This window comes from Siniperca chuatsi, linkage group LG13, assembly GCF_020085105.1.
Source record: "Siniperca chuatsi isolate FFG_IHB_CAS linkage group LG13, ASM2008510v1, whole genome shotgun sequence".
Lineage (NCBI taxonomy): Eukaryota > Metazoa > Chordata > Actinopteri > Centrarchiformes > Sinipercidae > Siniperca > Siniperca chuatsi.
In genome coordinates, this window is record NC_058054.1 from 28460806 (window position 1) to 28604984 (window position 144179).

At 41.0% G+C, this 144179-nt stretch overlaps 6 protein-coding genes across 12 annotated transcripts in view; 5 read left to right on the top strand and 1 right to left on the bottom strand.

The window, feature by feature from the left end:
* Window positions 1-1240: 1240 nt before the first annotated feature.
* LOC122887168 (junctophilin-1-like) lies at window positions 1241-32625 on the top strand. Its single transcript, XM_044220126.1, has 7 exons — window positions 1241-1878; window positions 12511-13270; window positions 19557-19675; window positions 22355-22633; window positions 24925-25355; window positions 25923-26019; window positions 30162-32625. Exons 1-6 carry the CDS (start codon window positions 1500-1502, stop codon window positions 26001-26003), a joined length of 2049 nt encoding a protein of 682 aa, XP_044076061.1. The 5' UTR covers window positions 1241-1499; the 3' UTR covers window positions 26004-26019; window positions 30162-32625.
* Window positions 32626-58030: 25405 nt separating this feature from the next.
* On the top strand, window positions 58031-63988 carry LOC122887163 (zinc finger and SCAN domain-containing protein 12-like). The gene is made up of 2 exons (XM_044220118.1): window positions 58031-58335; window positions 62110-63988. The coding sequence occupies exons 1-2, from the start codon at window positions 58161-58163 to the stop codon at window positions 62937-62939; spliced, it is 1005 nt and encodes a 334-aa protein (XP_044076053.1). The 5' UTR covers window positions 58031-58160; the 3' UTR covers window positions 62940-63988.
* A 1498-nt stretch (window positions 63989-65486) lies between these two features.
* blvra (biliverdin reductase A) lies at window positions 65487-82347 on the bottom strand. 2 transcript variants are annotated; one of them, XM_044218711.1, is made up of 7 exons: window positions 82194-82347; window positions 80874-80993; window positions 76759-76875; window positions 70091-70188; window positions 69676-69783; window positions 69181-69349; window positions 65487-67631 (listed from the first exon to the last, which is right to left on the bottom strand). In XM_044218711.1, exons 2-7 carry the CDS (start codon window positions 80990-80992, stop codon window positions 67376-67378), a joined length of 867 nt encoding a protein of 288 aa, XP_044074646.1. In that variant the 5' UTR covers window position 80993; window positions 82194-82347; the 3' UTR covers window positions 65487-67375. The 2 variants fall into 2 exon arrangements, with proteins under 2 accessions (XP_044074646.1, XP_044074645.1); XM_044218710.1 differs by having other exon boundaries at window positions 82120-82320.
* Window positions 82348-90934: 8587 nt separating this feature from the next.
* On the top strand, window positions 90935-109937 carry LOC122886471 (cytochrome c oxidase assembly factor 1 homolog). Of its 4 annotated transcripts, XM_044218715.1 has the most exons (6): window positions 91028-91067; window positions 92450-92531; window positions 102891-103006; window positions 108311-108462; window positions 108628-108704; window positions 109672-109937. In XM_044218715.1, the coding sequence occupies exons 3-6, from the start codon at window positions 102913-102915 to the stop codon at window positions 109805-109807; spliced, it is 459 nt and encodes a 152-aa protein (XP_044074650.1). In that variant the 5' UTR covers window positions 91028-91067; window positions 92450-92531; window positions 102891-102912; the 3' UTR covers window positions 109808-109937. The 4 variants fall into 4 exon arrangements, with proteins under 4 accessions (XP_044074648.1, XP_044074650.1, XP_044074651.1 ...); XM_044218713.1 differs by lacking the exon at window positions 92450-92531 and having other exon boundaries at window positions 90935-91067; XM_044218716.1 differs by lacking the exons at window positions 91028-91067; window positions 92450-92531 and adding an exon at window positions 95720-95724.
* A 24243-nt stretch (window positions 109938-134180) lies between these two features.
* ccr12a (chemokine (C-C motif) receptor 12a) lies at window positions 134181-138124 on the top strand. The gene is made up of 2 exons (XM_044219977.1): window positions 134181-134324; window positions 136493-138124. Exon 2 carries the CDS (start codon window positions 136507-136509, stop codon window positions 137596-137598), a length of 1092 nt encoding a protein of 363 aa, XP_044075912.1. The 5' UTR covers window positions 134181-134324; window positions 136493-136506; the 3' UTR covers window positions 137599-138124.
* A 964-nt stretch (window positions 138125-139088) lies between these two features.
* Window positions 139089-144179, top strand: part of cntnap2b (contactin associated protein 2b) — a 53179-nt gene continuing 48088 nt past the window's right edge. For 2 of the 3 annotated variants that reach the window (XM_044218381.1, XM_044218383.1), the window contains exon 1: window positions 139089-142454. In XM_044218381.1, coding sequence (XP_044074316.1) covers window positions 142373-142454 — 82 coding nt within the window. In that variant the 5' untranslated portion in view covers window positions 139089-142372. The remainder of the gene's footprint in view (window positions 142455-144179) is intronic. The other variant, XM_044218382.1, reaches the window with a different exon arrangement.

Sequence of the window (144179 nt, forward strand, 5' to 3'; positions counted from 1 at the left end):
CCATCCGGAAGTCATTCTCAATTGACTTCCGGATGGGAGCCGAAACGTCTTGATGGACGAATGAGGGACTACACCGTCCTATATCTAACACAATACGATATTTAGGACTAACGTTATATCTAGCTTGCTGTCCTAACGTTACCTGCTGTATGGTTGTTAACACACCACGAACTGTCGAACTGCTGCATTGCTGCTACGAGGGGGTCGTCCGTGGGCTGGCGACTGTTTATAAAAAGCCAAAGGAATCTGATTTAGGGAGCTTTGCTACCTTCTCCTCCTGTTCTTTTCTCTCTTGTCTTTTCTTTCTGCCGCGTTTATGTTTGAAAGGCATGACTGCTCGCTCCGCTTCCCAGTCTTGACAGATTTAGCACCTAAATTAGCTACCATATATCTTATCGTCTCGTCACATGATCAAATTGGAGACATTGGACAACATCAACATACATATTACCCAGCAATCATAATTGCATAGCTGTATATTGTATAGAAAATAAGAAATTATTCATTTAATTGAATAGTTTTTATAGTTTATTTACAGTTTTTATAGTTTATGTGGTATAAACATTTTATTTTGTTATAGATTGCTACTGACTATTTTACCAAAATGTATATAGGGAAGTTTTCCACCTGCTGGTTGAACATAATATGGTCTCACACATACATTTCCGAAGGCCAAAACTTCGGTAACACCACAGAGTGGTTAAAGTCTGAATAAAACCATTAAAAATCAATGAAAGTGGTTCAAATGCCTAGTGTGGAGGAATACGTGAAGCCTTCGGTCAGTCAGATGAAATATACTATATTTATGACAAAAGAAAGTTGTAATGGGCCAGTTTTTCCAGGAACACAATAGGAGGGTTAAGAGACTGTTTCCATGTAAATCCCTACAATTTTATTTCATATTTCATTAAATTTGTTAATATTGTAATATTGCTGGAACAGAAATATAAAGTCATTTTACCCTTGGGCGGACCAACTTATGCTACTGTAAGAAATCCAGGAAGCTAGCTTTAATATTCCAGTCCAGTCCAATTGATTGCTCCATGCATGCAGGCCAAATTTACAGCCGTATAAAGCATCGAACGGCGGGGAAAAGGAGACGTATAATGACCTCATCGGCGTTCCACGCACACCTGCCCTGCAGTACTCAAAAATATGGATTGAATGACGCGCTTTTATTTTGAAAAGTCAAACAGGAAGCACCGTATTGTTTCATCACATGTAGCTTAGCCATGTTCACTTCAGAGAGAGGAGTGGGAGAGTTTTCCAGTATCTACCAGGGGAGCGACACTGGCAGCCGTGGCGGCCGCCTCGCACCCTCCCACGTCCCGCTCTCAGGAACCGACACTGCTGATGCGCACTGCCGCCATCACTCCCCGTCCCCTCACAGCTCCGCCGAAAGCTGGTCCCTGTCAACATTACCTCGCATCTGAAAACAACTCGCACACTCTGGACTTAACAATAAGCCACCGAAGAGTACTTTAACCCTCCGTTTCTGAATGACGGGCGGTCGCTTCGACTTTGACGATGGTGGCACCTACTGCGGCGGATGGGAGGATGGCAAAGCCCACGGCCAGGGCGTGTGCACCGGACCCAAGGGCCAGGGCGAGTACTCGGGCTCCTGGTCCAACGGTTTCGAGGTGGTCGGCGTCTACACCTGGCCCAGCGGGAACGTGTACCAGGGCTACTGGGCGCAAGGGAAACGCCACGGACTCGGCGTAGAAACCAAGGGGAGGTGGATTTACCGGGGGGAGTGGACTCACGGGTTCAAGGGCCGGTACGGAGTCCGGCAGAGCCTGAACACACCGGCCAGGTACGAGGGCACCTGGAGTAACGGACTGCAGGACGGATATGGCGTGGAGACGTACGGTGATGGAGGTGAGAGGGGGACATATGGGGGACATGGATGCTGATGCAAGTTTTCGATGTTGGAACATATTAATATGCCTATTTTTAGAAACTACAGCAAAAACATTGTGCACGTGCACAGTGACCGCACATCTACCCAAATGCCTCATTAACACACACACACACACACACACACACACACTCAAATGGAACATTGGGTTTGTAAAAACAGTTTTAGAAACAACTCTTCCTTGGAAGCCAAGAGGAGGCTTGTTGCAGCCCCCTTTAAGTCTGTGTGGACTCGATGTCTTATACACGCATGCATGTGCACAGTGCCTGCACATGCTGGATACGGTCTACCGTGGAGCACTGACAGTTATTACAGAGCTCAGAGCTCTGTGGATGGTCTGCCTTGGTTACCGTAGGCTTAATAATTGGCATGAGAGGCTTCCCTCTTACCTACACATCTACATCCTAAAATAAAGTATGGGAAGTTACTGTCTTCACTCCCAGGACTTATTTCTATTGAGTGTCCCCAAAGTCCGCACTGGACTGGGAAAAGGGGCTTTTAAGTGTGCTGCTCCCTGGCTTGGACTTGAATCTTCGGGAGCTGGTCTCATTAGACGCATTTAAAGCGTATAGTTGTATGTTTGTCTTGTGTCTGCAACCGTGTTTTGTGTGCTGCTGCCTGTCTTGGCCAGGACACTCTTTTAATCTCAGTGAGTCTTTTATTCCTGGTTAAATAAAATACTATCATTCCGTTTTATTTAGGAGCTGTGGGATACTTTTGAGCTATGCTTGCTGTAAAACAAATTATAAATGTGATTAGTATATGAAGCAAGTGTTTTTATTTTATTTTGGAAACATGACATTTTGCCCAGGCTTTAAATCATATTAGTTTATAATTTTTTTTAAATTTGTTTTGTTGGTGCCATGAAAAGGGATACACAATTGTGGTGAAGTGCAAATACATGTGTGATTTGTTCCAAAATGAGGGGTGGTGTCAACCACAAGCTTGTGTAACTACATTTAAAGCATGCTCTATATGGAACCCCGAAATGTTCAATATTAAATAAATAAAAATAATAAATATAAAATAAATAAGCATATAAATAAACAGTGTAAAATGTATAAATTAACTAACAATTTGTGAAATAACTATTAAAACTCAACTTATTATTATGAAATGTTGTTTCATAATTCATTTTCATAATAACTGAATTTTATTGGTTATTATTTCTATTTCATTATAGACATCTTATTTCACAATACCGTTTTTCAAAAGTCTGTTTTTATTTCAATATGGCATTTTTCTCAGTAACTCATTTCATATCAAGTATTATTTCATAATGCCACCTTTCATGGCGGTGGTGTCACCGCCCTCTCACCTTTCAGCCAGTCATGTGCTGGGCCCCATTAAGCTAGTGAGCTCAACAACTGCTACCAAATATAGCCATTTAGCTTCTTTTCATTAGAGCAGCAACACTGCCAACATTATTCTGAATCAACCAACTAGACAGTTACTAAAACTTCTGTAGCTTTTAAGCCTTAGCTTCTTTTTTTTTAATTCAACCATCATTTAACCAGAAAGTTCCCACTGAGATAAAATAGCTTTCCTGCCGGGAGTCCTGGTCAAGATGGGCAGCAGAACAAAATAAAAAATAAAAAGGTTTCATATAAAAAGTACAGACAGATAGATAACATCACATAAAACATACCAAAACACAACAGATACAAAACAGGTATACAGCCTTAACAAGGCTGCTCATGCTACCTGGCTAGCTAGACAGGCTTATTACTTAGCATCAAAGTGAAGTGTCTGTGTTAGCATTGTTAGCTAGCTCCTGTTGCTGAGCTTTAACAGAGAAAGTCTTTTTGCTCTCCACAGAGTTGTGTGTCTTTCTCTGAGGAGCATCTTTAGAATCAAAACGCTGCAGAGATAACTCTGAAGTAACTAGCTAGCTGTTTCCGTTAACACGGTCTCTTCATTTTGATGCTGAGTAATAAACCAAGCTCATAACCCTGCCTAGCTAGTTAACCAGGTAGGTAGGTAGCATGTGCAACCTTGTTAAGTTAAATAAATAGCCTAAGAGATGGTTCTGTGTCTGTGTGTTTATTTACAGCAGCAGCTAGAGAGCTAATTCACAATTATTAATTGTTGTTGCTCTATAAAGCTCAGAATAAAGTAAAGAATCTTAACTCATAGTCCATGTAAAATGTCCATTATGATTTTTTATTACTCCTAAGTTTTTACCTTCTGATAGCCTATTACCTTATTTTGTTCTAGAAATAAAGAAAAAAATCAAGAAGATTTATTTTTACAAAATTCAAGAACATTCAGAACAAAAATATTGTGTGTGTGTGTGTGTGTGTGTGTGTGAGTGTATGTGCACGCGTGAGAGAGAGAGAGACACTGCTGTCCACAGCACAAAGGCGTTGTAGGCAGAGACATTGTGGGGGTTATCAAAGAGCCACCGACAGGTAGGTGTGTAGGTGTGTGTGGTGTGCATATGATAAGGAAAAATTATAGAGGTGGATTTGAACTTCTATATCAAAGTCAAGCTCAAGTTTTTTCTCTGTACAGCAAAGACACATGAAACAGAGCGAATGAAAAACAAAAGCCATGAGAAACACTTGCTCTTGGCTCACAAGAGCCCCTACAAAGACACACACACACACACACACACACACACATTCAAAGCTGAGCATACTGTAACTCATTTACAGAAATGTACTGAACCTAGAGCTTTCATTTATTATATTCTATTGAGTGTGAAGTATTGCACGTTCACATGTATGTGTGTGTACGAGCACATGCACATGCGTCCATGTATGTGTGTGAGTAGGTGGATGGGTGGTGGTGTGTTCATGTGTGTGAGAGAGACAGAGAGGGCGAGAGACAGGGAGGGAGGAATTGTAACTTCTGCACAATGTAATTTCCATTTCTGGATACATACACACGCACACACTTTTTTTTACACACATCACTCTCCAACATCAATATCAACACACACATCATTTCAGTTCCAGACATGGACTTTATTGGTTCCATTATACAGCAACAGTGACCAGGAACCTCATCTTCAAAGCTCAGCATACTGTAACTCGAATACATACATTTACTGCACCTATGAGGTTTCATTTATTATATTCTATTGAGTATGAAGACCTGCACGTGCACATGAGTGGGTGGTGGTGGTGTGTCCGTGTGTGTGTATGTGTGTGTGTGAGAAAGACAGAGAGGGAGAGAGGAATTGTTCTTATGGTCAACACTATATGTTTCAGCTTGAAGCAGGATGGCACAATGTTGTATCTGCAGTAGAGTTGGACAAATCAAACTGATCATTCAACATTATGAACGACTTACCTCCAAGTATTAACTTGCATTGCAATTTTTAACCAATTAATTATTTGAATCCCATATACTAGAACTGAGAATAGGCAACAACCAATGACATTTACCCAAGAGGTTCAGCCTATTAATCTGCACACAGTCTAGTCCAGAAACTGTAATTAACCAGGACTAACATATCAGAAGTGAACCAACACATTCAATGAAATATAATGTACTTATGCATTAAAAATAGTTATTGTTACGTTTATTGTAATGACAACAAAAGAATAATAAATAATAATAATAAAACTTTATTTAAATACACAAAGCAATAAAATAAACAATAAAGTTCAGGTAAAATCAGTGCTTTCAGATAAAAATGTGTTTTGAGAAGAGACTTAAACAAAGACACTGACTCAGACAAACTAATGTCTTCAGGCAGGTTGTTCCAGAGCCTCGGGGCCCTGATGGCAAAAGCTCTGTCCCCCTTAGTTTTCATCCTGCACTCAGGAACAGACAGGAGACCCCTGCCTGAAGATCTCAAACTACGTGAAGGTTCATGAGGGATTATAAAGTCTAAAATATAATCTGGAGCCAGGCCATGAAGAGCCTTAAAAGTAATCAATAAGATCTTAAAATCAGGAGAGGAGATAAAAGCATGTACAACAGTTTCTGCATCACTAAGATTTAGAATAGATTTTTGCAATGTTTCTGAGGTGATAAAAACATGATTGGATAAACTTAGTGATATGTTGCTCAAAACATAAATTGCTATCAAATAGGACACCAAGATTTCGTGCAACAGGCTTGATATGTTGTGAAAAGTTACCAGTAGATGACAGTATTTGTTTAGTGATGTGTTGGGGCCCAATAACAAGGATTTCAGTTTTATTTGAGTTGAGCTGAAGAAAATTGATCAACATCCAATTTTTTATGTCAGACAGGCAGTCCTGCAGAGAACTCAGCGTACTGAGGTCAGTGGGCTTAACAGGGAGGTACAAATGCGTGTAATCTGCATAACAATGAAAAGAAATCCCATGTCTGCAGATGACATCACCCAAGGGAAGCATATATAAGGAGAACAGTATTGGTCCCAGAATTGAACCTTGAGGCACACCGTACTTGATATGGGAAAAGGATGACATGAAGTTATTAATACTGACACAGAATTTCCTATTGGACAGATAAGATGAGAACCAGTCTAGTGCAGTTCCAGATATGCCCACCCAGTGACTCAGTCTATCTAGAAGAATGCCATGATCAATTGTGTCAAAGGCAGCACTTAAGTCCAGCAGCACAAGAATTGAACACATGCCTGCGTCTGCATTCATTAAAAGGTCATTGGTGACTTTGAGAAGGGCTGTCTCAGTGCTGTGGTGTTGACGAAAGCCAGATTGGAACTTTTCAAAGGTATTATTGTTTTCCACAACAGCAAGAAGCTGCTTAGATATAAGTTTTTCGAGAATCTTCGAAATAAAAGGCAATTTGGAGATTGGGTGATAGTTATCCAGGAGGGTGGGATCAAGCCAGGGATTTTTTAGGACTGGCAGGACACAAGCAGTTTTAAAGTAATTTGGGACGCAGCCAGTAGACAGCGAGCTGTTAAAAATAATTTGTAAAAGGGGCGCAATACAATCCATAACTTCCAGTAAAAACCTAGTTGGGATTTTGTCCAGAGCACTGGCGGATACTCTCATAAGAGACATGTCCTGCGAGTTCAGGCAGAGTTACAGCAGAAAAATTGCTCAAAGAATCCCTGTGCGGGTGATCCACATCTAAAAAGGCAGGATTGGGGGTGATATCAGATCTTATTAACTCCACCTTTCCAGCAAAGTGCAAAAGAAACTTTTCACAATCAGCAGGGGCACAAGGAGAGGCTGGGTTAGCTAACTGATCCACAGTCTTAAATAGGAATCTGAGGTTGTGCTGATGGGCAGAAATAAGTGCAGAGAAATGGCTTGTTCTTGCATCCTTCACCATCCTATTATAAAGGCGTAATAACTCTATGAAAAAGAAGCTATGTGATGGTTAAACTGGATAAACTGAGGGACACCTACAGGTGGTCAGTCATATCCTGGAAGTAAAGGCGATAAACCCTCCTTTTTTGCAGTGTTCAGTTTTAGTCATGCTTTGTCATATTTACTCATGATTTAATGGATTTGTAGTAATATCACTGATTAGAAATGTGCTTCTTTTACACAACAGACATTTATGTTTCAGGAATTTCATAGTTATTTCCTGGGTAACTCTGGCCTGGCACACGTCATTTAGGAAGCATGACATGAATGAACATTTAATGCCACTATTTAAAAAGTGTAACACTGCCCTTCATTTCTGGCTTTTTTCCCACTGCTTGTTGTTGTTGTTGTTTTTCCTTTTGCCCCCATTCTTCCTCTTTCAGTACTAGTAGTAATAGTAGTCACCAGTTGCATCAGCAATAGCAGCAGTTTTAGTAGTAGTAGTAACAGTGATAATTGTTGTGAGTCATGTAAGAAAATAGAAAGCACTCAATTGAAAAAAAAAAAGTAAAACTTTAATTCAGATGAAAAATGAGTTCCCATTGAAAACTCAGTGGAAATATAAACTGTGGTATTCCATATGACTCACAAAGTTTTCAATAGTACATATGTATTTACAATGGTCTTGAAGTTCTTGGAACCACTCCGTTCTTCAGTGTAGTAACCTCCTTGAGGCTCAGTTGTCAGTAGTATATTTATAGACGGCATCATACTGACTAAACTGTCTTCAGCACAGAGTATAGAAACTGTTCAGCAACATCTAGTGCCAAGTGGTCAAACTTGGGCTGAAAAACTAATCGAAATGTTATTGAAATCGCAATAGGGCCTACTGCAATTTTCAAATCGCAAGAAGAACTTACACATGAAGACCAGTTTGTTAGTTATGTTGAGTACTACTCATCCTATGAAAACTATTTTATAACGTCTTCTTTGGCTCTGGGGGAGCTTTGTCAATTCTGATGTACTAGTACTGATGATGTCATCAGGGTAATTTCAGCCTGGTGTTAAATGTCCAGTGTGTAACATTTAGGAGGCGCTATTCTATTTATTTAAAATATGTCACTTATAAAGCTGGTTCGCCTGTAACTCGTCGAGTTTTCATTAAAACAATATTCTAACTGGTGTGTTACCTGCATGCCAAATTAATCAGAGCACACAAGGCCAAATTGCTCGCTTAAGTTATTTTAGGTCTGGTTCCTGACAAGCAATGTAACATTTAAATTAAACAGAGTCCGGCACAATGCTCACTCCACATAAAATGCACCGGGGCTACAGCAAACTTCATGGAGAACAAGAGGGCACAACAGCATCCCTGATTTGTTTTAACTGAACATGCTCTGGTCAGCTCAGCTAAAGCCACAAAAAGTCCCGAAACCGTCTGCACATTAGCGTGTCGTTCACTAACGAGCCTGTTATCTTCACTTCACCTGTCCTCTGCTATGCTCTGTGTGTGTGGAGGGGCCCCGCCCTCGGTGAGAGCAGAGGAGAGAGGAACCAGTGCGATAGTAAATGACAGCAAAACGCACTAAAGACTCTCTTGAAACAATATTTTGGCTATAGCCTTTTTTGTTGCAGTTTTTATAGTCTCTGAAGTTGGAGTAAATTGATAAAGGCCCTGTGTTTTGCACCGTCTACTGGAATTGATTTTTGTTGCCTCTGTATATATAATTTATTGTACTAACTTGGTGTGTTGTCACATTTAGCTTTTATTTTAATTTTTATTTTCTAAAATGTTATTTATTTTATTACACAGGAAAGCTATATTTGTTTTTGTACCAAGCCTAGGCTGCTATGGTTTAAGTTGTGTCTCTTAGAGACAGTGGAATATGTTGCACATGTTGCCTGCCAATAGATAGACTCAGATTATAGATTCACGATACTTTCTCGTCTCTTAATTTTAATACTTGATAAACAATGTTGTTAAGAATAGTTAAATAAATAAATAATGTTACACGATACATAAAATGCTTCAAATAGACCCCGTGATCTGTATCGGTCGATACTGCTTCCAGCGATCTGTGATCAACCCCAAAAATCCTGATCAGAGCACCCTTACTAAACATTACTACTTTCTATGTGTAGGCCTATTTATAAATTGTTTACTGACTGAAGACAGATAAATTCATACATTTTGAATATGTTTAGTATTTGACTGATAGCTGAAGCTACAACAATTATAACGTAGCTACAGTCTTCACTCCACATACTTAATCCAGGTTATTGGGGAACAACTTGAGTGAGACATGAACATTGAACATTTTTCACTTTGGTCCTAAATTTCTTTGTGTGCTCCTAAATCTTTTCATGTAGGAGCACATGTACTCCTTGGGGGAAAAAAATAGCGTAGAGCCCTGCACTTCCTGCAGCAATTTGACAATGAAAGCCTTCCATGGAAGTAAGGCATTATGCCCCCTGAACCTGCTGGATTTTATTTTATTTGAGTCTGAGCCTTTTTAATGCACAGGCAGTAGCATATCCTATTTGTTCCATAATTCATAAGGAAAACAGCCATAAAGTGGCTGAATAGACTGAACTGCCAGAAAACTGAACAGTTTCACAGTTAATATGTATGTAGTAAATTAATGGCAAACCTCTGCATCAGTATCTTTAGAGAATATACAGTTTATTAGTGATATTGGTGCCAATGTATCACACTGCAACAGAATGTACAGTAGAGTGATATAGAGTACAGATTGCAGTCACCTAATACAGTCATATTTCCTTATATGATATGGGGACCACATATGATGTAGGAATTTACATCCTACGTCTGTTTCATGTCACATTCACATTAAACAATCTATATTTTGCTTTATTAACTTTTTAAACTCTTTTATTGACCAAGAAGAGACTGAAAAATAATGGGTCTTTCAGTTGCCAGATGAGCTACAGTAGATCAGTGGTTCCCAGCCTGCGGGTTGGGACCCCACAAGGGATCACAAGTTAAATCTGAAAAAAACATTTTGATTCGACAAATAAAAGAAGAAAAAAATGTTAATGTACCCCTCCACTCAAAAATGGACTTTACTGACTTGTATCTGTGCAAAGTTTGTCACTAGAGAGGTGTTTTCACATTCTGAAGGGGGAGATGTCTGTACACTTCTGTACAAATCTGAGAGTCAAACGTACTCCGGGCAAGCTAGATTTGGGACGTCACAAATTCGAAAGCCAATCACAATGCCACCGACAAAGAAACCTGAAACCTCCAGTGCAGAGCGGACCTGTCAGTACAGAATGTGAGAGTTTGCACTAAGTTATTGTAGTGAAAATTTTAACAGCAAACATGGTAGAGTGTGCCGTTCTTGGATGTAAACTGGACCGTGGAGCTTCCTTCCATTATCTACTAAAGTTACGTAATACGCTAACGCTGTGTCAGCCACTGCCAGTTACAAGCTAACAAGCTAACAAACAACATAAACAAATAAAAGATGCTAACTACACTTACCATTCTACTAGTCGCTAATTTTGGTGCACAATAGACTCCTCATCTGGGTCTGACTGAGGCTCAAACATGTACGGCTGAATCTCTCCAATGTTTCCTGTAACTCTAGCCATCTCGATGTGCACCACTCTCTCACCATGGATGTATGTCTCTCACCCACATCCATCTCACCGGCACCGGTCAACCTAACACGCAGCGATGATGGTCAACCTAACACGCAGCGATGATGGTCAACCTAACACGCAGCGATGATGGTCAACCTAACACGCAGCGATGGTGGGCGGGGCATTCAGAGATCTAGAATTTCTCAATGAGGGAGAAAGAGTAGATGTGCTTCCAGCCCCATTTCAGAGTTTTGTTTTTTACTTTTTATGTGGAATAACCATGTTAAACAAAATATTAATCATATCAGAGTATTTTTACATACTTTAATGTAAATGTGTCTGGTGGGGAACTTTAAGTTTTTTCTGACTTTCCTCTAATATTTGATTTTTTTGTGTGAATTATTGGATGATGTTTGGAGTTTCAAGTCTTTTAGACAAATATTGAAACAAAACAAAGAAAAAAAGTGAGTCTTGTACTGGTCAAAAGTGGTAGACAATATACAATGGGGGTCACACATAGATATTACTTTGAAAGGGGCCACAAGCTAAAAAGATTGGTAACCACTCAGCTAGATGAGAATTTACATCCAAAATGCTATCAAGGCTATCTTAATAACCACTACAGCCACTATAGCCTCCCTAATTCTTGATTTGGAGGAGAAAGAAAGCCTAGAAAAACCAAGGATTCCTTTAAAAATTAACATAATAAGCCAGATTTGGACAATTCCTGTAAAATCACTTACAGCCCCATGTATTACTAATCCCATCCAAACTGGGCTTTAGTGAATCTGGACCTCCATCTTTATTGGCTACTTGGGGGGAAGATCCATGACAAGTAAACATGCCAGCAGACACTGTGTTACTATTTTTTTTACCAAGGACTCCACTAAATGAATGAATTAAATCCAGAATTTCCCAGACAGGCTCTGTTTTTAATTTGACAGATCTGTTAATCATTTGAGAAACTTCTGGAATACAGACCACTGAGTAGGCTAGTCCAGTGTCTTCAGTCTGCCACTGTGGAGAAGGCTTATTCCACATAGCAAGATAGCTGCTTGGAGTTATGTTTGGCCAGCCAACAGACTTCCCAGTGTCTCAAGTTACTTCTATCTTTTAAAATAGCACATTCTCCAGCTGAAGCCATCAGGGCCAGAGCCAGAGCTCTTCTAACCAGGCCACAAAGCTAACTATTTTATCGACTAATGACTGTCATTGGTGGTGGTTTTTTCACAACTGTTTTATGGCCAAGCTGTCAAAATACCTTTCAGTCTCAAGTACACTCAGACAAATGTACAGGTGTTAGGCTCCGGGTGTGTTGTCTTGTTAGTTAGTGATTTAGTTTCAAGGCAAGCTCCAAAGATTGGAAATATGGAAATACAATGTAGATGCCGACTTTTGTATCATTTCACAGCAAAAAGTATATGATCACCTTACTAGGCCTGTCACAATTATTCTCTCTCTCTATTGCTTATTGTTTCTAAATGTAGCAGTTCAGCATTTTTGATGAAGTTGATGTACTTTTTTAGTTGTATCCACATGGCTGAAATGCACTTTTTGTAAGTCACTTTGGATAAAAGCGTCAGCTAAATAAATGTAATGTAATTCATCTGTTCAATGACTTCTGTAATATATTAGTGATACTGTTATTGCATCACTCTTTTTTTTATCTATTTATCCGTCTCTCTCGGTCAGATTTTTTTATTTCTGTATTTTTAGTTCACTAACTGTCTGTCATCTCTCTCCCTCCCTCTGTTCTTGCTGTAGGTACATACCAGGGCCAGTGGACTGGTGGGATGCGTCATGGCTACGGCGTACGTCAAAGTGTTCCATACGGTATGGCCTCTGTCATCCGCTCACCTCTACGAACCTCGCTGGCTTCCCTCCGCAGTGAGCAGAGTAACGGTACAGTACTGCGTGACAGCCTGTCTGACAGCCCTGCCGGCACACGCGGTGGCTTTGTACTCAACTTCCACTCAGACGGAGAAGGTTCAGAGAAGAAGAAAGGTCTTTTTCGCCGGGGCTCCCTCTTCGGTAGCCTTCAGCGACTGCGCAAATCAGACTCACGCTCGTCGATTTCCAGTAAACGCAGCTCAGCACACAGTGACACCACCATGAGTCGCATCAGTTCAAGCGATGCCAACTCCACCATCAGCTTTGGAGACGGAGACCAGGGCGATGACTACCTGCCTCTGGAGGACAATGTGGATGCCACCACCACCGAGTCCTACATGGGCGAGTGGAAGAATGACAAGCGCTGCGGCTTTGGTGTCTCTGAGCGTTCTAACGGCATGAAGTACGAAGGCGAGTGGTTGAACAATAAGCGCCATGGCTACGGCTGCACCATCTTTCCTGATGGCACCAAGGAAGAAGGGAAGTACAAGAACAACGTGCTAGCCCGGGGCATCAGGAAGCAGCTGATCCCGCTGAAGAACACCAAGACCAAACAGAAGGTGGATCGAGCCATTGAAGGCGCAGTGAGAGCAGCAGCCATTGCCAGAACCAAAGTGGAGATTGCCATCTCCAGGTGAAATGTCCTATGTAGAATAATCTCAGAAAGACAAAAGTATTTTTTGGGCTGTTTTCTGCATTTATATTAGATAGGGTGCTGTAGAGAGCTGACAGAAAGTGAGGGGTGAGAGTAATGGGGGATGACGTGCAAAGGTCCCTCGCTGGACTTGAACCGGAGATGTTGAAATTAAATGATGGCCAAGACATGATAAACCTTTACACCATCTTGGCCATCATGTCTATCGGTACTAAGTTAATTGTTGACTCAGAATGCAGTGACATAGCTGAAAAGAGCAATCAGACAAACATCTAGGTTTGTCAAACTAGATAAAACAAAAGCGAGTACTAAATGTATTACAGAAACTTCCATCCCATGTCCATCACAGTTTACACAGTGGACCTAACTTATTTTCCATAGCTGATCCACATAAATTGGTTTAGAGAATCTGGATAGACTTGTATCCAACTTGTCCTGTCGTCTGACTGCTCGTGTTTCTTGCCCTGTTGGACTTAATTGTGTGATGTCATCGTGTTTCTAGATCCCAGCAGTTAACTTGTTGAGTGCAATGTGATTATAACTGATACAAAACTATGAAAATCAGCAAAAAAACAGAACTGACCTTTAAGTGATCTGAACAGTCCCTCCCATGCCAATAAGGTCATTAAGTTCATTGGGATCGATACCCTTACTTGGTCTACTAAAATGTTGAAATGATGTCCCAGTGTATAATAATTTATATCCTAACCCCTCTGTGGAGCACACACAGCAGCTGATCTCTGAGGTATTTGTCAGTGCCAGTGATGTGGAGGATGGGGGATGCAATTCAGATCTGTGATTACATATACACAAGAAAAAAATCATCACTATATATTATATATAGAAATCAGTCTCTACAGTGTTCATTCACTGCCTTTTGAACAGTTGTCTGTTTCACTGAATTTTAGGCAAAGAAAATGAGATAATGTAAAAACAGCGTGTGCACCTGTGTTCTAATGCCAAACAGTCCTAAAAAACAGAGGGCTGAGTTTAACATAACGGTGCAGGCAGTCACAGTCAGGCTGGGATGAGCGGAGAGGAGAGCAGACAACAGTTCGTTTGATAATCATCAGCTGGACATGTTTTCACTGAGCTGAAGTTAGGGCTGGGCGATATATTGAATTAATTTGATTAATTAAAACTTTTGTTTTTGCATAATCAAAAAAACATTTTTAAACATGCTTTAATTTTCAGTCAAAAAGTAACGTAGATGATAGCTGGCTAAAACTGTGACGTGAATAGTTGCACTAAATGTGCAACTGCAGCAGTTTACGAGACTGTCACGACTCCAGACCGAGAAAGCAGAGACTGGCTGACACCTGAGTAAAAACTATTGCAATAGTCAAGCCGTCTATTAGCAGATTCATCGATCAGCCAATCAACAGATACTAATCTGCAACTGTTTTGATAAATTCCCTCTTTGTGTTTCTCCAGATAGTGTTTCCATACTGAGCTGCACTGAAGGGACAGTAATACAAAGAGGGCATTTTATACTAAAATGACTGTAACTTTGGCTGATTCCCACTTGATTTGATTAGCTCAGACTGTTGAAGCCTCATATTTACTTCAGATAAACTTAATACTTAAATACATTTTTGCACAGAACGACGACGTGGATTTTGTCCCCCATCACTTACATTGGAAGCACATTAGGAAGGAATCTTTTGATTACCAGCATGGACAGGAGGAATGATTACAACAAGCAAAACCTGTCAGTGTTCATATACAAGACTTGGAAAATTGTGATGCTATACTTTAAACTTGAAGCTTCAGGGAGAAAGAGCAGAGGCGCTCTATCACACAGTAAAAGACATATATTTAATGAGGCAATTATTAACGCTGTCATCTAGTAACTAAAATGTATCACAAGATGATTCGGGATCTGTCTGATTCAGCCCAGCAGGTGACAGCGACTGATCGCTGTGACAGTTAATGTTGAGAGAGACCTGAAGTCATTCATTCCAGTGCAGGGTGAATGACAGACAGTAACGGACTAGTGCCCCATTGATGCTGCTGGACCATTTAGTTAATCATGAGAACCAAGCTATGCAAACCGCATTTTGCATTTTGGTCACGATAACTGCTGTTGGGTCATAAAGGCAGGGATACCTGGATACAGTAAGGACTAGGCTTTCCTTGTTTTGGTAGTTCCGTCTAATTCCATCAAGCAAGGAGCTTTGCTGCACTGTTCAGGGAGCGGGGACTGCATCAACTAAAACTGTTCACCAAAATAGCGGAGCAAGTTGTCCCCACGAGGAGATTGTGCAGGGATTGACACAAAAAGCTTGTCTTGATCCTTTAATGTCTGTATGATGTATACAAACTTTACTTCATGAACTTGTAGCAGTGGTTTATTTGATTATTCTGTGTTACTGAACAGCCCCACTATGCATGAGCATAGGAGGCACACATGCACATTCCTGTACGCATCCTTAAATACATACAGACATGAGTACACGCTTAGATCCAGACTAACTACAGGCACTAAGAGCTAAGAGCTGGTGCTAGCATGTAGGAAATGGGAGATGCAGTCATCGAAGGTTGCAGTGCAGCCATAGCTGATGAATGGTGGTCAGAGCTCAGGAACGTGGGGAAGGGTTTCAGCTTGCGTCACTTTTCCCGTCATCTGGGCGAAAGATGGTGAGGGATTGAACGAGAGAGAGAGAACGAAGTGAAAAAACAGAGAGGTCAAGAGAGTAGGTGAGTGGGCTAGAGAGAGAGAGAGAGAGAGAGAGAGAGAGAGAGAGAGAGAGAGAGAGAAGAAGAAGAAGCAAGTAGGCACATTCTTGGCCAGATTGCCAGTTTGTGTGTGTTTGTGCATGTGTGTTTGCGTGAGAGTGTGTGTGTGTGCCAGAAGTAGTGCCTGTCTAAATAAGGCCAGGGAGGAGGCTGCTTATCAACAGCTGACAGGAATACTGGTCTCTCACTGCCCCCGTAACACACACACACACACACACAGTGCTTTATCTGGTATTCTCCTTGGTCAGTGTGGAAGAACGGTCAAACTCTGTTGATGACACAGCTGACCTTTGGTGCTTCCCTGGTTTTATTTCTGTTGGCCAATAATAATACATAACATTGAAAAATCGTGTCAGTGTAATCAATTGAAGATTGCTGCTCACCTGCTCGTTTGTAACCATTTGAACTGTTTCGTGGTGCACATGTTTTTTAGTTTGTAAACTGTGTGTAGGGACTACAAACTGGGAAACTTGTGTTTGGTAAAATACTTTTTCAGTTGCATATCTTGCCTTTTTGCAACCAGTGGAGTCGCCCCCTGCTGGCCATGAGAAAGAATGCAGGTTTAAGGTACTTCTGCATTGGCTTCACTTTTCCGACCCGGAGGTTGCCGCTTGATATATAGAGCTAGATAGATCGATAGATCAAAAGATAGATAGATATATTTGTTTCATACACACCCTATCAAGTTTCTTTGGTCCCGAGTTGTAGCTACTAAATCTGACACGTTATTTTTCAGAGAAAAGAGAAGACGCATCACTCTTTGTTGTTGGAACTACAGAAGCACTCGCAGTTGTACATTGGTGTTACTGAGTGGAGGTTCTTCACAAACTAACAATCTTTGGCTGAGTACAGACAGTTACTCGCAGAATTCAAGTTAATTTGCTAATAAGAGAGAGAAAGGAGACGTTGGGGCTGATCCGGGCATATTGTCATGACTCAGTATAGGCCAACATGCAGCTCAGCTTGCTAGTGTTGCAGCGCTGCTCTCTTCAATGACAGTAAGTGAAAGAGTGTGTGATTGTGAAAAATTATTTGGTGACACTGGTGATAGCTGTTACTATTTAATGTTAATTGCGTGAATAATAATTGAGGTCAAAGAAGTATCACTCTGTAACTCCACTTTACAACCGCGAGTGTTTTTGTTGTAACAAATCCAGAGTGATACGTCTTCTTTCTAGTAGCATCACGGTCAGCATTAGCGCGGGAAGGGGGGTGCTGAGGGGGCTGCAGCCCCACCTGCTGGCCAGAAGGAGACACGGTAGAAATATAATTTTACCCTTTTAAATTTTTTAACAATTTCTGTTTATGTGCTTATGGGGGCATTTTTTTCTGTAGTGTATTTAAAATATGGTACATTTGAAGGATAAACATACAGTATATGTGTATCCTGACGTGACTGCGTGTTCACCTCAGCTAAATGTTTGTCTTTAATGTTTGTTTTGTTGAAACGGAATCTCTGTTTCCTCTTGTGCGCACAGAGGAGCAAATAACCCACTATGAACTTGGGGAGGTAGGGAGCTAAAACAAACGCTCCGTGCAGAGAAAGTACTGACAGCTGCTGATTCTGAGGACAGACAGATGAGACAGACAGGATGGACATTTACAGTATCTGAAACATGATGCATCATTATTGTTGAATAAAACACCTCAAAGTAAGTAGCAATAGCCTGTATGTTTATGATTTGGGTTTATTTTTTCGTTTAGCAGTTTTGAGTGAGTTAGCAGCACCTGAGCTGTGCAGATTTAAACGGTCCAGTGTGCAACATTTAGGAGGATCTATGGGCAGAAATGGAGTATAAGTATGTTTTCATTAGTGTAGAATCACCTGAAAATAAGAATCGTTGTGTTTTCGTTCCCTTAGAATCAGCCCTTTATATCTACAGAGGGAGCGGGTCCCCTTCCACGGAGGCCGCCATGTTGCACCGCCATGTTTCTACAGTAGCCCAGAACGGACAAACCAAACACTGGCTCTAGAGAGGGCCTTTTGCATTTTTTGCGAGTTTTACAGCCACCGTAGTTTCTCCTACGCGCTTGGAAGGGGAGGGTGAGGCGAGCGGTGTTCAAATGGTTGGAAACTGCAATTTCACCGCTAAATGCCACTAAATCCACCACACTGGACCTTTACATCTTCTTGATCATATTATTACTCCTGCTGTAATATTATTTCCACGCAAGTTTCAGATTTAACTACAGAAAATGTGATACCACATCTGTAAGTTGTTTTCTACATGCGTGCAAGCTAACAGCACATATCCTGGGCAGCCCCCCCTGCAGAAAATACGTTACAGGAGTCCATTCTCCTAGTTAATCTTTCATTTATATCATATCAATTTAAGCTGATCAACTTCATAGTTTTGAATCAGGGCCTTCAGTATTTTTCAAGTAGCTCATGAAAAATAGGGTAGGCCAAAGGTAGAAGGCTACAGCTGTGTATGTGTCAGATACATATTTAATCAATATCTAATTAAATGTAAGTATGGGATCTGACTCGCTATCGGGAGATACCACAGAAAAAGTCAGCAATGTCTCGCTGCTGCTTGTGAAGCCTCGTTGCTGTGAGTGCACAGTAATGATTGAAGATGAGTGTATCAGCACTTTATCAGCTCCTCTCATCTCTGTCGTAGCTGGAAAGTCACGGGATACTGTTTAGGGAGATTTTAATGAGAAAATCAAACAAACTGAATTTTATGCCCTTGGTGTCATGTGTTGCAAGTGCATATGCTATCCCCAGAGGAAAGAGGAAAAGAGTGTGTGCCACTGTGTTGCATAATCCTGGCAAGCTAAAAGTCAGTAATGGATATAGTCTTTGGTCGGGTTCAGATCTCAAATTTGGCAGTACTAGCCGGGGTCAGTCAGGTCATAAAGATGCCGGTACTGGCAGCACCTGTGTCTCAGGTTTAGGTCTGTGCAAGACTCTATTCTTCACTGTTTCACCATTTCGGGGTGGATAACATTGCACCATGGGATAATTGAATGTGAGAAAATCAATTCTAATGTGCTCCTCAGTGGAAAAAATGAGCCAGCCATTATTTTCTTGATTAATAGATTCATTGTTATTAATTCATTCTAATAAATAATTAAATAATATGGTGGGGTTTTTTGTAGAACTTAATTTTAAAGAGACCTGGCCTAATTAATTTCTTCTTTTTTTCGTATTCTTATCCTTTACATAAATATAAAAATAACCAGTAGTTGCAGACCCCGTGTAAACATACTGTATAGTAAGTTAACAATATTAACAAAAAGCTTCAACACATTAGGAGGAGGTTGGTGGAGAGGCCAGCATTAACAGGTGGTGAGGGTATCAGCAGAGTGAGAACTCTTATGATTGGATGTTACTACTCAGCTGATAGTCAATCAGCTAACACAGGGCTCTATAAATTAACAAATTCTTGCAGCACTGTAGTGAGATTAATAATCTCATTACATTTCATAAATCTCTGCTCAGTGGTGTGAAAGACTGGATGCTGGATGCTAAACTCATATTATTATATTTTTACTGTATTATATTTGTGAATTTTTGCAGGACGTCCCATGCCCGGGCCAAAGCAGAGGCTGCAGACCAGGCTGCACAGTCAGCTAGTCAGGATTCAGATATTGCCAGAGCTATGGCCAGAGAGCTGTCCCCGAGCTTCCATCAGCCAGGTCAGTACAACAACACACAGTAGAGTTCAGTTCTGTAAACTAGAGGAGTAATGTGAATGTCGAATGTCGAATGTTGTATCCCTGTTTTTATCAGTAGAACACAGAAATGACTGTCCTGTGTGTTTTCTACAGTACTAGCATCCATTCTGCATCATGGGGGGGGCCACCCGAATTTCATTTTAATATCAAAAACATTTCTTTAACATCAACCAGTACATCACAGTAAGCAGTGATGTAAATATTTCATTTTGGAGAGGGGCAGAACCTGTTCACATTTACTGCTAAACATACAGCAAACTGCAGCCTGTGATTCATGGCATCTGGAAGGAGGGCTACATTTAAACGACCATACAACTACGGCTGAAACGATTACTCGTTGAACTCAAGTGATTTGTGTGGAAGCGGAGATCAGAGTCATGATCACGAGTTGATTATCTCGGGGATAAGAGTCGCTTCTTGTGATGACGGTTTAATTATCTCGTTATCTCAGTTAAACAACAGGTTGTTTTCTCTGGATAACAGGGTAAATAAGGTATCTTGTTATCTTAAGAAAACTACTTTTTTATCCCGAGATAACAAAGTAATTAACTTTAAACATTCTTTGCTTTCGTACATTTGAATTGTAAAATTTCTCTATGCAAATGTTCTGCCTCAAAGCTTTGCTTCATCATGAACTATTAAACAGCAGACCAGTGCTTGGACAATAATTACTGTTGCTCCAAGAGCTAATGTTGTGTATTGACCGTGCAAAAGTGAACATGGAGGAAACAGAAAATTACAAAGAGTGAAAAGAAGAGGCAGGCAGGAAAGACAACAGCTATCAAACAGCTGCTAGCTGCATAAGAAGATCAGTGTCTGCCCGCGGAATATCAGTTTTAAATGCCACCTGCTACAGTAATATTGTGTTTTTATAGGACAGCAGTGATTTTCCCATACGTATTTATGCATACTCTTTAAGAAATACTTTAGTGTTCAGTGCATGCCAGCACAAGACCGAACTCCATGTGTCGCTCTGACCAACAATCTTTTTCCACCAAGTGCCTACATTGTCAAGTGGTTTCAGAATTTCATCAACTCATATCTCAAATTCTTCAAAAGAAGAAGAATTTCCTTTTTCTTTTTCTACATCATAATAATATGCTTCCTGGAAAAATAACATATGTAGTTTGGATTTACCAATTAGACTCTTAGACATGTGTGCACTACAGGATACTCACCTGTATCCTGTGTCTGTAGTGTCACAAAGGCTTTTTGTTTTACTGAATCACTTAAACATACATACATACATACATACATACATACATACATACACATATGCAAATATACATACATATATATATGGTTGAGACAGAGATGCACTTCCTCCTACAATGAACATTCAATGAAATAAGGAACATTTACTTTAACAAGTTCAGCTCTGTAATCTCAGATTTCAAAGAGCTAAATGAGCTCTCAACATTAAAAATACTCTGAGGAGGAGACACGGCATATTGCTGCCCAGTATATATCAACATGCCACAACCTGAGACACACAAATGTTGCAGTGGTTATATAGTTTACTTATTTTGTATTTGTATCTTTTAACTGCAAGTCTACATCTTTATTAATCTTTTATTATTATTATTATGATCTTACTAATCTGTATATATTTTAATAGCAATTTTTCTGTTTATGTATATGTTTTCACACTTGCTTTGGCAATGTTAACATTTGTTTTCCATGCCAATAAAGCCTGCTGTATTGAATAGAAAATATATATACATATATATACATATACATACATACATACACATATACACATACATATACATACATACACATAACACATATATATATATATATATATATATATATATATATGGTTGAGACAGAGATGCACTTCCATTCAATGAAATAAGGAACGTCCACTTTAACAAGTTCAGCTCTGTAATCTCAGATTTCAAAGAGCTAAATGACCTCTCAAAATTAAAAATACTCCTAGGAGAAGGAGACAGGGCATATCTTGCTGCCCAGTATATATCAACATGCCACAACCTGAGGGACAGTGAATATATTTATATATATATATTTACAAATATATATATGCATATATGCTGTGACTATTAATTATTTTATTAATGATTATTCTGATGATTCTGAATTGAGCAATTGCAAAGTACTGTGTTTGTAGTATTTCAAGTAACAGTAAATATGAGGGTTTTTTTAAGCCAGATCTTTAAATTAATAGTTGCTGGTTTTCTTGTATTATTAAATGATTTACAAATGAAATAGACAGTAGCAAAAGAAAGAAAAAGATAAAACTACCCAACAGGTTTTCTTAAAATGCTGCAACATACTGTATGTCTGTGTACTTTCAGTTCCAAGAGAAAATGCAAGTGAACTCAAATTATTACCCAAACTGTTCGTTGTGAACATCCATCACAGTTTACAGACATAACTTCCCAATTCAACTTACTGCAGTTGTGCGCCCACAATTTTCCTGTGCAATGAGGGATTATTAGGGACATTTCAAGTCATTTCAAATTGACCTCCAAATAAAGTGGTTTAGATAATCAAAATATTGGTCAAGTAATAAACCAGAATTATCCTTTAATGTTTGGCTATTGACCTGTCAAATCTAACTTGCTTCAGTCATTTTTCTGTAGGCATATAGCTTTCTTAACTTTTATGTTATTTCAGGCCCTGACTACATACGGCAGAAGTATAATGAGCCAGTAGAGGTGAAGGAGGTTCCTGTGGAGGAGAAAAAGGAGAAGTCTCCATCAGGGAGCCCTCATTTCTACCGGAAAGGCACAACACCCACCCAGTCTCCATCTCAGAGCCCAGATCACAGCCCCACTCCTTCACCCACTGCTGTTAAAAAGTCCTTTTTCAGCAGTAAAACTCCTGCCACCAACACTCCCGCAAAGCCTGCTGGGAAAGAGAACAAAACCCCAACAGCTGAGTCTTTGACAGCAGGTAAGCAACTTGGGTTATAATTAATTCTCATGCAACATCCTTCATCTGCAATTAACAGTTGTCAGTTGATGGTTTTATAATTAACAGTATCAACCAACAATTTATGTAAAACAGACGTATATGTATGTGTGAAGGATGTACAGGATTGATATTTGGTATCTAGGCCTTGAACGTGTCCTGCACAGTGAGCATTTATAGCTTCTGTAGAATCATAGCCTAGAGAGGAATACTAGTTTGGAAGTGGGGCTAAATAAGTGTTTGGCAGCAGCAATAATTGTAGCAGCAACATGATGAACAGCAGCAGTGATTCTAGCAGCCACGTGGTGAGCAGCAGCAGTGATTTTAGCAGCCACGTGGTGAGCAGCAGCAGTAATTCTCAAAACAGTTACAAAGTCACCTGAAGCTGCTAAGATTTATTTCCATGCTATGATTTTCTCACATAATACTGTTTAACCACTTGGTTTGTTACCACTGATAATAAAGCCTGTACAATCTGTATGTAAACAAACTATCAAGGTCCGAGATAATCAGATCAAGAATAAGAAGGAACATAGTTGTCCCAAGGAGGAAAACATCTTTCGGCCAGACAGCTTTTACAGGAAGACGAGCTTCCCAGTTTTGGAACATCCTTCCATTAAATATACGAGCATCTCTCATAGGGCTGAAACCATTCCTCAGGTAACACGCTTACTAAAAATCATCGATTAAAATTATTTGTATCAAAGCTTCATTTATTCATATAACTATATATAGTGCACTGTGTTTCGCACGGATGATTATTACTGTCGCACAACGTGCTTACGCGCGGATTACAAAGAGGAGGAAGAGAGAGAAAATAGCGAGGGGCGCAGAGAAGAGACAGGCCAGAGAAAGCGACTGAAAGTGTCCACGAAAACAATGTACAGCGTGTCTGTTGTAAAACTGAACTAGCCTACCACAATAGCATAACATCTATTCTTCAGCATCTCAGCAGAAAGCATAACGTTACAGTCTCTGCATGCAGTCCACATAGTGGACCCGACACAAGGTGTATGAAGGCTAGTAAAGAATGTAGGCTACGTTAATTATGGCTATATGTAATGGCAAGTTTACAACGTAAATCAACGTGGTAGCTAGTTAAGATGTCCCTAAGTTACCTTTTTTAAAGCAAAGCTGTTTGTTTTTGGATTGCAGAAATTTTTTGCTTTAAAACCCAGTATGTAATATGGCACTTAAACACACTAAATGGGTTTAGTTTTGACAGATAATATTATTGTATGCAATTAAAGCAATAAAAAAAATTCTAAAGGACAAGATGCCCACACAAAAACAGAGCAGTGTAGTTTACTCAATGTAGTTTACTCAATTCAGTGCAGTGAGGAAAACTGCAAAGAACGGTACATAGGTGAGACTAAACAGCCACTTCACAAAAGACTTTATCAGCACAGACGACACGCTAACTCAGGATTACAGAGCGCCGTGCATTTGCATCTAAAAGCTACAAACCGCACATTTGAAGACAGTGAGGTGAAGATTCTAAGTAGAGAGAAGAGTTTGTTTGAACGGGGTGTCAAGGAAGCCATTTTTGTGAAAAAAGAAAACACCTCTTTGAACAGAAATGGTGGTCTGAGATTCAATCTGCCTAAAGTTTACCACAATGTATTAGCACCTTGGTCACGCCAATCGTATGCTAATCAGGTACTTAACAGTGATGAGGGAGGTGCAGCCAGAAAACAATAGGCCTGATTACTGATTACTGGGCCATCATGGAAACAATTAGGTCAGTTTCAGGTGAAACTAGCTAGAGTAATCAACCGATACTCAGGTAGACTCCTTCCTGAGGGCAGGGCTTATGTAACACAGAGTAGCTTAAATTTCTGAGTTCCCGGTCCATTTTTTCACTATTGAGAATTACTTCCGGATGGGAGCCGAAACGTCTTGATTCTGAAAACAGTGTCCAGATGACTACGACTGAAACCTTTTCTACGATTGTGCTTTATATTGTTAATATGATCAATTGCTATCAAAAGGGATCCAGGTACAATACATGGACTGCATTTACATAGCACTTTTATCCAAAGCGCTTTACAATTTTTGTCTCTCAGTAGCGAATTATCATGCAACGTGCTGGCCTGACCAATGGGAGCAATTGGGGGTTCAGTGTCTTGCCTGACATGCGGACAAGAGGAGGATTAAACCACCAATCTTGTGATTAGTGGACAACTCGATCTACCTCCTGAGTCACACCAATGTATGTATTGCTTCTTTGGTTACCTAGTTCTCTTCTCCTTTCTTCTACCTTTTTCCGGCAGGCATAACAAAGGCAGCATCAAAACTTTCTCTCAGACAGGAAGTCAGGCAACAGGAGGCTCCTCCAGCAGTCAAACTACCTGTTACCACGACAGTCAGCAGTTACCCTAGCAATGGGCAGATTCACTCCCAGTACCATGGTTACTATGTCAAGGCAGATGTCAAGATTCCACCACCCGAAGAACCAATTGGTGCGGAGGACGACCTTCACCCATCAAGCCTTGCACTCTTGCCACCACCTGCCAAACAGATTTGGGCTCCAGCACTAAAATCCCTGCAAGCCCCTAGCCTTTCACCAGTTCCATCAAAAGAGGGCATCAAAGCACCAGAGCCCCCCAAGCCAAAAAGACAGGAATCAACCAAACCAAAGAGCCTCGCAGAAACCAAGAAAGCTAGTGTAGAAATAGCTCCTGAAATTGTAGAGGAGGAGTCGGTGAGTTAGATCAAGTTACCATATATGTTTGATTCTTATTTGCAATTTTGAGTGTATTGATGTGCAATTTGCTGAGCCCCAGCAGGAGTGGAACACAATCCTGGTAATGCTAAAGCCAGCAGTCTCCAGCTAGTTCCTTAGAGGGCAGGGAGGGCTGTGAATTCACTGATGAATGCTCCTCTCTGGCTGAGGGTGCACTACTCATTGAAATCATCTGGTGTAATTTCTGATTAGCATTAGAACGTCAATACTCTGGGCCCTTAACACAATCAGCTAGATAATTTATCTAGAGAAGGACTAACCACTCTGATGCTCTTTCTGAGCAACAAAAACAACATCTTTTCAACATCAAATTTTGTGCAAAACGATTCTATTTACCTACAGTATGGGTCCTTTCTAGATGCTAGAGTATGTTTGGCAGCCATTGAGCAACGTATGTGTTGCAAACAGCTGCTTATGGGGATCATACATACATTACATTTGTGTGCCATATATACAATATGTGCTAATGTAGCAGGATTTAATTCAGAACACATAATACAACAAACATTTCTTGTCTTTTCACAGGGCCCTAACTCTATCTTGGTGGCTCTAGTGATGCTGTTGAACGTAGGTCTAGCAATCATTTTTGTCCATTTCCTCACCTGACCAAATCTGAACTCAGGTAAGAATTTATATGAACTACTTATTTCCAAAAAGTATCTGCTTGTCATAACTGAAACTTTGTTGGTGTTGAGTTTATAAATTACACAGGGTTATGTGGATAATTTAAAACACATCAAAAGCAATTGTATGTCTCAGTTTCTATTTAGCTTTATTGTTTTTTCTAATATATGTATTCATTTTATTCAAAGCCATAGTCACACCACTCTCACTACTATTGTCTCAGGAACATATTTTTTCTATACTGACTGATATACTGACACTTTTACACTCTTGGGGATTCTCCGTGTTGTGGGAAAAAATATGTTCAATAAGCTGGGAGCTTTGTACATAATCCCACAGTAGGTATTAATTTATACCCTATTCAGACCCCGCAGGTTAAACCTGCATTGACCATCCATCTTAAGAAGGTAAATGCACATCAGCAAAACTGGCTTTGTGACCCTCCTCTGAACCTGGGTTGAACATAGGTTAGGCACTGATCGATATAGGTCATTTGCCAAGTGGTACAGTATGTCTCTACCAGCGAACCCATCCTTGCTTCGAGCTCTAATGAAACTGCATGGGCTATACCGAGTAAAACAATACAATGGAGACGGAAGTCTCAAATATATTAACAATTTCAGTCAGTTAATATGTCCAGTCACTTCCCTTTTGTAATTTTTTCGATGCAGGAAGTGTTTGAAGTAAACAATCCATTGGACATTTAGTCAGCTGAACTAATTAAACAATTTAAACTTGAAGCTGAGGAACGTATCTAATTACACTGAGTTTTATGAGTTAATAAAAGAAAAGTGTATTTAATATAATTTTTTATTTTACAGTGCAAAGGATAAAAGGAAATACTGTGGGGGGGCGGGTCCACATTTTACAATATGCCTTTTGAGCTGCTGGAAGACTTTTATTAAGAAAAATCTGTGCAGCAGTGTTTCATTGATGATAGCTTCACAACAATAAAATAAAATTGAAAACCCCAGCAAGATTAAAAAAAATGACAGGAAATACCAAAATAATGTAAACTGTATTTCTGTTAGAGAAGTGTCAAAAGCAAATAAAACAGCAGCAGATAAGAAACCAGGGAAGCTTCTTAATAAAATATGATAATGTTTATACTGATGAAATATACAATTTAAAAAAAGGTCCAGTGTGTAGGATTTAGTGGCATCTAGCTGTGAAATTGTAGATTGCAACCATTTGAATACTGCTCGCCTCACCCTCCCCTTCCAAGTGTGTAGGAAAATCTACGGTGGCTGCGAAACACGCGAAAAACCCTATCTAGAGCCAGTGTTTGGTTTTGCGTTCTGGGCTACTGTAGAAACATGGTAGTGCAACATGGCAGCCTCCGTAGAAGGGGACCCGCTCCCTCTGTAGAGCAGTGGAGCAGTCCAAAAGGCAAACAAATCCAAAACAGCAGGCACAAATCAGGCAAATAGTCCAAAGACCGAGCTAGTAAGTCCAAAACACAAGAAACACTGGGAAAAGAGCTGGAACGCAAAGCACAGAAACCAAGATGAACTGACCATGAAATAGGGGAAACACATAGTGAGGGAAGGACGGTATCTGACTTCACTGATGCTTATGTTTCTGTATTTTCATTTATGCTCCCACAGTCCTCACTATTATTGAGCTTAATTTAACACTGGCTCATGTGTCCGGTTTATGATACTCCAGATGAGTATCGAGTATGATGCTGTGTAAACCAGTGTGTATATAGATACAGGTGAAACATAACTAGACACGGGTGAAAACTAATCAAGGCAGGCAGACAATCAAACACTGGAGGGAAAAACAAACAAAGGCAGGAAGTAAAGCGACAAGACACATGAGGGAGAACTCTTAACAAAATAACTAAACACAAACCCCAGACCTGACAACCACTCAGGTTAATTTCGGCTGATAATTAAAACCCTCACCATTGCATTCAATATGATATGTTTCCCTTCCCTGAGAGACATACTACCCACTGGTACTTATTTATCTACAAAGCCCTTGTTGGTAAATTGCCATCTTTATATCTGATCCCCGCTGCTCTAGCACTCTGGCACATTCTGAACCAGGTCCAGTGATTGATTGATGCTCCACAAACCCTGAACCAGAACTGATCTAAGAACAACTGTCTTTGCTGTGACTGTTCTCATGAAAAACTCAATGCAATGTTACCTAAAAATCAAAACTCTTCTACCTCTCTGAAACTTCAAGACCATTCTTGATAACTGTTCTCTTCCGGCCTGCAATTGCTTTCACTGAGCCTGTACCTTGTTTACTTTTTTTCTGTTATATTATTTGATCACATACCAAGCCTTGCACGGGAGAGTGGCAACAGGGGAAGGACCCAAATGCAGACAGTTGACAATCCAGGATGAAATCAGTGATTTAATGTTGAAAACAGCTTAAAGGCAGGTACAGTTAGGCAGGCAGGTAGGTAGACAGTTCAGGTCCAGGTTAAGGTTCGGGTGATAGACGCTCAAACGCACACACAAGGCAAGATAGAAACCAGGACAAACTGACAGAGGAACAAAGGATCTGGGCCGGTATATGTACAGAGTTGCTGATAAGGGAATGAGATGCAGGAGAGGAGGTGGGCAGGGAAGCTCAGGTGAGGGGAATGAGGTGATTGCAGGGCAGATGAGAGTGGCAGGATCTGTAATGGAAGGAGAAAAATCTGAGGGCATCTGGTGGTCAGGTAATAACGTTGAAGGGTCCTGGGAGAGTGGATATGTGGCTGAAGAGATGGACAGAGAGACACACATTGTGACTTCCCTCTTGGTTACTGTTGCTATGCCTGTCAAGCTTTCCATTATCCATTGGCACATAGGCAATTTCCAGTGATAACAGTGGCAGACAGAGGTAGACTAAAACAGACTTCTACTTTCTTACCAACAAGCTAGCTAGGTAATTAAGGTAACATTAGCGGCATCAGTTGGTTGGAAATTTTATGTGTGGCTGACTTTTTAATGTTTCCAGCTTTAAAACAAAAGCCCTGTAAAAGGATCTTTAATATGCACTTGACAGCTACATGCATGATATTGTGCTAAAAGTGTGATGCTAAAGGTAACAATTCCCAAGCAAAAAGTTATCATTTGATGATACATAAGACAAGGAAATAAAGAAACAGCATTGTTCTTGCATTGCAGTCTGGAGCTAGTTAGTGTATTATAAGTATGATAAGGGAAGATGGAAGATCTAACCGTTATTTCACTGTTTGGCTACTTAGCTTACATACTTTTTTTGTTTCACTTTTAATGTTACAAGAGAAAAGGCTTTTAGGATGAAGACTACCTGATGTGTTTGGCAAACGTAACACTATCTCAGGAAATGTTGGCTGGGGTTGCTGGAGTAACTTCCTCAAATTCAATAACGAGCAGGACAGAGCCGCTAACGTTCCCATTAACTCTAATAGCATCCAGGAGCAGCTTCCAAACAGTGGAGAAATGCTACACAGTGGATGTGCTTAACGTTACCTGTAAGCCCACAAACGTAGTTTATGATATCCTAACTCTTGGCCTTTCATGTAACGCTTTGTTACTACTGTAGATAGTAAGCTAATTAGCCAGACCTGCTGATGTTTGCAACCTATGTTAGAGCAGATAAACACACTAATTAATTAGTTCCGTCCAATCCATTCCTTACACTTCTATTGCTCTTACTATAGCCCCATGCACATCGCTTAGGCATGCAGAAAAATCCAAAGCTTGATAGGCTTGCTGTACCTAATTACAGTAACTAAGATATGATTGGATTGGTTTGGGGAGGGATTTAGTGAACAGTTACCTGACTCTTTGAAATAAAGGCCCGGTTCTCTCTGCAGTTGAGGAAAAGAAAGCTCCTGGCCACTATGTGAGAATTTATAGTAGTTAGTATTATAATTTTAAAAAATTACATATGTTTTTTAATACTTTCATAATTGTTTTTACACCCCCCACCTCTCACCTGTATCTATGTTCACAAAACAACTGAATAGGAGTTACTTATTTATTTTAAAATCCAGGTTTTGTATCTAAAGAATTATGTTTCTGTTTTCAAAGAAGGTTACTTTAATGTGTATATGTGTATAGTTGCAATATGGCTGCAAACACAGTCCCTGAATGTCATTCAACATAATAACTAAGCTATCCCTAATCCCCAATTTTTCTGATCCTGCAGTGGTCTCATCCAAACTTAGCCGCCCGAGTTGCTAACTTTCCATCGGCCAAAGGGGCTTTTTTTTAAATGGCGCCAGTCAGAATGAACGGCAGACACAGGCAAAACGGAGGACTGAAAATAGACAAGTGAAGGAGGACGAGGAGGAGGAGAAGTGGAGGAGAAAAAACACATGGAGGAGCGAGAGGGGAAACAGCAGAGAGAGAGAAAGATGAAACCTTCGACCCCCCACCGAACCCCTGACTGGACTGGCGATGGTTTGTGACTCCACTCAGAGTGCAGTGAAAGCTGAAGCAGGCAGTCGCTGGTTGGAAATAAGGCCGTATCAGGGTTAGAAATGACAGGCGGCCTGGAGAGTAGAGTGAATGGAAGTGATTGTGAGGCCTGGCATCTAAACTGCCTATAAATGCCTGTAATGTGTGTGCTTGTCTGTCTGTAGCTCCATTTCCATCCAACTGTTCAGCAAATTTGGAAGTTTTGAAATGCTGCAATAAAAGCTTCAGCGCCCAGCTGAAGAGAATTTGTTTCCTAAAGGATCCACCAGAAGAACGGAGAGCGCCAGCGTCGTGTTGATTAGTATTGGAAAAAGTAATTTTTGCTCTTCATTTTGGCTAATGTTGGTCATATGCCATGCTTTGGTAACACTTAATAATACAGCCCGTGATTTACAGTGTATTTTCATTGTATGACTCAGGCACAAATAAAATATTTACCAGATAAATAATTTTTGTAAACATTGGGTATCTACGGGGTACACTACTGAGAAACAAAACTGAAGTTTGGGGATAATGATGTTATCAACACTGATATTCTGGATAATTTATTTCTCCTTTCCTCTAAAATGCCCAATTGACACTCCCTTGTTCCCCATAGTCTTATAAGCTTCTACTGTACCTGCATGTAAGTACCAGTAGGAACTGGTAAATATTTGATGTATCGCAGGCTGTATTATAAAGTGTTACCCATTCAGTTTAACTACTATCAGATAGGCTACTTACACTTTGAAGGGACAATATTCAGAACACATTTGCAGGTTGTGGCAATCAGATATGTTACATAAAAGATTTATAAAAGCCAATTTCTAACTGTAGTGCACTTTAATTGAACTGCTCACCAGGTCAGTCACACCAAGCCTTTCTTAGTTAGTCAATCAATGCCTTTCCTGCTGCCATCCTCTGTATAATATGTTGATTTAGAAACTATTTTCTTCAAGAGAGAGCATGAAAAAGTTTTTGCAACGGTGGAGGACCTTTTGTTGAATTTTACTGCTTCTACCCAACTTTTCTCCTACCTAAAAATCCACACAAACCTATTTGGATGGAAACCAAGCTTGTGCATATCAGTGTGTTTTACACATGTGTCTGATTCTGCTGTGTGTGTGTGTGGGTGGGCTGGATATGTTCGGAGATGCACTTAGAGCTGATGGAAGCCAACAGCTGCCTTACCATTTTACAGAGTGATGTGGTGGTGGGTGAGAAGGGCCCAGGCTGGAATGTGAAGCGCTCGGCTGATTCTCCCGCTGCCATGTCCTGGGAGAGTGGCTCTATTTATATCAGTCTGTCTATCGATCTGTTCATATCTGTTTTTATCTGTTTCCGTGGGTCTCAGTGCCTGCCATTTTATATACCATATCAGGTGCACATTAGACAATCAGAGGGGTTTTATTCCAAAATGAAAGGATACAGTTACATTTGGAAAACTTAACCACAATCTCATAGTTTTTAAAAGGTTCATTGCAATTTTGCAAATGGTCTTATTCCGTAGTGCATTTCCTATTTGCAATCTGTTTTGTAAGAGTAGGTCTCAAAGTTGTCATTTTGGAATTGAATTCCTGTTTTAATGAATGATTCTTTCTGACATGATCACTTACTTGTATCTGACTTCACTGATGCTTAGTACTGAACCATGAATTTATGTTTCTGTATTTTCATTTATGCTCCCACAGTCCTCACTATCGTTGAGCTTAATTTAACACTGGCTCATGTGTCCGGTTTATGATACTCCAGATGAGTATCGAGTATGATGCTGTATAAACCAGTGTGTATATAGATTTTTTTTAAATTCACAGATGAAACTAAGCCCAATTTAATAGATTTAAATACACTCCCTGATTTTGTGATGTGCCCAGTTTCACCTTACCTACTGTAAGCTAGCAGATGTAGCTGTAGCTTACTAGCCTGTTAAAGCTAACTTTGAAGAGCAGCTTGGCAGCAGCTAGCCAGCAATGTAGCTGCTTTCACAGGAAAATCCTCCCAAAACTTTGACTTTTTTGTGTTTTTACTCCCTGTCTCTTGTATTTGCTCTTCCCCCCGTTTTTCTTTCCTGCATTCTCATCATACAAAGTGAATTCAATTCAATTTTATTTATATAGCGCCAATTCATAACAGAAATTCTCTCATTGCACTTTTCCTATAGAGCAGGTCTAGACTGCACTCTTTATAATATTATTTACAGAGACCCAACAAATCCCACCATGAGCAAGCATTTGGCGACAGTGGCAAGGAAAAACTTCTTTAAGAGGCAGAAACCTGACAGATCCAGACTCAATGGTGGGCGGCCATCTGCCTCTGCCGTGTTAGGTTTAGAGAGAGAGAGAGGTTTTGAGAGTGAGGGGGGGAGGCACAATGCAAAGACCACATGTCAGTACTCAGTACCTTTATTGGCGCAAGCGTGACAGTGAGAAAGTTATTAGCAGTAGTTGATTGTGATAGTTTCATGATGAAATTAAGCACCGAGGTAGCAAATTTTAATTATCAATTAAAAAAGAGTCTTATTACTGGAATAACTCAAATTCATCAAGTGATAATTTTAGCTCTATGGCAAAACATCAGCCATGAGCTGAGAGGAAATGTTTGAAATTGGTGCTGTATAGTAAAATCAGGAAGTGTATTTTCAACCAAGATATTAATTCTTATTAGGAACTATGTGTGGATGCAAGTAAAGTCAGTGACTACTTTGAAGGCATTTCAGTGAGTTCAGTGCAGTGTGCTGTAGATACACACGGCAGACCCAAGACAAGTGCAATGACTGTTGTTGCCACTGCTTCTGTATGTCTGAAAGAATTAGAAAGCTATCACTTGGTAGTTAGGCCAAGAGAGGCACATAGTGGAAAATTAACAAAACTCAAATTATGACTGGATGACAGTCACAACTGAATGTTACAAAATGATTGTTAAATGCCTGGATTGGAAGCTACCAGGTCTGACCTGGTTCACCTCACTGTGAGTATCTGTGGCTTTGGTCACGCTACCAAAATTTAAAAATGTCATCTTCAGCTCTGTAGCCTGCTTTGGTCTGAATCAGGACAAGTTTATAGTTGGTACAGGATGCTCCCCTCTCACGATGCATAAAAACAGAAGTCAGCTCTCAGCCGTGTAGATAGTTTTGTTTCATTCTTCCTGATCACCACAGACGTGGAAATCCAGATATTACATAATGTCTCCAGCAGTCATCCAGAATTCATAGAACCATAGTTACAGGTGTAACTCTTGTTTGGAGCTGTAATATGAAGAGAGGTTTGCAGTTAGGCAAAGCACCAGCCGTTATGCCGTGGGCATAGACAGCTGTGAAGCTTAAAACTGAGACTGAACTACAAGGCAGGGCTGAAATAAGTCAGTTTTCAAAATATGTGAGGGGAGTGTGTTCAACATAAACATGAACACTATGATATGAGATCTCAATTTCCTTTTCCACCCACATCAAAGCTGACAACGCTATATTTTATATAGGATAATATTTTGGAATATGCAACACACTAAGGTACAACTATATCATTGCACTGACAATGTGTTGTTGGTTTTTCTCTCTTCTGCTGATATTTGCATCTCTTTTTGCTGAAGGGCTCCAGCTAACTTCATCATTTTAGTTTTAAGCCCTCTAGGTGGTGACTTTCTGGCCATTCTGGGAAAGGTGCAGCTGTTAAATGAAAGTTTTGTTGTACCATTTTAGTTTGTATATTTCTGTATTTTGCTGTTAATTTGAGCATTGCTAAACTACCAGAAAATTACTCCTCCATTAAGGAAATACTATTTATTGATGTTGAGTTGCTGATAATAATTTCTCTTATGTTGTCAGTCACCACACAGTTTCAACAGAATTTATGTTAGAGCCTTTGTCACACACAGTGGTTATCATGCAGTATTTCAAATTTGAACTACTACCAAGACCTGTGATTTTAGGAACACCTCCTTTGAAGGGTTAGCTTAAATTGTTTGCTTAGGTATTTTGACTTTACAGCTTATACGCCACAAAACAGAGCCGTGATGCAGAATATATATTATTTATTTATTCATATTTTGATGTGAAAACTTGAATTTTGCAGCTTTAACCAATAAAAGAATTTATTTGCTGAATAATGAATGACATTATTTGTCAGTAATTAACAGTCTATGTCTACTATTTGATGTATTATTAACAATGGATTTTTCAGAAAAGAGACATTTTAATAGTTGCTAAACATGATGGCATGATACCTGTTACCATGATACAGTGGCCTCATGATTCCTTTTCAGTTATTGTTCAATATTTGGTATGTTACAACAAACCAAAATGTCTACATGTAATGGTTGATACACTTTATTTCATGGGCTTGTAATTTACAAATATTTTCCATGAAGTTAGAATTCTTTAAAGGAAACTTTCCGGGAAATAATTAGGAAATTACAGACGTGAAAAATAACACTCTGTAGAAGCAGAGTGCGAGATTAGCTTTAATTTTGTATTTGTTAACTGCATTGTGTGAAGGGTGGTGTCAAAAAATAGTATTTTCCCTTTGAAATCAGCCACCACTAACATGCATGATGCCATGTCAAATATATTTATGTATTTGGATGAAAGGATTTAGTTAGGAATATTTGAACTCTTAAGTTTACGTTAGGAGAAGAAAAAGCGTTGTCTTAAAAATGTTTCCCCCCTGATTGCTGGATTTATCATAACTTATTTTTGTTATGTGATTGTGGTGCCTAGTTTAGCATGCAGATATTGGCTGGTTTTGTTTTGTTAGTTTGGATGTCATAGTAAAATACTGTAAGTGTGCATATTCAGTCACAATAGTGGTGAGTAACTGTTGTCAGTTTGGAATGGATTGCACAAGTTAAAGCAAAAGTCAATGTGTGAAACCTTTTAGTTTCATTTGTTAGCAACTTCAGTGCCAACAAGACTGTAGTATGGTGCTTACGGTGCATTTCTAGATTAATGAAAAGCTCTGTTCCCACTTGTTGATAGAATGCCACTGAAACTCCATCAGAAACACCACTGACATGCATCTTCTTCACTCCATTTCTGGGAATTTAGTGCTGTCCAGTATGTGCAGGGAAATAGCCTCTTCTTTCTTCTTGGATAATAACACAGATGACATCATACATAGCATGTGAACAACTGTAAACTGTTATTCCATACCATCAGGATATAGGATTGACAGAGTTTGTAGATGACAGAAAACCTGCTGTGACCTGTTCATCCAGAGTTGTTATAATAATGTAAATAGCTCAGAGTATATAACATAACTGAAAATATAATCTTAAGAGTGTATTTCCACCGTAGCACCAAAGATTAGCTGGCAATATAGGCAGTGGGGTTTTGAACAAATATTAATGGATTTAATTTACCTGTAGTAGATATTCAGTGTCTTTAAATGTGACTACAAAATACTAAAACCCTCTTCTGAGTCCCTTCCTAAAAAATGTTTTATTCGGCAGCTCTGTAGAGAGTAACTAAACACTCAACAAACGGTGGAAAATAAGTTATTACATAGCGTCTCTGGCACTCATTCCAGAATTTATTGAACTGTTGTCACATACGTAACTATCATTAGGAGTTTAAATTTGAAAAAAGCGTGCATTTTTTGAATACGTCAAGGGGGGGTGTCTAAGCTAAAACAGGGCGTTAAATTGTTCTTTAAGGCAGGGTGAACCCTCTAGCTGTACAATGGCATTTTACATGACATCTTAAATATCATGTGACACCCGACACATAATACATTGATAATTTTGATGTAACTAAAAAAGTGGTGTATTGGAGCTTTTTGAAAATCTGGATTTCGTTAGATGATATAAACATTTAAGAGATTTTTTCCCCTCTTGAGGTTCTGAGAATTCCCAGTTGACAGCTTTTCATCAAAGTTGATTTCCACTTTGTAGTAACTTATCACCAGCAAGTGACCTTTCAAAGAATGACGGCAATTAAAAGCAATTAAGTGGGAAATAGCTTATGGAAAGAACTGATCACATGTGTATTTAAGGAAATGTATTATAAAGGAGGAAGCTTTGTTTTGTTTTTCATGTCATTTTATTTCTTTTAAAAGTGATTACAGTACATGGAAGCAACAGAGTTTTGAGATAATGTGCAGACTTGACGAACAGAGGCAGAGTTTGTGGGCAGACCTTGGGTTGAATGTGTGCCGGAATCTTTTTTTACTTGAATTTGTTACCACTGTAATGGAAGACGAGCAGAGCGAACAGCGATGTTGCAGTGTTGAATGCCTGACTGTAATCAGCGCTACAGTGTCAGCAGTTATGTGGCTGTTAGGGAACACAAACTGTACGTACAGCAGGGGGAGGTGATGCTTCTAATGGTTGAAATGACAGCTTCAAATACACTGTGGCCACTGTATGTGACGGCAGGTTTGAATCTATTAACAGCTGAAAATGAGAAAGATGAATGGTGCTGTGCTATTGTAACTGGTAGAGGATTGCTTGGGCTTATGGGTATTGTATTAGGTGAAATGATTATGGTATTAAAGCACATAGTTCACATGCAGAGGTATGAAGGTCTGATCTGAAAACTGCATTTGACCCACTCTCCAGCAAATTTCTCTCGTAAAATATCAGGTAGTTCTTTCTGTATCATTTATGGCCCGGTCACACACACACTCACACACACACAGACACAAGTTACGAGACAGGAGTCAATGCCATGTAGGCTACATGTTTTGAGTGAATAAACATCTTACTACCAAGTGAGCTAGTTCAGCGAGCTATCGTGCATGATTAGCTCTATCATGTTTCTGGCTGGCTGGCATGTCTCAAGCAGTATTACCGGTTATCTTGTCAGCTACAGTAGTTTGTCAACTAGCCCTGCAAGTATTTCCTACATCAAGCTTCTACAACCACATATTTCAAGACGTTCCAATTGATTTTTCACTGCACCACTTTCTGGTGTGACCAGAACTTTAGGCTGTGTCCCGACCGACATTAGCACCATGACAAAAAAATGCAGTATAATATACTTATGTTGATTCCGTATATCAGTCGAGGAGCCTCCAACTCAAAACTAAGTATCTGTTGTTTTTTTTTTTCATTTTTACCACGTCATTGTACACAGAGCAACACAGGATATATTGTAGAAGGCTCCAGTCATTGGCACCAATTTGGGTTAAACATTGAGGGGCCAAAAAATGTAGATAATGTTTGATGACGTCATGTCGTGAGGAGACTCTGCATGCTCCAACCGAGTTTGGGCTGTTTTTGGTAGTTAATTCTATAATAGCATTAGGCGCTGGGAAGGGTTCTTTTCAACATGTCAATATATCACAGTTCAAGCTGGGTAACAGGGAACACAAGGGAGTGGACCCAATTGCAGATTGCAGACACAGAGGCAGAAGCAGAGCTGGTGCAGTGCAATGGTTTAATAAAAGTCAAAGTACAAAGACTTCTAGGGGTGGTCAGGCAGGCAGAGATCAAAACCATGAAACAGCAGTCCAAACCACGGCAAACAAATCTAATAGGAGCAGGCAGAAAATCCAAAGTCCAAATACAGGCAGATAGTCCAAAAACTGTGGTAGCAAATCCAAAACACTGGGAACAAACACAAGGAAAGATGGCTGAAATGCAAGGCACATGAACCAAGATGAACTGACACAGAACAAAGGAAGTACACAGACTTATAGACACTCAGGTGAGGGGAGAAAATGAGACACAGGTGAAATTAATCAGGGTGAGGCAGATAATCAAAAATAGCGGGGAAAGCAAACAAAGACAGGAAGTACGCCCACTACTAAGACCCAAAACTATGACAAATGTCAACACTTGTGTTCTCTGGTGCGCCTTTTTTTTTGTTTTGAAAGCCTGCCTAGGAAACAGCATAATAATTATTGCACAATCAGGTCAGAGAAAGGCTCCGGATGAAATCTACCAGCAGACACTGACCCAGCAAATTCTCACAAGAATCACTTGGGTTTATCAAATGATATTTGTTGCTAATTAACGAACGCGGTGGACACACGTTACAGCAAGCATGGTGTTTTTCTTCTTCTGCTGCTGCTGCTAATGAAGCCACTAGAACACTCAGTGTAGGCTAAGCTCTAAACTGGCTGCTGACGAATGTTCGTAAAAGGAGGAATGCGCACAGAAACAGAAAATCCTTGTCTGCACATAGAGTGTGTAGTGTGTAGCTGTGTTAGTAAAAGAAATTGATTAAAAAGTCGTCTGGTCAAGTTTGTGAGTTTTTCAATGGCAATTTTACCACCGTGTTTTTTCCTGCTTTGCATCAGGATGGAGGGGCCATTGCCCCCCGATCCTTTATGCATTGGGCATAAAACCCAATGATCCCTCATAGATGCCGCCAGTGGTTCCAGTAAAAAATGCAGTGTCCAAAAAGCAACAACCCCCTAGAAATTCTGTTTAACTCATAGTTGTCGCTACAGACAATAAAATGATTATCATCCCAATAACTTTCCTTATATGTAAAATCCTGTCTCATAGTATTCAGTGTTAGGCCTCTGATAGGCCTTCAAATTAACATACAGTATTTCATTCTCTCATTGTAGCAACACACCCACACCAAACAGACCCTTGTGCTTGTTAACGCTGTGCTATTTTCAACGCTCGCTTATTAGGAAGAAATGTTTTGGCTTACCCTATTGCTTCATCGGTGTAGTTGCTCATATGCAACTTGCCCTGAGGAAGGCCTATGGTGGGCATAAATATTTGTTTCTCATAAATAAGACCTTTGCTGGAGTGCGGGTGTTTTTCAGTTTTAAGCAGAGAAAATACTAACATCATACTTTACTCGGGTCTGATCTTAGATAGGAAACAAGGTTGTTGTTTGGTCATTTGAGAAGGAAAGAGAAAGAAAGGATTCGAACAGCACTGGTCTGATATTTCTTTGATAAAATGTTGTTTTTGAGGAGAAGGTAAGGGAGTCACGGACCGAGATCATTAATTTCATGAAACCAGTTCTGGAGCTTGGTTTAAACATGTCTATGAAATAGGTGTTGACAATGATTTTTGTGACAAATCAAAGTGGAGCCTTTACCATATTTGTATGGAAGGAGCTCCAACATTTTTCTTGTTAAAACTCTATTTGCACAGTATAGTTTCTACTAATTCTACCTAATGCGCCATCAACGTTTTTGCCCCAACAAGAAAATATATTATGACTGATATCTTAAATAATATTATGAAAATTAAAACATTTTCTTTTCTCTCTGTATAGGATTTCTACATCACTGTATATTGTGTATGGTTTTTAAGGCATTTTGAGAGCCTTTTTTCTAAAACTCGTCCTGACTGTATTTTGAATATTTGGCTTCTAAATACAGCTGTCATCTTGACTGTTGCTGGTGATACAGTGCACATATATCAGTTATTTTACATTACAACGTTGTTGTTGTTTTTTTCCGTTTTTTTCTTTTTTGGCAGTTGTTTCTATGGAGATAAATTAAAAACTGGGTTTACATTTTACATCATGTGTTTGTGTATTCTTTGTCCCCTGCCTTTGATTTCCAGGTTCAAGACTCACTTCACAAGCAACAAGGAATTTATGATCACTGTGCTAATCACTGTGATAAAATGTAATAAATATATCATCATTGCACTAAATACTGTATGTAACCCTTATGATCACAGTATTACAGTCTCACCCAGTGCAATTAGACAATGGCTGGGAAGAAAATAGGGGCTTAGGTTGATCTGGCCCACAGCATGCAGCGTTCTATTCCATTAGGGATGCACTAACTCTAAAGTGTGAAAGTTGGCTTGGCTCTCCTATGACCAAAATAGTCCCGATGGCTGACAGCTGCTGGCCTGCCTGGAGACTGCAGCAACACTGAAGGTTTTAGAGAGGTGGGGCTTCGACGCAGAATGTTGACAAGGTTACAAGGTAGTGTCATTGTATCAACACCTTGTGCTGGGACAATAATGCAGAGTTTGTCCTTTTTTTTTTTTTTTTTTTTTTTACTGAAAATGTATATTAAGCCACATTTGATATTACTATTAGTTTAGTCCAGTAAAAGGTGACAAGACCTGTGGTGCATACCACTGGTGTATTTGAGTGGAGGACTGAGATAGATGGTAGAAATTTGGCATGGTTAATCCACCTCTATTGTGGGGCTGCAAAGTGTTTTAAATAAACAAAAGAGGCTTTTTGTTTCCCCATATGAAACAGATTAAATGACTATGTAGTCTTGATAACCAATTTTTAGATATTACTGAAGGAAGACATTTCAGGACATTATTTAAGTAATAAGTAATTTAAGATTTCATTTATGATTCCTTATAATAACAAAGCCTGTCCTTTTTGTTATGTTAGTGTGTAGGCATTATAGTTAAGCCAAGGTAGCTGATCTGTTGAGGGGCCCGCTGTATTTTACAGCCCCTGACATCTTTTTGACAGTGCTCATTGATTAGCTAAAGGTCTGGTTTGTTCCAATTCATTTTATAACCTGAGAACATTACTGGGATTTGTATCTGTAATGTTATTATGGAAGTTGAAATTGAAACCCCTTACACTACTGGTTCCTGAAAGAAGTAATCACATCACTGTAATGGGTTATGAGATATCCATATATCCATTATCTATACCCACTTCACCTTGCAGGGTCGCAGTGACCAGTCAGGATGCTTTCTATTGCTCCTCTGTTATACAAGGGTGGATAGGCAGGACTTACTGGCCGCTGTGCCTACATGCGCAGCCATCTTGACCAGATGACCAGATTCCATGTATCGGATTTGCATTCCACTATTATGGAATTTTATTTGTGCATCAGTTCAGAGTGATTTTAACATACAATGACATTTTGCAGAGGAAGGCTGCAACTAACCATTATTTTCATTATCTGTTGATTATTTTCTTGATTAACTGATGACTCATTTGTCTATAAAATGTCAGAAAATATGCAAAATGCCCATATCCAGCCATCAAAGCCCAAACATATTCAGTTTAAATCATACATGAGAAAGTAGAGAAGGAAATCCTTCAGAAGCTGATATCAGAGAATGTTTTGCATTTTTGCTTAAAAATCAAATTAGTTGCCAATTAATTTTCTGTCAATAGAGTGAGAGAGGTTATCATTGTATGCTTGTGTGGATAATAGCTTACATGCAAATACATTTATTGAGCACAGAAAAGTTGTTTGTTTGCACAAATTAAATTATTCTTTGAGTGATAATAATGTCTCACAAAATATGCAATCCTGTCTGCTGGAAATTGTGTTTATATTCTACTAACAGCAAATACTTTTTGAAGGAAATTTAATGATGCCAATATTTTTTTATCAACATAATGAGGAAACTCACTGACAACATATTTCATTTGTTTTCCCACAATATCCGCTCATAGCAGTTACAGCTTTGTTCAACCTTTTCATGATTCTGTTTAGGCACTTATAGCACTTTGTTTCATACAGAAAAAGTCAGCAGTACGAAGCACAAGACAGGATTACTTATTACTTATATTATTACATTGCATTTATACTGTATTATCATCGTCAACCGGTAAACCCACTTGGTACTTCACACTTATTTTATTTTATACTTATACCCACCTGGTACTTAATTTATTTTCGGACCTGTTTATAGTTTTTATAGTGTATTATATATTGTTTGCTAGTGCTTTCTCCTGTGTGCACTGACGTAAAGGCGAGCTGCTGTAACAAAGAGTTTCCCTTCAGGGATCAATAAAGTGTTTCTGATTCTGATCAGATTCTGAGGATGAGTTTACTTTATTGACTGGTCTCCAGTGTCAGAGTCCTGTGATTTGTATTTGGACCACCTCCTAGTATGTGTTATTAAAATGTAGCGCTTCCTTCACTCGAAAAAAAAACATTGCCTTTGAATATAGTCCAGGCAGCGATTACATTGCCCATCACAATATACAGTAAGTGGAAAATGTGTATTATATATAGAGAGAGAGGGACAGGGTTGAAATGTATGTGCTAGTAATAGATGTTTTTCTGTGCTCAAAATGTCCCATTGCATGCTGAGAATGAGGCACAAATATGATACCATCCACTGTGACCCTGTGCGTACATGGTTCACATTCAGGTAAAACAATTTGACAGAAAACAAAACAGTTCCTGAAAGAAAAAATCATGAATGAATGTCATGAATTTTTTCTTCAAGAAGAGTCGAGCTGCTTTACAAAACTGAGCCGATGAGAGGTGCAGGCTCAACTGTGGTCAAGCTGGAGTCAGTAAAGCTTCGGGACAGTGGCATTTTAACAGTCTATACGCTATAAAATGACTGTGCTTGTTCTCCAGAACATCTAGTGGCCAGAAACCATATTAACATCCCTTAGTATTTATGAAATCTTGTGAATGCACAGGTCCCTGAAACCATAACATCACAGCCACAGATGTGTTTCTGTTGTAAAAATACATTTTAACAGTGGCATTACCTTTGCCAGACCTGCTGAAAACAAACCCCTGACCCATGAAGTGCTTGGCACAATCAACCCGAGACATTTGAGAGAGGGAGACCTTGCTCAAAATGAAAGCTCCTGTCTGAGCTCCTCTTCCCCCCTTATAGCTGGACTCTGCTGGTCCATCTGTTCTGTCAGGAGTGGATTAGGGTGGACTTAGTCCATTCTACAGTTTGGGAGGTACAGTATTTCAGTGTGAGAATTGCCAAGGTCAAACGGCATCGGTTTCAGGCTGCCACTGATATGTGAACAAGAGACAAACCACAACCATCTCCCGATGCACAGACCCTCTCCTATTTCACAGGTCATCACTTCTCTGTTGTGGGATACCACACACGTTAACATTTGACTTGGTTTTCACCAACCAGAGAGCAAGTTGCCTGGTCTGACTGAGCAAAAGAAACATCAACAATCAAGTGTAGGTTCTGCAAAGGCTCTGCAACACCTCACTCTCGAGCACCACGCTTTATTGGTTAGAAAACTCAATGAGCATTTCCATTTGGTTCATTTATTAGAATTTTTTCTCTAAGAGATGTGATACTCCTCCCATGTTTTTAAGAGCAATGCTAAATAACAAACAATATATTTTTATGTAATAAAAAAACCGAGTCTGTAGATGTTACATCTTGTAGATGTTACATATTTTAATCAAACTTATTTCATTAGATTTTAATGTGTTATTGAATCCTACTTTTTTAAGTATTTCAAAATGTACTGCCTTTGTTTAAAACAAGCTAATTAAATTCAATTTAAAGTAATTCGAAAAAGTATGTAAAATTACATTTCCAAATACTGTTCTGTCTGTGCATGGGCAGATACATGCCGTGATTTTACATTCTGGAGGCAGACATTTCTTTCCCACTCTAAGGCTTTCTTTAGTAGCTGCCTAAATGCTGTATATCCAAGGCTTTCCATTTTCAGTAAGAAAGCAATTAAAAAAGGTTCTGTTTACAACATTATTTAATGGCTTGTAGCCTTGTAGCTTGTTTCTAATCTTGTCACTGGGGTAACATTCGGACATAACTAAAGATGTGAAATGACATTGGTAAAAGGTGCTTAAGGTGCTCTCTGACAGCAAGGGGTTAATGTTACCGCTGCTACATTGGTTCTAATGTAGACAGGACGGCAGCCCTGCCGCTAAGGTAGGTTGCACCAGCCAGCTCTACCTGCCGCCCTAGACCCCAAGAAGTGCTCCGGGCTTTGAAGCCAATTTGACACAGTCAAAGCCAAACTCTGTAATTACAACTTCCGGGTGCGTCACGTGATGCACACTGGCCCAAAAATACTTTTTTCCCATAGTCTTACATTGTGAAAGAAGGTGGATAATTTTTGAGCATCACAACCCCCGCAAAATGACTTGTTTCACTATCAGAATTTGATCCATTCGGTCCGATAACATTTGGAAAGTCTAGAAGCATGATTAAATCATTTTATCCCCATTCAAGTTAGCGGAGGGCTAAGCCAGAAGTTAGCCGGCTCTAGTGCGCTTGCTCTATGGGCTGCACGATGCGGAAGATCTGGGTAATTTTCTGCAACTTTCATAGGAATGAAGGGGGCCCTGCCTCCAACGCTGTATCCAGTTTTCTTTATACATCCATGCTGCCACCTGAGTTTTCATTCAAAACACAACAGCACTGAGTGGCAGACACAGTGGCAGCAACTTGCTTTCTGAAATGACCTAAAGTCTTTAGTCTGTGTTCGCCAGGAGCAGATTTCAGAAAAGCAAAAATAATTACTAGATTGTGCTTTTTGAGAAAACAAACAAAGTTAGCGGGTTGGTGTAAGCACACCTTGTTGAAATTTGGGTGTCCAATATTTAGCTAAGTTATACTCAGGTCAGCAAGGACAGACCGGAGGGGTGGGACTGACAAGCAGAGAAAATAAGTTACATAATAACTAGTTTTGCATTTAGCAGCAGCTCTGCAGACAACAGAGAGTACAAGCAGAGTGAAATCAGGCCCACAGCCTAATGAGTCCAGTGAAAAAAACAGTTAAGGCTCTGACATGGTAGGCAGAAGACAACGGGGATAAGATAATCTTGGTTTAGTTAACAAAAGTATAAAATTAAAATTATAATGTAAACTTTAAAATGTAATTCCACAATAGCATTATAATTTTTATTTAAAAAACACATGAAAATGAAATAATCAAATTTTCATTTTAATTTTCACATACTTCTTCTATGACCATGTTAAAATGAAAATGGAAAATCTATTTGACATTTAATTTTCAAAGTTGTGCCCTGCTGTACAGTGGACAATATTAAAATGTTTAATTCAAATTTGAAAATTAAAATGTAATATAAACAATGTAACCTGATTTTCCATTTATGCAAGCAATATTTAAGACAAAATGAAAATGCAATTTTCTAACAATTTGAAAATGATAATTAAAACTGCATTTGACATTTCATTTTCAAAGACTTAATCTGCTGTACAGTGGACAATATTCAAATACAATAAGCAAGCCAGCGCCCCCAGTGCACTGCAGTTACATTTATCAAATCTGTCAGTCCTCTCATCAAGGCGGGTCTTCAGTTAGGACATCACTTGTGTGAACATCTGCATTGGGCATGTGCGTAGTCCGCTTGTGGCAGAAAGGCAAGAAGGCGGCCGGGCCTCACTGATTACTGTACAAAAACACAACTTTATAACTTTATTCACTGATTTTTGTTCAACTGGATGATGATGATAATACTCGATGGTCACATCAAGTCTGACATTTTTCTTGCATCACAGCAGCTCCATTTGCAACATCATAGATCATATTTTATGGAGAAAATATTATTTTCCCTCTGATGTCCTCCGGCTGCTCTACCTCAACTCTCGATGATTTATAGAGTTTCCTGATGGAGAGATAGCTTTACTTGTTGCAAAGTAACTGCTAACTGCTGCTCAACTAGTTAGCTCAGTTAGCCGTGCAGTCCTGTTAGCTGACTCTGCCCGGACTGGGAGCTAGGAGCACTAGGGGGGTGATGTTGTTTAAACCACTAGCACAGGAGCTTTGGACCACTGGGAGGAGGAGGTTTTCAGGCCTGACAGGGAATACAGTACCGAGGTGATTTACTGTGGCTCTGACCAGGCAGGGACAGGGGAGCAGAAGAGGAGCGAGAGGGAGGTCGGGCATCAGTCAGCGTCCACTTCCGGAGGCCTGAGCAGGGGTTAGGCCAGGGTCAGTCCCGGGGTGCCAGGAGTCAAACCTGGTGTGGGAGAAAAACCTTCAGCTGGGCCAGATGTCTTCAGGTCCTCTCGCACACTGCTTAATTCTTCTTCAATAAGACACTTAAGTCGAATAGAGTTCAATGCAATATAGATTTACTGTCATTTCAAAACAGAATACAAATCAACCGAGTTGGTTGCAGAAACAACCGAACAGGCTCAGTTGTGTTTCCACTTATATTTTCAAAATATGCTCTCCTTGCTGGGACATTCCTAATTGGTCCACAATCAAAACACGGAAGTCATTGACAATCTCTGATTGGTTATGAAATTAACGGGCTCGTATGCCATTACGCTTTTACCCACTTGATGGTGCCACTACACAAGGAAACTTCTGGTTAGAGACATGAAAACATGATTACTCCAACTGTTTACCACAGAGAGCACCTGTTCATCTGCAGCTTTTGCTGTCATTGGATAAGGATAAGGTTGTTTTTGAGAAGATAAACTTTGCTTCTCGCTCACAGTAACACTCTCTTTGTTACAGTAAACTTCTACAGGGCGGGAGGATCTGAGCAAAGAGGTAAGACTCTCTGACATCTTCTCTGTCTTTAAATTAGACAGAGTTTATCACAAAACTTCCCAGGCTCTGTACAGCAGAATCACCTTGGTTCTCACCAATGTTCGTTTGTTGCTTTTGGATCATAAATTCAATGTTTCTTTGATTAAAATGGAAAACACATCATGACTCTGCAATAAATGAGCACATTCTGACCTTTGGTAAAACACATTTAGGTTATAAAATAAATAGCATGAAAATATTTCCCACACCGGCAAGAAAACCACCTCGGTACTGTATTCCCTGCATTCTGTTGTCAAACTGGCCTCCATCGGTCTCGGAAGCTGTGTTCGGTACCAGTCTGGCCATGTTCACTGGGAGACTGCTGAGCCTGCTTCCGCTGCCCGCTCTCCTGGCTCCAGTTCAAGGGCCCATTTCGGCACAGCTCCCCGCCAGCAGCATTCCCCCCACCCCGGGCCTGAATACCTAATAAAATCTACAGTGAGTTAACTGGTTATCTACTGAATAACAACAACTGTAGTAACAGTTGTCGAGCAGGAACACGGGGGCAGCAGGTGGCCCACAACCACAGATCCAGACTCTGCAGCTCCGGAGGCAGAAATACCTGCTGATAGCGACAGAAGGAGAGAGGAGAGAAACGAGAAAGCACAGAACTACGGGAGAGAGAAGATGTCGAGTTAGTAACATGCAGTAATGGGATAAAAATGCATACAGATGGAGAGGGAGAGAAGGAGAGAGGAAAGAGGTGCATCATGGGAAGCCTCCCGGCAGTCTAGGCCTATAGCAGCATTACTAAGGGATGGTTCAGGACTCACCCAAGCCAGCCCTAACTATAAGCTTTATCAAAGAGGAAAGTCTTAAGCCTACTCTTAAATGCGGAGATGGTGTCTGCCTCCCGAACCCAAACTGGGACCTGATTACGATGACGTCATCACCTCCATAAATCCGTGTGCGCAACGCTGCTCAACGTCTCCATTGTAGCCTTGGTTACTTCAGGAGATGCTCACGTGAACTTTAACTCCCGAGGGAAAGTCATCTCACTGGACGAGCAACAGACTGCTTTGTGTTTGCTGAACACACTTTTGGATCCTGATTATTCCCCATAATGATCCCGTACCTGCAGAAGGAAGATTCAGGTTTTACCGCTTCTTCACAGAGAAAGACCTCTCTCTCTCCACTGAAAGTTGACTGCTGCTCCCTCTGCTGCCACTCGAAGGAACAGTTTCACCGGTGATCAGAACAAAGTCCAATAGCGTGGCTGTTGAATGAAAGTTTGCTGCCAGATACACACACACACACACACTTTACATGCTTGCTGATTGGTGTATGCTTATTGTGTTTAGACTAGACGATAGTGGTTGTTGACAGAAGTTATTGATTGTTAATCGGTGCTACGGTTAAATAAATGCTATTGTTCCTTTTAAAGAGCAGTTGCCTGTGGTTACTGTGTGTACATGTTGGAATAACAGCTGGTTGTGACAGTCAGTGCTCGGATCTCACCCTCCACTGTCCACCCTTATTAATGGAAGATAGTGCTTTAAATATCAGCATTTTGTGTGGACAGCCACACAAGAGGCTGTTTTTCACGTTTGGTTATTGGTCCCTGATCCCTGGGTGGTGCCCTGAAATTATTGATCCATATTAATAATTTTGATTATATTAATAATTTTATTAATATTCATAAATATCTTTGATGTTTCTGCCCTACCTAAATCCCAACTGTTATAAATTAAGATTTCATATCTAGCCTATATACTGTATAATGTGGAGGCCTATAACATAGCCTTAAGGCTACTAGCATAAATAGATAGTTTATCTTAGAAACAAATCTGTGTTAAACGGCTGCTTATTTGTGTTGGAAACTAGAAAAATACCAAAATGGTCTTAAGTGCACAGACAGTGTGGTCACAAGTTGATCAGTTCCTTACATCACTGAAATGCAATGTTGCTTTCTCTGGTCCTATATGTATCTCCGCTGCTCTTGTGCTGAGTTCTGCCTGCCCACCGAGAATTGCATTCACCTCGCAGAACCGCCAGAGCTAAAGTGAAAACTACCGGACATTGTAATGATTTTTAAGGCAAAGTACTGTTTAAAAAAAGATATTATCTTCTTTGTTGGGTTCATCAATGAAGATAAATTATCTGAAGTCTATAGTTTTTGGACATTTAGAGTCATCAATGTTTTATTAGACTACAAGGTTTCCTTTGTGGGGAAAAATGGCTTAAAGGATACCAAAATATATAACGACATTTAATAAGCCTCAAAGAGGCACCACAATTATATAGCGTTAACATATTAATCTGCAGTGATTGCACTCACTTCAGACTATCAGAAATAATAGTTATAACTCTTATAATAAGAGTTCTGAATAGTGGAGGTTGACAGGATTCACTTTTGTGCAACATTAAACAGACCAGCATGTATCCTCAAAAGCATTTATTTAAAAGATAATAAAAGTAAAAAATATAATATAGCTAAAGGTACTTAACTATAGAACAAAAAGGAGTGTGTGCGTGAGTGCGAATGTGCTCATGTTGGGGGTGCACGCCAGAAAGAATGCCTCAGTATGTTCCGCGTGCACAACCATGAACACACGTATTAGGTCAAAACAAAGAAAGTATGTGAAGCGGGACCTTCGAGTTTCCTCTCCGTGTGTGTGGCTCGTGTGTGTGTGATTTGTGTAGGGTAATGGTGCTGGGTTAGAAAAGAGGACGGTTAGTTTGCATGCCCAAAGCATAACTGCATCAACAAGCATGTGGTTACCAAATCAACTAATGATGAAAAAGATCACAACAATAAAGCTCAATGAACCAAAGCCATACATGTACATTGACAAAAGCTAAGCTAAGTCCTTTGTTTAGCCATGTACACTGTTACACTGTGCCCAGCTAAGTTAACGTTACCAGTCCATTGAAGGAGAAGGGTTGCTTTGGTGCTGCTTTGTTAGCTGGTGATTCCTTTGGTTGTGGATGCCAGGCAGGAAAGAGTTGTGGTTTCCGATGCAGTCTTTGCTGTGCTGTGTTCTCATTGTGAAGGTTGGAGGAAACGATTGCTTCGTCCTTTGTTCTCCTTACAGAGTTAGCAGCTCGGCGCTAACTGGCTTTGTTGCTCCTGTTGCTTTTAAAGTTAGCTGGCAGACTTTGTGTTGTAGCTGTTGCCACTAACTAAGCGTGCCTGTCGGGATCTCAGGCAGGCTCTCGTGTTGCTGCTGTAAGAAAAAGAGTTTGGTTCGGTGTGTCTGCTCCGAGCAGACTACACGGCAGAGGAGACCTCTGTCCCCAGGTCCGAGAGGTGAGCGAGTGAGAGCAGAAAGAGAGAGAGAACAAAAGGTGAGCTGGAGTTTTTGATTCCCTGTCGGGGGATAGTCCAGTGGATATCCGGTTACAGGAAGTAACCGGATGAGAACTGCGACTGTACACATAATGGCTTACGTTTGAAAATAAAGGTTCAGTTTAAGTCACACAATGATCGAATTAATCTATGGTCGTGGGACCACTGGGGCTCCACAGATGGATTTGTTCATTTGTGTGACTTAAACTGAACTTTTATGAAACTGAGCCATTGAACTCTTCCACAATCCTCCAGACCTGTGTATGAACTCCCCCCATGGACCCAGCATTCCGCTACCATTGGTCAGTCTGACCTGTGACCCATGATGTCAATAAAAGGATCAGCCCACCATTGTTCTCTCTCCTCCTTGCTTCATCTGCAGCACTGCTGCTCAGCAGCAGTTGCCACCGTGGTGTAATCTGCTTGGAGCAGAAACACCAAACCAAACACTCTCTTATACACACACACACACACACACACACACACGTGTCTTTTGTTCTTTAGTTAAGTGCATTGTGCATTTTTGTTTTATTATCTTTTAATAAATGTGTTTAATTATGCTGTGTTCTTTAATGTTGCTTGAGTGAATAATTCACCAACCTCTTCTATGTTGAACTCCAAATCCTTCAACCTACTAGCTTTTAATGGTAATTGTTATGGTTTGGCTATAGTTATTAATTTACTTATTAATCAGTTCCAAATTAATAGTTTAGTATATTTTATGAGACTCAGTCAATTGATTGGCATTTTCTCTTCTTTAAGAGTGGTGCCCCCGAGGAACTTTATTAATTAAAGTTATCATTTATTATTATCTTTGATAAATTAAACTTTAATTAATAAAGTTCCTCGGGGCACCACTCTTAAAGAAGAGATTATCAGATTTATCAAAGATAAAAATAAATAATGATTGCACCTACAGAATTTGGTTCCCCTTTAAACATTGTAATTCCCAACAGTGTAGTCCAGTGGTACCTACAGTGGTACCTACACTTTGATTAATCTCTCAATATTTCTGACGGCAAACTCTTTGGTGTTCTTTAGCAATGTGTTTTTAAGCACAGCATTTCAGATAGTTATACTAAAATTAGGTTATTAAATGTGGAAAAATGAATTCCCTATTCACTGTGCTGATAACACCATTAGATTCCTGTAACAGGTTGATTGGAAGTGTCTTTGCTGAGTGTTAAGGGCTGAATGCATTATTCCCCTGTTTTTTCAGGCAGGAAGATGAAATTCACACTGTCGAGACAAAACCAATATGTTCTGTCATGACCCAGCTCGTGAGCCACAAAAACAGAGAGACACGGTTTCAAACTGAAGGCTTTACAAACTTATTACTCAACAATACAAAACTCAAAAAACATACTGATATGATGGGGTGTGTTGGTCAGTGATATCGGTGTGTAAGCAGATGAATGAGTGGTTAAGTGATGGATGGAGGTGTTGTATACTGTAGAAACTAACACTAGTAACAGGGCCTGGGACAACAAAACAATAACATGATGGCAGAAGAAATGAGAGAGAGATCGTGGACTGGACAGCCAGGTCTTAAGCACCCATGGGAGACTGGCCAGGTGCTCCCAGTTGCCCTAATTAACTCCACCCACCAGGAACTGCAGGCAACACAAACAGACAACAGAAAGGGGAAAACACACACCTCACAAACACAGCAGGCCCTGCTAAAGCAGCAGGGCCGTCACAGTTCTGATAAAGTCATTTGGTTCATAGATCTCTAGAAATAAAGTTACAGCATGGATGCATTATTCGGCAGAGGTGTATTTTATTACCTGCCGAGATTTGCACCCCCTCCTTTCTCAGACCAAGTGAGTGTTACATGTTTAATAGTAATGGTACTTTATTTTAAATGGATGGTACTGGTACATTTTGTTGTAAGATGTCAAGCAACTCAAGAAAGAGTTACCACTGAGTTACATTACTGGCACTCTTGTCTAGTCAGTGACGACTCTGGAGTCTGTTGGGGCCCTAGGCAAAACTTCCCAGGGGGCCCCACCAACCAGCGTTTATCACCATTATGTTATAAATAATATGACACTGACAAAAAATGTACACAGTCTAAACTTTTTTTTAATTTCAAATGTTCACATAGTAGTTTTTAAAACATTAATTTAAAGAACACTAAAAAAAACTTGTAATTTTCAAAATATAAAAGAACAATAAAAACTTAAATAAATAATTAAAAAACTTCAGGAACTGATTTAACCAAAAAACAGTTTATATATTGTCATAAAGAATCTAGGGCATGTGTTATCAATTAAAGTGAAATTTATTGGACTCAGTTATCAGTATCAGCACTGATCTGCCTGTGCTGGTGAATCTGCCTGCTCATCACAGGCAGGAGGTGGGTGGCCGTCATCCCGCTGGAGGTGGACTATTGACTGAACTGATATGACCAAAAAAACAACAGGGTATATATTGTCATAAAGAATCTTTAGAGGGCAAATGTTATCACTTAGAGTGGAATACTGAACTTACAGTTTTCATTGCCAGCATTTGGAGGGGGCACTTTATCCTTCTCTTTTGCTGCTGTCAGAAACTTCAATAATGATCCTGAGGAGAGATAAGAAAGTGATATAGTAGCCTATATGATACTTATTATAGTAGCATGTTAATGAAGTCGCGGGGGTTGCCACATGTTGAGACATTGCTGTGGAGTAAAGTTTGTCATCCCCTGTAACTGCCTGGGGCCCCAAGCAGTTGCCTGCCTTGCCTGTTCACAAGCTGCGGCTCTGCGTCTAGAGAATGCACCGACAAAAGTAGTGTTTATTTTATGTTAATGTCTGTGTTGCTTAGTAGAAGCATCAGATTTTATTTTCCTCCAATTTAAAAACTACTGAAATTACTGAAAAATAGTAAGTACACTCAACTGATTCTGATTAATGGTAGTGGTAATATTAATAATAATTATAGTAGCAGTTGTCAAGCAGGAACATGGGGGCAGTAGGTGGCTCGCAATCATAGATCCAGACTCTGCAGAAATACCTGCTGAAAGCGACAGAAGGAGAGAGGAGTGTGACAAGAAAGCACAAAACTACAGGGGAGAGAAGATGTCGAGTTAGTAACATCAGAATCAGAAATGCTTTATTGATCCCCGAGGGGAAACTCTTTTCTCACTGTCACGTCAGTGCACACAGGAAGAGAAGTACCAAGCAAATCAGAATATAATACACTATAATACAGGTAAGATAAATTAAGTACCAAGTGGATATAAGTATAAAATTAAAATAATAAGTGGATTACCGGTTGATGATAAGTATGTACAGTATAATAATACAGTGTAATAATATAAGTAATAAGCAATAGTGCATGAACTGTCAAGTTAAGTGTAGCTTATTAAGATGATTATGAGATGGTGGATATAACACAATGTGCATGTATGTTGTAGATACCTGTCACGGCTGGTGTGAGCAGAACAACGGGACCCAAATGCAGACATGTAGGCAGACTGGTACAGTTCAGGGATTTATTGCCACAATGAAGGTATACTGTATGCAGGTTTACAGGCAGGTGCAGGTTGGCAGACAGACAGACAGACAGACAGGCAGGCACAGATAAAGGTAGGCAGGCAGACACGAAGGCAGGTATAGGTCCAGGTTAAGGTAGCAGAAGCTCACAAGTAATAACACAAGGCAAGAAACCCACATGACAACTTAGGCAGCGGAACGAAGGATCTGGGCTGTTATATATAGAGTGGCTGATAAGGGAAATGAGATGCGGATGCGGAGATGGGTGGGGAAGCTCAGGTGGGGGGAATAAGGTGATTGCAGGGCAGAAGGGAGTGATAGGATCTGGAATGAAAAGAGAAAACTCTGAGGGCATCTGGTGGTAATGTTGAAGGGGCCTGGGAAAGCTGAGATGTGGCTGAAGAGTGGGACAGAGAGGCAGACGTTATGAGAATACCAGATCATCCAAAGCTTTATAAACCTCTAATTGAATCTTAAATACCATCCCTCCATTTTCTATAGTGCCTATCCTGTTCAGGGATAAGCTGGCCTGTCCCAGCATACATTGGGTGACTGGCAAGATACCTGGACCAGTCCAGTATCCTAGTAATTACATTCATAACAGGCAAACCTGTTCCTCACAATTTACGTCCAGTGCCAGCAGTCAGTGCCAGTGCGGACCAATTTGATTTTGTTTTCGTCCAAAGAAGCGCAGACAGTTTTTTAACTGTTAATGCTCTAGAGTGGATTTCTGCAGCAGCGCAGTGAAGCCTGATCCCAGTGGGAGGGAGAGAGTCCACCTGGATGTCTATGATGCTGTGGCAGCTCGGGCAGAAGTGTGTGATGGGGGTGCTGCTGCTGACCATCCTGTCCCGAGTGTCTGTGTGGGCCGAGATGAAGATCATATTTGACAGCCTCGCTGTCTACTGGAACAACTCCAACCCCAAGTGAGTTTTAGTACGAGCTGGCACGAATCTTTTCTTGAACAAGTCTCGCAAATTCGGATCGCTGCCGGGATGAATAGTTTTTATGCAAAATATTCGCAGGCGAGTATTCACATTTTCGTGCCATTTATCCGTCACGCTCCCGGTGTGTAAGGGCCTTAACACGTCTGACTTTGACGCAGGAGACTGATGTTCGCCTCCCATCACAGACCTGGAATTAACATTCACCTTTTGTTAACCATACCATAGCTGCCCTGTACAGATACTGCAGAAAGGGAGAACTTTGACAGGAGCCAGTCCATCACAGGGCTTACACACAAACAGACAGACAACGCTTTCATAGCGACAGAGTTTACAGTTCACCTGACCTGCATGCTCCAGGTATTAATGGCAGAATGTTTTATTGGATTATGGATGTTAAAAATGCCACGCCCCAACTCTCAGTTGTTAGCCCAGTTCTCCTCAGTGTAATGATACATTTTCCAAAAAGTCCACCATGATTTTGGGCCTTCTCTATTAGCAGATGGCGCCATCTAGAGGAGAGGGAACATACTGAACATTGTCATTTCAAACTCAAAAGGTGTCTCTGGTCGAGGAGTGGGCACATGGGGACTTAAAGGAACAGTTCACTCCAAAATAAAAAATACACATTTTTCCTCTCACCTGTAGTGCTATTTATCCATCTAGATTGTTTTGGTGTGAGTTGCAGAGTTTTGGAGATATCGGTCATAGAGATGTCTGCATTTTTGAATATAATGGAACTACATGGCGCTCGGCTTGTGGAGCTCAAAGCGCCAAAAAAATACATTTGAAAAACTCAACATTAACGTCTCTTTCCAGAAATCCTGACCCGGTTACTCAAGATAATCCACAGGTTTGTTGTGAGCAGTTTCATGTGGGAACTATTGGTAGAAAGAAGATAGTTCCTACATGAAACTGCTCACAACAAGATCTGCGGATTATCTTGAGTAACCGAATAACATCCAAGAGTAAATATGTGATTTTTGGACTCAAGAGAAAAATTCCTGATGTGAATCTTTGTATGTATGAGTTTTCCTTAAAGTCTTCAAATTTCTAAGTGCCTGGATGGTTGAAGTGTACTCAGATAAAACAGTCAGTAAATGTGAAAAGATAATTAATATCCTTCATAGTCTAGCTGGGAGTGCTGAGAGAGAATCTTTGCAAATGATTCATCGAGTAATGATAAGATCTACCTTAGTCTATGGCTGTGTCGTGTTTGTTTGGATCTTCTGGGGAGCTTTCAGAACCACTCGTATTCCAGCTCTGCTTGTGAAAATGGGGGAAGCACCTCTGAGAATGAGGCAAAATAAATTGGGACTTCACTATTGGTTTAAGTTAAGCGGTCTCAAATACAGTTCTGCAGCCAAGTATCTTTTGGAGGATTGCTGGGAATTTACAGGTAGGGAGAAGAAGTTGAATTTTTTCCACCTCAGTTATGTTTATAATTATGTAAATCAATTACGAGGAGAGTCCATGCAGATTTCCACAGATGGGTCTATGGATCCAGTCTCAGGAAAAACGGCATTTGGGATGTAACCTCCAGATCCAACACATCCGCTTATCTGATAATTTGTTTGTTTTTACTGCTGAGATGTGGTGGATTGAGATGGTTAGACCCCCCAAAAGTGTCATCTGTTTAGATGCGGCAGCTGCCTTGCCGGCTGTGAGAAATGGGACAAGGGCCCACCCTGACCTGCTCCAGAAGATTTTATGCTGCTTACTTAGAATTGAGAACATGGGCTGTTGTGTTGGCTTTTTGTGGTTGCCAGGACATTCAGGGGTTGAGGGAAATGAAATGGCTGATAATATTGTGAGCAAAGGAAACCATTTAGCTGGTGCTGTTGGAAAAACCTGAGATTTATAGTATGTGTAAGGAAAAATCAGACACACAGTGGAGAGAAGAGAAGAGGGATAGGCACTATGTTTCTTCACAAGTAATTAACAGTTGAAAGGAAAAGGTGAATTGTTAGTTCTGTGAGAAGGGATGATATGGTCCTAACTAGACTGAGACTTGGGCATTGTGGTGTGGCCAGCTACTTGAAAATAAAATAAACACATTGGCTTTGCCAATGTGGGAATGTAGAAACAGTCCAACATTTCATAGCCTCTCCCTGCTGTGGTAAATACATTAGTGAAAGGCAACTGCTAAAGAGTTAACAGATTTGGGACTTTTTTAAGACTTTTATTCTGAAAAGAATTTCCAACTTCCAGAACACTTCCAGGTGATTTACACTCCACTGGCCTGTACTTAAAAATACTAAATTAAAAGCATCAGATGACTGACTGTGGAGGGCAGCATTATGCCCCGCAGGATACAGCCTGCTGGAAATCCATTAGAAGAAGAAGATTTTTGGAAGAGGTATTGTGACTCACTAGAAAGGACTACACCATTGTAGAGTGTGGAGTATGATTAGGAGGATGTCTGGAAATAGAAAAGAATATGGATAGCCTATAATGAAAGCTGGGGGAAAGTAGTACTAAACGGTAAGGATAAAGCAGAGTTATTAGCAGGACATTAGATAAGGTACATGGTACTGAAGGGTTAATGATCAAGTTACATCAAATGGGAATAAGAGGGAGTTTGTATAGATGGGCTTAAAACTTCTTAACAGCTAGGCTGATATCAGTAAGAGTAGGGAAAGAATATAGTACCAAGTATTTAGTGGAAAATGGACACAGAATATTTTAAGGTGTTTGAAGGGTAGAGAATGGGGAGCAAGCAGGATTTCTTTGAAAACTGTATATATTGGGTTAATCAGGGCAGTTGTAGACTATGGCTACATAATTTACTGGTCTGTATCAAAAGCATTATTTTAAAAAGTTAGATACAATTCAATATCAGGCCTCGAGACTCTGCTGTGGTGCCATAAAAACAGTACCAGTATCAGCCTTGCAGGTGGAAATGAATGAAATGCCACAATTAGCACTAACCCACTGGGCAAACGTAAAGGGCCACAAGGAGAATCACCCTACTCGGGTGTTCCAGCCACGCCAAGAGAAAGACGAACGACAGAGCAAGAGCTTCGGCTGGACGAGAGGACACAGCGAATGGAACAGGGACAGGGGACATCGTGTTAAGCCCCACGGTACCGTTCTCCCTTACAGTATATATGTTGTATAGTAAAATATACACTGATGCATCAAAAGCAGTTAATAATAACAGAGTAGGAGCTGCATTCATAATCCCAGAGTTGAATGTAGTGTCAAATAAAAGAGTTAGTAACAACCTTTCAGTGTTCACAGGGGAAATGTTGGCTTTCTTTGAACCCTTCAGTGGACAGAAAGCAGCAAACCAGGCAAAGTCTCAACAGGTTCAGATTCTAGTAGTGCGTTAACCAGGTTCACGAGTTCACAGGCAGAAGCAAGACAGGACACGATGCTCATAGCTCAAAGTATCTGCACAAGTGCTAAAGCAGGAGTAACAGTGAGGTTCACCTGGACTCCAGCACAGACAGGGGCAGAGGCAGCAAATAGGCAAAACATGCAACTAAGAAAGTACAAGTAAATATGATAAATATGGTAAATTATAGTAAGGCTGAAGTTAAAAGCATCATCAAAGTCTAATAATAATAATAATAATAAGATCGCATCAAGTTGGAACAAAGCAGTTACTCCAAGTGAACTCAGGGCATGTGGGCTACAGGGCAATATTTAGTTTTTTGGAAATGCAGGACTTAGAAGAATATAGGGAAGGCATAAGACCGTTCTGACCCACACTCCATTTCAGAAGGTGGCGGTAATGCACCAAAAGCTGCTTGCCAACCGCCATGACACATCAGAAGAAGAAGAAGACGTTAGCTCAAAATAGCAGCAGAAAGGATCGCACTCTTTGCTTTTCCTCTTAACTCTGCTGCCCGGTCATCTGTGGAAAATGTCGAGACTCCAGAGTCTGAGGGTTTTCATCTACCAGCGGCTAACTGCGGCAGTCGAAGAGATAATTGGCCATTTAGAGAGAACAATAACCGAGTCTGAGGAGGAGATGGAGTGCCGCCATCGCAAGCTGCTGGATACGGTGTTAAAGCCTGAGGATACGCTGCAACCAGCAGGTTTGTATAATAACACGTTGCGTTGCTAGTGTTGCATAGAGTCAATGAGAAGATAACTAAACTTTATACACAGCCTGTTAGCTGTGACGTTAGCTAACGTAGACTGCTAAAGTTGTCTCCCGGTGTGTGTACATTACATACGCCATTTCCCACACAGAGACTGGCATTTATTAAAACAGTATCCGGAGAAAATGTGCGCACCCCACACAGAGAGCCGAGCTCCGGCCCTGTAACACCCCGGCTCCGTAACACCCGGCTCCGTAACACCCCGGCTCCGTAACACCCGGCTCCGTAACACCCCGGCTCTGTAGCCCCCCGGCTCCGTAACACCCGGCTCCGTAACACCCCGGCTCTGTAGCCCCCCGGCTCCGTAACACCCGGCTCCTGTAGCCCCCGGCTCTGTAACACCCGGCTCCGTAACACCCGGCTCCGTAACACCCCGGCTCTGTAGCCCCCCGGCTCCGTAACACCCCGGCTCTGTAGCCCCCTGGCTCTGTAACACCCCGGCTCTGTAACACCCCGGCTCCGCTGGTCCAACAGAGCCACACTCTCCCACTTCCATTCATATCTACAAGTTAAGCTTGTAAACTTTCTAGTTTTGGGTTAGGACCCAGGACTAGTGAAAATAGGATGTGTCAGATTTAGTAGCTACAGCTGTTATTTCAATGTGTCAGATTTAAACAACATTATGGCGGGCCAACCTCAAGCTAAAACTAATGCAGTCTAATACAGCAGACCTGCAGTAAAGCCTACCTTCATGACAGGTATAATGTTCGGTTTTTACTGAATTGAATGTTACATTATACTCAGAGGTAGGCCTATTTATAATAATTTGTCCACCCCATGTATGTCAATAAGGGTTCTCAATATTACTAACACCTCACAGTATGACTCAATGAAATTCAACAGCACCTCTCTAAAACTGGATATTACAACGTTCATCAAGGTGGGATTTATTGCAGGGTTTTTGTATTGCAGTGTCCACAGGAGGCGTTCCAGCCTGTCAGTTGTTTTAAGTGCTTCAGGTCTGTTTTCTTCTGTTTATACAGGCTGGTTGGGCCAAAACACGGGTGGCCTGCACTCAGCACTGACACTGAGACACTTGGACTTAAGTAAAGTACTTAGCTACTGTCCTCTGTCCAATACACAGTCAGTGTAGCGTCAGTATGTCGGAAGGAAATAGGCTTGAAGGCAGGGTCGGACTGGATAGTAATTCAGGCCAAACTGCACACATTAAACACAGACCTTACTGGACGTTTTGTTGAAATATTTATTAATGTTTACTGTTTATGCCAGTAACATTTTTTTAGTTTAATACTACACAAAAACGGCTTCATAATACATCCAAAATAGTTAAAAACAGCCAGGTGTCCTCAGTTTCGTGAGTTAGTCAATTGCACTTCCATAATTAAGAGCGTTTGTTTTGCACCTGCCATTTCCTCAGAGCTGACTGGACTTGTGTTTGTCATTAAGAAAGTCAGGTAGCTCTGAGTAACTGGATCACTTCCACGTGACGTGACAGATCAGAGTACACAGGTCTTTATTTTCCTGCTTTCCTTCAGAGCATGATTAAGTGTTAAAACCATTTAGCCCATTAGTTTTTGAAACGTAGAATCAACTTGGGAAGGGTAATGTTACTTGTGATATTACGACGTGCTGACGGCGGCCCTACTCATGTTTACATGTCCCTTGCTTCTTCTGAACATATCTGTGATTTTGCAGCATTTAGCTCCACTTTCCTCCCGGGCTTTTCTCCTTTAAACTTTCTCACAGCTGTTTCTGCTTTCCTGGGTCCTTAAACTTTCGCTACCACGTCGAATTCCAAACTATACACTAAAAGTATCGGACCGAATGGGGGTCGCATTCTGACTTCAAGGGTTTGTTGAAGCCCTGTCTGGGCAATGATTCAAGGGCATACTGGCTTTACTGCAAGGCAGACTTTTGTGCCAAGTTGAGTGACATAAAAAAGTACATGTCCACTCAAAAGCATATTGAGAAGTCCAAGAAGCTTGATTCGTCCATGCAGGCTGTCTCCTCCTCGATGAATCCACCGACATTAGCGTGCCAAAGTACCTTGGTGTGGTGGTCTGCTACTTTTAATGAAGAGGAGGGAAAGGTGACCTCCACATTTTTAGGGCTGATGAGTTGGAGGGTGGGGATGCCAGGGCAATAGCCAGAGCTGTTTTGGCTTTCCTTGAGAAATGCACTGGCACAGACAACGCATCTGCGGAGACAGGGGTGAACAATGGGGCACACAAAATTCTGAGTGAGGAGAGTGGCCTAAAGAATCTGGTCCTCATCCACGGTGTTTGTCACTCTTCAGTTAGCGGGGAGTTCTGCCTCTAAAGACACAATCCCACGAAGTGTGGAGTATATGATAAGAGAAACTTACAACTGGTTCTCTATATCTCCAAAGTGAAAAGAGGCATACAAGGAGGTCTATGAGACAATAAACGGTGGTCAGAAGCCTTTGCAGATCTCAAAAGTATGTCGGCTGTCCATAGAACCTGCTGTGTCTCGCATCCTGGACCAATGGGAGGAGCCGAAATTACACTTCAGCCTCACCGCGGCAAGTGAGCACTGTTACATGGCAGATGTTCTACACTCTCACTGAGTACAGTCTGCTGTCGAGGCTTTTGGGGGGCAGCAGAATGAAGCTGCTCGACTGTCTTATTCATCTAATCAGGTCAGTCTGCAACAGTCGTTAACCCGTTGGCCCCAAGCCATACCTGGGCTACGCATTTGAGGCCAAGGCAGCCGAACTGAGCCTCTCCCCTGGAAATGAGAGCAATATGCGGATGAGATGTGTGCGCTACACCCCATCCTTGGCAAATGAGCTGAAGGCAAGGCTCCCCAGTAACACTGAGGCACAACAAGAGCTTGGCAGACATGTCCAAAATTATGAGCATACGCTGCCAAAGTGCTGCAGCAGTTTGGAACCTCTTCATCTAAGCCATGCACCTGAACTCACCGTCCCACAGGAGGGAAGCACTGAGGATCTAGTTGATGATGAGGACGAAGTCTATATATAGCCTAATACACACACCTTTACATTCTTGTAAACAGATTCATAAATGGTTTTACATAAATAAATAAATAGTTTTAGATAATAAAGTTGACTTTCTACAAAACCTACACAGCATAGAATAATATTTTAGTATTATTTAGTATTAGTAAATAGTTCATTTGAGCTTCTCTCTCACTCTTACTTACTGCTGTAAATATTTAGTTTGATCTTCTCCCTCCCTTGGTAGATTTTTAAAAAAAACGTTTTTACTTCAAATATACGATGTCCCTCGAGTGAGTTTGTGATTATTTGGCTAAAGATTTCTCTAGCTACCTTTTTTATATGGCTTGTTATATGGTGAAGATCCTGAAGCCAAGAAGTCAGCTGTGACTTTGCTGCACATGCGTGGAACGGCAGGCCGACCAACGCAGACCTCTACTGTAGTGCGTGATGACGTCATCGGTATGCAAATGAGCGTATGGCGTCATTTGGTGCTAGTGCTAGCTACTTTCATTGGAAAAAAGTTGGCAACACTGCTGAGAGCTGCTGCTTCGCTCTCATGTTACACTGCTTGCCAACGTAGGGACAGTGTCACTACAAAGCTTATCCAGCAGAGTGCGCTAACATTAACACAGGCCTTTCTTTGAAAAGAAAACTATTTCATATCGGCTCGTATCGGATGACATGTACGCGGATACTGATAAACCTGTGATCGGCCGACCGAAAAATTGGGTTAACTTAAACTTGATGGTGTGTCTGTATTTCAGTGTTTTCTGCAGAAGACCAGCAGCAGTTGGTGATTAAAGAAGAGGTTTCTGAGCAGCAGGAGTGGAGCGCCAGCCCGGACCAGGAGGACCCAGAGCGCCCACACGTTAAAGACGAAATACAAGATTTCTGGACCAGTCGGGAGGTCAGGAGCCAGCTGCAAGGACTGCACCAGGAGGATATCACCAAGTTCCCGTTCACTCCTGTGCCTGTGAAGAGTGAAGATGATGAAGAGAAACCTCAGGCCTCCCAGCTTCATCAAAGGCAAACTGAGAACAGAGAGGCAGAGCCTCCAGCCAGCAGCTCAACTGAACAGATGAAAACAGAAGCCGATGGAGAGGACTGTGGAGGATCAGAACCAGACAGGAACTTAGTATCTGGTTTTAAATGTCTGTCTGGATCTGATGACAAGACTTCACACTCTTCTGAACATGTGACTGAAGATAGTGGTTATGATTGCAAGGAGATCAGGCTACCTCAGACAGATTTAAATACTATGAAAAATAGAGGTTCTGTAGATGAGATGGGACGTAATACTGGCAATAAATTGTTTAGCTGCTCAAAATGTGGTAAAAGATTTGGCCAGAAGCACCATCTGCAGACACACATGAGATGTCATACTGGAGAGAGACCATTTAGTTGTTCTCTTTGTGATAAAAGATTTACACAGAAGGGAAATCTGACCCAACACTTGACCGTTCACACAAGGGAGAAACCATGTAGTTGTCCTGTTTGTGGTGAAAGATTTGCACAAAAAGGAAATCTGACACAACACATGACAGTCCACACAAGGGAAAACTTTGTTGGTGAGAGATGGACAAAGGGATTCTGAGAAGCAGGGCAGGAATTTCACCGGCAGCCACTACGGCCGTGGCCACCGTTGCCCCTTTATCTGGCCTCGATGCCCTCCTGAAAATCTTATGCCCATCGGCCACTGTACCCAGCTCTCTGCCTGTTTAGTTTTTTTCTTCCTCTGCCCTGCTTCTCGGCCTCTCCTGGTAGGTCCGCCGGAATGATAGTACATGTATTTGATTGTAACAGTAACAAAATCAACACGTGTGGTGTGACCAATAAAAATGCAAGCGTGTAAGAGCTCTCGTTTTCCAGCTGTATTTCCTGGCCGGTCGATCGGTACTGTGCCACTCTGAGATGAGAGGGAAGCGAGATGGCTCACTCACAGCTGCTTCCATCATCAGCTGCACAAAACACTGTTTAATTTAGAATGTTATTGATTAATGTTATTAATGTTATTAAGTAATAGGCCCCAACTAAAGGTTTTCCTGGTCAACTAGTACCCGTGAGTTCAAGCCATTAGTCGACTAGTCGCCGCACATTTATTATAAGAATTAACACTGCTACATTACAGAAAAATAGAAAACCACAATAATGAGCGTTTAAAATATAAATTTTACAGGGGTCACGAAGCGAGCCGCCTGTTGCTAACGGCAAAAGCGGTAATGATTCTGAATGTGTCGAGGCGACTGAACATTTTGTTAATTAATTTCAACACAGTGTAAGATCACACAAGTCTTGTTCAAAACGGGGAATAAATAACTTCCAACTTCACATCAGGAAATACTTGCAGACTTAATATGATAGATGATGCTTAACGTTACAAATTAACTCGCTAGAAACTGGCTCCTCTCCTGTCCCCGCCTGAACATGCTGTGTCTTCGTCGTCCCCGGAGTCAGAGTCCTGGTCGGAGCTGCTTTAAATCACCTTGGTACTGTGTAAGGATCCCATTTTTACTTGCCGCCGATACAGATTGTCATTTGGCTAAGAGCCACCGATCGTTTTTTTACTTTTATAGCAGTATTAAAAAATCAAGTACTGTTTTGTTCATCAAGTCATAATTAAATATTAAATTGCTCAGAATCATCGCTCAGCTTTTCCTTTTTTAAAATTCTGACTTGTCACCATCTCTCCCTCTTTTCTTTCTTTTATTTATTTTATATATATATATATATATACACACAAAAAAAACTGTCCTTCACCCTCCGTGGGTGGTCTCATCCTTCGAGCTCGGGTCCTCTACCAGAGGCCTGGGAGCTTGAGGGTTCTGCGCAGTATCTTTGCTGTTCCCAGTACTGCACTCTTCTGGACCGAGATGTCTGGTGTTCTTCCAGGGATCTGCTGTAGCCACTCCTCCAGTTTGGGGGTCACTGCCCCGAGTGCTCCGATGACCACGGGCACCACTGTTGCCTTCACCTTCCAGGCCTTCTCCAGCTCTTCTCTGAGCCCTTGGTACTTCTCTAGTTTTTCATGTTCCTTTTTCCTGATGTTGCCATCGCTTGGTATTGCCACGTCAACCACAACGGCTTTCTTCTGCTGTTTGTCAACCACCACGATGTCAGGCTGGTTCGCCATTACCATTCTGTCAGTCTGGATCTGGAAGTCCCACAGGATCTTGGCTCGGTCATTCTCTACCACCTTTGGAGGTGTTTCCCACTTTGACCTCGGGGTTTCCAGTCCATACTCAGTGTACACTATGCCAGCCACTTGGTTATGGCGCTCCATGTGTGCTTTTCCTGCCAGCATCTTACACCCTGCCGTTATGTGCTGGATTGTCTCAGGGGCCTCTTTGCACAGCCTACACCTTGGGTCTTGTCTGGTGTGGTAGATCTGGGCCTCTATTGCTCTGGTGCTCAGGGCCTGCTCCTGTGCAGCCATGATGAGTGCCTCTGTGCTGTCCTTCAGTCCGGCCCGCTCTAGCCATTGGTAGGACTTCTTGATATCAGCCACTTCAGTTATGTTCCGGTGGTACATCCCATGTAGGGGTTTGTCCTCCCATGATGGTCCCTCCTCCAGCACGTCTTCCTCTGTTCCCCATTGCCTGAGACATTCCCTGAGCATGTCATCTGTTGGGGCCTTATCTTGGATGTACTTGTGGATGTTGGATGTTTCATCCTGGATAGTGGCTCTCACACTCACTAGTCCACGGCCGCCTTCCTTACGGCTAGCGTACAGTCTCAGGGTACTGGATTTGGGATGGAGCCCTCCATGCATGGTGAGGAGCTTTCGCGTCTTAACGTCTGTGGTCTGTATCTCTTCCTTTGGCCACCTTATTATTCCCGCAGGGTATCTGATCACTGGCAGGGCGTAGCTGTTTATTGCCTGGGCCTTGTTCTTGCCATTGAGCTGACTTCTTCTCGTCCTGGCTTCATCTACAGCAATGCTGCTCTGCAGCAGCTGTTCTCTAAGTGTAATCTGCCTGGAGCAGACACACAGCAGAACTGAACTCACTTACAGCAGCGACGCAAGGGGCTGCTGTAAGAGAGTTCAGCAACAATAGTTAGCACCAACGGCTACTACACAAAGTCTGCTAGCTAACTTTAAGAAGTCACTGTAAGGAGAACAACAGACTGAGACTGAACAAAATGAAGTACAAAGTATTAATTTATTAAGTGCAAATGTACCTTTACATATATGCTCACATTTACAAAGAAAATTAACAAAGGGCAGCCCCACCAGGTACTCAAGGTGCTGATGAACCAGGTGTTCATCTTAGCCTGTTCTCCCCTGCAGTATAATTAATAAGAATGCATTGGAATAAACTCGAAGCAAAAGTTGCATTTAATTACTGATTTAGGATCAGTGTCTCCAAATGTAATATTGACCAATATAAGAGAGCACTCAAATAATTAGTGTTAAGGTTTGTTTTTACTAACATTAGTTAGTGATTGCAAAATAGCCAGCTGCCTTGTTAATTTATCTGGTCTATCATTTGCTATTGTATCCAACATATTGAATGGAGGATAGGCTAGTTAATGTCAAAACAAGCAGCAAAAATTCCAACAGTTCACCCCAAAAATCAAAAATACATATTTTCCTCTTACCTGTAGTGCTATTTATCCATCTACATTGTTTCGGTGTGAGTTGCCAAGGTTTGGAGATATTGGCCATAGAGATGTCTGCATTTTTAAATTTCATGGAACTATATGGCACTCCAAAAAAATACATTTGAAAAACTCAACAGCAACGTCTCTTTCCAGAAATCCTGACCCGGTTACTCAAGATAATCCACAGGTTTGTTGTGAGCAGTTTCATGTAGGAACTATTGGTAGAAAGAAAATAGTGCCTACATGAAACTGCTCACAACACATCTGCTGGCGACTGAGCAGCTCCACTGGAGCAGTTGGGGTTAAGGGCCTTGCTCAAGGGCACCTCAATGGTGGTAATGAGGGAGGGGCAAGTTACATTACATCCATACAAGAGCCGATCTATTAAGGCTTATAAAATATATTTAGCTAGTCTTTTGACAGATCTATCATATATTAACAACATAGGACCATTGAACCTTTGCCACCTTAGATGGTACCGATACGTGAAATTTCCAGGTGTGGTCCATGGACTAAGATGGACATCGCATGTAATGATATTGTAAAATTAGCTAGCTAGCTAACGTCACCTTAGCTGTCCATCACTCCTCACTTTGTTCCCTTAGCATGACTCGGGAGGGCTGCCTCCACCATATTGCTAATATCGAAGCTCTTTTTGAAAAGCTTACATCTCGCACGTTGGTCATTCTCTTGTTTGGTTTCTAACTGAAGTTTGTATCGGTCGTTAACCATGAAATATTAAATTACACTTGCCCAGCATTATTCAAACATATCAGATTCAAACTCTGTTCGAACAGATAATTTCAGCTAGCTGGCATACATGGAGGGAGTGACGGAAAATGAAGAAACGTACGTTATAGTAAACAAAACATTGTCACCCATCGACGCATATTAGAGCTACGTTACATCAACAGCTACAGAAAATAGATTTGCCGTTATGTTACATTACGTGGAAGGTTATCCACGGAAGATTACTGTAACAATACAATTCATTACACACAACACAATTCCATGAATTTTCCAAAACTTTGAAAGATTTTACTAATTCCATGACTTTTCCAGGCCTGGAAAACTAGATTTTGAAATTCCATGACTTTTCCAGGTTTTCCATGACATGGAAATCTGAGCCTTTCAATAAATAAAAGATTTAAAGAACATCTTAGTCCCAATGGCTGTCCTGTTGTTGTAGTCAGGGTTCCTTATTAAAAAAAGAAGTAATTATTTTACAACACAAATGATGCTAGAGTAACTACAGTATGATATTTCCAGTAGTCACAATATTCTACTTTCAGGCAGGCATGTCTGCATATGTACTGATCATGTTAGAATGTGTTGTTACAACTCAATAAAAAAATCTTAAGGCATGGTAATGAAAAAAAAAATCATAAGATCAAGATTTATGATTATCATAAACTGGAGAGTCCCCATTTAACTTTGGCAAAGTTCTTGTATCCTCTCTGCCAGTTTCAAGCAGTGTAGGATCCGGATTTTCTCTCTCTGGAGCTCCTCTGGACTGACTTGGCCCGCCAGCTTGGCAGAGAAGTGGATCAGGTCCTGCATGAAGAGGCCCACAGCCCCTGTGGGTGCAGGAGGGATCTGGGTCAGGGTGCAGGAGTCAAACTGAAAGTTGATTTTCTTGGCCCTAGGGAGGCCCAGTCCCCGTTCCTCAATCCACGTCAGAGGTCTAGAAGGACACAGATGTTAATTTATGTTTATACGATTCTTAAATCCTCCCTCTGTAATTTACTGGTGTCCACATCAGTGCTCTCTTTAACTGTCATGACAACCAAGGGAGGGCAGAGCCTGGGACATAGTGGCTACTGGCCTACATAAACATGTTGGTAATCTGGCCACTCCCCAATGAATGAAGATGAACTATGCTATTGAAAGACAAATGACATTTCTAGTTAAGGGTGTGGCTTAAAGTGCAACATACAAACAGTTCCAAACAGGGGTAGAGTGGGACTCAAGAGGCCAGTGTACTCCAACAGAAGTGCTTGCTGGATAGCAGCATCTCAGCCCCCCCACCCCTATCCCACCACCATGAATGTCATTCCGAAGTCTTAAAATGTGCACACTTAGCCACACAGTCAGAGGGGGCAGACATGATAACTGTTTACACAAGGGGATGTTCGGAACCGCTAAAAACACGTTTGCCTTCGGACGTGGTCAGCCCACATCGTACAAACTAGTTCTAATTCTGTGAAGGGGGGTAATGAGGAGGTGGGTTGCTGTTGGCCAACCTGTCAAGCAAACCAGGGAAATTCCCACAGGCCCCTCCCATGCACAAAGCTTTTTTAATACATTTACATTTTAGTTTTTCTTAATACTGTATATTTATTACAATCCGGTGGAGTGGAGAAATGATTGGGTGGTTATGAGGTAACCACAACCAACAAAAACACATCCAACTGTAAATACAGTCTATAACTATAGACTTTATATAAAAGATGGACGACATGTCAGCTCCCTAAAAGTGAAGCCAAAACATCTTGATCGCCCCCTGGTGGCGGGCTGCAGTACAGGTCATAAACACCCCCCCCAAAAACTAAAAACTCAAAGTATGCGTCAAATCCATTTTTCCCAAAGATGATTTCTGTGAGTTTAGGTCGTTCTTTTCACGCTGATGTATGTTCAAGTGTTAATTTTTCCGATAAGTTTGGTTCTAATTAGTTATTTGATGCTATAAAAAGGGGGTTTCAAGTCATGATTGACAGCTGAGGCTGGCTCGCGATTGAGTCGGCCGTGTGTGTGGGCGGGACCTCGATACCACAGGCCCAACCCCGACCACTACTGCGTACACTCTGGCTCCAAATGACGTCACCAGCGCAAGATGGCAGCTCCTGTATCTGGGACATTTTGGCTTCATTTTTGTGCAGTGGGAGGAAGTGGAGACGCGTCGTCCATCTTTATATACAGTCAATGTTTCTAACCAACAAATGTGGATTAGTCAGCCGCTGAAAATAGTCCCCAACAAATGCACTAGTTCCTCCTGTTTGAATAACGATTGTTAAAAATTGCAGCGCGTTTAAAAAAATGTAAGTATATATTTGTGAACTGTTTTCAGTAGGAACCAATGGACTAGGCACTGAGAGGCACAGACAGGGTAGGCAAGTCAGACAGTATTGAGGGACGGACTAACACATTGCTGGTTTTAGTCTTTTCATGGGATTTTTTGACAATATTCAGTCACTGTGGTAGACGTACATGCAGACAGATATATCCTCTCTCACCTGTTGTCAGAAGTTAGCAGCTTTGCAGTCATCTTGCTGTAGTTGTTACCAGAGTCCTCCTCTATGGTCGCTGCAGTTACTGACAGCTTACCGAACAACTCAACCAACCAGGTGAGGCGAGCAATGCCACTGAATGCTGGGAAACCAAATCCAGGCTTCAGAGCTCCACCTTCAACAAATTATAATATACACACACATTATAACTACATTTTCTTATAGACATTTAGCTTGAGTTCCAACCCTAAAGGTTGTTTGTTTTGCAGTCTCTTAGGGCAACTTTCCACATCACACTGGTGTTAGTGTGACTGTACCTAGAGAGCGTTTTCAACACTATGCCATGACATTTCATAAACTAAACACCATCAAAACTTAAGTTATATTCTAAAACTGAACAGAGAAAATACTTTGAATACTAATTTTAAAATGGAGAGGAAAGTTTTGGTTAGAAACGCAGAAGTATCAAAGTCACTACCGACACACACTCCTGTCTCTTACCAGTGAAATGAAGAGTGCCTTCCTGCAGGATTTTCCCCTCCACCTCTCTCTTCAGTTCTTTGTAGTCTTCTGTCAGCAGCTCGATGTGTTCCTCATGGAGAATCACTCCTGACACACACACACACACGTTTGGTTCACTATCCCTGTGGGGAGCAGTCATTGACATAGGGCTTTCCCTAGCCCCTCACCCTAACCTTAACCTAATAGTAACCTGAACCCTAAAACCAAGTCTTAACCCTCAAAAAGCAGTATCTACCCATGGGGACCTCAATTTTTGTCAATTCAGGTTAAAGTCCCCACTGGGATATAAGAACATGAAACACAAACTGTTAATAGGTCCTGTGTGGCTGTCCCTCCTGACCTGCACATGGAACATACATGCCAGTACTTAGACAATGAAATAAATTAGTATCACCTTTTTCCTGGGCAAAATCCCAGAGCTCCACAGCAGCCTTGTAGCTCATGGTCATGGGATACTCGACACAGACGTGCTTCCCTGCCTGCAGAAAAGTTCTGATGAAACAGCAGGAAGGAGTTTTCTTGGTCAAAACAGGAATTCTGATTATAAACTCTAAGTTGTGCATTCTGTTTCTCCATGGGATGTTTTTTTTTTTTTTTTTTTTTTTTACACTTGGGACAAAAAAAAACATCACAACATATGACATATTACCTTATAAAGTTACAAACAGTGCCTATTGACACATCCAGCAGACCAGAGGAACACTAGCATTCATTTGGTGTTGTTTCTCTGTCACCTGATGAATGTCAGTTCAATATTCTCTCTGTCAGCTCTGTGTTTGGTCTCCACCAGCTCCTGAGGGACACATCTGGCTCTTCAGCTGCTACATGCTCCGCTATGTTCAGCTGCTCTCTGACTCTGTCTGTCTGCTGTTTGCTGCTGAGCTGCTCGTGTTCAGTGGGTTTATCTGAGCTTTTTCACTGCAAACAGCTGCCTGCTGCTGGAAACCAGAGGGGGGTTTCATGAAGGTGGCTCAGAAAAGCAGGGCTTGTTGTCTTGAATTAACCTAACAAACTGAACCAGGAACAGTTCGATCTGTTTGATAAAACTGGATTGGAGCTAATGTCAGCAGACTAAGTCAAGTCTGATTTGTTTCATGACTTAGAAACACAGACCTGAGACATTAAGCACCGATCACATCAATTCACAGTGAGGAAAATATAGTAAAATATTACAGCAAAAACAAAATCACTGCAATAAACAACAAAAAAGAAGGTTTGGTAGCAAGTTGTAGGTCAGTAGCGAGCTCATACTGTCAGAAATAGAGATGAACTCAGATCAGCTGTTAGCTCTGTTAGCTCACTCTGTTGCTTCGCTCTGCTTGTAATTATGACAAATTTCTTTGTATAATATGTGCAGAAATATTGCAGATATTTTAGAATGAACTGACCTCAGATTTAAGTCAAGTTTATTTCTAGAGCACATTTAAAAAAAAACAAATGCTGAACAAAGTGCTTTACAAAGAGGTTAAATAAACATAGGAATGATCAAAAATGATACAATAATTAAATACAAAAATACAACAATTAATAAAAGCATAAAATATCTTGATAAAATCACAACGCAACACATTGGACAGGAGGCTAAAGAAAAGAGATGGGTCTTTAGACGGGTTTTAAAAAGGTATCAATTGGGAAAGATCTAATTGTTAGTGGCAAACTATTCTGCAATTTAGGCCCAACAACTGAAAGAGCTTGATCACATTTCTTTTTTTCTGGGTGCCTGGGATGGAGAGCAGCGATTGGTCATGAGATCTGAGGGGTCGGGAGGTGGAACAGGGGATGAGCAGTTCAAAGATGTAACCTGGTGCCAGTCCATGCAGTGCTTTAAAAACAAATAAAATAATCTTCAAATCAATTCTGTACTTCAGCGGTAACTAGTGAAGAGAGGCCAGTACAGGGGAGATATGTTCTCTCTTCCTGGTACCGGTGAGTCTAGCTGCTGCATTTTGAACCAGCTGCAGGCGAGATAGGGCTGACTGACTGATTCCAGTAGTCGAGGCGAGAGGAAATAAAAGCGTGAACTATAGTCTCCGAATCTTTAAAGGACAGGAATGATTTTAAATTTAAAGTGACGTAAGATGGAAGAAGCAAGTGCTAACAACTGAGCTGATGTGTTCAAATCAATCAAATTTTAAACCAGAATAAAAGATAACACCAAGACTTCTTGCTTGGGACATTCAATGACAGAGGCCGAGGGCACTGGTTGTGGTTAGAGTTGAGTGATAGGCCAAAGATTAGGACCTCAGTTTTATTCTGGTTTAACTGAAAGAAGGTTTTTGCCATTTTACATCCTCAATGCAGTTTAGAAGGGAATTAACACTGCATGGATCACATGGTTTCAGCAGGAGTTACAGCTGGGTGTTGTCAGCATAACAATGGTAATTATATTTCTGAAAATAGACCATAAAGAAGTTATATATATATATATATATATATATATATATATATATATATATATATATATATATATATATATATATATATATATATATATATATATATATATATATATAGGGCCTAATGTGGAGCCTTGTGGTACTCCACAGGAGATGGGTGCAGAGGATGAGGACACATTATCAATTCTAACAGAGGCTGATCGGTCTTGGAGGTAGGAGACAAACTGAAGGACCTGTCCCTGAATGCCAACAACATGCTTAAGGTGGTCCAAGAGGATGGAGTGATGGACTGTGTCGAAGGCAGCCGAGAGATCTAAAATAATTAAAATAGTGTAATTTCCCGAATCTAAAAAGACAAGAACAAAACATTTGTCACCCTCAGGAGAGCGGACTCTGTGCAATGGAGCGTCCTAAAACCTGACTGAAATGTGTCCACTATACTGAATTTGTTCAAGAAGGAGATGAGTTGAAACACTTTTTCAATTTGGAATAAAAAGAGAGCTTTGAGATTGGTCTTTAATTGTTAGGAACGGATGGATCTAAGTTAGGTTTTTTGAGCAGAGGATGAATGACAGCTAGTTTAAAGCAAGCTGGGACATAGCCACTGACCAGAGAGCTATTAATTATTGATAAAATACTAGGCTCAACAGTGTCCAGCAATTCCTTAACTAAGCATGAGGGAAGAATGTCTAAAGGACATGTGCTATGGTTCATATGTGAGATAATGTGTGTCAAAGAGGAAAGAGAAATCATTTCAAAGTTGGTAAGAACTGAGGGACATGAGCTGAACTCTGACAGATCATAGCAGGGCGGTGAGAGCTGAGATCGTACAGTGTCGCCTCTCTCTTCAGTTCTTTGTGGTAATCATATTATTTCCAATAAAGAATCTTAGGAAATATTCAAAGGTATCTGGTGTTGCTTGATGACATTTTGTGACTGCAGGGTTTTATTGTATTAAATAAAACTTTGGGTCTATGGGCATGTTTGAAGATGACATCAGAAAAATATTTGGTTCTCTCTGCTTTGACACACTGTTGGTATTTAGCCAGACAGTATCTCAGATGACAGAAGACACTCACTTGTGTTCACAGTGCAAAAGTAAAGAGGAAGATTCAGGGGGAAACTTTGAAACACTGCGTTTCATCTTTGTTTCAGAGTGATTGTAACACTGGTTCAGCCTGACATGAAGCTAAGCCTGAAAACTAACCTGACCTGGATCAGGCTAGTCTGGTTTCCATGGTAACATTCCATGGTCAGACTTATCTGAACCTCCTTTATGAAAAAGTTTCCTGAAAATAAGACTGACTTGCAGAATGAAAATGAGCTTGATTTAACTGGTAATCATGCTTTATGAAACACGTCAAATACGTCTTCTCTGCATCACGACTATTTCGATCACATTACCGGTTCAAGCTACTGTTGAATGAAAGTTGTTTATCACAAATGTAAATCAACATCACCTCTTTCATTCAATGTAATAGTATTATTTTAAGGCAAATTAAAGAAAGGGGGGGGGGGGAGAGACGGTAAAGGCTATTATTTGTGGTTCACATTTGATTTAAAGAAGAATAAACAAGGGCTGGACAATGTTAGCAGCTACCGTCAGTATACTTTACTAGGAACCAGAAGAGGAGGCTGCTGAGCTGAGGAGGCGACTGCAAGTGAGAAGAGCCAGGACGAGGAGGAGAGGGAGGATGGAACAGCGTTGTGCTATCTTAGCGTTTGTCTCTGGCTATGTACGTTATCTTATAAAGTTCACCTAAACAGCGATTAACTAAACAGAATAAATCAGAATCAGCTTTATTGCCAAGTAGGTTTATACATACAAGGAATTTGCTTTGGTATTTTGGTGCAAAACAATAATTATGAAAGTCAGTGTCAGTGGGGGTCCTGGGCCTTGAAAGAAACTGTTTTTGTGGTGTGAGGTTTTGGTCCTGATGAACCGCAGGGGAGTGTCTGCAACAGTTTGTGTCTGGGGTGGGAGGGGTCAGCCACAATCTTTCCTGGAGGCGTACAGGTCCTGGAGGGAAGGTAGACTGCAGCCAATCACCTTCTCTGCGGAGCGAATGATACGCTGCAGTCTGCCCTTGTCCTTCGTAGTGGCAGCAGCGTACCAGGTGGTGATGGAGGAGGTGAGGATGGACTCAGTGATGGCGGTGGAGAAGTGCACCGTCATTGTCTTTGGCAGGTTGAATTTCTTCAGCTGCCACAAATACGATACAGTACAGAAATGTTGCCCTAGTCGTCTGCTGCGTTGGCTGTAGTGGTCTGTGTGACAGTGGGGCGAGACGGGTCTGAGTGTGACTGGCCGGCTGGCCTACTAGCTACCCCCACAGGCGCTTTTGGGGCTTCTCGACTCTAAAAACGCTGGAGCACACTTTTGATTCGCCATCAATTTTATTAAAATTGCCAATATTCAAAATCCACACAGTTGATTTCTCACCTTAAAAATTATTTAAAAAAGTGATTTTAGTGATGAAATAGCATACGAAAATTATAAAACAAACTACAGTGTGGCGCTAGACCCGTCTGCCTCGCAGGCCACCATTGGACAGTCTGAAGAGACGCAATGCATTTTGAAGCGGTTGAGTATGTGCAGTAAGCTCACGACGCATACTGAGAAATTTGCTAATCTAGTATACATCTGGGCATTTGTCGCTTGTACATAAAGTCCACATATTATGCAGTTGGAACACACTACATACTCAATTTCACGTCATACTTTCGATTCACAACACAGCCCGTCTCTGTTCAAAAACGGTCTCTCAGAGTTTAATGTCCTCCTTGATCTTTCTCCAGTCGTCCACTGACTCCTGGTTGATGACCTTCGTCTGGTTCAACTCTGGAGAACTCTGACATGTGAAATTGCACTGTTGACCTATAATAATTCATCTTGACAGTTCTGATGACTGAGGGAACAGAGAGCCTCATCTGAATCTGAAATGGAGCAAGCTATCATAGCTTATTATACTTTGTTGCACCATCTATTTTTATTTAACCGTCCTCTATGTGAGTATAAACTACTCCAAAAAAAGAGGCATGGATTTAAACAGTTATGAGACAGGAGTCAATGGTGCAAATACATGGCTTGAATACATTTTGTGAAATCGTTATCTGTTACCGACTGAGTTAACAAGCTTGTTAACTCGGTGTAGTCCCTCATTCGTCCAGGAGCGTTCCATCGTAGAAAAGGTTTTAGTCGTAGTCGTCTGGACACTGTTTTCAGAATCAAGACGTTTCGGCTCCCATCCGGAAGTCATTCTCAATATTGCTTACAATAAGCTTGTTAACTGACAGAGCTATTGTGACTGAGTCGTGCCAGCATGTTTTCAGCTGGCTTGCGTGTTAGCACGCCAGAGACCGTAGTTCACCATTTAGCTAAGTTACTACGTCACCAAGCCTCTAGCACGACCTATTTCTCTGGAATGTGGATGAACTTTGTGTCTGTGTGTGCGCGTGTGTTATTGCAGTGTTTAGATCCCGTTGAGCTCTCCAGCCACACTGGGTATGGCGTTTTTATTACATCTGCTTTGCTGCTCGGTCTGTTTTACCGTCTTCCTGCTGTTTTGACAGAGGTCCAGTTTGATTAGTGATAAGCTTTCTAAGCTTTCATGGGATGTTTGCTCCCCACCAGTCAGCAGAAGAAGAAGCCTCTTTATAAGTGGGGAAATATCTTCAAAGCAAATTCACTTGCCTTTGATTTTAGCACTATTATGACCTGAATAACTTTTCTTAGACACAATGTAGTATGTTTAATTTATTTATTATATTAATTTAATAAAAAGGTACGTATAATGAAGTACAAAAGGGTGACAAAATAAAGGATAAACCTGAGGCAAGTGCTCTCTCTCCAGGATAAGCATACTTCCATCCACAGGGCATAAGGGCTCACTGAATGGTTTGAATATGAAAAATGATGTAAATCACCTAACTGAAGACCGATGAGAGATTTTGGGACAGCACTCTCCACCACCATCATCAAAACACAAAATGAGGGAATATCTTTTGGAAGAATGCTGTTCATCTCTCCTGTAGAGTTCCACACACATTGAGAATCTATGACAAGGAGCACCGAAGCTGTTCTGAAGACTTGAGGTGACGTAACCCTGATCCAGGACTGTCATGCTACCTATCATGGCCTTGGATAACCAATTCCTGTGGCTCGGACATTTCAGTCACTGAGCAGTTTATACAATTTGTTACAGGAAGACAATATGAAAATACAAATTCACCTGATAGTAGGTTATCTTCTTAACAACATATTGTGGGATAATGTGGGAAAACACGATGTCAAGCAGGTGCAAAGTAACAACAAAACATGATTTGACCAACAAATGCTTCTATTTAAGTCAATTCAAACCATGTAAAATCAAAGATTTCTTCCTCACTTACCAACTGGAGTGCTGCCCAGCAGCAGTGAGCTCGGTACTGCCACTGATGGCCAGAAGATGACCTATGCCTTCTTCATATATCTTCGGGCTACCAGTGGCCGCTCAGTGACTGAAATGAGCCATGAGAGATGGACCTGTGGCCTAACACCTTTCCAATACACTCTGTTTTCCTTTTATTTTGTGTTCATCCATTGATTAATTCACTGTACAGACTATTTCAATGCAACACAGATCGAGTGCACAGATTATTTGCAGATGTTTGTCTCACACATTACCTGATGTTGTCCTCATGCAACACATTCTCAGTGCAGATGAATGCCACATGAATGTCTTCTCTGCTCACGGCCTCTTCTACAGAGATCTGACTCACTTCCAGAGTGTCCAGGCTTCTCCTGTTGGAAAAAACAACTGTCAGTAAGATACTGATGAGAAAGCTGCTTCGATCAAAGAAATTTTCACCTTCTAAGATGATATAGTGGAATATATCTGACAGTATTTTTAATTGTGACTATGCATTTTGAAACTTTATGTGGTGAAATTTCTATATTTTGAAAAAGCCATTTGCATGCCTGGAGGTTTGATGTTGCACTGAAAACAAATGACACTCAAGCTAAAAAGCCATGTGGTGTTTGTCCATTTGTACTGTACAGTATTAATAACAATAGCGTGTCTGGGTTAATGCAAAATACAGTGGTGTGAAAAAGTGTTTGCCCCCCTTCCTGATTTGTCACACTTAAATGTTTCAGATCAAACAAATTTAAATATTAGTCAAAGATAACGCAAGTAAACACAAAATGCAGTTTTTAAATGAAGGTTGTTATTATTAAGGGAAAACAAAATCCAAACCTACATGGCCCTGTGTGAAAAAGTGATTACCCCCTAAACCTAATAACTGGTTGGGCCACCCTTAGCAGCAACAACTGAAATCAAGCGTTTGCAATAACTTGCAATGAGTCTTTTACAGCGCTGTGGAGGAATTTTGGCCCACTCATCTTTGCAGAATTGTTCTAATTCAGCATTGAAGGGTTTTCAAGCATGAACTGCCTTTTTAAGTTCATGGCACAGCATCTCAATAGGATTCAGGTCAGGACTTTGACTAGGCCGCTCCAAAGTCTTCATTTTGTTCTTCTTCAGCCATTCAGAGGTGGACTTGCTGGTGTGTTTTGGATCATTGTCCTGCTGCAGAACCCAAGTTCGCTTCAGCTTGAGGTCACAAACAGATGGCGGGATATTCTCCTTCAGGTGCTTTGGTAGACAGCAGAATTCATGGTTCCATTTATCACAGCAAGTCTTCCAGGTCCTACAAAACAGCCCCAGACCATCACAGTACCACCACCATATTTTACTGTTGGTATGATGTTCTTTTTCTGAAATGCGGTGTTACTTTTACGGCAGATGTAATGGGGGACACACCTTCCAAAAAGTTCAACTTTTGTCTCGTCAGTCCACAGAGTATTTTCCCAAAAGTCTTGGAGATCATCAAGATGTTTTCTGGCAAAAATGAGACTAGCCATAATGTTCTTTTTGCTCAGCAGTGGTTTTCGTCTTGGAACTCTGCCATGCAGGCCATTTTTGCCCAGTCTCTTTCTTATGGTGGAGTCATGAACACAGACCTTAACTGAGGCAAGTGAGGCCTGCAGTTCTTTGGATGTTGCTGTGGGGTCTTTTGTGACCTCTTGGATAAGTCATTGCTGCGCTCTTGGGGTAATTTTGGTCGGCCGGCCACTCCTGGGAAGGTTCACCATTGTTCCATGTTTTCGCCATTTGTGGATAATGGCTCTCACTGTGGTTCGCTGGAGTCCCAAAGCTTTAGAAATGGCTTTATAACCTTTTCCAGACAGATGGATCTCAATTACTTTCTTTCTCATTTGTTCCTGAATTTCTTTGGATCTCGGCATGAGTCTATTCTTCAGCATCTCAGCAGAAAGCATAACGCTACAGTCTCTGCATCCAGTCCACAGAGCGGACCCGACCCAAGGTAGATGAAGGCTAGTAAAGAATGTAGGCTACATTAATTATGGTTATATGTAATGGCAAGTTAACAATGTAAATAAACATGGTGGCTAGTTAAGATGTCCTTAAGTTAGCTAGGTTTTGTTCAAGATATTAACCACAGAAAATAAAGTCAATTTGTGAAAGCCTGAGCTTCATATTTTAAATTTATTTATTTATTAATTTTATTTTTATTTATAATTATTTTTTTTATTTATTTTTTTTTTAAATAGTCACAGTTCCTGTCCACTCGTTTTTGCCTCCTACCAATGCCACAAAGAAGAAAGTAAAGGCTTACGTTACGCCTGAGCTGTAGTTAGGTTGAAACTTGTAGTTCTGAAACTTAAGTATAAAAATCTTTTTTAAAGCAACGCTGTTTGTTTTTGCATTGCAGATTTTTTTCTCTTTATAACCCAGTATGTAATATGGCACTTAAACACACTAAATGGGTTTAGTTTTGACAGATAATATTATTGTAAGCAATTTAAGCAATAAAAAAAATTCTAAAACGGAAACAAGTTAGTTGTTCATTTAAAGAGACCTGTCTTATTTTCTCTTTTGCATATTTACTATGCTCTTAAATAAAGCAAAAGTATTTCTTATCCGATTACTCGATGGAATAATCAGTAGAATACTAGGTTACTAAAATCATCAATAGCTGCAGCCCTAGTGTACCCACTTACTTATTTAATCCTTTTCATCCCGGGTGCGACATAAGGCCGCAACAACCACATCCATTGATGGCTGATACTTGTGCCCACACCACCACTCATTAGACTAGTCAGTGAGAAGAATGACAAAGAAGTGCAATTTCACCAACTGTGTCACATCAGCGAGGTTCTCCAACAGCACCAGAACAGCTGTCATCACACACGGCTATGGCTATTTATAGTGCCTGTACCACTAATTCATCACATGTAAACCATCATTGCGGTATTGCATAATATCTCAGTCATCATTATTAAACCTCAGAAGGATGATCAATGATTAATTTATAGAGCTCATATTATCACAAAGTGCTTCACAATTCAGGATAAAATCCAAAAGATTATTGACACGTAAATAATGGCTTGAATGTAAATAAGAAGAATGATTAAATTCATCACTCAAATAATTTTAAATTAAGTTTCTGAATTTGCCTTTGACACATTTCACGTCCACCTTATCATTTCTGCAGCTATCTCTTGAAAACCATGTGCAGGGTGGAAAATGAACTTTTTAAAATGAACATCTACCGGCCACTGACAGATAAATGTTCAAATTCACCAGCCTCTCAAAAGTAAATCATTATTTTTTGTCTGAAATCTACCAGCCACTTTCATATTTTTGGCTGGTGCTAATTTCCCACCCTGACCGTGTGTACACCTAGTTTGAAGTATGCATGAGTTACGCACATTCTTTTTTTATAAATACCAGTTTATGCGTGGGAAGTGCTGTATGCAAGGTTTTTGTTCGTTCACACATCAGCCCCTGGACTGGACTGTAACTGCAGCCTTCACGTTTTAATGCCTTTGTTCATCATCTCTAATATAGAAAACATCATATTTGCACACAGTTAAAGAAATAAAAAGTGCGTCCTGGTCATAGTTCAGTTATAAACTTCTCTCTCCTGATTGGCTGATGACAGCGCTGTCTGCCCTTGGAAGAGTCAGTCACACTGGACGGCAGCAGAGGAGGTTGTACCAGCGTCTGGTTCAAAAGTAGTTTAGCCAACTTCACTGACAGTCAGCACCGGAGCTCAGAGCTTCGGAGCAGCCAACAGAAAGGAGCCTCGCTGCCCTGTTTCCATCACCCCTCTCTGTTTCCACCAAGTTAGCTATGTGGTTAGGTAACTTTGAGACAAACCTCGGTTTGGAAAAGTTAACAGCCTGCCATGCATCCTGTGTCGCTCTGTGTACAATGTAAAAGTGCAGACTGACAAAATGCGAGTCGACTCAGGGGCCTCTCCACCATGACTGAATCATTGACTATAGTAAATCCTCCCTTTACAAAGATTCTGATGTTCAGTTTGTGTTGAAACTGTCTCAGAGAGAAGCTGATTGAGCTTTGTGGTGATTTTGGAGGCTGTAGTTTGTGCTGCTGCTGAACCGTTGGAACTGGTCACACAAAAACAAATAAACAAGTATTCCTGTTCCAATGTGGATGTCAATGTTTTAGAAAAGGATCTCATGTATCTGTTGGCAGATACATTCTTATCACATGCTTATATTTAGGGACACACTTTTGATTGATTTATGGGCACACACTCAAATGCAAACACACGACAGGTACAGAGTGCACACAGAAGGACTTTGTGCCTTCCTCACTTGCTGCTTCAGGCCATGTGCTAGATCACCTATGCCTCGGGCAATTATTGCTTGTGTTTATGTGTGCATGCTGGGCAGCATGTGTGTGTTACCTGGATATGAATCCTCTGACAGTGAGTTTCTCTGCAGGACTGCCAGGCAGTGGAGCTAACATGTCTCTAATCCTCACCCAACCTGCTGTGCCAATGCCAACCACCACCGCTCCAAACATACTGACGGAGAAACAAAGAGGAGAGGTTAGAGTAGTTCAGTGAGTGGAGTCACACTGGGTGTCCAGGATATCAACAATATAATTCTGGACAGCTGAGTGAACCCTTTCATCTGTCCAAAACAGGGCCATAGCAAGATTATTTATTTATTTATTTATGTCTGACTCATTCAACTGCTCCATTTTGGATTTTTTTTACTCTATAATATTACAAAACAGTTGTAATGCGTGCGCCGATGCATCAGTGCAGCTTCACTTACCGATGGTAAATCGATCCCTAGTATGGGCACTAGGCTATTTTTTGTAACACAAAAGCAGTAATTCATCTCATGAGTTCTCCATGTGGTGAAGCATATGTGGGTAAAACTAGCAGGGGACTGAAAACACGTATAGCAGAGCATCTTAGTAACATCAGATGTAAAGATGAATTCCCCCTTAGCTGCCCATTTCTTAGAAAAGAATCATCCTATTTCATCTGTATGCTACATCGGCACTGAAAAGGTGGTAATTTAGATAACCTGCGATTTACATGGCAATCCTACTGGATCTACCAGGTAAAACCATTCTTCTTCATTCTTCTTGGCCATAAAGTGTGGCATTGTAGACACTTCAGACTCTCTTGATAACACAAGGTAATGAGTCCAAAAAGTATCGGTATCAACCTTCAATTAAAAAACCATTATGTTTAACTTCAAATCGTGAAGTGTAACGTGCACTTCAGGCAAAGCCTCCCAGGGCCGACGGCTCCACAGCTAGGAGGGACCGAGTAATGTCAGGCAGCTGCAACACAGAGTGGGAGGCAGTGGGTGAGCTGGACCCTGCTTCATACTTTATGTTTTAATAAGAGTCCGAGTGAAAAACGGCCATTTACAAGCACCTCAGAGCTTGGCTGCTGAGTTAAGTAAGTTAACCCATTAAGTAAATCTATGATGATAATAATTTGTGGTACCGAAGTGTAGACATTTAAGTGAAAACCAGAGCACAGCTCATTTTAACTCGCGTCTAACTGAATATGAAAGCCAAAAGTGACACCGTCGTCGCCAAACAGTCCGGCTCCGCAGCGCAGGTACGGACGCCATTTGTTCTTCGACATTCAGCAGAAAATAGAGGACGTATTGCTGCTCCCTTACCTGGTTTTATTCAGCTCTTCCGTGACCCACACGAAGAAATCTAGCTATCACAGGTGTGCTTACGTATTAGTTACCTTGCGAGAAATGACGTTACACGAAGCTAGCGCTCGGCTAACCGCCAGCCTGTGAGTACGGAGCGCGGAAGGGCTCACACCGTCCGGTGCGCCGGGCATTACACAAGGCGCGCTCGCTATGCTGCAGCGGTAACACGGGCCTGCTGGTGGGAGAGGGGCGGAGTTGTCTTTATAGGGCCCTCTTCACTAATCACTCAATATTATGATCAATAATTTATAGGCTCAGTAATGGGCATTACCAAAAGAATGCAATAATCCTGTAATACCAAATCCTGTACTACACTTACAAATCATATAAAGTGTAAAATGCATGTATATGATTACTATAGCCATAACTATGTACATCTTGCATGATTACACATACAAGATGAGTCTGTTTCTGCATGTGTCTTGTTACACATATGAAAGTTTTGTCATTCAAGCTGTTCACAAAACATTTAATGAATTAATCACTGTTACCAGAAACATGTTAAGAAAAACACATACAGTCAACACATGCTGGTGTTTGGAATTTTGTTCATCTTGTACTGTATACCAAAGGGGCCAAATTTGTTTAAAAACTATAAATTGTGTAGAACATTTCCTTTGTATTGGAAATGCTGTAAAAAGCCTCTGTGCCTGATGAAGAGCCAGCCGGCGCTCCAAACATCGCACTCTTAGTTAAATGAACGAAAGAACATCTGTTTTTGAAAGGGAGCAGCACCTGGACAAAAAGATGTGTGTGTGTGTGTGTGTGTGTGTGTGTGTGTGTGTGTGTGTTTTCCACACTAAGTGCTGTAAAAACTGACATTAAATCCTGTTTGTACAATAAAACTGGTTGGATGCTCTGATAGAAAATGCTTATGTCTTCACAATAAGTAACTGTGGCATGTCTTCAGTTGATCGATTTGATAGAAGGCTTTCATAACTACAGACATCCAGCAGGAGCCTCTCTCACCAAAGGTACCATCCATCAATGGACATCGTTCCTCAGAACTTTTCAAATAACTGCAATGTTACCTGTTTGTAATCTACAAAAAAATGTTCTTTTACCCAATAGCCCCTTCAGGGAGGGAAAATGCTTTTAATTGCCCCACTGAAATCAGCCTTTACTAGAAGACTACAGCACAGTATGTTCAGAATATTTGTGCTGAGGATAGATAGTTTTAATCTACATGCCCAAACTCTTCAGAGCTGAAGTATTTGAAGACAGTCTGGCATCAGTACTGCAGTCTAACTGTGTTTGTAGGATTTGTGTCAGTAACAGCCCAGCCGCCAGAATTCAAAGTAGCCATTTTATGTTTCTGCAAACCAGATACATTGAATGTCTACGTTTTAATGCGTATAATACGTGTCATATCAGCATTTCTACAATACCTATCATATGGAAAGTGATGTAGTTCAGACATTATGTCGGGCAGACTTCCACATGTGGAGGTGGAGGTGGAGGTGATCAGTAGACCTGTGTTCGAGACCGCTGTTAGCCGTTTCAACCAACAGCACTGGAACGTTCGTAGCCGTTTTTGTGGCGACAAAACTGGTATTTTAACCCAAATAATGATCTAAGCCTAATCAAGTGGGTTTTGTGCAACATAACCAGACCTTAAAACCACAGCGTTTGAAACGTAGAGATTCAACGTATCCGTGGTTTGCAGAAGGCGATTGGGTTGGTCAGTAATGTGGTAGTGGTTAACATATAGGCCGTATGGAACAATGACCAGAAAAAGAAAAGTATGCAAAATAGAAAAGTAAATTACAATCTACAAATTGTGCAATAATATTGCTTCTGAAAGGAGGCCTTTCAACATATACACAGATATGACAGCATGGTAAACAGAGCCACAGGTAACAACATTAATTTAAGTTTGTTTATGAGCATCTGCCCATATGACAGTAGTGGGTACCAGAGCATTCGGAGATGCATGACTCATTCCGCGGGCAGTTCAAACCTACTGGACTGTTTGAGTTCCGTTGGAGACACACCCGTGGAGCCATCCAGGCTGTGGTGCATAGATAAGAGGAGGCTGGGGTTTTAGAGCCACACGCTGGGGGTTTTCTGCTGCATTTCTTTGAGTCTTTGAAATAAGTGGCCCATCATGACATATTTAGTCTACAAATGCACACTTCCTAGGATACCCCTGAATCCTATCACCATGAGGGGAGGGGTAAAAGGGAGTTTGAAACAGCTATAGTTATGTAATAATCAATTTAATCAGTATATACTCATTGTGTGACTACAGTATGTGTGTGTTAACTCCTGATTAGCAATGCTACCTTGGCTGATACTGAAGGAATAGTAACGGAGAAATGCTAAGTTGAATAAAAGAGTAGTTTATAAAACAAGTATCAACAAACAACATGATTTAACTTTTAGTAATGAAGAGCTGGTTTTATTATATAAAAATATATTGAAATGCAAGTCTGTTAAAGGGCACGATGTGTGTGTATGCAGTAGAAACTGTGAAATGGCTGGAAAGCACCAAGGAGGCCGAGTGGATACAGACGGCGGGCAAAATTGGGAAGCAAGTAGCTAAAGTTGCACATAGCTAAAAACTGTGGGTTCATGTGCTGATTTGACCCAAACATGAAAATTAATAAAGGAGGGGTTGATGAGGAGTTATCTACTGAGACACTAACTAGGTTTCAATCCAAATGTAACACTGATTTTAACTGAATTTTGAGAAAATCGCCAAAAGAAAATGCGAATTAATGCATTAATTCACACGGTAGCTGGTTTATCAAATTTTCTAGTTGGGTGCCATTAAACCATAGCAGAAGAATAGGGCGCAACAAGATGATGTAATTAAGTGAGCACCAATCAAACCTTAAATGGTGAAAAACTATGTAGAAAACACAGATGGAAATATAATAATAATAAAGCTTTATTTAAAGAGCACTTATCAAAACAAAGTACAAAGTGCTTCACAGAAAGAGAAATAAAATACCACAGTGAATGATGAAATATTAAGAAATAAAATACATAAAATACACAAAAGCAATTAAATAAACAGCCACTTCAGGTAAAATCAGGATCTGCTTTCTGATAAAAATGTGTATTGAGAAGAGACTTAAAGAGACTCTGACTCAGACAGCCTAATTTCTTCGGGCAGGTTGTTCCAGAGCCTCGGGGCCCTGATGGCAAAAGCTCTGTCCCCCTTAGTTTTCATCCTGGACTCAGGAACAGACAGGAGACCCCTGCCCGAAGATCTCAGACTACGTGAAGGTTCATAAGGGATTACAAGGTCTAAAATATAGTCTGGAGCCATGAAGAGCCTTAAAAGTAATCAATAAGATCTTAAAATCAATCCTAAAACAAACAGGGAGCCAATGTAAAGAGGCTGAAACAGGTGTGATGTGGTCGCACCTCTTGGTCCTGGTTAACAGCCGAGCAGCTGAGTCCTGTACAGTCTGCAGTCGTGTCAGGGTTTTTAGATTAAGACAAGTGAACAGGCTGTTACAATAATCGTGAGGCAATAAGGCGTGAGGAGATAAAAGCATGTACAACAGTTTCTGCATCACTAAGATTTAAAATAGATCGTATTTTTGCAATATTTCTGAGGTGATAGAAACATGATTGGACAAGCTTAGTGATATGTTGCTCAAAACATAAATTGCTATCAAACAGGACACCAAGATTTCCTGCAACAGGCATGATATGTTGTGAAAAGTTATCAGTAGATGGCAGTACTTGTTTAGTGATGTGTTGGGGCCCAATAACAAGGATTTCAGTTTAGTTTGAGTTGAGCTGAAGAAAATTTATCAACATCCAATTTTTTGTCAGACAGGCAGTCCTGCAGAGAACTCAGCGTACAGCATAGCATTTATGTTTGTTTCATGTAATCGTTTGAAGAAGATTACTGCCTGCCGCTATTTTTAGTCTCTTCAGTGGAGCGGAGGCTTCACTGGATGTTTTCTTCATGTACGTCATGATTTATTCACTAAGTCTGTTTCCAGCGCACTTTGTTGCATCTTGCTTTTATCACTAAAGCAACTGTTCCACCTCAGTCAAGCATAAAAACTTTTTTGCAATATTTCGAGCTGATTTTCTCAAATTTTGCTGTTTGCTGCCTGAGAGTCTGCAACAACAGCTTCATCCCTGGGAAGGCTATTTAAGCAGCTTTCTGGATCTTTCTTTGCTAAATTTTGCTTGTTTTGGCATTTTATGACTATATAGATAGCGCCAGTAGAGAGAGGACAGGAAATAATGGAGAGAGAGATGCTACAAAGGTCCCCCGTTGCACTTGAACAGGGGGCTTTGTGGTTTAGGGTCAGCGTCTTAACCCCTAAGCCAAGGGGGAACCCCTTTAAAATATTTTATTACTTTTGAAGCTTTGCTGAGTTTCAAGTATTTCTTGCCATTTTTGAACCATGTTTAATATTTTTAACCTATAAATCATTTTAAACATTATTTAATTAATTATTCTTTAGATATCTAAAAACACCATTGATGATTTTTTAAGTAGAAATCAGTTTGGCAATTTTTGTCTTCCATATTCATGGAAATACACTGAAAATCATATTTTTTCTTTTTTGAAGTTTTTTTTAAAAACTTGAACTAAAACCAGCCCTGTTCTTTAAAGGTGGGGTATACAATTCTGGAGAAATCCAATACCATGACAAATACCATGATATAGAGTGAACAATGACACAGCAAGTAATATAACTAATATTTGCTTGGTTGTGTGTTAGCAGACTGTCCCTACAGCTGCTGCTGCGAAGCTAACAGCCAGAGAGGACGAGACGGTTTCCCAGAGCCAGCACAGCAGCTCCAGACAGCGACGCTCACAACAAACACCAGAGGTTTTTTTCAGCGCAAACACTGAACGGACAGCGAGTAGACCGAGAGGAGACATTCGCTGAATTTGACAAAAGACGTGTACTGGATTACAATCACATACCCCACCTTTAACTACTCTAAGACTAGGAAAAGAATAGGAATCTTTCTAGTACTAGCTGTTGTAGCCTTTAGCCTGCTTGATATTTTGTCGGCGTCTGCGAGGCATCGGTGAGCTCGGCGAGCTCAGAATCGCGTCTTTGAACAGTTCACACATAGCGATTGAGCACCAATTTTGTTGGCAATCTCCAAAAACTGTAGGCATGTGAAGGTCAGGGTTAAAATCCTGTAGTGTGAACTCAACACTAGTGGTGGTTTTACTACTGTTTAGCTGACATTTAATCATTTTGTGCTGCTCACTGCTAGTTCCCTAAAGTTGCATTCTACTAGTAGCCTATTTATTGTATTCTCTCCAAAGGATCCCAGCAAACATTTGGACATCGATCATGCGTCTAATCACCGTTGGTCCTGGAGGTCGATACAACGTCTAGTGGAGGGGCTGATATAAAAGTCTTTCTCTCGACCCACGTCATTTCAGCAGCTCATAGGCTACATCAATCCAGTCGTTTCAAAGTTGTCTTTACCCAATCCCAGCAAACATTTCCTCAAATAACGTCGAGGACAATATGTCCAATAGATGTCGAGTAATAGTTTATATTAAGCATTAATACATGACCTAATACCATTCAATAAACAACAGCATTCAGGGTATAAAGTACATTATGCCATTTTACCCAAAGTATATCTTTAAACCAGAACAAAAACGTGTATGAAAATTTGATTTAGTGGGACCCAAATCCCATCTCCCCAGTCCTTGCATGCTTAAAGTGAACATCCATGGCTGCTTCAATTTCCTTGGAATTCCATCTCTTCACAGCAGCTGGAAGGAAGGCACGACAAAAAATGTTAGCTATAGCTTGCTAGCTGCTAGTTGTTAGCATTAGCTACAGCTAGTGTGCTAGTTTCCCTGACCCCAGTTCATATCTACAAATATGAAAAAGCTATCTATGAGAATATGCCATGGAGCCTCAAACTCAACAGTTTAGCATACAAATGATAAAGGCATCATGTCTTTCCAAACATATCTGCATTTTAAATGTGCATGGAGTGTCTTTTCGAAACTCACCGGCAACTCACATCCTGTCAAAACTCTGTGGAATATCACCTGTTGTGCATGCGTTGGAGGCCAATGGGATTACTTGTAGCGTTGGTGCACAAGGAAAAATAGTCCCTAAATGGAACTCGAGGAAATGCTGGAATAAAACACCCATTTTTGCGCCTATGCATCGATTTATACATCTGTTTCCTCCAAAATAATCAAAGGTATGGCAATTTTATTTAATGTGCACTTATTTCTCGCAGGGATTGGTACCGAAACCAAACGGGCCCCTGGGCTAAATTATTAAAGACTGCAGTATTGATAAGCTTGTTGGGACTCCACAGATGAATTCATTCATTTGGGTGATTGCTAACTGAACTTTTGTTAAGGAGACTGCATTCTCTATTGTCCCACAATCCTGAGAGCCATTGAACGCAGCTTTGGCCAGTCTGACCAATGACCCGGATGTCACCAGGTCAATAAAAAGGTCAGCGATGCTTTGTTCTCTCTTTTTCTCCAGGAATCTTTCACTGCGGCGGACCGCCGTGGCTGTCTCCCTCTCAGTGTGGCTGCTCACCAGCAGACACCCACCTGAGCTCTCTCCTCCTGGCTTCACCGTGTAATCTGCTGCTAACAGCAGCACCAAACCCACCTCTCTTTCCCTCCCACGGACGGGTAACATGACACATATTCCTTTTGGCGCGCACCCAGACCTGCGCACATACACACACACACAAGCACACACATACACACACACACCCTGTCTTCTGTAGTTTAGAGTTAGTCATCATATTGTGTGTTTGGCTATGTTTATCTTTTAACAAATGCTTGTGTATAATTATGCTGGCTTCTTTAATGTTTCACAAGAGTTGCCAACCTCTGCTATGTTGAACTCCAAATTCTTCAACCGACTAGCTATCAATGGTAATTTGGTTATAGTTTAATCATTAATCTGAGTTCCAAATTACTAGTTCAGTGTATTTCATGAGACTCAATCAATTAATTGGCTATCATTTCTCTTCTTTAAGAAGTGTGGTGCCCCTGAGGACTTTATTCATTAAAGTTATTTATGATTATCTTTGATAATTCTGCCATAATTAATTGATCGCACCAACACAAGTGGGTGCCCCCCTTTAAACATTGTACACACACACACACACACACACACACACACACACACAGAGTGAAGTCAGCAGATCACAGGCCGCGGTGGAGATGACTCCAGCTGACAACAACTACGCTCGTTACTGTAAGAGAGTGCAATAAAACCTATAAAACCTTCCCTGCAGTGACTCACAGCAGCAGCAGAGGGAGGAGGACAGAGGACCGGAGGAGGGACTGACACTGGCTGATGTTTAGAAAGAATGAAGGACACAGACATTTTGATATCAGGAATATGATTTATTTGACTGACATTTTAGATTTATATAGTGACGTCACTGTTGCTGCTCTAGAAACAACATTTAGTTATATTTAAAATATTCAATTCTAATCCTGTTCTGAATTTATTTTTTTAAATATAATATTAATATAAAATATATATTTTTAAAGTTTTTTTTAAAAAGGAGTATTGATAAGAGTAATAGTAGTGTAAAATTTCAAACTTTGTAAAAAGTAGTTTCAATTTGATTTCATTTTGAAGTTTAACTCACTAATTTTAAGCTTCATAAATCTTAGTTTCAATGTGTTACCTTTTAAACAGATGTATAAGTCTGTGGTTAGACTGTTAAACTGTCTTTGCTTTGCTTCTTTGTTTACTTTTTAAATAAAAAGTCCAACCTTTGCAACTCGCTTGTACGTTTCAGCTAGGGCTGCAACTAACAATTATTTTCATTATTGATTAATCTGCAGATTATTTTCTAGATTAGTGAATTAATAGTTTGGTCTATAAAATGTCCAAAAATAGTGAAAAATGTCCATGCCAGTTTCTCAAAGTCTTTGAATGTCTTTAAATGTCTTGTTATGTCAGTCCGAAACCTAAAGATATCCATATTTAAGAGGCTGCAAACAGCATTTTCTGCCATTTTTGCACAACAAATTGTTTTAATGATCAACTGATTATCAAAATAGTTGGCGATTACTTTTCTGTCGATCAACTAATTGATTAGTCAACTAATCGTTGCAGCTCTAGTTCCAGCACATAGAGCAGGGAAGAAGCAATTTTCTGCCATCTGATTTAATGTGCATTAATGGTTTAAGTTTAGATAACACAGTTCTATTACAAAGTTGATATTACTTTGTGTCAAAAGTGAACATTGTTCAACAATGCTGTTTGTAACATGTCATTTCATGTCATCAAACATTACCTTTAAAATCCTGAAAATACATACATTTCTACATTTGGGCACCTGTGTGTGAAATTTCATTAAATATTTTGAAAACACAAGGTATGCTAATAATTTTGTTTGTGGTGTGATGGAAATGATCATTTCCTCTGAATGTTAAAATAAAAACGACAACAATTCTATATTATTTAAATCATTTCATCACAGCCACTATCAGGAAGTGTTCCTGCACAGGGTGGAGATCAATACGCTTCTCTAAATATGTGTTAGATTTTCTAAAAGTTTGAAGAATGACCCATGTACATGATAGCATACTGAGTTTAGAATAATAACACTTTTCAATAACAATTCACGTGTAAACGCTACCGTTCACACTCGTGCTGCAGCCTGGACCGAGCGTCGTGCTGCTCACAATCCCGTGAGAAGGCTGATGCAGGCGGCCAGTGGCGCTGTAACGTCAGTGCTGCTCTGGGACTCTTGTCTTGTTGAAACACACCGCACTTATCAAACAAACATGTTGTCGCGTGATCTCAGTGTGTGCGTACAGACGCCGCCCTGCCGGATATGAGCGGCGCACGGCAGATGTTAGTGGAGCTCACCCACACTCAACTGGCGACAGTCTGTGACGTTTACGGATGTAAACGGAGCAGTCGCGCTGCGTCCACGTGCCAAACAAGGTGAGGCTCTTTTCAGATTTAGTTTCAGGAGCGCAGCGACGTACAGTGTTGAAACGTGAGTGTCACGTTTTGACAGCACAACTTGAGAAAACGCAGGCATTGAGCTGCAGATACAGGGTCCGAGGGGGGGCCACGGTTCTAACCCCACGGCCCCCCCGCGGAGATGCCACGGCTCTAACATGGCATCTCCGTTGGGGGGCCACGGCTCTAACGTATCATCTCTACTGGGGGCCACGGCTCTAACATGGCATCTCCGTTGGGGGGCCACGGCTCTGACGTATCATCTCCACCGGGGGGCCGCGGCTCTAACATGGCATCTCTGTTGGGGGGCCACAGCTCTAACGTATCATCTCCACCGGGGGGCCACGGCTCTAACATGGCATCTGGCATCTCCGTATCATCTCCACCGGGGGCCACGGCTCTAACATGGCATCTCCGTTGGGGGGCCACGGCTCTGACGTATCATCTCCGCGGGGGGGCACAGCTCTAACATGGCATCTCGGCCGGAAACGCTGCAGCTGTGACTGACCCGTCCGGGCGTTGGGGCAGAGGCTTGGGGATTAGGACTGGGGTTAACTTTGGTAGGGAGATGTTTTGGTTTTTGTGTGTATGCCTGCACTTAATCTGTATCTCTTCTATACAGTACACACACACACACACACACACACACACGGTAGCTGAAATGTTCTCTGAGTCTGAACAGACGTTTTCCATTTTATTTTTGGAATATCGCAGCTAGTAGCGGACTCTGGAGCGGCCGCCTTGCTGCAGGCCGGGCAAACGCAGGAGTGGCCGGTGCCGTTTGTGCATCTGTATATTTGACTTGATTTCACGGTCTAAGTAGATTTTGTTCGTGGGGTGTTCCGACGAGAAGAAAGCAGCAAGAAGGGCCGGGCGGGCCCTCCGCGGCTCTCAGCGGTGGGGCAGACCACACAGAGTCAGAAGTCGAGCGGGCGTCTGCTAGCTTGATAGTGAAGTTACTCCGTGAAAGCGAACAGTTAGCACATCTTACGTTTTATCAAAGGTCTAACCGCAGCTAAAGTGAACGTAGTCCAACTTAACAAAGCTAAAGTTAGCTGCCCCCCCCCCGTCATGGTGTAACAACAGTAATGTTACGGCTTCAAATCTAGGCTAACGTTTTGAGTTTTACTGTGTAACCAAAGTTACTGTAACGTCAGATTCTATAATGTAATGTTTACCTGTGCACCTTATTTCTCATAATATTTCAGATGTTAGAAATATGTTTAGTTTAAACTAACTTAAATTGAATTAATATGGGTCTGCAGCACTGGTTCCAGTGTCTATATGACAAACTAAGTGAACATCAAAATAGAGCCCCCCCGGTACTGAATGTTGTTTGATGGCTTGTCTTCCGTGAGCAGTTCAGGGAGGGGGCCCCTCGGCTCCGAGGCAGCGTTCGTGGCGTGCTGAATGCTCTGTGGACCGGTGGACGGACTAGCAGCGGTATGTGCAAAGCTGGCAATAACTTACTGATACTGACAAGGTGGGGGGAAATTAAAGATAACGAGCCTAAACATGATCTTTGTTATTGATTATAACTTTCTGTGCCATGGTAATCCACGTCCAAATCACTATTCAAATGCTGCATGTTTTTTTTTTATTATATATGCATTACCCCAAAAATTCCCATATAGCCCATGAAATAAGAACTGGTAATCCAACATTATTAACATTAAACTGCATCTGAGAGCGTAAGAGGATGACAGCAACTCAGTGTTTGGGGCGAAAGGCAAGTTGGAATTGTTCAAAGAGATTATTGTTATCAAGGTAGGTCTGGAGTTGAGATGCAACTACCCTCTCAAGAATTTTGGAGATGAATGGTAAATTGGAAATAGGCCGCTACCGGCCTATTTCCAATTTACCAATTTACCATCCAATTTGAGTCTAACCCAGGTTTTTAGTGAAGGGGGAACTGTACCTGTAGACAGAGGAGTTAATAAAGGAGGTTATCAGCGAAATGATAGAAGGCAAGCATGCTTTACCTAGAGTTGTGGGGATTGGATCCAGGTGACATGTGGAGGTACTGGATTTAGTAATATGTTTAAAAATGTGATTTTCAGTTACAAGACTGAAGTGGATGGGGAAGGTTTCATGGCGCTTGCTGATGGTAAGTCGGTATGCGCGATGTTAGCAGAGGCCAGCTGCTCATGGATAGTAGTAATTTTGGAGTTGAAAAACATCAAAAAAGAGAGATTGCATTGTTCATTTGAAGAGTTACCGTTCATGTTGGTTTTAGGTGGTTTGAGTAATCTTTTCACTGTGGAGAAGAGAGTTCTAGTATTCCATTCACTGATGATATCTGTAAAATAGGAGGTTTTAGCTATTGAGAGAGTGTTTTTGTAGTGGAGTAAATGATCAAAATACATTTGTTTATGAACAGCAAGTCCAGTCTTGGTGCAGATCCTCTCCAGGTGCCTAAAACCTTGAGCTGACGTAGTTCAGGTGTGTACCGGGGGCAGTATGGGCAAATGAGACAGCCCGTGTTTTCAGAGGGGCTAGAGTGTCAAGTGCAGAAGATACAAGTCATTGTAGTAGTCCCTTAGATCCAGGAGTGAGGTGGTGGGAGCAGGAACGGGGTTCGAGGTAATTCAACCGAGATCTTCTGGGTTAACATGTCTGATGTATATGACATGATGCGCCATTGATTTGTTGTTCAGTAGGTTGGTGTTGAATAACATAGCTTTATGGTCTGAGATGGGTAGTTGAGCAGAGGTGATGTTATGTGCTGTGATGCCGAAACAAAAACCTAAGTCAAGGAAATGGCCCATAAGGACAGTACTTGGCTGCCATTGAGTACTGTCCTTAAGTACACATTTGAGGTACTTGTACTTCACTTGAGTCCTTTCTTTTCATGTCACTACTTCCACTCCGCCACATCTCAGAGGGAAATATTGTTCTTTTTACTTCACTACATTTATCTGACAGCTTTAGTTACTAGTTATTTTACAGATTAAGATCCCTAAACATGCACCCAAAACATATGAAGAGTTTATAAAATATGATGTTTTGTTATAAATTAAACTACCCAATAGTTTCTGTACAGCTTATGTTAGTCGATTAATCAATTAGCTGATTGACAGAAACTTAATTGGCAACTATTTTGATAATCATTCAGTCCCAAACTAACATTTCGTGTTTCCAACTTCTCATGTGAGGATTTGCTGCTTTTCCTTTCAATAATTTTAATAACGATAATGTTTTGTTAATAACTGTTGGCTGATCAAAACGAGCATTGTGAAGGTGTCACTTTGGGCTCTGTCCCATTGTGACGGCAACAACAAGCCTCCTCCACACGCGGCTCACCTGCTGTTGTGAAAACGGAATCACGGGTAAAAAAATCCAAAATGCGTGTTGTCTTTTTTGGACCACTTTTTAAAACATACTGCTGATGAAATAAAAACACCCATAAATCCTGATCGGAGCACCCTTCATTTTCCTGATTATACTTAGGCTACATAGTTTTACTTAAGTAACATTTTCAATGCAAGACTTTTACTTGGAACAGGGTATTTTTACAGTGTGGTATCAGTGCTTTTACTTAAAGGATCTGAATGCTTCCTCAACTGCATATCGTGCATGCCCAGTGGAAGCCAAAGCGGCAAGCTGGTCGTACAAAGACGAGAGAGTCCATTGATGGAGGCCAGTCTCAAATAATACTGTAATTAATAATAATTATGTCTCCTAACTAGGCGTGATCTCTTCGTTCTATGTTGTTCATCATGGTGTGTGATTATTTGGAATGTCGCAGTCCTGTCAATCATGACTTCAAGCACTTAAGCTTCGAATCATGTAGGATACATGTTTTTATTAATGATGCATGTTCATATGTGGATTGGTTGTCTAGTTGTACAGCGTCTTCATGCCACTCCATTAGAGTGCCTGCTAAACGTACCTGTTGTACAATGTGTACAATGAGGTCGACCTCTGCTGCCTGCTGAAGACTCGTGCCTTTCTTCTTTATGTATGGCCGCAGATTATTAACGAGAAAATCAAATGTTTTCGACATCCTGAAGTACTTTATCCATTCTGTATCCGTAAATGTTTTGACAACGTAGGGCCACGACTGGTCACTTTTTGGTAGTGACCAGATCTGTCGGACACGACCCGACACCCATTAGGCACAAAAACAGGAACATCTCTTTTGTTTGCCACTGCTGGAAAAGGCAAAACAGTAGATGTCTTCTTTTCCATCTTTCCATTCTCCGCTGTTCTCTCTTTTTGATGTTTAAACACTGCTCTCACATAAAGCCCTGCTAATGCCAACATTTCAATGTGGCTGCTTGCTGTTAAAGAGTAGTCACTTGTCATGTTCACGTGTTCCAACGGGCATTTAACCCAGGGCTAGTGGAAGTGCACTGTGAATCATATAGCCCTGGGCTTAGGTTAACTCTGGGTTAACTGTGTGTGTGTGTGTGTGTGTGTGTGTGTGAAAAGCCCTTTAGCCAATGATCAAGATTTTCTTTTTAAGCTGTAAATGAGGGAAAACCTGATATAATATGACCCCTATATGATATATATATATATATATATATCTCAAAGACCCTTCACGCTACTGCCTACCTCATGCAATGATGAGTGACAATGAAATATATGACATGAGACATCAGACACATCAGACGTCGCCCGGCCAAACAAGGTCTGCGTCAGGTGTTGGGGAACCAGGGCATCGAGATGACAAATGGAACAAGACGGAGATGGGCGAGATGCGATAACAAGGTTCTGTTGGAATGCTACTACTCCAGTAACCCTAGTTACTAGCTCAGTGTTCCAACATCCACAAGCGGCAACTGCAACCAGATGCGATAATGAAGCCAGAAGAATAAACCGGCTGTTCGCAACTCAACCTGCGAAAGTGTACGCTCAATGGCAGGGTAATAACAGCAGAGCAGATCCAAGGCTGGAAACTGAACAATACTGGAAAAGTATATGGGAAAGGGAGGCATCACACAACAGCGATGCACATTGGCTGGCAGCTCTGAGAAAGGACCACAGCAACCTCCCTGAACAGAATCCAGTCACCATCACAGCGGCAGACATCCAAGAAAGAGTCTCAGGTATGAAAAACTGGACAGCACCGGGCCCTGACAGGATCCACACCTACTGGCTAAAGAAGCTCACTGCACGAGCTAAGAGATGGGACTTCGGGACTTACCGAAGGGCGTACAAGCCTGATCCTGAAGAATCCCCCATCCAACTATTGGCCAATAACCTCTCCACAACATGGAAGCTCATGTCAGGCATCATCGCGGCTAAGATAAGTGGACACATGGATCAATACATGAGCAAAGCACAGAAGGGCATTGGCAAAGGAACCAGAGGAGCCAAACACCAACTGCAGAAGACTGCAGAATCCGACACACCAACCTGTGCACTGCCTGGATTGATTACAAGAAAGCATATGACTCAATGCCGCACACATGGATCACTGAATGCTTGGAGATGTACAACATCAATAGGAATCTAAGAGACTTCATTGCAAACTCGATGAGGCTGTGGAAAACCACCCTTGAGGCCAATGTCAAGCCACTTGCACAAGTATCCATCAAATGTGGCATATACCAAGGAGATGCTCTGTCCCCACTGCTGTTCTGCATAGGACTGAACCCCCTCAGCCAAATAATCAACAAGACTGGCTATGGATACCGACTCAGGAACGGGGCCACCATCAGTCACCTCCTCTACATGGATGACATCAAGCTATACGCTAAGAGCGAGCGGGACATTGACTCACTGATCCACACCACCAGGATCACCTTCACAGAACTGCGCAGAACCCTCAAGCTCCCAGGCCTCTGGTAGAGGACCCGTGCTCAGGATGAGACCACCCGCAGAGGGTGATGGACAAAGTTTTTTATATATATATATATATATATATATATATATATATATATATATATATATATATATATATATATATAAAACATGAATGCAAAATCACATAATTGATGCTCAATTAAATGTAACCGTATCCACTTTTTATTAAATTACATCAGACAAAACTCTCCATGTGCATAAAACAAACAATACAAACCCAAATCATTAATTTAGAAAACAGAATTTAGTAAAATGATAACATGATATGATCACACAATGATTGAACTCAAAGTAGATGAATGATAATATTGAATCATTGCCGAGCCCTAAATACAATTGAATCTGATTTGACTATATGAGTCAATAACCAGGGAGATAATTTACGATCCAGAAGAATTACTTCTTTTTTTTCAAACGCAATGTTTATTGTTTTTTGTTCACTTAAAAAAAACAGAACACTTCGTAGCATTCACAAAACCCCTCCCTCCGTCCCTCCCCCAGTAACACAACATTCTCTGTTAAACAATGAAACATGAAATGTAATAAAGTAAATACAGGAAAAATGAATAGTGCATGCATATAAATGAATACAGTTGTATGCAAAAGTTTAGGAACCCCTGACAATTTCCATGATTTTCATTTATAAATATTTGGGTGTTTGGATCAGCAATTTCATTTTGATCTATCAAATAACTGAAGGACACAGTAATATTTCAGTAGTGAAATGAGGTTTATTGGATTAACAGAAAATGTGCAATATGCATCAAAACGAAATTAGACAGGTGCATAAATTTGGGCACCCTTGTCATTTTGTTGATTTGAATACCTGTAACTACTTAGCACTGGTTAATTGGAACACACAATTGGTTTGGTGAGCTCATTAAGCCTTGAACTTCATAGACAGGTGCATCCAATCATGAGAAAAGGTATTTAAGGTGGCCAACTGAAAGTTGTTGTTCTCTTTGACTCTCCTCTGAAGAGTGGCAACATGGGGGCCTCAAAACAACTCTCAAATGACCTGAAAAAAAAGATTGTTCTACATTATGGTTTAGGGGGAGGCTACAAAAAGTTATCGCAGAAATATAAGCTGTCAGTGTCCACTGTGAGGAACATAGTGAGGAAATGGAGGACCACAGGCACAGTTCTTGTTAAGGCCAGAAGTGGCAGGCCACATAAAATATTGGAGAGGCAAAGGCGAAGGATGGTGAGAACGGTCAAAAACAGCCCACAGACCACCTCCAAAGACCTACAACATCAACTTGCTGCAGATGGTGTCACTGTGCATCGTTCAACAATTCAGCGCACTTTGCACAAGGAGAAGCTGTATGGGAGAGTGATGCGAAAGAAGCCTTTTCTCCACACACGCCACAAACTTGTCGCTTGAGGTATGCAAACACACATTTGGACAAGCCAGCTTCATTTTGGAATAAGGTGCTGTGGACTGATGAAACAAAGATTGAGTTATTTGGTCATAACAAGGGGCGTTATGCATGGCGGCAAAAGAACACAACGTTCCAAGAAAAACACTTGCTACCCACAGTAAAATTTGGTGGAGGTTCCATCATGCTGTGGGGTTGTGTGGCCAGTGCCGGTACTGGGAATCTGGTTAAAGTTGAGGGTCGCATGGATTCCACTCAATATCAGCAGATTCTTGAGAATAATGTTGAGGAATCAGTCACAAAGTTGAAGTTACGCCGGGGCTGGATATTTCAACAAGACAACGGCCCAAAACACTGCTCGAAATCTACTCTGGCCTTTATGCAGAGGAACAAGTACAATGTTCTGGAATGGCCATCCCAGTCCCCAGACCTGAATATCATTGAACATCTGTGGGGTGATTTGAAGCGGGCTGTCCATGCTCGGCAACCATCAAACCTAACTGAACTGGAGATGTTTTGTAAGGAGGAATGGTCCAAAATACATTCATCCAGAATCCAGACGCTCATTACAGGCTATAGGAAGCGTCTAGAGGCTGTTATTTCTGCTGAAGGAGGCTCTACTAAATATTGATGTGATTTTTCTGTTGGGGTGCCCAAATTTATGCACCTGTCTAATTTCGTTTTGATGCATATTGCACATTTTCTGTTAATCCAATAAATCTCATTTCACTACTGAAATATTACTATATTATATTTATATGAAAATCATGGAAATTGTCAGGGGGTTCCTAAACTTTTGCATTCAACTGTATATAGATGTAAAAAAATCAGTGACACACACATATATATATTAAAACAGAGACAAGATGAGTGGGAAAAGGATAGATAACCTTACAAGTTGAGTTTTCACCACACTCAAACACTGGTGTCTTCTACTGTTCTACTGTCTAGGGGCGTGGAGGAGAGCAAGAAACCCTTCTGCTGAAGCTAAGAAGCAACGAGGCAGACTTTGCCAATACTTTGTGTCACTTTCATGGCAAGAGGGCATTGTGTAGGTGTGTAGGTTTAATTGCCATAGTGGTCTCAAAGTAATTTTAACGGTCACATCTCTCGCCAGCCCCCCAGTAGGGCCCGTTTTTCAGCCATTTTAAGTTATTAAAAATTAAATAAAGAAAAACAGGGTTTCAAACAATGAGTGAGATAATTTGTTATTTTAAATTCAGTGTACCTGGCTACAAATTTATCAGGTTAATTTTTTGTGAGTGTACTTATAAATCTAACATATTTCAACGAATATGCCTTATTTTATCTTAATAAACAGTTTATTACAAACAATGAGAGGTTGTGGAACACTCTACTGCTACGACATGTACTCAATTTAGTGTTATTTCGTAAGCAGTAAACAAGGCAAACTTTTCTCACAAAGCTGTGCATGACAATTTTAGTTTTGTCATTAAAAAGTTGAATGGTGGTGGTTGATTTATTCCAAAACCAAAGATACATTTCCTGCAGACAAAAAAGACTTCAGTGCATTAAAATCTAGCTGCACTGGAAAGAACATAATTTAAACAAATTACTCGTCTGAGTAGTCATGTACTGAAATATATAAAAATGAACAGAAAAAGCTCACTCACTACAGAGTGGATGATATTAATATTTCTATATATGTAAACAATTCTCAGCATTCACCATCCTTAAGAAGGAGAGTGGCTGAGGCTGGAGGCTTTGAGACTGGGCCGGTTGGCTCTGGGGCTGGAGGCTCTGCTGGGTCTGACATGGGGGATGTGGCACTTGTATTGGCATAGCTGTAATGTTCATACCTTGCCTGAGTTGAATTCCCACAAACGATTCTCCTCCTGGTTGGTACTGACTGAGGACTGTACGTTCCCTTGCCTGTTCTGCCTCGGCATCATATCGCAGATTCATAATATTTCTGCTAACTCTGAGCTGAACTACTCTTTTATATTTCTTAGGTCATTCACCATTAATTAAATACCACATCACTGTCATTAGTTGTAGATGACAGAGTTCATTTAGCTAATTCAATATTAGTAGCACCAGAGGACTTTGCCTTTGTTTTGCTGATGCGGGGCGATCTCATCATAATGCAATGTTGATTTGGTTGAAGATGTTTCCCCTTCTACAGTGGCAGAGACCGAACTTCTAGAGGACTGGGCTAAAGTTGAAGAGGGAGACATTTCATTGTTGTCACTTGATGTCTCAAGCATCACATTTTTTTCTTCCATTTGCCCCTCCTCTGTCTCTTCTATGTCCTCGGAGTCCTCAAAGTCAAGTTTTGACTTGAAACAGCACAGGTAAAGACACATGGGGGGAAAATTGTTAGGTAATAGAAGTGATGCCACCTTATTACCATTTGTTTAGGCCGAAAACTATTTTCAACAAAACTTGAGTTTGAAAGGCACTTGATATCACTTACTTAAGGGTGATTCCATTGTTCTATGCATCCTGTGGCGCTTTAAAAACTCTGTGTCTCGTAACCCATCTTTGCTTTGATGTTAGTGTAGCAGTGGACAGAAGCACCTGTTTTTGGCTTCACAAGTTTGCCATACCGCTGAGAGATGCAACTCTGGTTTTTACTTCATTGACTGCAAAAAGATGGAAAAACATTAGGGGCTTGGTCAAAACAATCACAACAGAGTTAGCATTTAAGCACATTGTACATTTTCTCTTTGTAAAACGTATCTGCACTTGTCTCATTTGCAAGGCTCATTATCTCTCTGTCCCTCTCACACATACGTGCGCCCTCGGGAGCAGTCCAAGTTTTGATTCTCTCTCTCTCTCGCACACGCACACACACACACATCAGCAGCACCAATGACTAACAGGCTAACAACAAACTAACTAACTAGCTAGATAAATCAGAACAAAAAGAACAGCGGCACTTTCCTGCCAGCGTTTCTCTCATTCATATCAGTCATGATAGTAGGAGGAGAAACATCAAAGAGGCACGCTTGCTGTTGCCACCGCTCACCCAACCAGGCCTCCATATTTTCTGTCCACATGTTGCGTCGTGTCGCCATGGCGCCTTCAGATTGCCACTACGCGCAGGCGCAATGAGAAAAAAGGCACTGACCTTGGACAATCGAGTTGTAGACCTGCTTCAACTGTGCGAGAGCCTGACAACGGACAGCCCAAAATTTCTGCATGGCAGTTGATCGGTCCTCATCTCTCCCCTGTACACTGCACAGCAAACGAATCCCGACAAAGCTGAAATTTGGTCCAACTCTAAAATGAGTCATGTGGCTCAAAAATCAGGTCAGAAATGGGCTCAAATCATACACTGTATGCCCAGCTTTAGGAAGATTGGAAAAGGTGACAAACAATGTGAGTATTTTCAGAAATCTATTCAGAGCTCTGTTTTCACTTTGACGTTAAAGGGTCTTTTTCTGTTTACCGGCGTCAAAAAAGCCACTTTAAATTTACTTTGATTTAGTGTTAAACAATAAAACATGAAACCTTCCACAAGGCTTTAATCTCTTATAGGTACTGTATCTTGTTTTTTATGGTTTGATGAAAAATACCAAGGGAGATATCCGATACCATTGACAAAACCCACCTAGAATTATTATGTAGTATGACACCCTAATTGTTTGACGTGACTACTACTAGGCCAAGGCAAGACCTTCAACCACTGTTGGTCAGCAAAAGAAAGATTTTGTGCAGAGGATGAATTGAGTCTCACAGCCTGAGGAAAGAAGCTGCTCTGTAGTCTGGTGGTACGACAGCGGATTGGCAAAGTATTCTTCTGTATTGCTTGCCAGACGACTGCAGGGTGAAGAGGCTGTGGCTAATGTGGGTATTGTCTTTTAGTATCCTTTGGGCTCTGCTTGGGGCTACACACCCACTGCCCAAAGGTTGACGCCCCGGGAACATCCCGAACACAGCAAAATAAGATAATACAGGCAGAGGGCAGATACAGACACCACCACACATTTCTAGTGGGTCGTAAGTGATGATTTAGATGGATTATTTTTGTAGGAGTCTATACATTGTTTTTTAGGAAAATCCTACTTACTCTGCCTTTAAGTTTCCTTAAGAAATACAGTCGTTTCTGAGCTTTCTTTACCAGTGTAGAGATGTGTGATGTCCAGGTTCTCTGTGATTCTGATTCAGGTGTGTGAGGGCTGAGTGGAGGGCAGTTGAAATGGCATCCTCTGTGGATCTGTTGGTTCTGAAAATGTCAGTAATGACATCGACTAGTTGGTTGGCACATGTTCTTAGTATATGGCCAGGGATATTATTAAGCCCAGCAGCTTTACTCATATTCCATCTTAGCAGGATTATTTTCATATCTGTTGTGGATACTGACAGTGGCCGGTACTCTGGAGGAGTAGACTTGACAACTGACTCTTTGTTGAAGAGATCAAAGCGAGCATAAAATGTGTTAAGCTCATTTGGCAACGTGGCCTCACACATTGACCAAAATTGGGGTGAAGTAGGGGTTTGTAGCTGCCAGAAATGTTTGTATAAACATGGTCCAGGGTATTACTTCCCCTTGTGGGGTCGTGGACATGCTGACGGGATTTAGGTAAAACTGTTCTGAGGTCTGTTTGATTAAAATCACCATCTTCTGTGTCTGTCTATGCAGACTTACAGGAAAGGAAGCAAAGATGAGGGTTTCCACCAGTCAACTGCAGCAGCTCACCATCTTCACCACAGTGCTGACTGGTGGAGGGATTGGCACCATGTACTATCTGCAGCAGAGTGAGTACAAATGGGAAATGTGAAGCTGTGTGTAAACCAGCACAAGAAGTTGGGGTATCACAAGTTTTAAAATGGTTCTGTGTATGCTGAATCCCACATGCTTTATTCTCTTACAATTCAACTGACATTTAAACATCACATGACTTACACAGCATACGGTCAGCACACACTATCTCCAGTGCTTCCACTTCAACTGGTTTCATCCCTTATACTTAAACTGACAATTTGCCAGCTTTTTGCACTTACACAATGTCTACACAGCCTGCAATAACGAATGCAACGCTGTTGTGTATGAGCCACACCGGTGGCTGTAGTTGCTTCTACCTATCCTCCGTTATGGAGGTTGTTATGGAGGTTGTTGTTATGTAAGAGCGAGAGTTTGTATGGGCAACAAACAGTAAAGTAATGTGTATGTCCACAAGTTATTGGGCGTAAAATTGGTGACGAAAATTGAGTTTTCGTTCCCACCTCTCTCTCCATTCCTGGCACTGTCCTTCGACTTGCTGTCATGAATCGATTCAAACGTTCAAACGCTGGACTAGCAGATAGTGAGAGAAACTTCCAATGTCCTGATGATTTAACTCTAGCAAAGGCATGGAAATAGGATTCCAGATTGAATATACACCCGCGTTAAGTGCGGTCCACACCAAGAGCGATAACTATAACAATAACTATTCAATTAAATTTTATTTATATAGTGCCAATTCATAACAGAAGTTATCTCATTGCACTTTTTCTATACAGCAGGTCTACACCGAACTCTATATATTATAATTTATAATATTTACAGAGACCCAACAAATCCCACCATGAGCAATTACTTGGTGACAGTGGCAAGGAAAAACTTAGAGAGAGAGAAGCCCATGGTTCACCACCAATCTATTCACATTTCCCACAAGTTCTCCCCAATCAGGGACACACCATTTTTCAGCTCCATTTTGAGAAACGTGAAGTTAGCAACACCAGTGACCATAGTCAAATGTATTCCTGGGGCCAGAGTGGGCAACATTGAATCCTATTTAAAACTGCTGACTGAGGATCCCCGTCTTCAGTGCTCGCCAGCGGGTAAATGTAAATATAGTAAGATTGTTATTCACGTCAGCAGTAACGACTCCTGATTACGCCTATCGGAGGTCACTAAAGTTAATGTTGAATCGGTGTGTACATATGCAAAGACAATGTCGGACTCAGTAGTTTTCTCTGGGCCGCTGCCAAGCCGCATGTCTTCTTTCCACCGCTGGCTGTCGAGGTGGTGTCCAGCAAATGATGTGGGCTTTATAGATAATTGGCAGACTTTTTGGGGAACACCTGGTCTGATTAGGAGGGACGGCATTCATCCCACTTTGAATGGAGCAGCTCTCATATCTAGAAAGCTGTCCAACTTTATTAGTGAACCATGACAACCCAGAGCTGAGACCAGGAGGCAATAAAATTTATTTGTATATTGCCAATTCATTACAGAAGTTATCTCATTGCACTTTTACTAAAGAGCAGGTCTAGACCGTACTCTTTATAATATTATTTACAGAGACCCAACAAAACCCACCACGAGCAAGCACTGGTGACAGTGGCAAGAAAAAACTTCCTTTTAACAGGCAGAAACCTTGGACAGAACCAGACTCAATGGTGGGCGGCCATCAGCCGCTGCCGTGTTAGGTTTGGCACAATGCCAATTCCACCAATAATTATAAAATTGTAACAATGTAATGGTAGTATTAATATTAATAAAGTATTAATAATAGGAATGATAGTCATAGGAATGATAATGACAATAATATTAACAAGCCAATAACAACAACTGTAGTTGTTGAGCAGGAACATGGGGGCAGCAGGTGGCCCACAACCACAGATCCAGTCTCATCCAGTCTCCAGAGCATGTGTCACACTTTCCATTAATGCCTAATTGGTCCTGTAGTAACATGCAGTAATGGGATAATCTGCATACAGATGGAGAACATGTTTTCCAGGTTGGGTGTGAAAGACTAAGAACGAGACATGTCAGACTAAACAAAATTATAACTCATTCGAAAGCCTTGTTTTTAGTCTTTCTCACCCAACCTGGAAAACATGACAGCCAATTCTATTTGTTATAGTGTACCACGCTCCTGGTCCTTATTCTGAATATGTATCTGAATTCTCAGAGTTTTCATCAAGTTTAGTCCTTAAAACAGATAAAGTAATTATTGTAGGTGATTTCAATGTTCATGTGGACGTTGAAAATGATAGTACTTAGTACTGCATTTATCTCATTATCAGATTTGATTGGCTATTGCCAGAGTGTACATAAACTCACTCACTGTTTTAACCACACCCTCAACCTTGTTCTGGTATATGGCATTGAAATTGAACATTTAATAGTCTTTCCACAGAATCCGTCATTATCGGACCATTATTTAATAACTTTTGAAATCCTATTAATGGACTACGCGCCATTAGGCAAAAACTCCTACTCTAGATGTCGGATAGTGCTGTAGCTAAAATTAAGGAAGTGATCCCATCTGCATTTAATTCAATGCTATGTCTCTATATAACAAAGGACTCCTATGCTAATTTCAGCCCCTCCCAAATTGACCATCTTGTTGATAGTGTTGCAGGCTCACTGCGAACGACACTCAATTCTATCACCCCTCTAAAAAAGAAGACAATAAAACAAAGAAGGTTAGCTCCATGGTATAACCCCCAAACCCGCAAATTAAAGCAGGGCCTAAGCAACACAGAGTAACTTAAATTTCAGAGTTCTCAGACCATTTTCACAATTGAGAATGACTTCCGGACGGGAGCCGAAACGTTTTGATTCTGAAAACAGTGTCCAGATGACTACGACTGAAACCTTTTCTACGATGGAACACTCCTGGACGAATGAGGGACTACACCGTCTTGTTAGGCTGCTTAAAGACGTTTTACCCTTAGTTAGCACTTCTTTACTGGATATGATCAATATGTCTTTATTAACAGGCCATGTACCACAATCCTTCAAAGTAGCTGTAATTAAACCACTTCTTAAAAAGCCCACTCTTGATCCAGGGGTTTTAGCCTATAGACCTATATCTAACCTTCCCTTTCTCTCTAAGATCCTTGAGAAAGCAGTCGCCAATCAGTTGTGTGACTTTCTAAATAACAATAGTTTATTTGAGGATTTTCAGTCAGAATTTAGAGTGCATCATAGCACTCAGCACTGGTGAAAATTACAAATGACCTTTTAATTGCATCAGACAATGGACTTGTCTCTTTACTTGTCTTATTAGATCTTAGTGCTGTGTTCGACACCATTGACCATCACATCCTATTAGAGAGACTGGAATATTCAATTGGCATTAAAGGAACCGCACTAAGCTGGTGTAAATCCTATCTATCAGATCGATCTCAGTTTGTACATGTTAACGGTGAGTCCTCCGTGCACGCTAAAGTTAGTCACAGAGTTCTGCAAGGTTCTGTGCTTAGACCAATTCAACTCTTCCCACTCCGGATGCTCACAGCTCACGCTGAGAATTTGTACGGCTATGGAAACTCTAAAATTGGAATGGTGGGCACTATAGCCTCCTTCTCTGTTCGCTACAGGACCAAGGCTCTCCCATTGTACACCTTCCAAGTGTTTTGCGACTTGGAGTTCTCCATCCTGGACAACACTGGCTCCACCATTCTAGCTGTTAGCTCACCTTGGCAACAGCACTGGCCGTTTGTGTTTGACGGCCTTGGCTGCCTCAATACCCACCAGCCCCTCCTCTACCCTGACATGTACCCAGTCATCCAGCCCCTGCGCCGCCTGCCCTTTCCCTGTGTGATTACATGACTGCTGAGCTATAGAAGCTGGTGGAGGCAGGCATAATCAAGCAGGTGGACAAACACCCCTGGATCTGCAACCTGGTGGTGGCAAGGAAAAACTCAGGGGGCTTACGCCTGTGCATCAACCTCAGGTCAGTGAACAAGGCTGTGATCCCTGACAGGTACCCCCAACTTCAGCATGGCACTGATAGCCCCATTGCATTCACCTCTCAATCCCTCACTGCACCAGAATAGAAGTATTCAGTGGGGGAGTGAGAGGCGTTGGCATGTGAGGGGTGGCGCATGTACTTGTATGAGTGGCACTTTACACTGTGAACAAACCACCAGGACCTCACAGCCCTGCTTGCGTCAACTGGGTCAGGGTGCAAACCTGTGAGGAGTCACTGCTTGTTGGAAATGCTCCAGCAATACAACTTCTCTCCACAGTTCATCCCACGCCGAGAGAACGTGGTGGTGGACTTGTTCTCGTGCTCCACCCCTAGCCTGGCACTGGACTTTGGCCCAGACACAATGGAAACAGATGTCATTCAGACGCTTCACACCCAGCACCAGGCCACAGTTTCTCTCTAGGACCTCCAGCTTGCCTCAAAACAGGACCTATGATTTCCCAGCTCCATACTTTCAGAAGTTCAACCAGACACTAAAGAATGGCATCAGAGCACACCTGGTGGATGGTCTTCCCCTCTCAGTTTGCATTCTGCTTCACTCACCAGACTCTCCATCCCACCTTACGATGGGTCGTGAGCTACAGCTTCCCCTGGATCGGCTGTGGCTACATGTAGTTGCAATGTCAGCACCAGCATCAGCACCACCAGCACAACAGAGCAGCAGGGTCGCAGACCACCAGCATCAGATGAAACAGCAGTTTGACAAGAGAACACTTTGTTTCACAGTGCTGGACTGGATCCAGGTTTCCAACCTAGGGAGAACCACAAGCTGCTCTCCTTCTGTTCCACACCAATTCAGGTCACCAATCAGCTGGGACCAGTCACCTTCCACCTGTTCAACGGATCAAGGTGGCATGCAGGTCGCCTCCACAACGTTGCACCACCCTCCATCACAGACCGAGGGACTGTGGTTGTGGGGGGGTGTACAGCGATCTGTGACAGTCTGCTGTAAAGGAGGTTGTTGTTATGTTAGTGAGAAGTTTTATGGGCAACGCTCAATAACAGTATTAGGTGTCACGCCGCTGGGAGACTTGACTAGAGGTTGTGCATCTAGTGTTTGAGTGCGTATGTGTGAACCCAAGGTTACTCTTCAACTGACAGTTGAACTTCTTTCGGCGCTTATACTTTAACTGACTTTGCAGCTGCTTTCACCTGCTACATGTCAGCTACATCCAACTATTCTCATCTTTTACTCCTCAACTCACTGCTTTCATCTAGTACCCTTTGAATGAGAAGTTCAACTGCTCTCAGTCATTACCCTTTAACAGTTCAACTGTTTTCAGCACTTTCACTTATTATTATTTTATAACCCTCTTCATGTCATTTTGAAACTTTCTGTCTACTGTTCAATTAGAGAAGTTCAGTGAGTCAGACTACCACAGACTGGCTCTACAGAAGTTGGAAGCATGTCCAGTTGCCATGGAAAGCCTGGGGGCCCCACCTTTAAAAGTCCACAACATCCATCTGACTGACAGAAACAACTGCATAGATCAGCACACTGCACAGGTACTGTGTTTTTAAAAAAAATCATCAAAATTTGTTATTTTGCATTTGACAGGAGCTTTCACCAGATCCCTGTGCTGGCCACTTGGCCAGCTTTGCGTCACTGTGCAAATGTTTGTTTGGGTACCTTGTCCTTGTAATTGTAATTGAATTTGTATTTTGTTGCAGATAAAGATCCCTGTGACTGGATCAAAAATTGGAGGTTATCTGTATAGTTCTTCAATTAGAGACCCTAATACTAACAGGTGAGTACATTCTGTTCTATACTTCAATGCAAATAATGGTGACAATGAATTTTCATCCACTTTATTGTGACATAGTAATGTGATATGTAAATGATTGTCACAGAATCTTCATAGAAATGTACAGTGATATATCAATGCCGATGCTGACATTCTTATTAATTGTCGGCAAATTGATGTGGCATAGTGACATAACATGGGGGGGACTCTGTTTTCGAGCAGCACAAGCAGCGCAGTTTGGAAATTCACTTTGCACGTCTATGTGGTATGTTGGTGCCCAGTACAGAGTGTGTAGTAATCTATGAATGAATGTGTGTGATTCTTACAGCTACGATATACTGTATGGAAGTATCGCACCAGAGTGCAATTCCATTACACACGGCCATGTTACAGGGGCTCATTACTCCTGTACATCACTGCCTCCTTTCCAACCTTTTAGCAAAAGTGGCGTTTCATATTTTATTCTGGAAATACATTACAATGCTAACACTACTGCATCACATCAAATACGAAATAATGTGATCAGTTACACATGACAGTTAGCTCGGGTAAGCTAAGAGACCAGTGATGTGACTAGCTGAGATTGTATTAAGAAATCACTACACCCTGTGATCTATATGCTCTATGAACTAAAATTGCAAGTGCGCTTGCACATGCGGCAATAAAATAAGGCCCAGGGAGTTTTATGCCACAAGTTGTGTGGTGACATAAGGAGCATTGTGCAAACTATGATAATGCTTGTAACGTAACATACAGATTTTAATGCAAATTAGAGTGACACTTAAATGTGACATTGGGAGTTTTATGTTATATTCAGACCAACATCCAGTATATAGAAATCTAACAGACTCAACTCCTCCTATCTTACACTTTTTTCTTTTGAAGGTCAAAGTTTATGTCACATTGTCAATATAGCATTACCAGTGCTCTGTATGCACCATTCCTGACCTATGTTTGTCCCTCCCTGCAGGTGGAGTCTGAAGCAGGCAGTTCTGAAGCTCCGGGAAGGACAGACCATCGACCTGCTGAATCCTCCCCCACCAGCTGCAGCACAAATCCAGGCAACAGAGCACACAAAGGGGCTAGACACAGGCCACTGGCATTGACCAACTCCATGTAGTAATGAGAACAATGAAAGTGGAAGTCGACCTGCTTTAATAGTTTCTGAGTAGAGGTCTAATTCACCAAAATAATGTGGTATATTTACCAATTAAATAATGTGATGTTGGCATGTTATTGCACTGACTGTTGTGTTTCTCTGTTAAGTCATTGCTGGACTTTTATTTTATTTCCTTTCAAAGTATGATGTGCCACAGGTCCAGACATGCAAAACCAGGTGAACAAAAATCTGTTGACTGGTTCTGATGGACTCCAAAATCTAACACGAGTGTCAATCCGGGCACTGGTTAGGAGCCTAGGCCACGATCCAATGAAGTCCCGTTGCTGTTTAACCGTTTATAAGTACTGCCGTGAGGCTGGAGTTACTGAGACACTACGCTACCTCCCTGCCTATCAGCTAGGTCGTCAGGTTGTTGGAGGATTTACACATATTGTAGTAGCGCACTGAAAAGCCGGCGAAGAGCGGCTCAGCATAATGCCTGTGTGATTGAGAAGTTGTTAATTTGAAAGAAAAACATGTATTTTAACTGTAATGATGTTTTTAAAAAAAAAAGGAATTTGTTTTGCTTGCATAGATTAGGTGTGTTTACTCTGTACCAATGAACACCCGTGTTGCTCGTTTTATGACCATATATGTATTCTTTTTGGGAGAACCCCTAAAGTTGTAGTAATTTCCGGGGTCTCACCGGAAAAAATGCCGGGAAGGGGAATGAATGCCTACTCTACTGTCTCTAATCACTGGAGTAAATTTATATCAGTATGTGTTACAAGGTGTCACTCCTCCTCAAGAATATTAGTATCTGACAGAGAACCGGAGGACGTAAGAGGGAATACCCCCCACATTAGGCTTCTCCTCCCTCCTTGAGTTCCTGCCCTAACACCTCTATCGCTAGTCCCTCTCTTGAGAAACATAGACTCCTAACATTTTAGAGAATTGTTAGAAAACAAGGGGCCTTACCGAACTATTGTGAAAGTAGCCTTGGATGGATGGATCAAAGAATCAGCTCTAGAGAATCATTGAATAACTCGATTTCGTAAAACGATTTACCTAGTTTCACCAAAGTTCAAAAATTATACAAAGCCAGAAACTAATACTTTGAGATAGAGAATAAAAAGAGTGAAGAAACCAAACAAAATTCTCAATCAAAGGCAAAAATGTCAACAAGGACCAAAGAGGAAATTACTACCCCTTTAGGGGTTCTCCCAAAAAGAATACATATATGGTCATAAAACAAGCAACACGGGTGTTCATTGGTACAGAGTAAACACACCTAATCTATGCAAGCAAAACATTTTTTTTAAAAACATCATTACAGTTAAAATACTTTTTTTTTTCTTTCAAATTAACTTCTCAATCACACAGGCATTATGCTAAGCCACCTTAACTATTTTTACACTGAGCATCCTGTTTGCTCAGGTTAGAGGAAAGAGCCCATATCCGTTTGACCTAGACACGCAGCCAGCTTCCCCTTTTTAGCGGATGCTCAAGTTCTGAGCAGGAGCACCAGCAGAATGCATCCGTGATCCTCTTCTGTGTTTTCAAAAGGCAGGGTTACCCTGGTGATGGAAGGCTCAAACTGTTTCTGTGTTTCTGACTTTTGAGAATAGGTGTTGCAAAACACCTACTCTCAAAGAAATTTGCAAAACAGCAAAAGCATGCTCGGTGTGTGTTTTGTTCTTGAAACTCTTCATACAATCAACAAGATCTCATAAAGCAAATATGTTATCAAGAAACTCTTCAAAAAGACAGCAAAAACACAAACACAGTGCATAAAAAACACAAGTTCACACCCGGAGATGGGCAGTATTTCACTGAAATGAATTAAAAACACACATTTAATTACCTTTTGAGTATTTTGTGAATTGTACTTTGCACAGCAGAAACACACGAGATGTAGTTTGTAACAAAATACTTTAAGAGCTTGTATTTGTGTATTTGAAATACTTAAAATCCATTATTTCCTATGTAATTTTATTCTCAAATATGACACATTTGTATTCCAGGTTTAAACTGTAGAAAAAAACTGTTAGCCTAATCACAGTCTTTGGCTAAATGCAAGTGAATCATGTGAAATGTCCTGTCAGGTCCAGCAATGTGCTCCGTGTCAACTACCGTATTTCATTTGTGTTCCTCGTGATCGGTAGCTTGAGGAAAGCAGCTGCTTTGGTGTTTGGTGCAAATTTCCCCAAAGATAAAGGTATGTAATCAAAATATGATCAGAAATCGCATGCTAAGGCAAGCTTACTGAATGACCCTAAAATACAAGAAGCAATTAGCAAACACACGTGCTCTAGAACTGGCAAATATACTTACTCGCTAGTAACCACCCAGCATGCACACCTGAATTTGCAGCCTCCCACCTCCAAGATATTAGAAGAGCTCACCTTTTCAGTGTAGGGGGGTTAAGGTCAGACCCATATTGAGGTTACTAAATCCCTAAAATACAATACAATTACTTTGTATAGAATGTATTTTTATTTTTCAAATTGCAAATACATTTCCATAAGATTGACAACCGCTGTGTCCTCCTCTCCTCCGTAAAAGAAAATAAGGGGACACGTTTCACGTGCCCGTACATGGGGCTGACAGACGCTTGTGCACGTGCATGACCTGTAGTGCACCATGAGTGACGTGCAAGTCTGGGATGCGGACATGTCCGGTCACACCTTCCTTTCACAACCCCCCCTCCCAAGAGCACTTGTTGATCCCCAATATGGGCACGGATGTTGTTAAATTGGTGTAAGGGTTTTTTGGGAGTGGCTTTGACATGGTACAGCTACATAGTGTCATTGTGGGGACAGATCATATAGTAAACTGTGACTGTGGAACGTTGGCTGCTACATTTGACAAAGATTTTGCATTGATTCAGGGCGACGGCTGCATCTCGACTGAGTGACTGATTTGCAGTGCTTCTTTTCCATTTTGCACTGATTCTGTCAACATCCGAATACAGGTAATCATTCAGGGGTCTTGACACCAAAGTGACGCATAAATCTTGCTGATGCTGATCTGCTTATGGCTCCTAGAAAGAAAAAGTCCTCCCCAAAAAACCTGACTGACTTTCTGGATCAAAAGGCAGGGGCTCCACAGTATGAATGGGATGTGGAAGATTTTAGTGTATGGGGGTACTTGTTTGACCAAGGAGCGGTGTTTTACACCAGAGAAGCCGCTGAATGGAACTACACCACACATTCGTTTTTTTGACAGAGATTGGGATCATTTCAGAAACAAAATTTGTGAAGAGCCCAGTAACTCGAAAGGGGTGTCCACAGCACAATGGGATGGATCTGTGTCTGGAGAGACCTACCGTGTAGAAACAGACCTTCTACATCCAGAATCCTACATCTTTTTCAGACTATGCATGGATAACTCTGTTATTCAAAAGGCTCGGAGGGGCACCCCTGACGAGCATAAACCCTACCCCATTACAGCTAAAGAATGGGAAACATGGTTTACCACTGGTTTTGTAGTCCAGTGGAGTGATTGGGGGAGAACCCAAGACCCAAGGTCTCAAAAGAAAACTTTTTGAAGCTCTGGCAAGTGACTGGGCTCCAGAGGATGATAAGGAGAATAAACCAGGGAAGACGGGCCTCGTCATTTATCCCCGAACCCTCAAACCAGGTCGGCATGATCACCTCAAATATCTCCAATCTCTACCGTTTATAGAACCGTTCTGAATAGTTGTGCAGAAAGACGCACAACGAAAAGAAAAGAAATTCAATATTTCGATTGTTCTGAATTTAGCATATGTTTTGTACACGTGTGAGGCTTTATGCATGGTGTGATGTGCCGCCGACTTACGACATGCCTAATTAATTTTCCAAAAATAATTGGGTGGATGACATCGGTAAAGAGTTGGGGAAAAGAAATTTGACATTTCTTTCTCCTGAAGAAACACGAGGAGACGATACCTGCAGAGAGACAGTTTATTGCCGATTGTTTGGACACTGTGGACTACTTTGATCATGATGTGATGATAATCCAAGTGTCCGCGATATTATAGAGGTAACAACAGCCTTATTTACACAAAATTCTTCAGCAAAGAACTAAAAAAACGTGTTTATAGTACTTAAATGGATAACCAGTACAGACAATCTCACTGACATACTTCCCTTGCATTGTATCTAAGGGCATCTGGGGGAAAAGTAAGAGCTTTTTAATGAAAATTATGCAAATGCTCAAGCATATGTACTGGACTGTCTCGGGATTGTATCGCCTTCTACGTACAACATTCTGCTTCGCAGAAATGGTTGATGAGGCCGTTTCTCATTGCAACACTAAAACAGATCACCACAGTGGATAGGCTGCGTACAGTCAAGGATTCTCTGAACATTTGGAGTGGAAAAACACTACAGAGTAATGAGGAACGTATCTAGTCGGCAAAACTATGTCAAAAAGAAATATATATATCATATATAAGATGAGAACTTTGCTGTGTGATGCTGTTAATAATGCAGTATGTGACACTGATAGATTTCTACGTTGTCCTAGATTTGAAAAGCAGACTGAGTGACAGAGGAGTGGCATGCTGTGGTGCAAGTGATTGCAGATAAATACGCAGATGTGAAATCTACTCTAGTCAATGTTGTTAGTTGTTTTCCTTTGAACGATAATGAATTCCACATGGGTCATGTGTTTTGTTTTTGTACTTTTAGTACTGATCTGTGTGTGTTGATGTTGATAATGTAATGCAATGTTTAGTAGACTCTTTGCTCAGTAAAAATACAAATGCCTGTATAAGTGTATACCAAAAACGTAAAAGCACTCTATTTGACAGTACAGGTATTCGCTGTGCAGACTCTGATATAGAAAACTGGCTCTTAAAACAAGATGCTTCTACTCTTCACGGAACGGCTCCTTTGCATTTTAGGAGAAAGAAAGTGTTAGTGAATACGATAGATTGGTAGTTCCAGCTAGATCTAGAGGACATGTCAGCTTATTCTTCAGAAACATTACTTATTAACATGTATAGACGTATTTTCAAAATACGCAGAGGCTCGGTGCTTGAAACATAAAAGTGGTAGATGTGTCTCAGCAGCCTTTAAAGATGTTTCAGATGAAGGTAGAATACCCCATAAAATACAAACAGACAAAGGAATTCTTAAAGAGTTTGAAGCATTAATCAAAAATAATAGAATTATTCACTTCACCACATCAAATGAGACTAAGGCCTCTCTTGTTGAGCATTTCAATAAGACTCTGAAATCTAAAATGTGCCGTTATGTAACAGCCAATAATTCTAAACGTTATATAGACATTTTGCAAGACTTAGTCAGCTCATACAGAGATATCGTCGTTGTATTAAAATGAAACCATCATGGCTACCAGGAGCATTACATCCCTGAAAAACAAGAGCTCCAGAGTTAGCTTCTCACAGTATTAGCTAACACAGTCCACCCCTGTACTGACAGTAAGATAGATGCTAGCTCAGCATAACTCACTTTTCTTTCAGTTACATAGGCAAACTTATTTTTGTTAGCAACAGCAGCAAACTCCATATTTCTGAACTCAGTAATAGCCAGGCCTGCTATTAGCTGAGAAAAGCCTAGATTCTAGTTGGACTCAAACACCACTGTCCATTTTGCAAGTTCAGCTCCTTGGTAGTGTTTTGTTAGTAAGACCTAGTTTAAACACTAGCTTAGGACACACCCCATTATGACACACAGCCACTTTCTCTGCATCCCACCTTAACTAATAACTAACCTTCACGTTCTCACTAACCTCAAGAGTGACTGAGAAACATGGGTTATGTATTTTATGATGCTATTTGCCATGTTTATCTGGATTTGTTTTTGTAACCTGACTATTTTGCTTAGCCATGATAGAAAGTGTTGACCAGTTGGTTAATGAACTGCCCAGATGTTCTAACCTGTATGAACAAATGAACTCCTTCCCACTATGGGCTACTCTCTGGATCACACATCGAGTGCAATCCTGAGACCAAAAGTTGGATTGTTGGGACTCCACAGATGAATTCATTCATTTGTGTGATTTTTAACTGAACTTTATTAGGAGACTGCATTCTTTTTTGTCCCACAATCCTGAAAGCCATTGAACGAAGCATCCCAGCCACTAGAGGCCAATCTAAATCTAAAAAGGGTCCGCGATCATTAGTTCTCTCTCTCCTTCTCCGCTCCTCGCTCAGTGCCCGGACCTCGGGAGCTCTGCTCCAAGCAGACCGACCAAAGAAAGGGTTAGGCCGCAACACGGGTGCCTGCCTTCCTTCAGAACGAACTCTGATCTTACAGCAGTAGTAGGAGTAGTAGTCAGTACAATAGTAATATTAGTGAAAATAGTACATGCCTCCATGTAATTCATATAAAATTCTTATTCAGTATTATTATTCAGTATAATAATCGTAAATGTATAGATAGTTTTAAGTGTTTTCATATTTGTCTCACTATACAGGTTCATTGTTATTGTTTTAATGTTTCAGGGTCTCCACTCCTCAACCTTTGAGCTGAAGAGTGGAAACCCTGAATTCATGAAATCTATCAAAGATATTAATGTTGTAATTATGTTGACAGAAACAAGGTGTCAAAATGATCTGCTCGCTCACTATCATCAAGGATATAATGAAGTCATGGTGCCCTCTATAAAATTAAAAAATATCCGCAAGTGCAGAACATCGGGGGCGATCTGGGTGTGGTATAAAGGAGACCTTTGCCGTCAGATCTCACCAGTTAACCAAATGTGTGATTTACCCAGTTTAAGATTAGATCAAAGCCTGGGCATAACTGATAGAGACCTATCTCTCTGTGCTATTTACATACTCCCAGTAGATTCTCCTTATTTTGAAGAAGACACTTTTGAAACTCTCCACTCAGAAATCGCCTATTTCCAGGCCCAGGCAAACGTGCTTCTAACTGGAGAACTGAATGGACCAACAGGAATTGAACCTGATAACATCGATGTCAGTCTCCCCTGTTTACCACACCAACCTTGACTCTGAAATAAACCAAAGTGGCAGGGAGGTAGTGCGTCTCTGTTGGGCCTTAGGCCTGTACATAGTTAACGGTAGGTTCAGAGGGGATTCTCTAGGGAGATTCACATACTCCTCAGCTCTTGGGTCTAGTGCAGTAGACTATTCGATCACTGACATGGACCCATCCACTATCAGTGCATTCACCGTCATACAGCAATCCCCCTTTTCAGACCTCAACCAAATATATGTGTTCTTTAAACTCTCAGGTCAAATGAGTGACACAAAAAGGGAACCCAGTAAGCTGTATAAATTAAGCCCTACTCACAGATGGGCCCAAGACAGTGGAGACAAATTCATCATGGCCTTGAACTCACCTGATCTGATGAATGACATATCAGTATATAACCAAAATCAATATGTCCCTTCCAGAGATGGTTATGATATTTCACAAGGCAACTATTGAAGCTAACCTTATAAAACAAAAAAACGGAAGCCTGTTAAAAAGCAAAATGCTTTTGGGCAAATGGTTTGGTCAAGAATGCAAGACCATCATTAATCAAAATCAGTTCTGGGATATATGGAACTTCAACACAAAGCAACCACAAGCACTGCCCATCCAAAATGGTGACATCTGGAGAGCACATTTTAAAACTCTCTACAAAGACATGCCAATAAAGCTAATTAATTCAGATCAATGTATTATAAAAGAAAACCTCCAAACATTAGAAGAAACAATTAAAGACAACCAAAAACCCCTTGATTTCCTAATTACTTGGGAAGACTTGACCACACAGACAAAGTCTCTCCAGCCAAAAAAAGCTTGTGGTCCAGAGGCATTAAAAATGAAATGCTCAAATGCAGCACCCCAGAGATGTGCAGTCAGGATGTTTTCCTGACATCTGGTGCAAAGTGCTCATTTCCTCCATTCATATGAGTGGGGAAAAATCTGACCCTGGTAACTACTGTGGCATCTGTGTCCGCAATTGTTTAGGTAAACTATTCTGTAGTATTCTAAATAGAAGAATACTAGATTTCTTTGAAGAGCACTCCATCTTGAGTAAAAATCAAATTGGCTACCTCCCAAAACACTGCACCACCGACCATGCGTACACCCTTTAATTAACAAACATCTACACCAAACAAAAAATGCTAAGATATTTGCTTGTTTTATTGATTTCAAGAAAGCTTTTGTATCTATTTGGCATGAAGGGCTCTATTACAGACTTCTACATTGTGGTATAGGGGGCAAAATGTATGATCTGGTTAAATCAATGTATTTGGAAAATAGTTGTACTGTAAAAATTGTAGACAAACAAACTGATTTCTTCACCCAGAGGTGTTCGTCAGGGCTGCAACTTAAGCCTGACTTTATTTAATGTGTACATAAATAAACGTGCTGTACAGTTGGGTCAGTGTGCTGCTGCCCTTGTCCTCTCCCTCCCAGATAGAGAGGTGAAGTCTCTGTTTTACGCTGATGACCTTGTTCTGCTGTCTCCTACTGAACAAGGACTACAGCAACAGCTGGACATAGTAGAAAAGTAAGAAAGTCAGAATTGGGCCCTGGCAGTAAATATGAAGAAAACTAATGTCATGATATTTCAAAAATGCCCCAGATGCCAGTTTACCATAACTCATCATTGAACACAGTATGAGTTATACCTACCGTGGAATAACCATATCAGCATCAGGGAGTTTCAACATGGCAGTGAATGCACTAAAAGAAAAAGCTCGGGGGAAAAACATCCAACAGAATCTCGACATGCAGAATTCTGCAGATACATTTTACACGTACACAGAAAAACACCAACAGATGCATGTTGAGCAGAATTAGGCAGATACCCACTGACAATTAACATTCAAAAGAAATCGCTCAAATTTTTTTATGACTTTAAATCCAGCCCCCTAGACCCCCTCCATTCTAAAGCCCTCCAAAACCAAGAGCTGAGCCCAGAAAAGAGACCCCTTTGTCAGAATAAACTAAATTATAACACAATGTAAAGAAACCTATTTGGAACATTGGAAAGAAGAAACTAAAATCCAAATTAGATCAGAACGTTATCTGGCCTTAAAAAGAGATTATGAATTGGCAGAATTGGCTCAGTGACCACAAATTAAATCGAAAAAGGAAGACACAAAAGATCCTGGCAACCAAAAGAAAACAGAATATGTGGTCACTGTTGAGACAGAGCTGCACTTCCTCCTACAATGTAAAACATTCAATGAAATAAGGAACATTTACTTTAACAAGTTCAACTCTGCAAACTCAGATTTCAAAGAGCTAAATGAGCTCTCAACATTAAAAATACTATATAGAGGGCACACAGTTGTTATGACTACAATGCTTTGTCCATCTTAGTCCATGGGCCAGACCTGGAAATTTCACGTATCGGTACCATCTGAGGTGGCAAAGGTTCTTTGGTCCTACGTTCTTCACATTTCAATGAACAAATTGATATAATTTATAAACCTTTAGATGGGCTGGTTGTAACCTGAATGTAACGTAACGTTACCCCTCAACAGAATACACCAAGTACATGTTATGTATACAACATGTAATGCATGCATGAGCCAGCTCTTATCAAAAGCAGAAGAAAACAAGAGTTTTAAGGAAAACATTTTTTGCCGCTAGTTTTTAACCTCTAAGACCCACATTAAGACCTTTCCGTTTTTGCATATGTTTGTGTTCTGCCTTATAAAGTTGTCATTTTTTACAGTAGTATCAAGTTTCAACAGTTCCAGAGTCCGCACAATCTCAGATAATGATATATATTGATCAATAAAGACTTCTATTCACTATGATAGGGGATATTGGCCCATAAAACAAAAAAACTAAACAAAAAGGAGCTTAAATATTTACTTATTTTATTGAAAACAGTACTTCAAGCCATAATAATTAAATAAAAACTCAACATAGAAAGTGACAGACATTTGTTTGGATGGCGTTAGAAGTGGTTTGAAGACTCTAGTTTCTTGTGTTTCTGAGTTATGCCCATTTTTTGGGCAGTAATTGACATTGTTTTCCCTGCCATTGCATATCCCTAAATATGATATGCATCATGGCAGTTCTTTACCATAATCACACACAGGGGCATCTGGCATACCTTGCACCAGAATGGGGTATACTTCCTGGTTCTGGAAGGGATATTTGTGGTTGGTCAGGGGGAGACAGCCTTCCTCTCCTCCTCCTCCTTCCTCTCTGTTGGTGGCCCACCTTGTCAGCATCCACAGTATATAACATATGAAAATAAATAAATAAAACTCCTGTTTTACTGGGTAATAATAATTACTCAAAGCCTTGTTCCTCAGTGGCCTAACCCTTCTCCCCCCACCTTCTGGAGGGATTGAAATGACTAAAATAATATGTTAATTTATGTAGTCTATCTATATACTGTCAAATAGTTTACAGTAGTATTTGGTTTATTTCACATAATATTTACTTCCACCCTACACTATTCTACAGTAATAGTCTGTTTATTTTACATACTATACATTTACTTTACCATGCTATAATGATCAGTATTGCTTACAGGGAAACACACACAGTGGTAGGCCTATCAGATACTGTAGGTCTGTCTGGATAGCTTACAGCGCAAACGGTTTCAGAGTGCGCAAAAACAATATATCTGCAATCCAAAATAATAATAATAATAATGATAAAACTTTATTTATAGAGCACTTATCAAAACAAAGTAAAGTGCTTCACAACAAATACCACATAAAATACCACAGTGAATGATGAAATATAAAGAAATAAAACACACAAAAGCAATAAAATAAACAGCCAGTTCAGGTCAAATCAGGATCTGCTTTCAGATAAAAATGTGTTTTGAGACGAGACTTAAACGAAGACGCTGACTCAGACAGCCTGATGTCTTCAGGCAGGTTGTTCCAGAGCCTCGGGGCCCTGATGGCAAAAGCTCTGTCCCTACTTTGTAGCATCACATGCCCCTACGCTGTAGCCTACATAATACATCACAATGTATTTATTTCATAATAGCATTACTTACTTGTCCTAGTAAAGATTTATGCAGTGGCGAAATTCCTCTCCTCCTCTGAATAGCACGGCTCGGGCGCAGAGTCGTTTCATTTTCTTCGACATCTTGAAAAGTAAGCTCAAACGCCTCATCTGCACTAAATTTCTTTTTTTGCCATGTCGTTGTATCTTTGTATCTGTCTGTATCTCTTTGTTTCTGTACAAACGTTTACTCTATGCTTTGCTCCTGTCCCGTTACCATACACAAAACAATACACAGCCAAGCCTCTGAATCAGACATTCCGATTGGCTGTGATGTCATCCACTGTAGCCAACAAAACTGTCTGATTCAGACAAGTGACTCTCACATCAACAACAAAGATGGTGGATGAGAACTGATTGATATATACACAGAAAGAATGTGCAGTGTATTGGGCAGTGGTTTAGATTATCCACATTTTTTGCCATTTTTCATATTAGTTTTACTAACAGAAGTAAATTACTCACATGTACAAGATAGTTTCTGTAGTTTAACAGGAAAAAAACAGCATGGCTCAAACTGTTGAGGAGTAATGACGCTCTAAAGACATGATATTTGGAAGATTATATGCCCCCATGGGTTTCAGAGGATTGTTAAATGTTCAGTGTGTAATATTTAGGGGGCTCATTGGCAGAATATGGCAATAATATTTGGGTTTTTCACAAGTTTTGCGGGCACCGTAGTTTCTCCTACACGTTTGGAAAGGGAGGGTGAGGCGAGCGGTGTTCAAATGGTTGCAGACTGCAGTTTCACCGCTAGATGCCACTAAATCCTCCACACTGGACCTTTAACTAAGCTATCCTCCATTCAGTGTTGGATACAATAGCAAACGATACACCAGATAAATTAACAGGGCAGCTGGCTATTTTGCTAGCTTGCAATCACGAACTAATGTTAGTGTCAGGGTTTGTTTTTACTAATTATTTGAGTACATTTGGGTAATTACACTGATCCTAGATCAGCAAATAAATGCAACTTTTGCCTCGAGTTTATTCTAATGCATTCTTATCAATTATACTGCAGGGGAGAACAAGCTAAGATGAACACTTCTTACATTTTAAACGATTATGGCAAGAGAAATACAAATTTTTATCTAATAATAAAGTGTTAATTTATCTGGTCTATTTTTTGCTTTGGTCCTTAAAACTCGGGCAAATTCACAAAAGGACTGCAAGGCTTTTGTGGACGCTAAACCTGCATAAATACGAAATTTTGAAAGCACCCGCAAAGGGTGAACTGCACCCCGGACTGCGCTGCCAAGCAAATGGTGTCTCAGTGCTCTGGTGCTATTTGCAGGTATGTAAATGAGGCAACATGCATATATTTGGTGCAAAACTGGCCCCTTTCCATGCAAATGAGTCTCTTTGAAAAACAAGGTCAAATTCACAAACACCAGCACTAATATCCACACGCAGTTAAAGTGAAATTACTAGTGTTGGTAGTAACTGAAGCGCATTTATAAAGGGGCGTCACACCCGGACTTTCCAGTGATCATGGCAGCAGTGATTGTAGCCAGACGAAGCAATAGAGCATCACAATACATCATATGTACACAGGTGGCACAGAGACAGTACAATACCTGATATAGACCATTTTTGTCAGGAGTTGGTGGAGACCAAAACAGAGCTAAAAGGAGAGTGAATAGTGAATGGACTTAGATTCATCAGGTGGACACAAACAGCACTCCAAATGAACGCTACTGTTACTCTGTTTGTTGAATGTGTAAATAAGCAACTGTTTGCTAATACCTTCATCATAACAACTTTATAAGGTGATAAAATGTCAGTGTTTACAGCTTGTTCTACTGCAAACAAGTGGCCACAAAATCCCTTCAAGTTTAAGTGCAGTCCTGAATGCAAGACTTTTACTTGAAATAGATGATTTTTTTTTACAGTGCGGTATCAATACTTTTATTCAAGCATGTAAGGACTTCTTCCACCACTGGAAATACAGGCAATATGAGAGTAAAACAAATAATGAATGAGCAAGTCTAAACGGGTAGGTCTTGAGGTCAGCTTTTGTCCACAGATAGTTCACAAGGAGTGTGTCCAAAATGGAGCCACAACCTCAAAGGCACAGTCTTCTTTAGTTTTAAGCCTGGAGTAAGGACCAAACTGTGATCAGAGACCTACCAGTGACATCACTGAGGCAGGTGCCCCACCCATGTCTGACCATGCAGAGCTCTACTAGTGATCGCAAGAATCTTGAATTAGATTCTAAATTTGATGTGGAGTCAGTGTAAACAAATAAAGGTCAGTGTTACATGAGACCTGTAGGACCTGGCCAATAGATTTGCAGCAGCATTCTGGATCGCTTGTAGAAGATCCAGGGAGGTCTTACAGAGGCAAGTCAATAGGTTTGGCCCTTTACATGTGACTTCATACAGTGTCAAAAGTTTTGCGTTACAATTGTGCAGAGGGGATGAGCTGACTCAGCAGAAACACATTTCTTTTCATGCAGAGTATTGTGAGTGGAAGACCGTCAGCTGTCTGTGTAAGGAGAACCAGAAAGTGTTCAGGCTTTCACAACTTCTAGTCAGAGCATGATACAGTGGTTAGAGGTTAGTTTCTTTCTCAGTGCTGGACCCCCAGAGATGGTGTGTATATGCATGGAAATGACAGGAAACAACAGTTTAACATATATAAATAAATTATCAAACTATCTGACATTGTGAAATAATACGATAAAAAAATTTTGATTATTTTATTTATTTAGTCTCACATGAATAGTTTATTGTGCCTGTGTGGGTAGATGATATCCTGAATGTCAAAGAAATTTGTTTGAAAGGAAATGAACTATTTAACACCTTTTTTCACAGCTGTCAGTTCCAGGAAAGAAAGAAAGAAAAAAACCAAGTATATGTCAATCTTTGTCTTCATGAACTTGATTGTTCCAACCTTCCAACCACACACAGTGTGTGTGTGTGTGTGTGTGTGTGTGTGTGTGTGTGTGTGTGTGTGTGTGTGTCAATCTGTTTACTTTAAATGAGCTGCCTTGCCATTATTTTCGTCTTGTCCCATGCATGTTGGTGGAAGTGGATTATAAAATGCAGTTAGTAGTGCTGTGGTGTTGTCTTGTCTATTCTCAGAGGATTGTAGTTGCATTTAGTCCAGAAATCAGTTTCTTCCAATAACCAGTAACGTCATAAGTGCAGTGCAACAGGTCAAGCAGCTAAATCAGCTTCTAAACAAGAGATTGTTTGGGCAGCCGAGGACACAGTTTTACTAATCTGGAGCTAGGCTACAGTGTGTGGTTCCGCAGATGCATGCAGGTCGTTGAATAAGACTTTGCATTAAAACAGTAATTAGTTCATTTGTCCATCTTTCACCTAATCATTTAGTCTTTCTTTGGTGCCAAAACTATAATCCATTTTGTTCAGGCCATCCTCCTCAAAAATACGGCCGTATAGGTCGTCTGTGCAAGCAGCTCATTACGACCCATATGTGTGTTTATTGTTAGGCTGCGACCTCTAGTGGCCGTAGTAATTATGATGGAAGCAAACGAGGAAGTCATGTGAGGTGGTATAAAGAGCGACAGTCCGCTCACCCAGGAGACCGCTGTTCGTGTGCTGTGTGAAACCAAAAGTCAACACTGACTTATTTTAACTTACGTTCGTAAGTTAAGTTATGTACATCACGTGACTTACTAATGGAACTTACTGATTTTAACCCAAATCATGATCTTTTCCTAAACCCAACCAAGTAGCTTTGTTGCCTAAACCTAACCAAACTGCAGCCATTTCACAACGTTAACCATGTGTGTATTATTGTTACCATGATGATGAAGGCCTGTCTTTTTTCACTTTTTACTTAGTTTTAGTCTTGTTTTTTGTTTTCGTCGTGAGTAAAAGGTTATCAACAGATGTTTTTTTCTTCGCAGTTTTCATTGATGAAACTGACACTGCTGGGTGTACAATATTATCTTCCAATGTGAATACTTGAAGAAGTCAAAGGTCTATTGTCTCTGTCAGTAGAGATGTGGGATGTGTGGGATTCTGTGGAGGTTAGGTGAGATCCAAAATCACCATTTACTACAGAACTATAACTGCAGTTGACTGGCAATACCTTTTTATAGACTCAGTGTCGTCTGAGCAGTTTGGCACAGAGTGTATGTGCTTCTTTGAGCATTTGTAAGGTCTCGTGTAGATCTGATCCATGTGCAATCCACAGGAAACTCAATGAAACCTTAAAAAAATGATTATTTTATATTTCAATTTCCTGTGCTTGTCCGTGCTCTTTGAGTTCTATGCAGAGTCACATGCCTGGTTCCTCCACTGCTGAACAAAAGTCACCATTTTTGCATCATCAACTTTTTGAACGCTGGAAGCCTGGCTTGCGTCTCCAAGTGATATTTGGGTTAGCATTGGATTCGTTTGTCTCCAGATTTTTTGCCGACAACAGAATCTCAGGACCAAAATGCATATTTAATCTGTGTGTGTTTGTGTGTGTGAGTTCACTTCCTCACCTGTACGTACGCTCACATCAACACACACAAAGAGCTTGAGTCAGCAAAACGGTTGCTTTGTATTTGCTTATCTAACTTTTTTACTGATAACTTTTTTTATGATTTAAAGATATTTACACTTTATTTTGTTAATGTAAGTAAAACTTAAATTCATTTTTTAAGTTTACATATGAAAGAGTTTCACTCTACTTGCTCTAAGCTACTGTGTTTTAACCAACTGCAAGACATTTTAAACCACATCTGAGATTCTGTAACTCTTTCCTCTCTTGGTTTGTTGATTTGGCTACACAACTCAGGTTAGGTCTTGAGGTCAGCTTTTGTCCACAGATAGTTCACAAGGAGTGTGTCCAAAATGGAGCCACAACCTCAAAGGCACAGTCTTCTTTAGTTTTAAGCCTGGAGTAAGGACCAAACTGTGATCAGAGACCTACCAGTGACATCACTGAGGCAGGTGCCCCACCCATGTCTGACCATGCAGAGCTCTACTAGTGATCGCAAGAATCTTGAATTAGATTCTAAATTTGATGTGGAGTCAGTGTAAACAAATAAAGGTCAGTGTTACATGAGACCTGTAGGACCTGGCCAATAGATTTGCAGCAGCATTCTGGATCGCTTGTAGAAGATCCAGGGAGGTCTTACAGAGGCAAGTCAATAGGTTTGGCCCTTTACATGTGACTTCATACAGTGTCAAAAGTTTTTGCGTTACAATTGTGCAGAGGGGATGAGCTGACTCAGCAGAAACACATTTCTTTTCATGCAGAGTATTGTGAGTGGAAGACCGTCAGCTGTCTGTGTAAGGAGAACCAGAAAGTGTTCAGGCTTTCACAACTTCTAGTCAGAGCATGATACAGTGGTTAGAGGTTAGTTTCTTTCTCAGTGCTGGACCCCCAGAGATGGTGTGTATATGCATGGAAATGACAGGAAACAACAGTTTAACATATATAAATAAATTATCAAACTATCTGACATTGTGAAATAATACGATAAAAAAATTTTGATTATTTTATTTATTTAGTCTCACATGAATAGTTTATTGTGCCTGTGTGGGTAGATGATATCCTGAATGTCAAAGAAATTTGTTTGAAAGGAAATGAACTATTTAACACCTTTTTCACAGCTGTCAGTTCCAGGAAAGAAAGAAAGAAAAAAACCAAGTATATGTCAATCTTTGTCTTCATGAACTTGATTGTTCCAACCTTCCAACCACACACAGTGTGTGTGTGTGTGTGTGTGTGTGTGTGTGTGTGTGTGTGTGTGTGTGTCAATCTGTTTACTTTAAATGAGCTGCCTTGCCATTATTTTCGTCTTGTCCCATGCATGTTGGTGGAAGTGGATTATAAAATGCAGTTAGTAGTGCTGTGGTGTTGTCTTGTCTATTCTCAGAGGATTGTAGTTGCATTTAGTCCAGAAATCAGTTTCTTCCAATAACCAGTAACGTCATAAGTGCAGTGCAACAGGTCAAGCAGCTAAATCAGCTTCTAAACAAGAGATTGTTTGGGCAGCCGAGGACACAGTTTTACTAATCTGGAGCTAGGCTACAGTGTGTGGTTCCGCAGATGCATGCAGGTCGTTGAATAAGACTTTGCATTAAAACAGTAATTAGTTCATTTGTCCATCTTTCACCTAATCATTTAGTCTTTCTTTGGTGCCAAAACTATAATCCATTTTGTTCAGGCCATCCTCCTCAAAAATACGGCCGTATAGGTCGTCTGTGCAAGCAGCTCATTACGACCCATATGTGTGTTTATTGTTAGGCTGCGACCTTTAGTGGCCGTAGTAATTATGATGGAAGCAAACGAGGAAGTCATGTGAGGTGGTATAAAGAGCGACAGTCCGCTCACCCAGGAGACCGCTGTTCATGTGCTGTGTGAAACCAAAAGTCAACACTGACTTATTTTAACTTACGTTCGTAAGTTAAGTTATGTACATCACGTGACTTACTAATGGAACTTACTGATTTTAACCCAAATCATGATCTTTTCCTAAACCCAACCAAGTAGCTTTGTTGCCTAAACCTAACCAAACTGCAGCCATTTCACAACGTTAACCATGTGTGTATTATTGTTACCATGATGATGAAGGCCTGTCTTTTTTCACTTTTTACTTAGTTTTAGTCTTGTTTTTTGTTTTCGTCGTGAGTAAAAGGTTATCAACAGATGTTTTTCTTCGCAGTTTTCATTGATGAAACTGACACTGCTGGGTGTACAATATTATCTTCCAATGTGAATACTTGAAGAAGTCAAAGGTCTATTGTCTCTGTCAGTAGAGATGTGGGATGTGTGGGATTCTGTGGAGGTTAGGTGAGATCCAAAATCACCATTTACTACAGAACTATAACTGCAGTTGACTGGCAATACCTTTTTATAGACTCAGTGTCGTCTGAGCAGTTTGGCACAGAGTGTATGTGCTTCTTTGAGCATTTGTAAGGTCTCGTGTAGATCTGATCCATGTGCAATCCACAGGAAACTCAATGAAACCTTAAAAAATGATTATTTTATATTTCAATTTCCTGTGCTTGTCCGTGCTCTTTGAGTTCTATGCAGAGTCACATGCCTGGTTCCTCCACTGCTGAACAAAAGTCACCATTTTTGCATCATCAACTTTTTGAACGCTGGAAGCCTGGCTTGCGTCTCCAAGTGATATTTGGGTTAGCATTGGATTCGTTTGTCTCCAGATTTTTGCCGACAACAGAATCTCAGGACCAAAATGCATATTTAATCTGTGTGTGTTTGTGTGTGTGAGTTCACTTCCTCACCTGTACGTACGCTCACATCAACACACACAAAGAGCTTGAGTCAGCAAAACGGTTGCTTTGTATTTGCTTATCTAACTTTTTACTGATAACTTTTTTTATGATTTAAAGATATTTACACTTTATTTTGTTAATGTAAGTAAAACTTAAATTCATTTTTTAAGTTTACATATGAAAGAGTTTCACTCTACTTGCTCTAAGCTACTGTGTTTTAACCAACTGCAAGACATTTTAAACCACATCTGAGATTCTGTAACTCTTTCCTCTCTTGGTTTGTTGATTTGGCTACACAACTCAGGTTAGGTCTTGAGGTCAGCTTTTGTCCACAGATAGTTCACAAGGAGTGTGTCCAAAATGGAGCCACAACCTCAAAGGCACAGTCTTCTTTAGTTTTAAGCCTGGAGTAAGGACCAAACTGTGATCAGAGACCTACCAGTGACATCACTGAGGCAGGTGCCCCACCCATGTCTGACCATGCAGAGCTCTACTAGTGATCGCAAGAATCTTGAATTAGATTCTAAATTTGATGTGGAGTCAGTGTAAACAAATAAAGGTCAGTGTTACATGAGACCTGTAGGACCTGGCCAATAGATTTGCAGCAGCATTCTGGATCGCTTGTAGAAGATCCAGGGAGGTCTTACAGAGGCAAGTCAATAGGTTTGGCCCTTTACATGTGACTTCATACAGTGTCAAAAGTTTTGCGTTACAATTGTGCAGAGGGGATGAGCTGACTCAGCAGAAACACATTTCTTTTCATGCAGAGTATTGTGAGTGGAAGACCGTCAGCTGTCTGTGTAAGGAGAACCAGAAAGTGTTCAGGCTTTCACAACTTCTAGTCAGAGCATGATACAGTGGTTAGAGGTTAGTTTCTTTCTCAGTGCTGGACCCCCAGAGATGGTGTGTATATGCATGGAAATGACAGGAAACAACAGTTTAACATATATAAATAAATTATCAAACTATCTGACATTGTGAAATAATACGATAAAAAAATTTTGATTATTTTATTTATTTAGTCTCACATGAATAGTTTATTGTGCCTGTGTGGGTAGATGATATCCTGAATGTCAAAGAAATTTGTTTGAAAGGAAATGAACTATTTAACACCTTTTTTCACAGCTGTCAGTTCCAGGAAAGAAAGAAAGAAAAAAACCAAGTATATGTCAATCTTTGTCTTCATGAACTTGATTGTTCCAACCTTCCAACCACACACAGTGTGTGTGTGTGTGTGTGTGTGTGTGTGAGTGTGTGTGTGTGTGTCAATCTGTTTACTTTAAATGAGCTGCCTTGCCATTATTTTCGTCTTGTCCCATGCATGTTGGTGGAAGTGGATTATAAAATGCAGTTAGTAGTGCTGTGGTGTTGTCTTGTCTATTCTCAGAGGATTGTAGTTGCATTTAGTCCAGAAATCAGTTTCTTCCAATAACCAGTAACGTCATAAGTGCAGTGCAACAGGTCAAGCAGCTAAATCAGCTTCTAAACAAGAGATTGTTTGGGCAGCCGAGGACACAGTTTTACTAATCTGGAGCTAGGCTACAGTGTGTGGTTCCGCAGATGCATGCAGGTCGTTGAATAAGACTTTGCATTAAAACAGTAATTAGTTCATTTGTCCATCTTTCACCTAATCATTTAGTCTTTCTTTGGTGCCAAAACTATAATCCATTTTGTTCAGGCCATCCTCCTCAAAAATACGGCCGTATAGGTCGTCTGTGCAAGCAGCTCATTACGACCCATATGTGTGTTTATTGTTAGGCTGCGAACTTTTAGTGGCCGTAGTAATTATGATGGAAGCAAACGAGGAAGTCATGTGAGGTGGTATAAAGAGCGACAGTCCGCTCACCCAGGAGACCGCTGTTCATGTGCTGTGTGAAACCAAAAGTCAACACTGACTTATTTTAACTTACGTTCGTAAGTTAAGTTATGTACATCACGTGACTTACTAATGGAACTTACTGATTTTAACCCAAATCATGATCTTTTCCTAAACCCAACCAAGTAGCTTTGTTGCCTAAACCTAACCAAACTGCAGCCATTTCACAACGTTAACCATGTGTGTATTATTGTTACCATGATGATGAAGGCCTGTCTTTTTTCACTTTTTACTTAGTTTTAGTCTTCGTCGTGAGTTTGCTGAAGCTGATAAACTAGTGCATTCATGACAAAGCCACAACAATGCACAAGTATTAATCTATATTAAATCATACCATAATAACTCAACTCACGATCCACATGTGAATAATGGGAGGAGGAAGGGATGGCATTAGTTTACTAAACATTAAGGCTAGACAGTAGAGGTGTTCAGTACATCATGTACCTGTTGGCCATTACACTCTATTTTACATTCTACCGTAGCTCTACCTATCCTTAGCATCTCACTACAGTTCCTTCATTTGAAGAAAATCTTCATCAATGTCTCTTTAAACTGAACTCACTACAGTGAATCACTGTTGTCACTGACCGAATCAGCTTTCAGCAGTGGAGCTCCTCACTGGTGACTGAAAGCACTGTTGTCGGTTCAGCTGTGATTCACAGTATATTACTTACCGTTAACAGCTTGTTAAAAGACTGCGAACGCCACAGAAACAAAAACAATTATCTGATTACTCTGTTGTAAATAATAGACTATAATAATAGAATGAGCTATTATGTGCAGTGCTTGTATAGGTTAGTTTTGTACTGAACTGAACATAACAGCTTGGACTAGCAACAGACTAAACGTGTTACTGAACTGAAGACAGTCAGAATCAGCGCTCAACGTGCGGCAGCATGAACAGTGATGCGTTCACCTGCTGCCATACATAGGCTACTGATGTGCTGTGATGCGACCGCTTAGCTTCGGAAAAACAGTGAACGAACTACCTAGCAAGTGACTATGAATCTTTGAACTCAACTGAACGAAGTGATTCATGATTACCACCTTTACTACACAGGTGACTGACATCAAAGATGATGATTGGTCAGCTTCAAATACAAAGTATTCTTATTATGGACGCTGTTTCTTACACTTTCTTTCTTTAACAAAGACCTGATGACCTGATGACTTGCCAATTCATAACAGAAGTTATCTCATTGCACTTTTCCTATAGAGCAGGTCTAGACCGTACTCTTTATATTATTGTCTACAGAGTCCCAACAAATCCCACCATGAGCAAGCATTTGGCGACAGTGGCAAGGAAAAACTTCCTTTTAAGAAGCAGAAACCTCGGGCAGAACCAGACTCCGGGTGGGCGGCCATCTGCCGCTACTGGTTGGGTTGAGGGAGGGTGGGAAGCACAATGCAATGATGTAATGGTAGTGGTAATATTGCGATTAATAAAGTAATGATAATAGGAATGATAGCGATAGGAATAATAATGATAATAATAGTTAAAAGAATAATAATAATTGTTGTAGTAGCAGTTGTCGAGCAGGAACACAGAGGAGTAGCAAGTGGCCCACAAGGAGAGACTGCGACAGCCGAAGAGATCGGTGAGTTTACCGGGGAAACTTCAGCTCACAATTTGCTGTATCAGCTCCACTGCTGGCTGATTGTGGGGGGGTTTGCGGTCGGTTTGTAAAACAGACACAACCAGAACTACACATAGCCTAATACAACCTCTGTGCTCGACTCAAACTGTTAACTCATAGTCCTTCAGAATTAATGTTTCCCATTACTCAACACTCTGATAAACAAGGCTGGTCTGTTGTGCTGGCTCTCTTATATCGTGCACACTCCGCTCCACTGAAGAGACTAAAACATCAGATCTGTGTGGAGCACTGAGGAGACTGTAATGTTTCAAAAATGAATACAGGAAACAAACATAAATGCTATCTTTCCATTGTGTTTTCTACTTTATTTTTCACCGTTTATGGTTTGACGGGCACTCATTTAATTACGCCATCTTGTTGCACCCTCTGCTTTTGCAATGGTTTAATGGCACCTGACTGGAAAAATAGCACCACCAGTTTTTTTTATCTCATGGAACCAACTCCTAATATTCACATAACAGTAGTGGATGGAAACAGAAATTGATTACTACTACTTTTGGATGGAAACATCGTTACAGTTAGAGACTAGCTGGTGGTCAATGCGACAAAGTCTAAGGAGCTGGTTGTAGATCTACGAAGGGCCAAGGCACCAGTGACCCCGGTTTCCATCCAGGGGGTCAGTGCGGACATTGTAGAGGATTACAAGTACCTGGGAGTACACATGGACAACAAACTGGACTGGGCTAAGAACACTCAAGCTGTTTACAGGAAGGGCCAGAGCCGCCTCTATTTTCTGAGGAGGCTGAGGTCCTTCAACATCTGCCGGACAATGCTGAAGATGTTTTATGAGTCTGTGGTGGCCAGTGCTGTCCTGTATGCTGTTGCATGCTGGGGCAGCAGGTTGAGGGTAGCGGACGCTAACAGACTCAACAAACTGATCCGTAAGGCCGGTGACATTGTGGGGGTGGAGCTGGACTCTCTGGCGGTGGTGTCAGAGAGGAGGATGCTGGCCAAACTACACGCCATCTTGGACAGTGTCTCCCACCCGCTCCATGACGTGCTGGTCAAACAAAGGAGTACCTTCAGCGGAAGACTCATCCCCCCAAAAAGCACCACAGAGCGCCACAGGAAGTCATTCCTCCCTGTGGCCATCAGACTCTTTAACCCCTCCCTCTAAGTGTCAGTCTGTATGACCCTAAGTCATTAAACTGGTCACTGGGTCATTAACATCACTGCAATACTTGAAATAACTGTTTCTGGATCAATTGGATAGTATTAAGGGACTTATTCGGGCAGCCTGATAATAAGGAATTGCAATAATCCAGCCTAGAAGTAACAAATGTCTGGACTTTTTCTGGTGATACTGTCCATACCCTGGTCTACACCCAGACCTATGTATGATTGTAGTGCTCTCATATATTTTGGAATGTCTGTGACCTTTAATAGACTATGTTAGCTTTTCCATTGTCAGACAACTTGACAGGATCTTCAGCTATTGATCAACAGTTGTCATTTCAGTTTTTTCCTGTTAAATGACAATACTTTTTGTAAGAGACTAACCACTCCCAATCTTGATGTTTTCAGATGAGCAGAAAAGAGAACTGAAATAAAGATTTGGGCAAAGAGGAAGAGCACAACGAAACAGTATCAGATACCATTTGTGTCATTTTTACAAAGACGAACTTATCCATTACTATAATTTCTCGTCTTCTGAACTACATTTTATTTCTGGAGGGTTATTATTAATTTGTGTAAGAGCACAGTGTAATGTTTGTATAGCAGTCATTTCAACCTGGTATAAATTGTCTGATACTGGGCACCATGGCATACCAGCAAACAATATCTCTGAAATGAAATGACACACATTATATGTCCTGTGTTGAACAGCATAAAAACTTGCTGCAAATGTCAACTCAGCTTTTTAAATGCTGATCAGCTGAAATGCTAAATGGTCCTTATTCTGCGAACAAAACAGTGTCTGTTTCAGCTTGTAAGCTGCAGTTACAGTTTGTCTGTTTACACTGTGTCTCTACCAGCTCAGCTGTCAATCAAACATGTACACTGGCACTGGAGACTTGGAGGCTAAAGTAGCATTTCTGATTTATCTCCAAAGATCTCTTTTTCTTCCTTTCAGAAATAAATTAACAGCTATCTGGCCACAACCCTGAAAGTGGTCGTAGCTTGTTCAAGACTTGGCAGTGGGTTTTATGAAGTGACTACTGTGTTACAAGTGCAAAGGTCCTTATTTAAAGTGTTTTTTTCAGAAATACTGTTGTTTTTTCAAGATCAATGGAATAATTTATAAAACAAGCCCTTGTTACTGAACAGGTCAACATTTTTCATGATTCATCTCTTATATCTCTCTTAAACCCTAAATCCAGGTTTCCTTTTCCTGGAAGTATATAATTGCCTGAAATTGGTGTGAAATTTGACAAAGAAGGAACAATAACCAAGTAAGTGACCATGTGCCAGTCCACTTTTTTGTTTTGTCAGCAAAAGTAAAGAACAGCCAAGCAATTCCTGTATAGAGTAATATTTCAGCCATTTTATCACTGTTATTATGCAGAAAACATAATTTAAATATATACAGAAAGGTACATTTCAAGTAGTAAATAAGCATATTCAGTCTTATTTTACAGTGTTCCCCACACATGCAAGCATGGGCATATTAAGTCGACAGTGTTTACAGCCAGTACAAATACAGTTACAGCTAAATCATAGGGGGGTGGCCACGCAAACCAGACACACACACTACAGAACATTAGTCTGTTTTAGGGCAGCCCCTTTAGCAGATGCTGGCTTCTTTGCCACTAAAACTCTTGCGCTCAGTCAGCTGCAGCGAACACTCCTCATTATCTTTACACTGCACACCACTGCACTGGTGAGTTCAATCAGCCTTACAACAGTGACATCAAGAGTCAGATTTTTTGTTTGTGTTTTGTTTGTTTGTTTACAGTAATCTGTATTTAATACTTTAGACTTCTTTATGAAATGTACATATTCATATTTTGCTGGTTAATTGTGGTTTGAAACTAGGGTATTTACTATATATCAAATGCATGGTGAAGATGTGAAGAAGTGTCTCTTTGAGTGTGAGTTTTAATCAGATCAAACAGAGCACTAGTAGTAAGCTGAACTTTCAATTTCAAACAAAGTACTAAAATGACTCAAGTATTTTTTTCCAAGGGCACATGTCTCACAATTGTTTTGAATTGTTTGTCTTTACATGAAAACTAATCCATAGTTTGTCACAGTGACAAGCAATGACCTGAATCAAACTGACTTTACAGTCTTATCATGCTAATGTAAAGCTGCAAAAATGCAGATTTCTACTTTGATGTGCAAAGAAACACACTTTATGATTACAGCCACGGTCCATTATGAAGAACTAGAAAGCAGTGACCGTTTTTTAATGTAAACTAGACAAAACTGCTGAGTAGTTAGTTAATAAGGCACAAGGCGTAAAAAGACACTTATCAAAAGTGAATGGCATAATGTTACAAAAACTATATATTTCTAAGATATTCTTAGATATTATACATTTATAATCTTAAGATTTCTTCTGGTGTCTGCCAAATAATGTAATGTATTCCTAACAACTTTATGCTACTTTACAATACTCCTCACAAATTGTACTCTATGGGTTCAGAGGTAAAAAAAATGTTTTTTGATAATGACTCTCTTTCTGGGATCAATTATTGCAAACCAGTTGAGAAAGTCAGGACTTTTTACTGCTCCAGTCAGCAGTTTCTGTTCTATATTTTGAAAGAGTGACAAAATGAATCAACACAAGATGATGGAGCAGGCGTGAGTCAGTTAAATGTCAATTATTTCATAACACTACTCTATATTTTCTTCTTTGAAAGCAGTTACTCTCAGGAGATTTATGTTGTTGTTTCAGCATAGTTACAAACCCAATAACACACCACCCGTCTCATCTAATTCAGCAATACAAGATAGAAAAGCTTCCAGATGATAATACCAGTGCTGCAGTCAAGACCACCTTTGTTGAGTCCAAGACCAGGACTAGTCGAGACCAAGTCCAAAGAGGTTTGAGTCCAAGTCAAGACCGAGTCCAAATGAGAGAGACATTATTTTCTTTAAGCAGGCCTATAGCAATTTCACTTGATGTCATACTCAACACTCTCCACAGACAAAACAGCACGTAACCCCCACCCCGAAAAGGGTGTTGTACTGTATTTGTGATGATCAAAAAGCAAGTGCAGTGTAACTGTTGACGGTTTATTATACCCACACCCACTCGACCCGTTATGAGAGCCAATCCGCACAGCCCGAAATGCAAAAAAATGGGTTAATCCACCACCCAAACCCGACCCGACCCGACCCGCAAACCGCCAACTTTAGGCATTAATAGCACACTTGTCAGGGCCGAGCACCGTGGAGCTCTTCAAGTTGCTGATCCTGCTGCTGGGAGCAGCCAGCTGTCCGTGTAGAAAAAGAATGAGGTCCACAGCTCCAGAACTGAACGTATTTTGACGCGCTTCGAGACGAGCACACGACAAGCTGTTTGTTGCTGGAATGCAGTACCGCGTGTGTGTGTTTGAGAGAGACACACAGGTTTGAGTTTATGGAACAGCCTTTATGTTGAACAATATAATCTGAAAAGGAACATATGTACAACATTTATTAAAGATCATAAATCACGACAAAAACCATTTTCAGCCTTCTGGTCTTCATCAGTGCGTGTTAACCAAAATATTAATTTGCTAAACCAGTGAGTTGAGTTTCCTTGCCAAGGGGCTACTATACTCAAACATCAAACAGAGGTTTATGAAAGTGTGTGTGACCAAATGTTTTTATGGGTTACTTTACTAACTAGAGTTAATTTACATGACATGTTACCAAGCTAGCACTTAGATCTGGCCACCCATCCAGCAAACCGTGGAGAACAGACGTCTGGCTTCTTCGTTGCGTGTAAGCTGAAGTCTAGTTCAGCTCATGTGATTAGGACCAGTTGTGTTTTATGAGCAATTTCTTCAAGAGCTAACAAATAGGTTAACATGAATCTTTAATGTCTCTGTGCCACAGGACAAACCCCAGCCATGAGCGATGAAGAAGACCAATATCGGAACTTCCTGGAGCTCTTCAATACAACCTATGACACGACTGACATGAGCTACGTGGTCAGTAATCGTGTCCATTTCTGTGCGCAGACCACTGTCAACCAGTTCGGCGCGAGATTCATCCCAGTTTTCTACTATGTCAACTTCCTCCTGAGTTTCCTTGGCAACGGGCTCGTCCTCTTTATCATCTACAAGTATGAGAAGCTCAACACAGTGACAAACATCTTCCTCCTGAATTTGGTCCTCTCCAACATTCTCTTTGCCTCCAGTCTCCCCTTCTGGGCGACATACCATCTGTCTGAGTGGATCTTTGGCATGGCTCTCTGCAAGATCGTCAGCAGCGCCTACTTCATCGGCTTCTACAGCTCCATCCTCTTCCTCACACTCATGACATTTGACCGATACCTTGCAGTGGTGCATGCAGTGGCAGCTGCTAAGAGCAGGAAAAAGGCATATGCCATCATTGCATCAGTGATAGTTTGGTTCATCAGCATTCTAGCGAGTGTGAAAGAGCTCGTTCTCCAAAATGTGTGGAAGAGTCCGTTCAATGGACTGATGTGTGACGAGTCAGGATTCCCTGAGAGCACCATGGAGCGCTGGCGTCTGGTCAGTTATTACCAACAATTCCTGCTCTTTTTCCTCCTCCCTCTGTTCATGGTGATGTACTGCTACATCAGCATCACCGTCCGCATCCTGTCCACCCGCATGAAGGAGAAGTGCCGTGCCATCAAGCTCATATTCGTCATTATCTTCACCTTCTTCGTCTGCTGGACGCCATACAATATCGTCATCCTCCTTCGAGCTATTCAGATCTCCAGCACCAGTGAGGACAGTGACTCGTGTTCTGCCACCGAGAGCTTGGACTATGCACTGTATGTGACCAGGAACATAGCCTATTTGTATTGTTGCATTAGTCCTGTGTTTTACACATTTGTGGGAAAAAAGTTCCAGAGCCACTTCAGACGGCTGATGGCAAAGAAGATCCCCTGTCTGAAGAGACACATTAGCCTCAGCAGCCAGAGCACCAGAACCACATCACAGAGGACACCACACTCTGCTTACGAGTACTAGACAGACACACACACACACCAGACACACACACACACACACACACACCAGACAAACACACACACACACACACACACACACACACACACACCAGACAAACACACACACACACACATACACCAGACAAACATATACGTTATACGATATATTTCTTTAGAAACAGCTCACCAATAAAATGTTTCATTTTTTAAAAAGGGTTAAAAGTGCCCAGCCTGAACAAACATTTTAGCAAGCATTATGTAAATAGCTGCCCCCTAGCAGGTCGTGTCCAGGTACTTTGAATGTCCCGTGAGAGCTGAGGCAGACCTCCAGCCCTCCTTGAGGAACTTTAAGTAGTCCATGTTTCTATGTGCGGCTTAATGATTTTTGCATCAGCTTCTGCTCCTGATTGGTCCTTATCCAATTTTGTTGATTCAATGTTGGATGCAAAATGTTTGTTTGTAGAAATGTGATGCATTTGACACATCTCATCCAAGTGCTTTCAATGAACTGTGCTTAACCTTCCAATAAAAAGGCCAGTCAAACTCTTCCCCTGTGACATCTGTCCTTTTATGGAGACTGTTTTTTCCTAATTCTCTGTACTGATGCATTTTGACAGATTGGACGAATGACTAGATGGTTTCCCTTTTCTGACAGAACATCTGGAGCAGTTTCCTGTCAGTTGAGCCACCATCTGATGACTCACTGTAGTCAAGTCTGAAGAAACAACATGAAATAAGTATGCAGACGTAGTGATAATGTTGAAACATTACATTATGGACAAGTACATGAAAAATATTGATATATCTAAGAATAATATTTTACCAGCTTAATAACAGAATTGAGTCCTCTGATAACTTCCAGGTGATTTGCACATTTGGTTTGAGGCATTACACTAAAACCACATATTAGAAATTAGTATTTGTTTTTGTTACAATGTCATGTTTACAGGGGTACTCCAGCTATTTAGTATTGGACTTCCATGAAGTTAGTGGTGAATGGTCAGAATCAAAGCATCAGAGGCTGAGACATCCTGACTTTTACGCTTTGGATCACGTAATGTGTGCGGACCGTTCGCAGAGCGGATGTGTGGCGGATAAAGTTACATAGCAACAGCCAGCTGGTACTAACGTTAGCAAAACTAACGCCGACAGGGTGATCGATACCCTAAAGTGGAAGCTCTGTTTGATCCACAAACATACAGCATGGCTACTTATCAAAGATGATTATAAATTGACAGGAAATACTGAATTAAAATTAGGGTAGGCCTATTTCATTAACTTGTTGTTGGCGTTACAGAAATGAGCAAACAGGGAGTTAACATTAGGTGAGTAAGCTCATCTTTTCCTTTTGTATTTGCTTTTATCATTTCCCTGTCATTCAGTCTGCTGTGTTAATCTCTCTTGGATGCAGGTGACAGGGAACAATAAATAATAGGCATTACTCTCTAAACCAAACTGCCAATAAGATAGAGTCATTTTCCCTTTATACCTGTAGTTTAAGTTTAAGTTCCTCACATCCATTCATCCATCCTCAACACCCAGTACTTCCTCACATCATTACACCTTTAATCAAATTGTTGTGATTGGTTGAGGTGCAGTCCTTGCTAGTGAAATAGCTAACTAGTGTATTTATTCCTGGTTAACCCATCTTGTCCTGTAACCCTCCCTTTCCCTGCCCCTCATCCACTCACCTTCCTACCTCATCCCTCCCTCTGCTCATCCCTATTCACTCATCCTCTCTTATTCAATTCTGTGCGCACCTCACCTTTCTCCAGGTGCCGTCGGGGGCCCATAATCAGCTCAGGTGACACGAAGCCTGAGACAGATCCCTGAACCCGAGTCTCAGAATCATTAGGTAATGATTAGTTCATAAATATCTGTGAATCGACATACTGACCTCAAGTGCTCCCTCAAGTAAAGTTATACATCCCACTGAGTGGTTGTTAAGTTGTCCCTCATCACTTCACAATTAACTTTCTGTTACTGCTACTGTTAAAGTAATGCATCAAGAAGCTACTGTTTACTGGGGAATTCACAATTCATTCCTTAATAACAAACCAGAAACAGCAGGATTCTCAGAAAGTGTTTAATCGTCATATTCAGAGCACATATACATTAATATTCACAGCCACATGCCATGTACTATACAGTTAGACTAGATAAATTAGACCTCAACCAATTCTTGGGAAATGTAAACAACATTTTTGCCAGCTGAAATCCAAACCCACACCTCTTACTGTGAGATTGTAACAAAGGAGCTGTTTGCCAGGGAGGCGAGCTGCTGCAGAGGTTGATTAGCACAAGTGGCTGTGCCTGGTGAGAACTGTGTGAAGTGTAGAAACGTAAAGTTATATATATATATATATATATATATATATAGAAAATGTACAGTATGCATTAATGCAGCTTTAATATGTTAGTAATGTGGTGTGGAGAGAAACCAATGAATAGTATACACAGTAGAATGAGTCTGGTAATGTGATATACTGTACAGCAGGCAGGTGTGTAATCTGTACAGTGTAAAAGAGGACAGTGTTCTGTTGTAAAGGCTCAGAGGTCAGTACAATCATATAGATAATGGGAAGTGAAAATAATGAAGGCAGCAGCAGAATGACGATGAAAAGTGTGTATGTGTGTGTGTGTGTGTGTGTGTGTGTGTGTGTGTGTGTGTGTGTGTGTGTGTGTGTGTGTGTGTGTGTGTGTGTGTGTGTGTGTATGGGGATGGGGGTGCAGTCATTGCCAGTGATGTGGAGGGGGGCTGGAGGGAGAGGGCTGTTGTTGGGAAGCAGAGTTAATCAGGGTGGCAGCTGCAGGGAGAGCGGCCCCTGAGCCTGGGGCCCCTGCAGCGCCTCTTGGAGGGGAGAAGTGGAACTGTCCTTGGCTGTGGTTTGATTTATTGATTATTTCACGTGGTAACAGTATCTCTGGTCACGTTGCACTGTAATGTAGTGTCGCACCACGGATGAGACTGAACTCAGCTCAGGTATTGTCTGAGGGACATTGGTGCTTGTGAAGAATAAAGAAGAAACTTAAAGGTTTGGAAAATGTGTCATTCATTCAATCTGTACCGAAACGTGAAAAGAACATCTTGAGAAACCACAGAGGCCTATTTTACAGCTGGGTAGAGTCTACATGAAACAAAACAGCCCTGCTTCCATCTGACATCCAGTCAGTGACCTGTGGCGTCCCTTTAGGTGACTTCAAACTGCTCCGGGTGCTGACATGAGGTCTAATAAACCTATTAGGTGAATAAATACCACATCACATCATTCATGTTTAGTTCACTGACTGATGACATTTGTGGCACACAAACGCGAGAGCATGAGAGTGTATTTCTTTCTAGCAGCTCTTTTCTTTGGCAGATAAGGGAGCGATAAACACAACTTTCTCTCTGCCCATTCGTCTTTAACGAGGAACTCCACATTTTACACATTAAGATCAGGGTCCTAGTCGCGGTGAAGCTTGCCCAGCCTGTGAAGACAGCTGTGCAGTGTCCACTGTGACAACTGTCCTCTCAAGAGAAACGACGTGTCGTGTTGGGAATGGACGAGTTCAAGCTTTAAAAGGTGAGTATAGTTTCTGCATGTCTTGAGGAAATGACTTTGGTTGAGAGGTTGTTTTCAGCTTTCTATGGAAGCCAAGCGTTGAGAGCAGAAACAATCTGGGCTCATCACGTTCGATTTCTCACGTTTTATTTACACGGTAAATTCTTCAGTTATGTTTTCTATCCATTTTATTTCCCAACATGAATGTTTTAATGTTGTTTCAAAGCCTCCTTCACTCTGCCAGGAATGAAATTATGGTGGAGACCATGTGTTAGTATTATTCTTTAATATTTGGTGATTTCAATCACAAAGCATTTCTAATTTTGACCAGATTTCATTCAGGCAAGCCTTTTTTAACCAGTGATGCATTGGGCAGTTTGATATATTGTGTTAAATGGACAAAAGGTTTATATTCCCAAAGCTAAGGTATCACACAGATCCCCAGTACCCAGTGGCACCACAGTCCTGAGACCAGGTGGAGGGCTGCGTGGCCAAATCTTTCAATGAATTTGATGTGTTTCCTTGAGGTGGCGCTGTAGAGCCCTAGAACCAGCAAGAACCCGGACTGAAGGTCCATCATTGATTTCTTTTCCCTGCTGCTGGTAAGCCCTGTTTCTTTAATTCTGTGTAATGTGTTACCAGCTTGTGTGGGCCATACATTCCTGTTCTATTTCCACTTTAAAAACACGGACTGAAGCTGTTCCTTTTCCAGAGCCTCCATACACCGCCACAGACGAGCCCTGAGCTTTGTGCGCAGTCCCAGCTTTCTCTTGTGCTCCCTCCTGGGGACCCGTGTGGACCCTCCTGCCCCCCCTCGTCTCCTCCTCATTTCAGGGAACCCTGTATTGTTGTACGTATCGGACCGTACCAAGTGCGAAAGAGAGTGGGGGTGTATTGATTAGTCCAGCAGTTCAGCGGTTGGACAGCTCCCGTCCGTCTGTTTTTCTGACCATGCCCCTGGAGCTCGAGGCCCGGGCCGCACTTCACAGACTGGTTCCGGAGGTTTCTGGTCAAGGCCCGCAGGAGTGCCGGGCCGTGTGATAAGGGAGGCGAGGAGGGAGAGGAGCGTTCACGGGGCGCAGCGCGCGGACAGCCATTGCTCTTTGCTTTCGCTGCTAAGAAAGAAAGCCGCGTCTCGGCCGTGCATCCCCGGAACAACAGCCGGAGGAGACCCGCCTGGACCGCCTGGACCGCCTGGACCCGCTTTATTGTCTCTGTTTGTCTCTTTGACTGGGGGCATTTCCTGTGAAGATGTCTTCTCTGAGCGCGCTGTTGTTGCTGCCAGTCCTGTGTAGCATCATCAGCACCTCCGGCGCTGAATCCTCAGTATCCCGTAAGTAGGCTAACACACACACACACACACACACACACACACACACACACACACGATCACTAGCAGCCGCGGCTAATGGTGGGCCAGTGCGGCTCCCGGTGCCACGGCCGGGCTCAGCGGGCTGGAACTCTGCGGTGCGAAAGATGCTCGTCAGCAGGGATGGAGCCAGTCACGTGCTCGTGTGTTCCTGGAGCCCTCAGCTGAGACTGGATGGACTGTACCTGTGCAGCCTCTGGTCTTCGACCTGTGCCTGCTGTCACACTACCTAAGCGTTCACACACACTCACACTCCAGCACAGGTGTAGGCTGCTGGCTGGGGTGTAACCAGCTGATAACACAGCACACATCATGGGCCCCGGCCCCAGGCTCCACACCAGCAAACATCACCACACATCTAGTGTCTCTAAAGCATGGATTCATTAAATACATGAATTCAACCACTAAGGGCATATGGTAATAACTAGGCAGATACTGTGGACATCTGCATACAACTAGTATTATCTGTGGTATGAACCAGTTGTTTATATACAAAAGCCAGCACACTCTAACACTAACACACTAACTAACATGGAAAGAAGAGGAAGAGTTGGAAGGTCCACTTTCTCGCCACGTGTCTTTCTCTTCACCTGTTTCACGTGCATTTACAATCTGTGGAAAGCTTGGCATGTTGAAGAGGTGGCTGGAAACTGATTTAGAAAATACTGAAGTCACCGTACCTGCTCTCTGTTCGTCTGTAGACACTCGCTGTGACAGGCCAAGCAATAAAGACTAACACGATTCAGATTGTAGACGGGCCCTTCATGTTGTCATCCCCGCTCTATCGCCACGTTCAACCGACACCATTTTGGTAAGAAGCAGCAGTGAAAAGCCATGATATATCAGATGTACTGGTGCTCAATGAATTATGTCATGTTGAATCCTTTCTAATAAAGGAAGTTGATGGAAATATGCACTAATTAGCATTACATCGTGCCAAGATTCCCAAAAATCGCCTAAACTATGCTCGAAACTTTTGATGGGAACGTAACCACTGCTGGCAGAGCGCAGTTTCCCCCTCATTCCAGTCTTTTTCTCCCCAACTTTATTTTATTTCAAGCAAAGTGAGTGAGTGTGTTGACATGGGGGGTGGGCCCTGCTGGGGGGGCATAGAGCCACCGCAGGGGGTGGCGTGGATGACCCGGGGAAAAATGTGGAGTATGTTTATGTTTATGTAGGGAAGTTAAAAAACAAGAGTTTGCTGACCTGAATCATTTCTTTTCCTTCAGTCAAATTCAGCTGGGCTCCTTATTTATTTGCCGCTCCCCCAGTAGTGTCAATGACTGGCAAGAATTCAGTCCGTTTACGGTGGGGGGCATGGACTTTTTCCGGCTTCTGAAGGGGGGCCTGGCAGAAAACGTTTGAGAACAAGTGGGCTTCACAATGATTGTACAGGAACAAGATCCAGCCCCCCACTGACACTGCCCTCCCTCCCCAAAGTCAAATGTACAGAAACTGGCTTTCATCTCAGTGTCAGTGTCAGAGCCCCACACTGTCCTCCTGTCCCTGTCCTCCTGTCCCTGTCCTCACAGCACAGCTTTCACCATGAGCCGTTATCTGTAGTGGCTGAGCAGAATGGTAAAATGACCTGCATGCAATGCCCGTTAATCCATAGAATGACGGTGACAATAGTTTTTCAGTTTCTGGTTTTATACTGTACAGTTCAGCATCCCAGAATGGGATTAGGTA

Excerpts from the sequence above, each read along its gene's own strand:
- ccr12a (XM_044219977.1), top strand. The coding sequence starts at position 136,507 with ATGAGCGATGAAGAAGACCAATATCGGAACTTCCTGGAGCTCTTCAAT.
- blvra (XM_044218711.1), bottom strand. The coding sequence starts at position 80,992 with ATGTTTGGAGCGGTGGTGGTTGGCATTGGCACAGCAGGTTGGGTGAGG. Across the intron at positions 76,876-80,873 it reads GTCAGAGGATTCATATCCAG|GAGAAGCCTGGACACTCTGG; the intron begins GTAACACACACA and ends TTTTTCCAACAG. Across the intron at positions 69,784-70,090 it reads GGATTTTGCCCAGGAAAAAG|GAGTGATTCTCCATGAGGAA; the intron begins GTGATACTAATT and ends TGTGTGTGTCAG.
- LOC122887168 (XM_044220126.1), top strand. The coding sequence starts at position 1,500 with ATGACGGGCGGTCGCTTCGACTTTGACGATGGTGGCACCTACTGCGGC. Across the intron at positions 19,676-22,354 it reads CCCGAGCTTCCATCAGCCAG|GCCCTGACTACATACGGCAG; the intron begins GTCAGTACAACA and ends ATGTTATTTCAG. Across the intron at positions 25,356-25,922 it reads AAATTGTAGAGGAGGAGTCG|GGCCCTAACTCTATCTTGGT; the intron begins GTGAGTTAGATC and ends GTCTTTTCACAG.
- LOC122887163 (XM_044220118.1), top strand. The coding sequence starts at position 58,161 with ATGTCGAGACTCCAGAGTCTGAGGGTTTTCATCTACCAGCGGCTAACT. Across the intron at positions 58,336-62,109 it reads GGATACGCTGCAACCAGCAG|TGTTTTCTGCAGAAGACCAG; the intron begins GTTTGTATAATA and ends TCTGTATTTCAG.
- LOC122886471 (XM_044218713.1), top strand. The coding sequence starts at position 90,955 with ATGAGCGGCGCACGGCAGATGTTAGTGGAGCTCACCCACACTCAACTG. Across the intron at positions 103,007-108,310 it reads CATGTACTATCTGCAGCAGA|AGAAGTTCAGTGAGTCAGAC; the intron begins GTGAGTACAAAT and ends CTGTTCAATTAG. Across the intron at positions 108,463-108,627 it reads TAGATCAGCACACTGCACAG|ATAAAGATCCCTGTGACTGG; the intron begins GTACTGTGTTTT and ends ATTTTGTTGCAG.